General features: G+C 46.5%; 5 protein-coding genes across 6 annotated transcripts; 3 read left to right on the plus strand and 2 right to left on the minus strand.

Annotated features, from left to right (window-relative positions):
* Positions 1-14,531: 14,531 nt before the first annotated feature.
* LOC144168409 (uncharacterized) lies at positions 14,532-16,342 on the minus strand. Its single transcript, XM_077697404.1, has 2 exons — positions 15,902-16,342; positions 14,532-15,590 (listed from the first exon to the last, which is right to left on the minus strand). Exons 1-2 carry the CDS (start codon positions 16,340-16,342, stop codon positions 14,532-14,534), a joined length of 1,500 nt encoding a protein of 499 aa, XP_077553530.1.
* A 35,918-nt stretch (positions 16,343-52,260) lies between these two features.
* On the plus strand, positions 52,261-60,546 carry LOC144169457 (uncharacterized). The gene is made up of 5 exons (XM_077698635.1): positions 52,261-52,362; positions 54,932-54,988; positions 56,321-56,445; positions 57,463-57,631; positions 60,154-60,546. The coding sequence occupies exons 2-5, from the start codon at positions 54,937-54,939 to the stop codon at positions 60,261-60,263; spliced, it is 456 nt and encodes a 151-aa protein (XP_077554761.1). The 5' UTR covers positions 52,261-52,362; positions 54,932-54,936; the 3' UTR covers positions 60,264-60,546.
* Positions 60,547-69,801: 9,255 nt separating this feature from the next.
* Positions 69,802-76,447, plus strand: LOC144169458 (uncharacterized). The gene is made up of 4 exons (XM_077698636.1): positions 69,802-69,822; positions 71,649-71,671; positions 74,830-75,071; positions 76,028-76,447. Exons 3-4 carry the CDS (start codon positions 74,994-74,996, stop codon positions 76,376-76,378), a joined length of 429 nt encoding a protein of 142 aa, XP_077554762.1. The 5' UTR covers positions 69,802-69,822; positions 71,649-71,671; positions 74,830-74,993; the 3' UTR covers positions 76,379-76,447.
* Positions 76,448-101,509: 25,062 nt separating this feature from the next.
* LOC144169459 (uncharacterized) lies at positions 101,510-105,968 on the plus strand. Of its 2 annotated transcripts, none has more exons than XM_077698637.1 (4): positions 101,510-101,566; positions 101,807-101,863; positions 102,048-102,190; positions 105,594-105,968. In XM_077698637.1, exons 2-4 carry the CDS (start codon positions 101,812-101,814, stop codon positions 105,936-105,938), a joined length of 540 nt encoding a protein of 179 aa, XP_077554763.1. In that variant the 5' UTR covers positions 101,510-101,566; positions 101,807-101,811; the 3' UTR covers positions 105,939-105,968. The 2 variants fall into 2 exon arrangements, with proteins under 2 accessions (XP_077554763.1, XP_077554764.1); XM_077698638.1 differs by having other exon boundaries at positions 101,510-101,543.
* Positions 105,969-108,423: 2,455 nt separating this feature from the next.
* LOC144169460 (uncharacterized) lies at positions 108,424-113,075 on the minus strand. Its single transcript, XM_077698639.1, has 4 exons — positions 112,971-113,075; positions 111,900-111,956; positions 111,630-111,793; positions 108,424-108,906 (listed from the first exon to the last, which is right to left on the minus strand). The coding sequence occupies exons 2-4, from the start codon at positions 111,949-111,951 to the stop codon at positions 108,574-108,576; spliced, it is 549 nt and encodes a 182-aa protein (XP_077554765.1). The 5' UTR covers positions 111,952-111,956; positions 112,971-113,075; the 3' UTR covers positions 108,424-108,573.
* Between the last annotated feature and the right edge of the window lie 22,976 nt (positions 113,076-136,051).

The raw sequence follows: 136,051 nt of genomic DNA on the forward strand, positions 1-136,051 counted from the left end.
ATTTGAACAACGCAACGGCAACCCCTGATGCGTCGCATCTACCCCATGGTTCCCCTCGCGTTAAGATGGTGTAATTTGTTTTTTCTTTTTCCTCCTTCTCTCTTCCTGAGCTGCAGGTTTGTCAACTCGAACGGGTGGGACGAACGGGCTGGCCAGCCGCGAAGTCACCCAGCATTACCGTCTCATTTGCAAGCAGGTATACCTGTGGTGCACCGCATTCTCAATTGCCGGAAACGCATGAATTTGCGTAGTATGCAGACGAACACTTTTCCGCACCCTATTCTGCCCAAAGAAGCTTCCCAGACAAGCATACAGATTCCATGCAAATGGTGAGGCGCACAGGCTGCAACCCTCAACCGCATGTATGGGCATATTCAGACAAAACCCGTCCCTGACACAGGGATATCCCGAACACGTCTGGTAGTTCTAACGTTAAGTGACCGAACCACGAAAAAACGTCAATATAATTGTACGTCAGGCTGCGGGTACCGGCTGACGACATGCAGTTGGTCCTATACACAGAAGTGAATTTGTCAAGCTCCGGCTTTTGACTGCACTGCGTAGACTGGCTCAAATATAAACGCCTTTCATCGTTTACCCAGGGGATAAGGCAGTATTTATTTTATAAAACTATGAAGAAGGAAAAATACCATGTGCGGTTGGCGGCGGCCGCACCAACTAACAGAAGTGACGTCAATGCAAGGTGTTGCGTAATTGGACGAGGTCCAAGAATAGAATTCAAATCAGTTTCGGTTTCGGTTCTGTGAAACAACATGCCTGGCATCCCACTCACCTAATGCTACCTAGTGAAACCTAGTGCTCCAGACCACCTCGCCATAAGCTAGCGGTGCCAGGGGTGGAAATACAAAGTATAGCCAGTTTACATTTTAATTTAGTTTTAGCATTTCAAAAAGCTTGGATGACTATTTCTTGTATAGCGCTCGTGGACTAAGTGTCCCCCAAATTCTCACAATATCTCATGTCTAGCGACTGCATTTTTTAGACAGAAAAGCGTTGGCAGATGTGTGGTCGTGCTTCTGACCGCTGTTCTTGTTCACACTGCGCAAAAAAGAGCTCCCTGCACCCTGGTTTTACGCTCTACGATAGTCGTTTCGGCGAATTTTATTTCCTCAGTACCTACAAAAACTTCGCTGACTCTTCTCCCGCCTTCAATCGGTCTTAGAATTTTCTACTAGCGTACCAGTCAGCGAAGCGTTGCATGTGCGCTTGTGTGGAGCGACTTGGACTTAAGGCTTGATACAGTCTACAAAATAACAATCGAAAGGCACATTCTTCCTGGCACAAATGTGCCATGGCTTAGTTTCAAGTGACCGAACGAATTGCGACGACCCGCCGGCCGCCGGCCGACTAAACGCTGGGCCGACTGATTCTGTCGTAGGGTCAGCGAGCCGTGCAGTAGCGCAGCCAAGCTAAGCCATCTTGTTTTGACGTATAGGAAACATCATAGCAAATCAGCTAGGAAGATACAGAGAGAAGAACAACATTTTTGAATTGATTTTTCTACTCGACAAAGGCGCGTAAACTCAGCGAAAGCAATCGAAATATTGCCGAAAGACTCCGGACTACAATTTGCACTAGTGAGTCCGCAATGCTTACAAATAACTTCAGTGTCCCTTTAGTGCCGGTGCATACGCAAGTCCGCCCCCATCCCGCGCTGCACCGCCACCTGTTCGACTGACCGTTTAACGATGGTTACACCGATGCTAAGGCTTCATCTGAACCTCAGTGGCTTCCCGGAAGGTAACATGGGATTTCTTTCACACTAAATGACTTTGCTGGGTGCAGCAGGTCTCGCAGCCGGGCCGCGTAATGTGATTTTTATCCAGGCCTCTGCTGGGTCCGGCTCGGGGTTTTAACAGCGGTCTCAAGAATGACCTCACTTGGCCCGGCCGGGCTTTCGGGTATTGCAGAACACTTATATTTCCTTAACTCTTCGACCAAAAAGGGGAAACTGCCTACTGATGCAACGGTTATGGCTGCCAGAATACCATTGCCAATACATGTGCAGCCTTCCCGCTCATGGCAGTCCTTTCAACAGTGATTACTGTGCAATTTTTTAGCGAAACAAAAAGTTCTTTTGCAAAGCTAATATTTGGGGTGAATACTTGCTTTGTGCACAGTTTCAAGTCGCGCACGTTGCGCGACTGGGTTCCTGAGTCATGGGAACTATCCCATAGAAATGCATGGGGAGTTAGATTTGACAGGGAATTACACAAAAAAATATTCAGAAACCTGAAATCTTCTTTCCGCGTGTTAATCTTCATGTTGACTTCTAGCTTTATGCCTAATATCGTTTTCCTAAAGTGGTTTTTCTAGGTTCCCGAGAGGTTGGAATTTCGAGCGAGAAAGCTGGGTATGTTTCTGAAAAGGATGAAAAAGTTCACATATATATTTTCTAGCTTTGGGTGCAAAGACTCCCGAAAGGAGGTAGGTTGTGGGGATGTTTTCACTGCGGTGGTTGTTGCTCCTCCATAAAGCCACCTTTGCTTGCGGACAGATTGGAGCTGGCAGGCGGGTGCTGAAGTTGGGTCATAATTGCATGATGGCTGATGCATTTTTTCTACTCGAACAACGCTTTGCCCTTTACGTCATATCCCTTATATCGCAGCATACGGTACAATCTGTTGTGTTCTATTCGATATACAGTATAATGCCGTAAAGAATAACTTGAAGGGACTGTAAAAACGTGTTCTTATTATCAGAAATTGGTCTTAAGTGGAGTTGTTCTGCATTGTGCATGTTACAAGAGAGCGGAAGGATTGTTCGTCTTAACCATAAAATTTGGGATAACCGTGTTCGTCTTAACGAGAATTTACTGTAATAAGTATGGTTGCTTCTTTTGTCGGGGAAACAGCCGAGTAAACCGAAGTGCAGGCACGTGTATGACAATGTTCTGCACTACGAAAATCGGTCACTGTGTCTCAAGGTGTCGCGATGTTAAATTTAAACAATACCCGTTCTTTTCGGCTTCGTCAAAACGAAGACTCTTTTTGCATCTCAAAGAGAATAATTTATGAGGGCGCAACTTAGATGACTTCCTAGTAAAGCAAACTAAACAACAAACCTATGGGCATACACGTGTGAGTCCCGTTATCCTTTGAGAATTTTCTAGTTTAGGTCCGCCTTTGCACCTCAGAGAGAATATTTTACAAGGCCTGAACCCACATGGCTTTTTCTGAAGGGCATTATGGTAATATTGTTAGACAGCACGGCAATCGTATTTTGATCGGGCGAAATTATCTTCATTTCGATATCCCCGCATGCACGTCTTTCGCACACCGAGCTTGCCTTTTTGTAGTACAGAGGCGACCATCTCAGTCCTGCATTCGCCTTATACGTCAAACTTGATGTTCTTGGCTCGCTGCCACAGAGGCTTTTTTTGGCACCCTTTTGTTCTTATAAACTAACGTCTTTAAGTCCTAACCTTGAAAAATTTCTCGCGGAAAGGGCGCGGTTTTTAAACGAGGGAGGTAGTTATCCTAGCTACTAGGAGAGAGGCCACTAGCGGGAGAGACGCCACAATTCAGTTTAGTTCAGTCAGAAAGTAATGAACCTCAAGGAGCTTTACAAGACTGACTTGAGTACCAAAAAATGATTTAAAATGCCCTCCCAGAATTTACAGCTCTTTGTTACATGGGGACACTTGTCAATACCCACAACACCATCAATTGCAACCTTTTCGATACCTAGTAGAAAACAGGAGTGTTTGTAATATGCAGAGGGTAAGGGAACCATTGCGGTCACCGAGTGCTTCGCTGTGTCAAGATCAACAAAACTACCCCTGCACCGATATCCATATGCACATAGAAGGCGGGGGACGAAGGTCTCTTGTATAAAAGTCCAGCCGTCCTAACTTCACTATTCGAATTCATTCTTTTCGCCTGGGTTTTCCTGCCCTATCCCTTCACAGAGTGTAACCAAGGGCCACGAGCTTAGTATTCTGTTCATACGGGGGTTGTGACCGTATACTACACCAGGGTGTCGAAATCCTGCACTGGCAGCTTGCATTTATCACAGTTGAACATAAGCATTGCAGGCAGAAGCAGAAAATAATCTGTGCTACTGCAACGATGACGCCACAAAGCTTTGATGCAGCTGACCACATGTGGTCTGCGCCAATGTTTTCATACGCCGCAAACACTTTGGAGGACAATCGTAGCAAAAGTTGGCGATAGAAATATATTGGGACCCGATGACTATCCAGTTTGGAAACAAAAGAAAGTTCATTCGATTTCAGGCGCCTTCGTCGGAGACGGTGCCACGGGGAGCAGTGATGAACAATCGTAGCAAACTGAAAAACACAGGTTGAAGGAGGGAAGGGAGAAGGACACACAGAATATCAAGCTTGACACACACGGAAATGTATTCCATTTCACTTTCCGGTGTTCAATCGAAAAAAAGCACGTTGAAAAGCGCGCTGTCTGTACGTTCGTGAATGCCGGTTGGCTTTCCTAAAACGTGATCGCCATGTGGGACGAGGGTTGAAAGCCCGACCACGGGTCTGGAGAACGCTTCCTACTTTTTTATCTCGTTGCATGTAGTTATGAAGTGGACAACAAAACAAGGTTCATTCTGCAGGATTTATCTTTCATCTTTCAAAGACGAAGCAGTGACTGCCCTTTGTTTTTTATGCTACCTCGTGACAGGAATCTTAAGGCGCTCAGTAAAGGCAATCATAGACAAGAAAAAGCGCCTTTGATGCACGAGCGTTCGAGAAGTTTTCAATTTCGCAGGGCGGCCATCGCTAAAGGAAAAACAGAATACACGTGAGGTAATCGAGAATCTATCTTATTTTTAGACCTTGAACCACCTTTGGTTATAGACGGTTGTTAAAGTAGGAAAGATGACCTTTGTGCGGACGCGGTTCATTCGTCCTGCGCGCATTACACAATCAATCAATCAATCAATCAATCAATCAATCAATCAATCAATCAATCAATCAATCAATCAATCAATCAATCAATCAATCAATCAATCAATCAATCAATCAGTCTTAAGTAAACAAATCTATATCAGTGAATGCAGTTTAAGGGAGGAAAAAAGCGAGGAAAGTTCACATATGAGCATTTGAAGGTGCAGCATTAGGACGAGCTATTTGCAGCGAAGCTACGCGACATATAACGGTCTTGAAAACCAGGCGCAAAAGGTTCAACGGCTCCACTTCTAGATGACACCACTATCTCCGTCGTGAGCGAAATGTGCTCGTTAGTATGCTCTCATGCTCTCACAATAGTGTACCTTCTCCCACTCCCCTCCCCACCGTTTCAGGTAGTAGTTAGGACGTAAGTAATATTGCGAAAAATAATCAGTATTGGGCCATTATAGAAATTGCGTTTTCTTCTGGCCGTTAACACACAGAAAACCAACCACAAGCGAGATCTTTAGTGCCAACAAATTTCTGTCGAATTCAGAAAAATTCACGCCGTTTAAAATACTCGAACTTCCCTTTTGTAAGAGCCGTCGAAGCCAGGTCTCCCGCTCACGGTGGGGCGTCAAGTTCGCAGAACTCTTCGAGTGTGGTGCACTCCGCTATATGAGCCAGACATCAACATCAACAGCATAAGGTCTGTTTCGCAGGGTACCATAGGGAGTTCTCATTTTTTGCTTATCTTTGCTGTATTTTTCATTCCTAGGACGCGCGTTCACGATTTGCATGCTCACCTTGCTGTCAGCGGGTCCTATTTCAATCGGCCATATATGATTTGGAAATGGGATGCCGCTGTGAGCTGGAACCGCATGTCAGCAAGGAAACGAATAGCAAGAAATTCCTAACAGCTTCTTGCATGCTGCGATTGCGTTATTTTTCCCTAAAAAATCTGAGCTTCGAGGCGTTAAGCTTGGCTTTCAAATATGATGCATTTCAGCAGGGAATTTTTATGTGCTTGTACTCTTTAACATTCGCGGTTGTATGTATTTACTGTCACCATTTCTTCCTGCTCTTTCTCACCTTGGCCAAAATCAGCGATTTACTTCCTGGACGTTTTTGCTCCCACTTACTGCAAACTACTCTTGCTTTGTCTTTTATTGCATGTGCGTGGATGTTTATTTACACCGTGATGCACACAAATAAAGTTAAAATTTCGAATTCATTCTGAAATAGGCATGCGGAAGGAGGAACAGAGAATGAAACATACAACAAAACCATAAAACGCAGACCAGACGCATGCGTTGCGAACGTTGAGATGGCGTGCAGGCTTTCAGTGGACAACTGAGGGCTGTTTTTCAGCAGAATCGAGCGCGGCCCCGGCCTGTTTTATTACACCACGCGGACAGTAATTCGAGCAGCCCCACACGCACTACTGCCATGGCCTTTCGTAAAGCTCTCTTCCTGAGCACATGCTCCTCAACAGCTCAAGCGGTAAATCTGAGTTTGAAGAAAAGAATAAAAATAATGCCGGGACTTAGTTTGCTTCGTGATTCTAGTTTCGGTGCGAGAAAGGTTCGCTGTTTTTAATATCGTATAGTGTTAAATATTCAATCATGGAGGCCCTCCTTGCGGAAGCAAAAAAAAAAAGAAGAAGAAATGTCTTATGAACCGAAAAGTAGGAAAGTGGGGGCCTTCTTGCTCTTTTTTTAGAGGGGTAGATACTTTATCCTCGTACCTGGCATTTGAGTCACAAAGTGTGTCTCATTCGTTGTGCGTGTCTGAGGGCTATCTTTTAAAATCTGACGATTCTCAAACTCCTTGAATTGAGTGGGAGATGTGAGAGAAACGAAGTCGCCACCTCGGGGAAGTAGTTTAGAGATGGAGAATCACGGTAAATATAAGCCAAAATGTTGCCAGCCCTGCACAGTGCGCTAATCTTGCAAAGGTTCCACCATACTTTATACGCTCCACCATTGTTTATACTGAAGGCTTTACAAGATGTTATTTTCCTAGGCTGAAACCGCAAAGCGCTACGGAGTACCGCATGACCTTAGCGAGTTGTTTACTGCGCTCCGTTGGATTGCGTGTTACACGCCATCTATCAGATAAGTTTATTTCATCTTGAAAGTGGAAGTGCTTACACAACAGGTACGAAAGTATAAAAAACAGAGGTGACTTTCTTATACCTTCGTTCCTGTTGCGTCCATCACCATCGTCATAATCATCATCATCATGGTCATCGTTGTCGCCGTACACATCTTTAGCCTGTTTATGTCCAATGCAGGACGCAGGGTTTCGTCCTTTATATTTCGTTTTAATAAAAAACTTACATAAGAGCTGGTTAAAAAAGGGTTCCTATTGGGGTTTTACACGCCTCAGGGGCGGGTAGGTGTTTTGGTTAATATCTAGGTTGTGGGCCTGCTCTCTACGGCATGCCAAGGAATGAGGCACACTGCGGTTGCGTGAAAGAACTCTTTACTTACATCCTCCACGCTGTCGCCCGTCCGGGCATACACACGCACACACCAAAACACTCTGCTCGTCCCGAGTCCCAGTCCCCGCGCGCGGTTCTTCAGCACCACCGCCCGTCCCTACCCGTCCACTCGCGCCATCTCTCCGGCGACCGGGCCGCACGGTAGGCGAGGAGGGCGAGGGAAGGGAGCCCATGGCGAGGGGCTCCGGGCGACACCCCCTAGGCCAGAAGGTGTCGGGCCAAGGCGCTCCCCACAAGGTAGAAACATACGCCGAGCACATCCCTACGCCACGACACCGCGTTCAGGTAAGTGATGCGGCCGCCACTTTACTGCGGCGAGTAATAGTGAGCGTGTTACACTCACGGCGGCATCCTACGGATTTACCTTGCATTGCAGATCCATTCGTAGCACTTATTGTTCTTTATTTCGTATTTCCCATATATGTCTAGCCGCATGCTCCTGTAGGACGCACAGCGAATGGATTTCCGACAGGCATTTTATCGCAACCTACGCGTTACGTGCCTAAGGCCTGTGACTGGAGGGCCAATTCCTTTAAACATTCCTCGAATGGCGCAATCATTCGTGCATCTGCTATCCTATGCGCGTGGGTTCGTGTGGACCAGCTAAAGGTAGTTCTTGGCTATGATATAGAGGCAGTGCAAATAATTGAATCGACGGACTGTGCAGCAAATCCCGGAAATAAGGAAGATGACAAAAAATGGCAATTTTGCTTCATGCAGGTTTGTGTTGCATACAGGGTTACAGTCAAGGCATGCGTGAATGAAGCGGAAACGAAATAAAATTGCTAGACATCAGTGATGGTGAACCCGTCCTTAAAGGACTTATTTCACGGTCAAAAACTGTGATTGGCGCCTGCTGCTTTCCCACAAACTTAGTAACTACACTGCACTCTAAAGAAGCAAGGTTTCTTACCCCCGTATTCACAAACGTAACCTAAGCACCACTTTTGCCTTTTGACACTTTTCGGTGCCTTCACCCGTTCCAGGGACTAAACTTGTGTAGAAAGGGCGCCTTTTCGCGAACATCGTGCTGCTTTCCCCAATAATAATTGTTGAGTGGGTTTTGGCTGGGGTACTGTACCGGGCGGCGACGTTCTTCTTTCTAGCGGGCAGAGACAACATTTGAAATCGCGAGCTTATCTTGAAAAGACAAGACTTATCGTTTTCTGGCAGCATAACTCATCACCTTCGAACTAACTCCACAGATGGCAGTGGATACGGGCGTCTACACGCCGACAGTCAGACCTAGCACCTACACGACACCCCACTCACACTGCAAACGCACGGTAGTTTGCGGTGCGGGCGAAGTTCGCTAAATTAGTACATTTCTCCGCCGGGTATTTCAGAAAAACTGCAAAAAGCAATGGTTCATCAGCGTAGCGAATTCGTTATATCCAGGTTAACCGCCACGCCGACTTCGTTATACATAGGGCGCAAAGACGTGGTTTTTTATGGGGCTGGCAATGACGAATTGAAAAACTTCGATAAATCCAGGAATTCTTTATATCGAAGTTTCTGTCATGCAGGTTTAACCGCATGCGTAAATTACATCAAACGCATAAAATATACCGCTAATAAGTACGGAAGCATACTGAAGGCGATAGTGTGGAACTAAAACAAACAAAAATTTTTATGGGCAATAAAATCTGCTACTTGGTCCGGATGCGAACGCACTATGACTTCGGTTGCGAATACTTAAAAAGCACTCGTGTACAGCTACATTGTGTTTGCGTACGGGAGCGCAGAGACGAAACCCTAGAAGTAACACTAAATTCATGGCGTTTGGCTTTTCTGGCTGCCTTTTCGGCCTCCTTCTTTCCAGCCTTGTTTGCGTGCTTGCGTGGTGGACCGCGCTTTGTCAATGCAGAAACTGGTGGTACACCCAACGTTGAAGCTCGATCCATGAAAGGAAACGGCATGAGTCACCCCTACCGCTCCGCCAGCGAGAGAGAGAGAGAGAGACTTTATTGTGGGGGAGAGTCTAGAGGAGAATCGAAGTCCTAGTGGTGGTGGCAAGCAACGGTCTCAAGGCCCGCCTCCTCCTGGACGTCTTCTCGTTGACTTAGGGTGGTTGTCCCGTGGTGCCTTCCTGCGACCGCTTCCGCTCTCTTGACCAGGTGGACCTGGGAATCGGTCCGGGGGCATGCTCACATGATGTGGCGGAAGCGCCACATAAGGGGCATGCCAAAGATGGGTAGAGGCTGGGGTGGATATCCATGGGTCATGGTGGCAGGATTGGGGAAGACTCCTTGTGGCGGATCAAGCAAGGAAAGCAGGACCCAGACGTCCGCTTCTCGTGGTGGTCACGGAACACTCAAGCTCGAGCACGCGAGCGCGGCCGATCTTCTTCCTCTGATCGTGCCGCGCCCCCTGCCTTCGCTTGTCTCAACCGGCCAGTCCACCTTTATTTTCTACACACTCCCCGGCCCGCCAAGAAGTCTAAGGGTTGGCTTCAAGGAAGTGAAGCCGTTGAATGGGCCGCCCGATTTCTTGACCAGTTGACAGGCGGAGTACACAGGTGCGGGCGATTCCGTCGCCTCCGGGTAGCAACTTGGCCACACGGCCGAGTCTCCAAAACATTGGGGCGTATCCTTCATCGTGTACTACAACCACGTCTCCGACTGCGAGTTGGTGTAACGGATGTGAGGGCGCTTCGTGAGCGGACCTCAGAAGCAGCAGGTATTCATTCTGCCATCTTTGCCATAGGCGCTATGGGACGTTCTGTCGGTGCCTACAGCGGCGTGTCAACTCGGAGCTTGTCGACGATGGCTCGAATGGCCCGAGGTTCTGGGGGAGGCACCTATTCGGCTTTCCGAGCCAGAAGTGAGCCGGTGTTATGGGATGAGGTCCATCGGCATCCGTGGTCAGGTACGTCAAGGGCCGGCTGTTGATAACCGCATCCACTTCACACAACGTGGTGGCCAGTTCCTCAGCTGTCAGAGAGTTGCGTCCAAGAGTACATCTCAGCGTCTCTTTTGTTATCCGAATCACTCGTTCCCATAAACCACCCCACCGCGGTGCCTTCTCTACGTTGAATTTCCAAACAATGCGGTGTCCGCTGCAGAAATCTTGGAGTGTGGCGTCGGTGAGGGAGTGGAATGACTTCGCACAGTGTTTAAAAGCGAGGGCGTTATCGGAGTATTCCGTGGCAGGTATTCCGCTGCGAGCAATGAAGCTCCTGAAGGCGAGAAAAAAACTTGACGCGGTCATCCCCGTCGTCAATTCCTGGTGTAGAGCCCGCATGACGCAGCACGAGAATACTGCGACGTACGCTTTGACTTTGGAAGGTCCGTTGGTACGGCAGTACAGAGGACCGCAGAAGTCGACGCCCACAATAGAGAACGGGCTTGTTTCCGCTATGCGGTCATGTGGTAATGGTGCCGTCGGTGCTGTCTCCGGTGTCAGCCTGCACCTTCGGCACGGCAAGCACTGGTGAAGGGCTTTCTTCACAGTCTGGCGTCCTAGAATGATCCAATAGCGCTGGTGGATCTCCGTGAGCGTGGCTTCTGTTCCAGCGTGCAACAGGCGCTCGTGGGTTGCCAGAATAAGCAGCCGGGTTAAATAGTTCTTTCCGGGCAGATTGATCGGATGTCGCACTTCGAAAGGAGATTGTAAGCAGTGTAGTCGTCCCCCCACGCGGATAACGCCAGCGCAGTCCAAAAACGGCTGTAGACGAAGCAGTCGGGAAGTCCCCACACCAAGCTGGCTGTTCGATAGCGCTTCCCGGTCTTGGGGGGAACGCTTCCTGCTGTACCTAGAGAATCCAGTTCAGTTCGGCTTCTTGGACTTCGTTAGCAACCAGTGGCCCGGTCATCGACGGCCGTTGCGGTAAAGTGTTATTTACGAAGCGTCGAACCCAGGCCGTCACTCTAAGTAGCCGTGAGTAGCAGCTGTAATCTGAAATTTGGCATAGCGGTTCCGGTGGCGAAGACCCCACCCGGCAAGATAACGCCAAGGCTGGTGACGGGTCGATGAAGTCAGCGACTTCCTGGGGCTGGTTCAATGGCCACAGGTTTTCTGGGTGGGCGATCCATGATGGTCCATTCCACCAAAGCTCTGAGGTTTTGAGGATTGTTGCACTTATTCCGCGTGTGATGAGGTCGGCAGGGTTGTCCTTGCTGCTGCAATGCCCCCATCTGCATCCCTTGGTCAGGCGCTGGATCTCTTCGACGCGATTTCAGACGAAGGGTGGCCACCGGCTAGGTTCCCCGCATATCCAGTGCAGAGCAATCTGCGCGTCCGACCAGAAGAACGCACGTGTGGCTGACAGGCCAGAAACTCGCATTAGGTAGTTGTAAAGGCGCGCTGCGATGAGGCAGGCAAGGAGCTCGAGGCGAGGCAACGTCGTCGCCTTGATAGCGGCCACACGACCTTTGCTGATCAGCAGATTTGCCTCAAACGGGTCACCATGCGAGGAGCGTCGGCGGACGTAGACAGCTGTGCCATATGCTTGCGGGCTAGCGTCCGCGAAGAAGTGGATTTCGATGGACTGCTCCGGGTAACCTTGGTCGTCTGATACGTTTCGTGACAAACAAAGGTGTTGCAGCTCGGTTAGTTCGGAGCACCATGCGTTCCAGGCGGTGAGTTGCTCACGTCGTAGAGGACTGTCCCATGGGTTGCGCAGCTTCCATAAATCTTGAAATATATCCTTTGCCCCGACCGTGAATGGTGCCAAGAAGCCTAGCGGATCGTAGATTCTTGCAAATGTTTGTAGCAGGGTTCGCTTGGTTGTGGGCTTGGTGTTGATAAACGCGGCCACGTTTCCTGTGCTGATGAACAGCGTCCTGAATGCGGTTCCAGCTCACCCCGAGAACTTTCATTGTGGTGGCGTCGCCACCTTCATCCTCCAATGCGAGCATATCTCTTATGAACAAGTCCCGCATGGAAGAAATGTTGGAAGCCCATTTTCGGAGCTACATTCCGGCTTCGGCCATTAACCCCCTTGCTTGCGAAGATATCTGATGAGCTCGGTCGACGTTGTCCATGCCAATGATGAGGTCGTTCAATCTGGCCCTCCTGCCCGTGCCCCAGTTACTGAACGAAATCGAAGGCGTCGACCACGCGTTATACGCCGACGACATAACGGTGTGGACGAACCGCGCGGGGTCCGATGCCTGGGTGGAGGAAGCCTTGCAGAGAGCAGCAGCGACCATCCACGAGTACGCAAAAACATGCGGCCTGAGCTGCGCCCCGCAGAAGTCGGAGCTACTCTTGGTGCAACCCGGCAGACCGAAGAAAGAGCCGCCGCCGAATGTGGTAGTCACCATCGAAGGCACAGAAATCAAGCCCACGCAGCAGATCCGGGTCCTAGGACTCCTGCTGAGGGACGACGGAAAGGCGTACGCGGCTGTCAACAAGATTAAGACAACGTCCGAGCAAATCCTGAGCATGATCCGCAGGGTCACCAACAAGAACCGATGCATAAAAGAAGACGACGCCCTGCGCCTGGTCCAGGCGTTCGTCGTGTCGCGCATCACGTACTCCGCCCCGTACCTCCAGCAAACAAAGGCGGACCGAGAAACGCTGAACGCGACGATCAGGAAAGCGGTAAAGCTTGCCATGGGCTTGCCCGTCCACTCGTCCACCCAGAAGCTGCTGGGCATGGGAAAGCACAACACGGTGGAAGAACTGGTGGAAGCCCACCTTTCCAACCAAAGAATACGGCTGAGCCGAACCGAGCACGGCCGGGCCGTTCTGCGCAAGGTGGGATGGAAGATCCAACCGCAACCGACAACGGAAAGGCTACCCCAGGAATGGAGGGATGCAATAAAGACGAAACCGCTCCCCAGGAACATGCAGCCGGGGAGAAACGACGAGAGACGCTCCGCGAGGGCTAGAACACTAGCCCGGCAGCTGGAAGAGGACCCGAAGATTCTATACGCGGATGCCTCGCTCCCCAAACATGGAACCAGAGCGACGGCGGTCGTCACCACCATCGACAGACTGGTCACCAGCGCGTCGATCAGAACGACGAACCCGTCCGAAGCCGAAGAACTGGCCGTGGCCCTCGCCCTCGCACAGCCGTGAGCGAAGACCGTGGTCACGGACTCTAAGATGGCCTACGCAAGCTACCGCAAGGGAAGGGTCTCTCCTGCCGCACTAGCGCTTCTGTCCAGACGCAGGCCACCGGGACGAGCCATAGAGCTCGTGTGGGTGCCGGCTCACTCGCAGGTGGAAGGCAACGAACTCGCCGACCACTACGCCCGAGAACTGACCAACCGGGCCGAGGACGAGCCGGGACTACCGCGCCCCGTCACGAGCTACAGAGACATTACCGAGCTATACAGGGAAGGCAGGCGTAGGTTCCCCGGACCTCACCGGCACCTCAACAGGAACCAACAGACGATCGTACGCAGAGTACAGGCGGGGTCGCTGGTGCATCCCGTCCTCTTACACAAAATGTACCCGGAGTAGCACGATATCAAGTGCTCGTTCTGCAAGAGCGAGGAAAGCACCCTGGCACACGTCATAGCCGAGTTCACTAACCTCAAGAACCCCCCACCACCCCTTCCCCCAAACTTCCCCAACCGCAATCCCCGAGAGCGATGGGAGACCTTGTTGCCCAGCCCCGACCTGACGACCCAACTCGCGCTGGCAGTCAGGGGCCAGGAGCTGCTGGATGCATATGGGACCCGCGAAGAAGGTTCCACCCCATCTGGTGCCTGCGTGCACGAACCACTTAATCGGCTCGATTAAAGTTGATTCTCTCTCTCTCTCGACATAGAAAGACTCTCGCAAGATGGCGGCGGTGTCCAGAAACTTTTGTGAGACTCGCAGATGATGGTGCAAAGTGGCGGCGAGCAAAAAGGGACTCGACCTCGCACCAAAAGGAACCCGTGTCATTCGCCACTTCACTACTGGAGGAAAGGGCTCCTTCGGTGTAGGAAGACGCTCGACCCACAAAAAACGTAGCGCGTCCCTGTCCTGTTCCCGAACAATCATCTGGAGGTAGGCCTTATCTGCGACCATGACCACGGCATAGCACCTGAATTTCAGAATAAGCCTTAGCAGGTCCGTATCCAACTTGGGCCCCTTACAGAGGATGCTGTTCAGCGAAGGCTACTCCGAAACATGTGACGAGGCATCGAAAACTACCCTCAGCTTGGTTGTGACGGCGTCCCGACGAACCACACCATGATGCGTCATGTATTACCTGGTTGTCGAGCGTTGGTCGCCGTCATGCTCGGGAACTCGTTCGGCATGGCCGTCGTTGAAATACGTCCGGATTGCGTTGTCGTACTGGGACAGCAGCTCAGGCTGACCACGAAAGCGCCGCATCTGCACACGCAACCGCTGTTCTGCGAGTCTATAGTTGTCAGGGCTGGCGTCCAGCCCTGGCTCCTGGATCATGAGTTGAACCTCGTACCGCGCGCCATTCTTCCGCACGTCACTCTCGAATTGCTCTACGGCCGCGTGGTCCAGCACTGACGCATCAGGTCTTTCTTTCATCCCGATAGCATCCAGTCGCCACAGTGACGATAACTCGTTATCTGCCGCTGCGTCATCCAGTGAGGGCTCCATGAGGGCCAGGTATAAAGCACTAGATAATCCCGAAGTACCGCCAGTTACGTCGGAATGTGCACCCTGGAGAGTCCAGCCGAACAGTGTTTCGACGGCGGTCAGGTGCGGAGTCAGCCGTGAAATGTTCCCCGAGGTAACTTGCCAGTAGAAATCTGACCGAATTAGGATGCTGATGTGATCGTCCATGTAAGCCGAAGCGGGCGAAGTGTCAGCGGCGAAAAGACCATGGTCATGTATTAGTCTAAGCGTGTCATCGGTGATTGGGGGACTCGTAACGACGCAGATACTTGGGACCTCCAGGGCGTCGATGGCCACCTGCTTGCCGTTGTTCTGGCTGGCCACCGTGACTGACACGCGAGGATACTTCTCTGCTGCTGCATGGTGGCTCTTGCCGAATGTGACCAGCTTGAGGTCCTCAACGTCTTCAACGGGGCAGCCCAGAGCGCGCGAAACGCCCCGCCGAACGAACATCCGCTGGCTGCCCGTGTCTAGCAGAACCCTCACCAGAAGCTTACCGTTGGGACCCGTCGCCCATGCGCGGCAAGTCTGCAGGTAGACTGGAGTGGGCCGTGTGGTTCTAGTTGACGCTGTAACCCCCGACGATGCCGCGTGGGACGGTTTGGGCACTTTGGGCGGGCCCCCTTGACCAGCCGAGTGGGCAGACCTGGTAGCGTGCGCGGAACCTGGCTGAGCCACGTCGCACAGTGACGTTAGATGCCGGCGTGAACAGCGGCTACAGGACAACGTTCTAGCAGTCTGGCAAGCACGTGCAACGTGATTCTGCTTGCCGCACCGGAAGCAATGTCTTCCTGCTTGCAGTCGCCGTCGCTTCTCCTCTGGTGGCACATTCGCGGTGCATCGCGCGATCCATGGCCTCGCCCGTCACAAAGGGGGCAACAGTCACGACGAGAAGGTGGTGATGACTCCGCATATAGCACTGTGGCTGACGGTTGAGAAAACTCATGCGGCGTCGGCCGGGGAGCTGGAGGGCGTCGAACCTGAGGACCGGTGCTGTCCATGTGCGCTTCTTCCCGAATTTCCACCTGAATACGGAGAAAATCCAAGATCTCCTGAACTTGCTTCGCATCACCGGTCGCCTCATTCGCGGTTGATTCCTTCATCCGTTGCCGGTAAAGAAGAGCGATGTCATGCGGCAACGCCTTCAGCAGGACCCGGTGGATTATGACGGCGTCCCGGTCGGGCGCGATGCCTGGTGCCTCCAAAGCGTTTAGGCGAAAGCCGATGTCGTCGTGCAAGCGCCGCAGCACCGCGACGTCCGCAGACGTCTTCACCGGAGTTATGTCGAGGAGGGCATCGACATGATCCGCCATCAATACGTCTCTGCGGCCAAAACGGTCTTTAAGGATCTTGATCGCAGCGTCGTATCCATCCTCCGCAAGCCTGATGCCCTCAATTACGGTCTTAGCGGGGCCGGTCATGTACGAGCGGAGGTACTTGAACTCTTAGATTTTCGTCAAGTGTTGGTTTGCATGGATGGTGGCGTCGAATTTTTCTCAGACTCCCTGCCAATCGCGACGGTCCTCAGAGAACGGTGCAATCTGCAGCTTGGGGAGGGTGACGCGGGGAACTGGCACGGCGGGAGGAGCCGTGGATTCGCTCACCCTTCGATCTTGCGTATGTAGCGTAGCTCGAGGGACCGGAGGCGGCAGAAGGCGATGATCGGGCGGTGTGCACGTGGGCCCGAATTTCGCAAAGGCTGTGCTCGTAGTCCCATGCTGTGGCGTAGTCCGCCTGAAAGGCCTCGTCCCAGAGTTGAGCCTGGATCTTGGCGTCCAGGGCGCGCAGCTCTGTCTGCTTCTCAGTAAGTAGGGTGACGTAGCCCTGAATTCGGGTCTCGGGGGCAGCGGGATCCTCGAGGAGAGCGTCAAGCGCGGTGATCGCCTTCGTGACGGCGGCGCACAGGCACCTCTGAACTCGGCGTTCGTGCTCCATGAAGGAAGGAACCTGGGCGGGTTTTCGGCACCAGCGTGTGGCGGATCAAGCAAGGAAAGCAGGACCCAGACGTCCGGTTCTCGTGGTGGTCACGAAACACTCAAGCTCGAGCACGCGAGCGCGGCCGATCTTCTTCTTCTGATCGTGCCACGCCCCTGTTTTCGCTTGTCTCAACCGCCCATTCCACCTTTATTTTCTACACTCCTGTCAGAGTTGACGCCAGACGTGGCATTGTTCTAAGGGGAGGATTTCGTCCGCCTGAGGATAGATCCGGCGGGAGAGGGGGTAATAGGCAGTGATATCATGAAGACCGATCAAACGGTCCCACGCGGACCGGGCTCCGCGTTAGGGATACGAGCTCGGCCCTGCCCGGATAGTAAATCCTCGGGCTAGGTCATAAGCCGCCTTGTTTCCCTCGAGCCCAGAATGCGCGAGGGTCCAGAACCGTTGTACTGGGGATTGCGGAGGGTTCCCAAAATTTTGAGGGCCGTTGGTGATATGCATACAGCGGCAAAAATTTTGGAGAGCGGTTTTAGAATCTGCAATGATTGTTGCGGGTGAAGGGGGGGGGAGGGAAGAAGTGAAAGGGCGAGCGCTGTCGCCGCCTCCTTCGCCGGTTCTGAAATGGGCGTCCGGACTGTAACAGAATACAGCATGCGGGTAAAGGGGTAATTTTGAATGGTGAGTGCGGTGAAAGCCACGTGGTGTCTGTACTCTTCTGCATCGACGTACACGACTAGTTGGTTATTTTTGTAGTTGTGCAGGCCGTGGGCTCGTTGATTCCTGCGCTTCGGAGTGGTACGTGGGCTGGAGATTGTGGAGAAGTCGTTCGGCTACAATATGAGAATGAATACTTGAGGGAATTGACACGTCGTGATATGGCGTATGGTATCCTATTGTAGCTTTTTTTAGTATGCGCGAGCGAGGCGTTCATATTGTCCCATTAGGTAGGCCTCACCTAGTTCGCTGGCGTTGCTGTAAAGGCCTAACCCTTCTAGTTTAGGCAGTGGACATGCCGGGGGGAAGACGTAGTACTGCCTTCTAGGCGCATCTAACATGGACATCTATTTTGTTGGTTTCAGCAGCTTTTAGTTTAAGGTAGGCGATAGAGTAAATTATTCTGTTGAAGAAAAAGGAGTGGAGTAGGGCAACTCTGTTCTGCACAGTCAGACCTGAGTTCTTACTAGTGGCCCTTTTGATCATACCAATGGTTTGGTTTACGTGCCAGTGTATTGTTTGGAGAAATTTGGGATTCATTCTAGTGGATTGTGTGTGCAGCCCTAGGCCTTTGAGTGACGGGACCTCTGGGATCTCTCTACCTTCAATGTGGCCTTTGATGCTGGATGGGAGTCGTTTTTTTCTGGTTCGCGCGAAGGACAAGTAGCTCAGACTTCGCCAGAGATCAGGACAAATCCCCTTTTCTGGCCTCCTCCACCACCACTTCTATATCCTTTTGCAGTGTTTCTTCAATGTGGTCATCCCTCCCCCGGTTATCCAGGGAGTGATATCGTTTGCGTAGATGCTGTGGTAGATGTTGGGGATCCATGCTAATTTTTTAAAGATGTCAATGAGTACAAGATTAAAGAGTACCGGTGACAGTACGGCTCCTTGTGGGGTACCACGACTGCCTAGCGGTATGTGTCTGAAACAAGGCTGCCTAGATGCATGTCGGCTGTCCGGTTTGACGAGAAGTCCCTAAAGTAATTGTAGGTTCTCGCACCCGGATTCACCGAATCCATCCGCAACATTATGGTCTCGTGCGAGACGTTGCCAAAGGCTTTTGTCAGGTTCAGGGCCAGCAGCACCGCTGGGTATAGGCCGATGGGGGTTTGATAATTTATTCTGATAGCTGTATAAGTATAACTTAATTTGAGAGACCAGGTCTGAAGCCAATCATTGTGTGCCGTTTATTAAGTTTGTGAGCCGGGCTACGATTACATGCTCCAGGTGGATGAAATACTCCCCTCTGGCGCGCCATGCTCTCATGGAGCTACCTGACGCCTGCGTCCATTTTGAGGCAGGCAATAGGCAAGCATACCGCCAACCAGGATTGGGAGACTACCCTCTCATTTTTTCTTCAGTCTCGTGTTTCTCAATCGACGAGTCGAGTCACTTCGGGTGGCAGAGAACAGCGTCTACCCTTCCTTGAACTATATTCACTTTCATTGGTGTACGTTCATTGTCGCGTTATTACCAAATTTGTAACTGACCCCGTTTGTTGTTCTACTGTTGAATACTATGTTTCCTCTTACGTACATTGAATAATTATTTATAAAGAAAGTTATCATGACAGAAAAAGCAGCCGTTGCATCGGGGTAGAACACTCGTTTCGCACCACAGAGGCCCCAGGTTCGATTCCAACCCAAAGCGGAAATAAGTCAGTACTTTTTTCAAAGCCATCCTTTATTTGTTCACAGTAGCATCTCGCGAAATTTTGCCGTCATTTATTGTTTTTAAACTGTTCTTTACGCTAAGAGCATCACCCGTGTTCGGTACCATTACGCCTCTACCGTCGCCTTATTTTTGCTTAATTTAGTCTAAAATGATTTCGCAAGACCGCGCTACATGTTCTGGCACAGGGATTAATTTATTTGGGGCTTACTGGTTCGATAAACACGTGTGAATAGATGTAGAGTCCTTGTCAAGTATTCTTGGCCCATGCCGAAAGTTTGCAGGTGACAAATATTTCAGTAAAAAGGTTTAGCTCGTTTGAGATTTAAATGTTTTATGTCAGAAAGGTAGAAAAACCACTTTGCCCTCTTGCTCACATAAATTATTTCGGCTGCACTTGAACGTTGAGCGTTCATTTTAATTAGTTGTAGCCCAACTACATCTTCTACGACCACTAAACGTTTGATAAAAACTGTACTAGGCAGGACCCTATGGGAATTGCGTTGGTACCTTATGGACTGCATCATTCGTTTAAGCGTGGTAGGCAACGCCCCTACTACTGCGCGGGTAACATTGTCAAAGAAGCGCTGGCACCCCTTATATTAAATAGTGGTAACTGTAACCGTGATTGTGTATGGCAGCAAACTGGCTTGCTGTTATCAGGAAATCTTCTCTCTAACATTGTCAAAGAAGCGCTGGCCCCCCTTATCCTGCACGTATGGGCACAGAGCAATCGCAATATGACCTTCCAATTACAAAAGGCCATAAAAAGGGAACGAAGTGGTGAAAAGCCTTAAAGGAAAAAAAATCCCCGCACTTGCACTCTGCTACGCGGTCTTGATGAGGTAAACACCTAGGCCAAGCCAAAGCGCGGGCGAGGATTGCTGCGTCCGCTGCGTGTTGGCCTTCTTGCAACGTCTCCCATGTGAGCGGCTCCAGAGCGACCATCCCAGCCAAGGCCGCGCCAAGCCGGGCACACGGATACGGGCTCGCTCCAGGCGAAGCGGGGACCTTAACAAAGAGAAATGGCGTGCGGGCCTGCCGCGAACGAAGAAGACCACCGGCCGGCCGCAACGGCAGACGCAGTCGCTGCCGCACAGCCCTTGTCGTTTCGCAGGCCTCGTTTTCGTTTAAGAAAATAGGCTTTCTCCCGCGGCTGTAAAGACGCGCAGGCTCTCAGCGGTGGTCACGATAGGATTTGCTTTAACAGCCGCCGCCAGGAAGGCCGTGATATGTGCGTGGGCGTGTTTAGCGACTATTTACGGAAGCAAAGTGAAGGGCCCCTTGGGTGAACGGCGTCGCTGGACGTAAGATTTTTGCTTTATACTTAGCGGTCAAAGCAATCGCGAGATGGACATTAAAGCTCCTGTGACCGGTTTCTTGTTTTTCGGGCAAACACTTGCGGTAAAGAGACACGCCCACGATGAGCGTACGTTGTGTAGTAGTCTTCCCTTATTACAGCACGAAGAGACATCAGGATGTTTCTTTACTCTGGCCAATTTCGCAACTCAATAAACACAAAATAAAGAGAAAGGCGTTATCTTTTCTACTGCCCGGGGTAGCCGTTTAACTGAGGGAAAGAAAAGGAAAAGAGAAACTGCCAGGATCTGCAGCGGAAGCTGCCAAGATGAGCGGCGCTGCAGCCTTGGCCCAGGCTCCGTTTCCAACTTCCTGCTTTTAGTAAATACTTCGCGCATGTTTTGCATGGGAAAAATTTCCTTCGCATTTTCTTGGGGAATGTTTAGTTGCATCCCGTTGACACAGAAGAACAGGAAAGTCGAAAAGAAGGCGCGAAGAAGATAATTCGAAGAATAATGCTACGTACACTATGGCAATCCCCCAATAAATAATTTTGGCCCCAATTTCCACCTCTCTAAGAAAAAAAGTTATCCAGAAAAAGGTCGATGTAAGGCCATGGGCAAAATCGTCGACAATAAGTCCCTGCAGCCTTTGACATAGGTTACAAAATGCGCAAAAAAGTGAGAACGCCACAAGTAAACGTAAAGTGATAATTCATAGATGTGAGCTTGCTAACATAGCCGCGTAGAGAAAACGAAATGTGTTGCGTCCAAAGTAAATGAAGTTTATGGAAGAAGAACAAATTTTGGGATAAGAAGTTGCTGAAAAACAAAGCGTCGCACTGCTTGCCCTGGAGGGAAACCAGTTAAAGTAACCCACCCGCTAATGTCATGTTTCATAGGCCTGCCCATCACGAGTGAACTACAAAACTGCAGCAAAGGCTTTCAGCAGCTTGGATTACATTTATTTACGTGCTTTTACTTAAGGCGCAGAGATTGCGCGGAATAAATGTTTGAAAATAAGAAGCAAAGAGCATGTTTCAATGCGGCGTGGCGATAGTGAGCACTGGAGCCGTACGCCACCAGTCAGAGGCCAAGATGCGCTGTACAGCGCACAGTGTGGACTTTTATGGCTCGCCAACTCACGTGCACTTGCGTAGCCAGAAAGTCCACCCGTCTTATGGTTTTCACCCGCAAAAAGATAAGCGCAAATGTATTTAGAATAGCTGAGTCTCCTTGAAAGCTTTCTCCGTCACAAACTATAGCATTTAAACGCAGAATATTTTTGGCCCTGTTGAACAGGCTCTTCAGTTTATTTATATGGTGAGAAGGACGCCAAAATATTAGTTTACTCCCCAAAAACTACCCAATCTTTCTATCTTCAGGGCTGCACCGTGCATCTTCAACTCTTTTTATGAGAGTCACATGAAGGTTTATTTTATTTGCTTGCTTTTCTTGTTGCGCGGCTTTCTATTGTGTCAGAATTTAGCAAGGAAAATACAACATACGGAAAGGGGACGTTTACATTGTTTCGTCACCAGGACCCTGCGTGTGTAATTGGACGCTCGAATTTTGGCGCGTCTTCGCAGCAAACACGATACTCCCTTTTGCTCCTCCAGATGTCGCGACAGCCGCGTGCGCCAGGCTACCGCGGGAAGCGAGCATTCTTTTCTCGGCGTTACCAAGCTCTCGCTAAAGAAACAAAGCGATTAGGTGAGAACAAAGGTTTTAACTAAACATTCAATGGGGTTCATTAACGGGCAAGCAAAGAATTAAAAAAAAGTATCAGCAGTTACTGCCTTTTGAAGCCCGAACAAGCGGGTTCAGGACATGGGCGTATATGCTCTGTTGAAAACTCTTTTTTGAGCTTAATGATGTGAGAGTGGCATCTCATTCGAGGCGACCTTGGCACGACCCTATTGTCTAAGCCCTGGATAGTAAACGTTTCTGGACATCCAACCCAGCACTGGTCATCAGGTTCTTCCACAGCTCAGGGTGTGGAAAGGTAGTGGATAAAGGTGAGAACGCTAGGTTATGTGCGCACCCCAATGTCATATGTGTGAGGTTACGTTGGTTAGGGTAGAATTTACGTTTGGCAGGGTATACTGGGTGGGTTAAACAAAGGGGAAGGAGTATAAAGTATCATATATTACAGAAAAGGTAACGAACACAGGACCACGTTGAATCGGTGGATGCTGTGGCGTATGCAGGGAGGGTAACTTTGTTATTGAAGGTCATCTTGAAAAAGAATTCTCTCGTTGGGCTTTGGTCTTCGGCACTTGGGTACCACAGGTGCGCAGCCAATAGGGCCCCACAGATTACACGGGCTGCACATGCGGCCGCCATTTTTGTAGCAGTTGCCTTTAGTGTCACATGAACATATTTGCCCCATTGAGACCCTACACTCGAAATCCATGCCATCGTCCAGCTTCGCCTTAAAGGGACGCTAAAGGCTGAATGAAAGTTTGTTTTAGGCGAAAGATACGTTTCGTGGATCTCTTGAGTTTTGTTCGACGAGCAACGATGGGTAATTGCTCAGAAATAAGTAAACAGAGCTTGCATTTCTCTCCCGCATTTTCCTTTCATTTTTTCGTGACGTAGCCATTGCGTCACAAAGGAGGAGCGGGAAACCAGTGGTCTAGGTGCTCTTACGCTGGCAGCGGTAGCTTTTACGCCTTCAAGTCATGAGCGACACCGACGAAGTTTGTCTGACCGAGGAGACTGGCGTGGCCTTTTATGATTTTTCGCCGAAGGAATGAAAAATGCGTTTGAATGCTCGAGCGGCCGGCGTGCCCTTTTATATCAGTCTCCCAGACCCCATCGTGCCGGCTGCGAACGAAGCCTCTGCTGAAGCCATGGAGGAAGGCTGAAGCGACAAAGGGCCGTTTCGAATATCAAGTGAGGCTTCCCGGTTAGCATGATTCAGAAGGGGTGTTGGGTTCAGGCGGGCGCCTTCACCTCACCTCGTCTGGCGATCACAGCCGCCTCGTGTTATCTTCACTCGCGCGGTGCTAGCGTGAAATAAACACTTTCACCAGGACCGCTGTGTCGAGTAGTCGTCGTTTCCCGCCCTCCCCCTGGCCCAAACATAACAAGGGCAGAGCGATGCACGCTTTATGGATTATCAGCACAGGTAAACGGCAAACGGCAGAGCACAAAGTCGGATCAGTCAACTACTAGCACTAAGTACTGTTACCAAGGTAAATATAAATGGTAGCGAAGGTTCGGGCAAAAAGCGGTTCAGAACCTATTGCCAGCGACATCAGCATGGGGGCTTATGGGAGTGGCGATTGAAGCGCGACTAGGTGAGGAGGGAACAAACACTAGTAACAAAAAACCAAGTTTTGTTCAACAATAAAACAACAATTATATTTTACGAACTATATTTATTTCTGAATCACATTTATTTAGGCACAGTGTATAAATAATTTATGAAACTGCCGTTCATTCTCAAAAACCTTTTTTGTAGCGCCCTCTGAAGAATGGCACATGTCATTGCTTTGTGATGCAGTCCTTGTAGTGATCGGAAAGGCGCTCCTAAAGTTCGTCTGCTAGGAAACGCCCCTCGCGTGTTTTGGTGGTGCGCATTTGCATTCGTTTTTCCTTGGTAATTTGGTGTGCACTTAATTTTTGCTGTGCGTGGAGTTGCGAGGTGCGTTGTATCGTCGGTGAACACGTGTAGTACTGTGCCCGGCAGGCACGGTGAACTACGGGACGATGCTGCCAACGGTTGGAGCGGAGCGCTTTCGTCGGTACCTGCAGAAACGATGTGCTGTACAAGTTGCAACAGCAACTCCCGTCCACCTGGCGTTTTACTGCACCATTTTCCTCTCATTTCCACAGGTAACGCGAAACTATTGTACTGTTAATATGTGCACGGGGGTTGTGTAAGGGGACGTGGTGGTGCTTCGAAAAAAATGGGTCTAAAGCTTTGTTATGTCACAGTTATCTCTTGATTTCACCTCAGGCTGGCTCAGAGCAAGTTGTGTCAATTATTCTAGGACTTCTCGGCGTAGTACCACTCGAATTTAAACGAGTCGCTTTAATTGTCTATCTCAGTGTCTTCTCTATTGCATTACAACGCTTGTAGTGCTCGTTGCTTCCCTAACTTGTATGGGCAAGCATTATTTCCATCGCAGTACTGTGTTGTGCTGCTCCGTGCGGCGCTGCTGCCAGATCTTTCCTGCTATGTGCTTTTACATACTGCCATCGCTTTCGTTTGCATTGATCCATTTTTCCTCTTTTTACTTATCTGTTGCGACACTTGCCTAATAATGCAACCAGGAAATTGCAGGCGTGAATGCTGAGTGAACTTCTGTAGAAACCCTTGTCTACTTGATAAGACGCCGGGACAGCTGCAGTGTGCTCGCTGCACTTTCATGAATCGGCATTCCTGCGGCCCGGTTTTCTACGTCAAGATGCAGTGCCTAGTTCTTTTCTCTTGTTTCGAAGTAGTTCTGCTGTTGACGCTTTCATTGCTCATAATGGTATGTGTTACGGGTAAAGTCAATTTTTCGGCGCGTAAGGAAAATCATAATGCATGTAGTGCCCACGAACATTTTGTACTTATTGTATACGTGCTCATTTTGTGCAGTGTGGTAAATTTGTTTTATGTTCATCCTGGAATAAAATTCAAATGCCTTGATTATAGCATGTTTTTGCGTTTTTTCTTCTCTTAGAACAGAAGTACACAAACTGAGCAAGCATTATACCTTGATCTATACTTAAGGCACGCACGCCTACCTGCGTATGTGCGACGCAATTAAACTTAGCAGTGGCGTTGGTAGAAATTGGTATCGGGGTAAGGAGTGGGCACGTTTTATATAAAAGGGGGGCCGGGGAGAGTGGTCAAGTGTCATTTTGGGCTTTGTATCCCAAGGCAGAAAAAAAAATTCCGGTCATGGAGGGGGGGGGGGGGGGGGGAGTTTGCCACCCGCTGCAATCAAAATAAACAACTGATTGCTTTTATACAGCAGTGGAAGGCATGATTACAGAATAAAGGTTCAGAGAAGATGCAAGATGCTTTTATAAACACCGAGGCGAATAATACGACAGTATGCTAAAGTGCGTTTCTCTAGTCACGAGTATAAGCTGGCGTTGACTTGAAGCACACACGCCAAGTGCTCGCCAACTTGCGTCAGATGGCAATGACATGAGCCTTCAGCGATCAGAGGCCTGCTAAGGCTATTTTGAAGTCAAATTTTCCCGCTAATGCCACCAAAATGACGTCACTTTCTGACCGGATCTTGCGTCACATCCTGTTTATTTTTTGTTCCGCCGGAAGTGTTCCCTCCTCACACAGATGGCGCTAAGCCCCATGAGCAGCTTAAGAGCCGCCATTTTCTGAACGTATGGGCTTCTATGGAAGCTTCGCTACCAGTTATATTTACCTTGCTGTTACATTTAACAGGCGATAAGGTTCGAACCGGGCGCAGGCACTCTTTACCGGCAGCACATTCCGCGCGCAAAGAACGAGAGATGGAAAGCTTGCAGTGCATCTTTTTTTTCCGCTTCTAATGAAGGGACTTTGCCGCTTCCTGCCGGGGATATTGCTGGCAGAATCTCGGGCGATCATCGTTGTGGGTTATTAGAGAGTTTTAGCTGACCGTTTCTGACGGTCCGCTCCGCTCCGATGACAAGCGGGAGCGCCATTGCGCATGCGTGGCACGCTAGCGCGCTACCGCCGATACCGGAGCGGGGCCCCGAGGAGCGGACCCTCGCGGCAGCTTATACGCTACCGTGCGGAATAACAACATGGCTGCCCCCGCGATGCGAGCGCGCTACGGCGAACTTCGTTTCTTTAGTTCAAACACGACCGACGAAGCCGCGAAAGCGCTTCCGAATAGGCAATGGTGCTACACACCTCAAAGATCTTTAGAAGGGAAGCGAAAACCGTCGACCGAAGCGCGGGGCTGCTTCTATGCAGCGCCGAGAAAGACAGCCTTGGCTTGGCTATTCCAATGTTTATCGGCTTGTTTATTGATATTTAGAAAAATTATATAATGTCAGCGACTACATTATACAAAAATGGTGGAATGAGGCCAAGAAACACGGTATTTTGCGTTGTTTGTGCGACCAAATACAAATTCTTGTTTCCTTTAGGATGAAGTTTCGGTTTACACGCGTGCGCGAAACGACCAGTCACGCGAATCATTCCCCGTCGAGGGAGATACAGTTATCGCTTAGCTCAGTGGTTCTCAAATGGGGTTCCGCGGACCCCAGAGTGTCCGCGAGAGCATTTCAGGGGTCCGCGAAGCTTCCCTCAAAACGTTTCCCCCGCCATTTTTTTCTCGATTTTGCCAGCATTTCCTTGCAATGCAAAAAGCTGACTCCGCCGCATTACTTGTACGTTTAGCTTCTCCGCGTAGCACATATTTTAACATCTGATTTGTGCACAACACGCCAGCTATGAGAAGACAAAAAAAAATACAGACCCACAAAAGGCAGCGTGTGGGTGTCTAGAGGACTTATAGATTCCAGTACAACTTGTTTGACATTATGGACCCGTTCAACATACGCTCCATCGTGGGGTCCCCCATCCCTTCCGCAAGCCCGAAAGGGGTCCCCGGGGGAGTCATGGCTGAGAACCACTGGCTTAGCTAAAAGACTTTCGGCTGCTGACGCTCCGGTTGTGCTGGGCGGCACATCGGGAGCATAGCGGAGCGTCAAAAACGGTTAGACTTCGCTAATTGCTCCCCAATGCTTTTCGAAAACGAAACTGAAAGCAGGATGGCTGTCTGAATAGTGAGAATTGTCTCCCAATTGTAGTCTGTGTTATTAATGCGTAGCATTCTTTGCCGAGTACCCCCACAGCCATGACCGTGTAATGCCCTGCATTCCCATAAAAATGGAGATTTCACGGAAGTCCTACCTGTAATCGATTTAATAGCGTAAATGGACATAATTCGTGGAACAGAAAAATCAAAATAGAAAATAATACGAAAAATGGCGAACCGTGTAACGCCCTGAATTTCCGCAAAAATGCATCTTGGTTGAAGTCCTGCCTGTTATCGCTGTAGTAAAGTAAATGGATGTAATTGGTCGAACAGAATTTTGAAGAAGCGCAAAAAATAAAAAGAACAATTTGGCGAAATGTGGAGAACCGTGTAACACCCTACATTTCCACGAAAATGCAGATTTGGCGGAAGTTCTACCTGTAATAATTTTAATAGCCCCAATAAAGATAATTCGTCCAACAGAATTTCGAAATATCAACAAATAAGAAAAATAGAAAAAAATAGGGAAAAGTGGCAAAATCTGTAACATTTCCGCAAACACACAGATTTGGCGCAAGTTCCACCGGAAATCGTTATAGTGACTTAAACAGAGATAATTGGTCAAATAGAATTGAGAAAAAGACAAAAATGTGGCTGCATATAACTCACACTCTAGACCAGCGGCATACGAATTCTACGCATTAGTACACAATTATCTGACCTTCTGCAGATTTATAAATAAGATGAGCTGAGGGAAAGCTTTGATTTACATTTATTTCACGTGCTCAACCACTTAGGAACTGTTTTTTAGACTTCTCAAAACAGCTCTCGTCGTTCAAAACTTTCGTGACGTCACACACTGTAGTACCCAATAGCGTGCGGGGCTTCGACGTCTGTTTTTTTTTTTGTCATTTTCTGCCTTATTAAACAACTGGTTCGATTCCCGGCCACGGCGGCCGCATTTCTGATGGAGGCGAAAAGCAAAAACGCTCGTGTGTACGAGATTTCGGCACACGTTGAAAATCCCCAGGTGATCAAAATTAATCCGGGGCCCTCCACTATGGCGCTCCTCAACGCCTGCGTTGCGTCGGCGCGTTAAACCCTACAATCAATCAATAAATCTTACTAAATAACAGCTGGCTGTGAGAATGATGTATTTAGACTCTCTGCACTGTGATGTACCAATACAGGCCAAGGTGTTCTCGCAGTTTAGTGTTCGCTTAAAGGAACCCTGCAACACTTTTCCCCCTTTTTGGAATCTTACATGGTTGCAGAACGTAGTCAACCAACACGTTAGTTACTTAGATTAGGGGGTCGCAAAGCCCTTTAGCCAAAAATTACTGCTCTATGCCTATCAGATAACGCAGAAACTTGCTCAAAACAATTTTCTGTCTTTCGCGGTCTAAGCGTGCTTCGAGCGCTCACATTCCGTCATTACAGCGGTGTAGCGGCTATTCGCCGGCTTTCCCTAAGTTGCAGCAACGAACGGATTAGGGATTAGGCTATGTTCAGACTACCGACGCAGAAGCCATATCGTGATCTATGGACGTAAAAAAAACGGCGTGTCACGCAGTTTGGTTGGTTGAGACGTGAAATGACGTCATTCTTTAAAGTTATTACGACAGTTGCGGCAACAGTCTAAATCCGGCCTGAGACAGCAACTTTAAAAATAAAGCCACAAATGCAAAGCAGAAGCGAAAGGCGTATCCGCTGCGACAAGCAAATCACGCAGTGCCGCTCCGTGCTGGCAATAACAACTGCTTTCGCAGTGGTTCAGAAGCGAAGGAAAGAGTGAAAGCTTTTATCGGAAGCATATCTTGCTCCGTGATCGGAAGTGCTGCAGGGTCCCTTCAGTGCTCTCGAGTTGCTGTTCTATGCCGCCAACTTAGAAGAAATTCTGCGAATGACAGCAAGGTGCTTACCATTTGACTAAAAAATGCAGCCTGCACTGCGTCACTGCGCAAAGCAGAACATGATGCTTGTATTACGTGATGCCGCACTGCAGACGGCGCTTCATTCGCAGAAACTATTGTGGTGAAAAAGGACCACGGGAGTGTCTTCGAGTATGGTAGAATTTTTTAAACTCTAGTGGCAGAGTTGATGACATGTAGAAATGTTTATTGAGTGATACGCAATGGAAGCACTTATCCGCTTTTGACTCCGTCAAAATCATAGTATCATTAAATTTTTTTTGCGTACCAAATGTGATAAATCTTAGGAACAAAAAATGAAGTCTTCTGAGAGGAAAAAAATATAACAATAAAAAAAGCAGGGTTGCTCCGAAACAGAAACAAGGAAAAGATGAAAGTCTTCTTCCTTAGTGACCCATCTAATACATCAAAGGTTCATGGAAATTCCTGTTCTCGTACGGACGGCAGTTTATTAAGGGGAAGGACGTCGTCGTCACATTGGTCTTTACCACTGTCTTTGCTTGAAAAAATACTCCCGTTTCAGTACATTTTTTCCTTTTTTTTTCACGTTTACGCGTGTCTGATTCTTCGCGCCCGTTGTCCTGGAACTCACCCTGGGGTCCTTCAGATAAGTGCGCAACCGTCTCGAGCGAGAACAGCGAAGCGATTAATTATCGCCCTGCTTAATGGGTCGGCACGAACCTTGGACGTGGGTGGGACGACATTCAATACTCCAGAGCCTGACAGATGCGCACTCTAGAAGCGGGGTCCAGTACGTCGGAGGAATTCTTGGCTCCGGCGTGGCGTTGAGAAGGCCCTAAAGAAATCTGTGAAGGGTATTTTTTCTGCCTCTCCTTCACACTACTTCGCATACGTTCATGGCGCGGCAGCTCGTTTTGTGTGTGGAATCCCAGACTCCCGAAATGCCTCGGAGAAGGCTTGGCACTCAGATTTCTGAGTGGGCATCGCACAGGCCGAGATTGCGCGATCGGTAACTAGCAAGTATAAATCCTAATAACATTCTTCTGATCGGTCATCTCAAGGTAAAGTAAGAGAAGGGAATTTAGTGCGGGTGTTTCAATTAGAGCGGCGTGAAAGCTTGTCCTTGCAGCCTGTAAGTGTACTAAGCATAAATAGGGGCTGTCTATCTGCGTATACGTGCAATATAAAATAAAATGCGCTTCGTGGTGGTTTCTGCTCGAGAAACTGCAGTCACTGTAACACGGATATAAATAAGGGCTACAATATGGAAAGTGCTTTCACATGAAATCTGACTAAAGACGTGCTGACAGTTGCAGCACATTTCGTCCAAGTTATGAATGCTCAACAAGGGGCCTGTAGACCGCAGAAAGTTCTATGTGGCAGGCCAACCGTTTTGGAAGGGAAAAAAAATCCCGCACCATCTCCACTAACGTGAAACCTGGGGAGGGGCGAAGCATGCAGTGTATAAGTGTATTCTTGGCGTCTTGGCGTTTTTGCCCACGTAAATGAAACCATTGAAGGTAGAGGTATATAGCTTTGCTCTAACTGTCTCTTGTCTTTGAAGCGCGTTGCTTCGGAAAACGAGTGTCCCGGCTTTTTAGTACAATGACTACATGAAACGACGACGACGACAACAGTAGACGCAGACAGCCCGAGCCCCTAAGGGGCTTCACTACTACAAAAATATCAGAGCTGTAGCCACTGTACGTAGGAAAAGCCTTAGCATGATGGGGCAAAAAGGACTCTTTTTACATAGTATAAAACCCGCTTTTTTCGAATGCGGACAAACAAATTGATGCCAGGAATACTTTTAGTTCGCCAACTCGCAGAAGGTTTCACATTATGCAAAAATTACCCGCATTTCCCCGAGGGTAAGAATGTGAAAGTGCGAATGCACGAGTTGAATTTGCGCGGTTCGGTAATGTTCGCGAAAGAGAGATCACACACACACACACAACTACAAAGAAAGAAAGATGCATTTATTCACAGACACCTATTTGTGTTGTCGTTGTACTTGATTGCTAGAGCGGATCACAGCTTTGAAATTTCGTGTCAGTACTCCTTTAAGCGGGTGCATTAGCCCTTCTCACGCCCGATTCCTGGCCAATCCCCCACGTGGGTATGTGCCATGTCAGCGGCCAGGCAGCGCGCGCCCATCTCCCCCCGTTGCCAAGGAAGACGAGGAGATTCCTGGCTAATCCCCCACGTGGGTATGTGATGCGGACATCGCCGGTGGACGCAGGTTCAGGGTCGCTTAAGAAGTGCATTGCACTTAATAATTGTAGGAGCCAAAGCAGTTTTAATGCGGAATCTTCATGTGCTCCATGAGGCGAAGAGCCCGGCGTTGTCAACCACGGTTGCACTTTAATGTCATATCCGCAGCTAAAGAACCAGAAGAAAGCACTCACTCTAACACTTAAACTAACACTAGCGCAAAAGCACTTAATTGCCGTCGGGCTGTGTTGGAATGTCGACGCAGATCAGTGTATTTCAATGGTTCGCCGCTGGAGCTCGGCCACCGCCATGCCGGGAAGTCACCAAAGCAACACTGAATCCTTCATAATCTTGTGTTTAGGTACTTCAATATACGTGTCGTTAACCGATTAGGAATAACGTGAGTGTAAGAGTGGCTGACATCCTACATGAATACGCACACAGTACATGCTTGATAATCTGGATTCCCGTTCACGAGGAAATGCTGGATAACAAAGGAGTCGACTCGACCACCTATGCTGAAAGCACCCTGAAGCCGAGGATAATGACACGCACAAGGCAATGCAAAGGCAGATGCCAGCGAAAAGACCCAATGCTTCATGCGCTCAAATGCAGCCGAATATTGGAACACACAGACGTTCAGTCCCGGACAATCATGCGCGTCGGCAGGCGGGCTTAAAAGCTCTCAGAAAGTGTTATTGAGGAACTCCAAAGTAACACGAAGATAGCTTTGTGTAACATTTTCGAGAGCGGGTGCCACAGAAATACAGCGAACATGGCCAGAGTGCAGACAATTTACATCAAGGTATTTGGAAAGGCTCAAAGATGAAGGTTATTAAACAACGGCGGGAGGACGGACCCTTCTCGTTACTCGCATAAACCCCGCAGCGTAAAGTCCGTCGGCGTTTCTGCACTGCAACTCCTAAGTCGCTTATAGCAGAGTGTGCGCTATTTCTCGAAATGAGTCTTGTGTCGGGTCTTGTGTCGAGTCCTCTTGCATCAACCGTGGCCAAGCGTTAGATGGATTACCGTACACGCAATGCGGTAAGATGTCTCCCGGCTTCACAGTGGTGGGATCCTGCGGGCGCGCCAGCCCTCATCCCATTTGATTGCCCCACGCCCTAATTTGGAGCCACAAATTTTTGACATAAGTCGTCTTGATGGCGGAGTGTAGGCACCATCCGTTGAACCCGTTATTCGCGCGCCACACGAAGGAGAAGACGATGGAACACGTCGGCCATGACACTCTCGTGTGTAACCAAGGGGTCAGGGACCTCTGTTTGCTTTCCTCCCGCGACATAGAGTTAGAGTACCTCATTCTCTGCAGATCAGTGGTGATGGCACGCGATTCCTCCCAGATATTCCGCGGCTGCAAATACAAGTGACAAGAAGAAAAAAACAACGCCGTCTCTCGGACATAACGAGGTGTCTTGGTCGGCGGGAGGATAGCAGGGTGCGCCAGGCGCCTTTGTCAGTGACAATCCAGATAAATATTTCCGCTACTCATTCATAACGAGTTGGTGGGCGAGGATGAGTGCCCAAGAAAAAGCGCGCGAAATGAAGCCTAAGCCCCTGGGGTGATGAAGACCCCCGGATGAATCCCCACCAAAACAAACCGAAAGGGCCGGAAATGCGGGGACTTACCGGAGGAACGTATGGGATGCAGGGGAGGCGTTAGACCGCGCTTATCTTCTGGTTGGTCGGGCGGAAACCACGTGGCTGCGAGACGCCCCCGTCCTAAGCTGCACGTGGTGTAGCCGCCAACAGCGATGGTTTCTTCGGTGAGGGAAAACGAAAGCAAACGGAGAATACAGGATAGATGGGTGCGTAAGGTAGAAGGAAACAAGGTTTGAGGCACCCTGGTAAGGTCTTAATGCTTTATCACTGGATAATGCATGCTTTCCCGTCATATATACGTGCGCGAGCTAACTGCTTATAACATTTTGTGGCCCTTTCGGCCTGTTGTTCTCTGTGGCTCTTTTCCTGTTCGGGAGCGAGCTCTCTACATTGTCCTGGGCACAAATGCGTCTTGATGGCCTCTGGGGTGCGAAAAGATGAAGAAATGGGAGTTGTGATTACACTTTACAAAGGCGTTGAGATCGAGGATTTAGTGCGCAATAAAGCAAGGATAGCAGTTCTCTAATAAAGTTGAAACCGAAACAAAACAAACTCTAAAGTAACCGACAGCGCTAGACTGAATAAGAAGATATAGGGAGAAGATGCAAGCTTTAAGTAATGTCTTTTGGTGGGTGAGTACTTAACTATTGTGTTCTCTGGGTTAGTACGAACTGCGCAAAGTTCAAAGCGCTCGTTATTCAGGCCTGATAAATAATCTGTAGTTAACTATTTCGCTGCGCAAACTATAACATACAGCAGAACGGGTAAACCCCTTATTCTCTAGCGTTTCTCTCTATAAATTTGTAAGGCACCAATTTTTCTATGCTTTCTTACAACTAAGGTAGCTGATAACGCCGATCTTAGGACATAAAAAGTGACATCGGTTCAAGTTGAATGCCAATACTAACAAAAGTGATCTACAGCAGAGAAGGTTCATGAATATTTCGGCTGGGCATTGCAACATTGAGAGAATCATTAGAAGGCTTTAGATCACAATCCAAGAATATAAAACATATTTTTCTTAAGTTCGGAACATCCCGTCCTTAGCGTCTGATAAGTTGACTAAAATTTTTGAAGTCATTGATGAATGTCCAAGGCGCCTCATTCTTAGTACCCAAGGTTTTAGCCATTTTATTCTGTAGCCTTTTTTTTTACCTCTTCCTACATCCATTCGTTAATGGTCTTGACATGAAGCTGCTCGTGTGGGGGGGGGGGGGGGGCGCAGTGGGTGAGTGTGGAAAGGTCGTTAAATGAGGCTTCTAATGGATCGCCAATGGCAGCTCGGGTGTGGTGTCGTTCCTTTAAAACTCTGACGTCCTTTCAATAACATTAGCCATCAGGTGCAAAAAAAGCATACCTTGCTTTTATGCCTTTCCAACGATATGCTCAGCCTAGCCTTCAGTAGCCATAAGTAAACCACCTTAAAAATCGCAGCCTCAATTATCTAGATTGTATTCAGGAGATTATTGCTCGTTGCTGCTCAGTTTGTACTAGCACATTATTTGTGCTAGTACAAACTGAACACTAGGGTGGGATGTTGAGCGTTGGTGGGTTACTCAAACATACAACATTTCTGGCTTAAACGAAAAAATAAAGCGATGGCTGTAGTGAGCAATCTGTTTAATTTTTAGCAATAGTGTCCGAATTCCGTAGCCGCTCAAAAATGAACACGTTCTCTAGAATACGGAAACAAGATGGTCAAAGGTCAAGTTATGTATACTGTACAGGGATATCAAACATTGTTTTCTTAACTGCTGAGCACCCCCCGCCCTTCGCATTTCCGCCGTTGACTAAGCTTTTTAGACAACGTTGGCGATGGCCGCTCATTACGGGGCTGCTCCTGATATTTTTGTATTGTATGGAGATTACTTACTGCACCGGCAGCTCAGGCTCCAACATTTTTGCTTAACAAATGCGTAATTCAGAGCCCCATGCAACCAGTTTCTTCGAGATATTTTACATTGTATACAACGAAAGTTCACTGCGAATAGGAATTTTTCAGAGGTACTTTGTACAACCCTGAAGAGTGTTGAATATTTTGGCGCCAAAAGAAATGCCCGTACAATTACTGTTGATGTCTTCTCTACCTGGGGAGCTGGTCGAAGCACCTCCGAAACTTGCAACCACCACAAAGCAGTCTCTCATTTTCAGTAAGTACTGTCGCTTAGTACCATTAATATCTATATCAAGCGACATTTGAGTGACAAGTCCTGAAGAGCCTTCAATATCCGGAAAGCTTTTCCTGAGGTTGTATTATTTAAATTCGAGAGATACGTTTTCTAACCAGCCAGTAAGTATTAAGCGCAAAATCACCAAAACGTTCACTTTGCGTGTAATGCGTATCTAATTATGCGTTAAAGCGAGAGCTATATAAGAAAATTCTCTGTGTAAAGTTCTTCCCTTTGTTTACTGTGTTCAATTGTACAACAGTGTGCGTAGAAAATGGGGCAACGGTATTCTAGCTGCTGCTTTTTAATTTCTTCACATTTCGTGAACACCCCGAAAGAAACACGGGAGGTTCAGTACCCCTTTGTTTTGCACTGGGCAACCATACCTTTATATTTCTATTAATTTCAGCTAAAAAAGAAACGATTCTTCATTTGTTTGGAAATAAGATTTAAGCCTACGACGTTTATTAGGTCTCCTGGCTATTCCGACATTCAACTCAAATCCACCGAAATCGTACGCGATGACGCCATGTTTTACTGCCTCTTGGAGGCATAGCAACAACATAGCATAGCAACTAGAATTGTTTAGCTCTGTAAAGGCTATGATGACTTATGACTTTGCCGGCTTAGTCAGTCGTTTGACAAAGCAGAACCCCCCCTCCCCCCTGGTGTGCTGGACACTGCTGAAAGCAAGCATTGACAACACTTCACCTGTTCACTCCTCGCATAAAGGCTTCCACAGCCCTTATCATGGCAATAGATACGAAAGAAATACCAACTGCCGCAGAGGCGGCCGTTTGTGGGGCCTAAAGGAGCCATCTTGTTTCGTCGAGTTTAACACCTGCAGCCTATGCCCGCCTTCGAAGAAGCTCTGCTCGCAAAGATTGATTTGATTGATTCTCGGGTTTAACGCGCCGACGCAAGGCAGGCGATGAGGCGCGCCGAAGTGGAGGGCTCCGGAATAATTTTGACCACCTGGGGATCATTAAGGCTCGGCGAAATCTTGCACACACGGGCGTTTTTGCTTTTCGCCTCCATCAGAAAAGCTGCCGCTGCGTCCAGGAATTGAACCCGCGACCTCATGCTCAGCAGCGCAACGCCTTAGCCACTGAGCCATCGCGGTGGGTCGCTCACAAAGATGTTGACATATTTGCTAACCTTATACTTCCAAGCGTTTATATTACGGCTTTTACTACCACGAAAGCTTCGAAGGCAGAAAAAAATTACACCATCTCCCCGAAGGGAACTATGTGGTGATGCAAAGCATCGGGGTTCTGTATAGGTTCCACACCGGAGCAGAACCGGCGCAGGCGGTGTCTCGGAGCAGACTGAACGCCGCGCAGCGCGCGCACCTGCTTTTATACAGCTGGAGGAGAGGAGAATGGAGGAGAAACGCGCATGCGCAGTGGGGGTGTGGACGGCGCAACAACAAGGGAGGGACATAGCCCCGGCCATGAGATGGCTCCTGGAGCGACAGTGTCGCCGGTGTCTTCCTGGGCCGGCACGAGACGAGCACGCTTCCTCTTTAAGGGCTCCTGGAGCGACAGTGTTGCCGGTGTCTTCCTGAGCCGGCATGAGACGAGCCGAGCGGCGAGGAGGAGAGCGGCGTTATCACAGCTGGTTAGGGCTCCTAGAGCGACAGTGTTGCCGGTGTCTTCCTGAGCCGGCACAAGACACAGCCGAGTGGCGAGGAGGTGCGGCGACGAGAGGAGCGGCGTTTTCACAGCTGGTTCGGGCTCCTGGAGCGACAGTGTTGCCGGTGTCTTCCTGAGCCGGCACGAGACAAGCCGAGCGGCGAGGAGGAGAGCAGCATTATCACAGCTGGCGTGGAGAGGGGGACGAGAAGGAGAGGACGAGAAGGAGACTAAGAGATGCTTTGCATCTAAAAAGACAGTTGACCTTTCCTTTAATATCCATCGAGTGCATAAAAGATTTAAAAAATGAATGAAGCTAACACTAACGCATAGGACTTGAAGGTAGCGAAGTTTGTAGGCACCGTTCCCGACCATCGCTACGGTTTAGGTCCATCATTGCAGCCAATCTGCTTCTTCGCTGCCGCAACGACCTTTACTCCATCACTGTCGATATAAGTGTGACCTTCCTCCATTTTTTGGGAAGTGATAATCATTGGGCCTCACCTTACGTATCAGCGTAGGCAATGACGTGTCTTTCTCGTTCCGAGCAAGTGTTGCCACGATTACGGCGAGCGCTGCAGGGCTTTTTGGCAAATTTTAGCCAACGTTCCTAAGTGAGTTTGCTTGGCTTGACAAGCATGCACCGGGGACGCTGGGCGATCTCCGCGATGCACGCACACATGAGTGGTCGAAATTTTCTTGTTTTTTTTAACTGCCGTGCGGTTGCCAAGATCTTGGCCAATGTCCCTATGTGGTATGCTTGGCTTGACAAACGTGTGGCTGGTGCGCTGGGCGGTCACCGGGACGCACGCACAAACGAGTGCTCGGCATTTTCTTATTTTTTTAACTGCGGACAGAAAAAAATATGATTAGCTATGCATCTTTGCGGTTAATAACCATGGGATGGAGCCAGCAGGCCAGTCAGCCAGCATGCAAGCAAGAAAGTACTGGTTGAAAGTATTGTAAGCATTGTTGGCAGAGCCTTTGTTTTTGCTTGGCCAGTCCTGCTCTTGGTATGGGCCATTTGATCATGCTGAGAAATTTTCTTTTTAAGCGAAGCTTCTGTGGCGAGGATCCGGGATTTTTTGGCGTTTGCGCGTGCGGGAAAGGCATTGTGGGAAAGCCAGGCTGGAATGACCAAGCTTATCATTAACGAAAGCTCAAATCGCCGCTCGCGTGGGAGGGAAGCTTTAACAGGGCATCTTCTTTCTTTTAAAAAGTGAGAATGAAAGAGCCAGCAACAACATCAAACACATATCGCCGCTCCCGCCGGAGCTCTGGGTCTCCGTGGATGTGTGAAGTGTCCGTGACATGGAGTGCTGCACGTCACACATTCCAAGCGCGCGCCATCGGTAAACGAATGTCCCGGTGTGGTGCTATGAGAACAGCAGTAACACCGAAGTCGCACGCCGTTAATAACATAATTGAACGTCAAGCTTGTCCCTATCATCATTTGGGTATGCGTTTGAAGGAGATTAAAGTTATCATTAATGGGCACGATTTTCAAGATCAGTACAGTTAAACCTGGATATAACGAAGTTGACAAAAATAAGCAATTTTTCGTTCGATGCAGGTTTTCGTTAGATACAGGTTTCGAATTAAGGCTCGCGTAAATGAAACAGAAACGAAACCAAAATTTTGGACATCAGGGACGGTGAACCAAGGATTTATTTGAGAGTGAAAAACTGCGTGATTTGCACCTGATTCTTTCCCACGAGCTTAGTCACTGCACTACACACCAAAGAAGTAATGTCACTCAGCCCCGTAATCAAGAACGTAACCTAAGCATCACTTTTGCCTTTTGGCACTTTTTGGTGCTATTAACGCGTTTCAAGTGCGAGACATATGCTGAAAGGGCGCGTGAACGTGATGCTCTTTTCCGCGCGCAAAATTGCGGGGAGGGTGCTAGCTGGTTCACTGAACCGGGCGGCTATGTTCTATTTCTCGCCGGGGGAGGCGGTCGTTTAAATTGCGAGCTTTTCTTGGAAAGACGAAATTTTTCATTTTCTGGCAACAGAACTCACCCCCGAAGAACTGGCACCACAGATAGCAGGTTAGACGCGTGACTACACGCCGACAGGCAGGCCTATCTGCTAACCAACACCACGGTCACACGTGGAAATGCATGGTTGTTTGCGATGCGGACGAAATTCACTGAATTAGTGCATTTTTCCAAACTATTTTTCAGAAAAAAGGCAAAGACAATGGTTCATGAGCGTAGAGAATTTGTTACATCAAGGTTAACCATCTCAACGCCTTCGTTACATATGGGTCGGAAGTACGTGGGCTTCAATGTGGCTTGAAATGAAGAATTGAAAAAACTTTGTTAAATCCAGGAATTCGCTACATAGAGGATCGTTACATGCAGGTTTAACTGTAGAGTGAAAATAAAGGTGTTTGCGTGCGTGTATGCACGTGTCCTTTTTAGGGATGACTGCCGTCAACGCTCAAAAGGTATAAAATTTCCTGGTGCCTTTCACCTGAAGGCTGTGTCACCTCGATATAATGTTCTAAACAACTGGGTCATCCACTTTCGTATTGCCGGAATGGCATTTATGTTTTTTGTTTGTACAATAACACCTAGGACAGTTTTCTTTAGACACCACAAGCCCGTTCAAGGGTTCTACCAACCAATAGACCTTGGTAAATTCCTTGGTCAGTTCTTCACATGCGTATGTGCCGAAATTGGAAGTTGGCTGTTTCACTTTGCGCTCCCCAGGTAAACCTTGACATAAATGTAGGAACCGCTAGTATATTTGCCGCCTCGAATACCAGTCAAGTTTCACTGTACAAACCACGATTAACTGTTCCTTTGCCTCTATAAGTCATAATAACATAAAACGCGCATATAAAACCCAGAGAATTATTCGTAACAACTAAGAATGGCCCTACACAGTTTAGAGAACACGCGTATGTTAAACAGGCCAGCGGAACCGATGGTGTCCTCAAAGATTCAGCTTAGTGAATTATTCATTTAAAGAAGAATTCTGACAACAGTAATTTCATGATCGTCAGCCTGTTTGGCTTCAAATTTTATCATAACCAGGCATTAAGGTGCCCATTTATTTTTATTTCACTAATTTCAGTTTCTAGTTTCCTTTCGAATTCCAAGCACTCTGAATGTGAAGTTATTCTTGTATATATGATTTCATGCACGCATAATAAATGCAACAACGCTAGCAGTTGTGACATCGTATTTTGTGTTCCTGTTGTAGAACCAGTGAGGTCTCAGTGCAGTACACGGCGCCGACACATGTGTTCTACCGATATACACACACGCACACACACGTGCACGCACTAACATACGCACATGAACACGCACACACACGCACACACATACGCACACAAACATTCACAAACGCGCACGCACATACGCACATGAACACACACACACACATACGCACACGAACACGCGCAAACCCGCACGCACACATACCCACACGCACGTCCCCCGCATAAACACGCACACACGTACGCACAAACAAAAATTTAATGCTGGGTTGGATACTGCTAAGGGCATTTTTCTGCCTGAAAAGGTCCACCTGAAATCGTCAGACAAAATACAGATTAAAAAATAACTGAGCACTTTCCACTCGAGCATTGCAGTTCTCCCGTAATAGGAAGCTATCGATATACCAGTCGGCATCGAACAGCTAGAGAAGGCAGAAATAGCGAAAGAGAGCGCTAGAGCGATCAGCCCACCGATCCGGTAATTGAACAGCCGACAATTACCGCTGTCGTACACATATATAAAGGCGAGGATCGCAGGGAGTTAATCGCGCGAAAGTCGCTTTTATACGGCGGCAGCATCGACGACGAGGCTCCTTGACGTCATCAAGGGGGTCGGTCGGGCGTAAAGGTGTCGACGGCTCTTTCGGCATTGCATCGATTTCGCTGCAGCCTCGTGAGCTCGATGACAAATACACGAGCCCGAGTCAGAGCGAATCTACCGGAACGTTTCAGTCGTCGTTAAGTCGCTCCTGAAAAGCGGAGGCGTGTTTCACGTATATACGGCACACTCTTACCACCCCTGTCACCTTTTTGCAAAAAAGACAGAAAGAAGAGACAAAGAAGGGGCCAATCTTCGCAGCCGTTTCGACTGAGCGTGAAGAAGAGTGTTATCGGATTGGTGTTGGCTTTCTATCGCCCGGAAAGAACTCGTGATCGGCCGCCTGGTCGACACTTGACACCACTCTCACGGGCTGCCTGAAGTCGTTATCTTCTCTGCTTCCAAATCGGCGTATGGTTTGCGGGAGGCGGCGAAGAAGGGGGCAGGAAGGACAGATAAGACAAAAAGTGAAATGGAGATCCTATCGAAATAGTTGCGTCAAGCTGAGCAACCCGGAACTATGGGAAACACACAGCTGGTTTGCCTTTGTACGGGGAAACATCTGTTAATGCATTCAAGAATAATCGGTTTCCCACATTCGCGTGCGCTGAAAGACTTCGGCAGAAATGTTGAAAGTGTTGGTTATGTATTGAAGAACTAAAACCAGCTAAAAAATTCAAGCACATTCCGCTCACGAAAATGGTTGCCCAGCGAAGCCGAGTTTTGCAGTCACAACCGACAGCCCGGCCTTTGAAAATGTTCGGGTTAGGCTATATAGCCGCTGGGGTGTCGGTTGGTTCGAATAAGTGTGGCGTCGCTAACGAAACTTCTTCAGCACAAACCGCAGGAACAGTTTTTTCTGTGGTCCGGCAATATTCCCATCGGAATCACCCGAAACGCCAACAAGGGTGGTACACGTGTCACGTGCGACCCAGGCAAAGCGGGCCGCCATGGATCTCCCAAGATTACCCATGGATGTGATTGGTGAAATTTAACTAGAAAAAGTGGTTGGGCGAGTTGGCACGTTATACCTCGAAAGAGTACCGTTAGTTGCTAGTCAGGGCCGTGTTTGTGCCTTCGCCCTTTCTTGGTCGTGTTTTTTGTGCTGTTTTTAGGGATGGTGAAGTGTACACCACGTATATGGAACGTCTGTCATTGGTTTGCACGCTACAGAACTCACTGCAGTCAGTTAACATCCTCGTCCTCTTGCAAGTACAGGTTATTCGGGCACGCACAGAGCGAGAGAGAAAGAAAGCCTTTATGAGAAGAAGATGACCACTGCAGGTCACGATGGATGAAAGGAATGGGGAGAGAGGGTAAGAGAAAATAAACAAATGGTGGTTGTTCTCAGTAGAGTCAATAACTTTACCAGTTCTTAGAACCTGCCATTAATGGGCCAGTTCGTGGGGATCGCAATAGTGTCGAGAGTTTGTGCAGGTTTGACAGTTCGTTCGGTGGGGACCCACTCAAACAGCCCGTGCTAGACCGCTTTTAATTGAATAAACTGCTATTTCAAATAACAGTTCTGTGCTTTACCTGTACCGCGATGCCACACTATCGTGGGTCCGCGCACTTGCAACACATGACTTCAGTGTGACCATCGACTTGATGCAGTGCATCTGTCCACATTTCCAAGGGACACAATGCGGGTATCTCTTCTAAAACAGCATCGTCCGTGAGACAGCGCTTAACGCTAACAGCTGTCGAAACCAGGCCACGGATGACACGCAACAAAGAACGCTGGCCTGCTTTTATGAGTATAGCGCTAGATGTACTTGTCCACGACAGGAGAATTTCACGGCACCCGCCGCGGTGGCTCAGTGGCTAAGGCGTTGCGCTGCTGAGCACGAGGTCGCGGGTTCGATTCCCGGCTGCGGCGGCCGCTTTTCTGATGGAGGCGAAAAGCAAAAACGCCCGTGTGTACGAGATTTCGGCGCACGATAAAGATCCCCAGGTGGTCAAAATTAATCCGGAGCCCTCCACTACGGCGCGCCTCATCGCCTGCGTTGCGTCGGCGCGTTAAACCCTACAATCAATCAATCAAATCAAGAATTTCACGGCAAACTGCTCGCATTCAGCTTCGCTGTAAAGGCAGGGGAAGGCATGCTTGAACCAGAAGTAATATAGGCAAGAGCGTTGCCCACTACTGTAACTGCTGCCATGGCTCGTACACCTCCAGGTTGTGAAGCACAAGGAAGACCTCGGGTATATTTGACGAAGAATATAAGTACATAAATGACAGTTTCAGTGACCTCCTAGTTCTTTTATTGAAATATACATGTCTGACTGATTTTTATGACCGTAAACGAAAACAACAACAACAACAACAACGCCCTGAAAACAGTCACCTGAGGCGAGATAAAACCACGGACTAAAGTGTTACGTGGATTCCTGCTATTATAAGTTCAAGAGAATCGAAAGGTTCCGACAAATGGCGTGCAAGTGATGCGAACACGAGAAGGTTGAAAAGACCCGAACAATCCTCCATTCATTTCATCACGAGCGGATCTACAGGGTAGAGGAATGGCGTGAAAAGTAGGAAAGATGTAGAGAAGAAAGTGGTACGTGCCAGGGTTGGCCAAAGACTATCGACTTTTGACGACATTTGCAGCGACGCGAGCTGATTCGCGGCTGATATTTTTTAAGTGCAGAGCACTTTAGGGGCTTGCCTTGTCGTCGTAGCTAGCTGTAACGGTCGATGTCAAGCAGCTGCCACAATCAGGCTACGCAGCGAGATAACGGACCCAAGTAGAGTTTCGCGTACCAGTCGTACGGCGCCCCGCAGAGGCTTCGGAAACCAAGCAGTTTAAATAGTCATAAAAGTTCAAAACTCGTGAACCGCTGGCGCTTATCATACATCTCGTTGTTTAGCGCAAAGGCAACTGCAGGTAATTTGGAAAAACTCAGCACACCAAACTCGAAGCAATCCTCTGCAACGCCACTCGTATCATAACAGGCACTCCAAGATTCACCCAAAATGACCTCTTATATGGCACAGGCGCGCTCATCATACATCTCGTTGTTTAGCGCGAAGGCAACTGCAGGTAATTTGGAAAAACTCAGCACACGAAACTCGGAGTAATCCTCTGCAACGCCACTCGTATCATAACAGGCACTCCAAGATTCACCCAAAATGACCTCTTATATGGCACAGGCGCGCTCAATACACTCAGTGAGAAGATTGACACGCACCACCTCGCCAAAACCCAAAGACTACAAACGTCGCCTCAAGGTCATCTCATCCTCCTTGATCCGGGCCATAACATCTCGCAGCTCCAGCATATTCCACCAGAGCCGCCACCATGTTCATGTCCAGCCAACATAACTTTGAAGCCCATACCCAAAAATATGGGTCCAGACCAGGTAAGTCGCCACGCTGACAGGGCAAACCGCTATAACAGGAAGACATTTTCCCCATGAACTACGGTCATTTACACCGACGCTGCGTACAACAAAGACACCAAAATCGGAACGACAGCTTTTCATAGCGACGTCCTCTCCGCAGTAGCCAAGTACGCCCCCGCACCATGTGTCGACATCACTGGAACTTCAACGCCATAGAAGCACACCCAGCTCAAACAAAACTGGTAATCATCACGGGCAGCAAATCGGCTATTCGCAATCTACGAGGGAATCACATGTACCTCCACATGCGCTACACACTCGCCAGCATCACACGTAACCACCCCGAGCTTCATACTACTGTGATATGGGTTCCTGGACACGCAGATGTAAAGGGGAATGAGAAGGCCCACGCCTTAGCCCGAGCTGCTTTCTATGATCCGGGAACCCCAATACCCTGGCCTCGCTTCTATGACCCAAAAGAGCAGCGCCCGAGAAATGCATCAGACTCGTAAAAAATACTTACGGGAAGTCATAGATCAGAGAAGCACCCTGCCCTACCCCAGAAAATTCACCCGCCCTGACGCTGTCCTCATTCGACGAGCACAAACCAGCACGCTACCAATACAACACATAAAACACTACATAGAAGGGCTTCCAGGCACACCAAAATGCTCACACTGCGACCAATACCCCAACAATGAACTACGGTTAAAATTTCCCTGCATTTCCCCGAGGGGAAGAATGTGAAAGTGCGAATGCACGAGTTGAATTTGCGCGGTTCGGTAATGTTCGCGAAAGAGAGATCACACACACACACACAACTACAAAGAAAGAAAGATGCATTTATTCACAGACACCTATTTGTGTTGTCGTTGTACTTGATTGCTAGAGCGGATCTCAGCTTTGAAATTTCGTGTCAGTACTCCTTTAAGCGGGTGCATTAGCCCTTCTCACGCCCGATTCCTGGCCAATCCCCCACGTGGGTATGTGCCATGTCAGCGACCAGGCAGCGCGCGCCCATCTCCCCCCGTTGCCAAGGAAGACGAGGAGATTCCTGGCCAATCCCCCACGTGGGTATGTGCCATGTCAGCGACCGGGCAGCGCGCGCCCATCTCCCCCCGTTGCCAAGGAAAACGAGGAGCGCGCGCACCCGCAGCTGTTGCTATGTGGACGGACGGCGGTCACCGGAATTCAGGGTCGCTTATAAAGTGCATTCGCACTTAAAACACGCCAGGACTATAGAGAGCGAGGACTATGGCCTGGACTATAGTCCCTATAACCCAACCAAGAAACCGCGCAGTCCTTTGGACACGGGTTTCAAAATAAAGTTTCTCTCTCTCTCTCTCTCTCTCTCTCTCTCTCTCTCTCTCTCTCTCTCTCTCTCTCTCTCTCTCTCTCTCTCTCTCTCTCTCTCTCTTTTCTCTCTCTCTCTCCCGCTGGCACAGTTTCTGGCAGGGGGGCACGAGCACAGCGGAGGCGGGAGATTTGAATCGCGTTTGGTGGAAGCAGTGAGCGGATAACGGCGCTACAGCCCGTAATGACGAATCACTGCTCTGCACTTCTGACAGCTTTGACGTAGAGTGGAAGGGCTTTAATTTTTTGGAAAGTCCCTGACATAGTTCCGGTGAGCACCTACATCAACTTCTGTGCGCTTATTCTGTATTTTAAAATTTTCTGCTCGTAAATCCTTGCTTTTGTTTGGCGGCTGTATAAGGCACGAACGCGGTCGTAATTATTGCAGCTATCCCTGTTTTCTCGGTGGTTGTAGGATACGGCAGACAAACACGCCGTTAAAGTAGCTTAACGATAAAACAACTGCGCTTATTTAACGCAAACCTAAATGAGTTCTAGAGGACAGGAGAAAACATGGTCTCTATACCAGCCTAAGCTAACTATCGCATTTTGTGATGGTGAGATAAATGCTTTCTCTGGCGTAGGCTAGCCGCCCGACAGGCTCTGCAGCAACGACTTTGCACGCATATTTGCACCATGTAATACGAGCGTGAAGCCGCTTTGCGACATCGCTTCGCCTGAGCTCTAAAAACAAACCATGGATTAACGCTAGCGCTAAATAATGATGTAGTTGGCAATGGGGCAAAAACACAAAAACCCTCATGAGTGAGGTGTTCAAGAAATTCCCTTTTGTGCCTGGTCACAGTAACTAAGCGCTGTTTCGTATCCCTTCATCTTTGCAAGAACAGTACAAAAGTAATCTTGCGCTAGCTTCTTTTATCGTCTCGTCTGTTGCATATACAGCGTAATTATCCTAGGCGCTCAACATTCTTAGCAGGATGAAAAAAAGTTACCTTCTAATAAACGCTGAAATAAAATAATTCAAATAGAGAAAAGCGCAAAACATGGTTTCTTTCGCCCTCGAGTTTTGTTGAACGTAATGATTGATTAACAATTACTCAACGTAAATCGAAACAAAAGCCCCGTCGCGAGCCTTATACTGCATGTAACAAAACAGTGATGTGCGTTCACGAGGAGCAGGAGGAATACGCGTTTACTGAGCGAAAGTACGGTAGTGAGGGGTGGTATTCAGCGTCTTAACATTGTTTTTGTTTTTCGGGTACTGCTGCGCGGAGTGCCAGTTTATTTTGTATTTTCGGTGCTAAAAGTTCGTGTTTTGGTACCATTTGAACGCAACGTCAGTAAAGCTGACGCAAAGTAGAAATTTATTATTTATAGGATTCTGCAGTGTTTAGGTTTTCAGCTCCAAAATGTTTTACGAAGATCTCAGTTGAATCCTACAATCTTAACGCCACAAGGACATTTGTAGCTTCTTAAATCTTTGGGAATATTTGCTGTTATCCATGAGAGGTAGCAGTTTTTAAATGAAAAATGTGAAACGAACCCATTTTTAAAAACACATCTAATGTTAGAAGACAGTAAAAACACGGCTAGCCGCAAACACAGAATAAACGCCGGCGCACATTCTAACGTGTCAGTCTGTCACGCCACATTTTTTCTTTCAATTGCGCCACATATCTAAAGCACCCTCTTGGTATTTGCGCTGCGGTCGGAAAAACCGCAAAAATCCGGAATCAACATGCAAGTACAGGGTATTATCGACAGCACGTGTTATTTGACCACGAAAAGTTCCGCGCCTGATACGCAGAGTGCTTCAGTTTCGGCCGTCCGAGATAAGTATCGAACGAGTAACGTGGTATAACCTCCCTATTGTTCGGTGATAGTACCCTTGAACTTGCAAATGTCTCGTTATCGGGATATTTCTGGGCAGAGTGCAAATGAAACGTGGAAAACAATTACGAACGTTGCTGTCTGGTTTTCGTGCACCCATTGGTTTGCCCTATAATACTTCTGCCAGAGTTGGGCGGAAGCCTGTCTTGTCGCGAAAACACACCGAGGAAATTAAAGAATGACACCGGCCGCAGAAGTTTATACAAAGTCGTTTGTGAACAAGGCCCCCTCAAATGAAGGATTTTTGGAACTTCCGTGGTCGGTGTCACTCTACTTCTTGTTAATACTTCAGCGTATACGTGCCCTTACCAATTTTTGTCATCGGAACACTAAGCTTGCCTTACTTACTACCCACCGGGGTGGCTCAGTGGCTAAGACGCTGTTATGCTAAGCCGAAGGACGTGGGTTAGATCCCATCCATGGTGGTTGCTTTTCAGCTGGAGGCCAAAAGTAAAAATGCCGGTGTGTCTAGATTTTGGTACACGTTCAAGATCCCCAGTCAGTTGAAATTATTCTGGAGCCCTCCACTGCGGCGTGCCTTATTGCCCGGAGGCCTCCACTTATTGGCCAGGTGTAACTTCGGCGCGTTAAACCTCATAATTAATGAATAAAGTCATACTTTCCTAGTCATTCTAAGGTGTCGCGTTAACACCGGCTACCCACCAACTTTGTGTAAACGAAAGCAAGAGCATGGCATGCACGGTACGACTTTTCGAGAGAAAAAAAAAAATTAAGCTATAGGTTATTTTTTGCTATATGGAGTTTTCTTATTTTTGTTGATGAGTAGTTTGCTTGCTTTTGCATTGTTTACATAGTTATGTCGCTTAGGTTGTAAGCAGGGCATGTTGGTACGCCGGGTTTTGTTATTTCAAAAGTTTCATTAGTATGTTTTTTCCTCGCTTCAAAAACATTTTCATTTTTCATTTGCTTGATGCGGTTGTACAGCGGCCGCTACTAACAAAGGGAGACTTGGCTGAATTTCTTGTTCCGGTCATAACATTGCGGTGGCTTGCTATGGCGACCTAACTACTGGCGTGAAGCGGATAAGAGAAAGACGGGGCGTGCTCCGCTGCTCAAGTGGGCGGTTACTATACGAAATTGTTCGGTCGCCACTGAATTTCGGAGGGGAGGGGCGACGACATTTCAACGGAGAAGTGAGGAGTTGACAGCGCGGTATTGGGTTGTGCCGTTAGGTCTCGTGACTGCACGTCCTTGGAAAGTACGTACATGAGTAAGAGCCGTTGCAATAGCAGACGAGGGTTGGGGTAAGGATTGCCATGATGGTCCTGCCATGACAGGAAAATACCGTGTTGGTACACTTCTGAGGACAGTATATGAGGTGGACGTCACGAAAATCGCTTGCGGTGTCACGCCACGAAGGCAATATGCACCTGCCACATGGCAGCCGTTTGCGTTGACGCCGAGCGTTGCGTTCGTGTGACCGTAACGCGACGTTCAGCTCTTTTTCACAGCTCTAAATAGAGTGCCCGCGCTTTGTGTTTTTGGGTTGTCATCAGTAATTGTGAATTGCTAGTTGTAAAGTGTCCGGATACTTATGTAACAACAGTGCGAACAAAGCCACATTTATCGAGGGCTAAGTGGCTCCCAAAGTTCACGAAGACATTTGCAGGGCGAAGCGCAATAACTAGATTTCCTCCGGCACCTGTTGTTCTGGGCGGTTTTAAAGAGAAGCTTCCTTTGGCACCTCTCCGGGGATTTGCGTCCAACGACCTTTCTTGTCCACTAGATCAAAATGTCAACGAGAAAACCTGTGCCTACACGTGAACAAGAGCCAAGAGGAGGAGGGGAAGAGCTCTGTTTGCGCATATATACAGCTGAGCATTTTCTCCTGTGTTTAGGGGTTTTCCCATCGCTCAGTACGGACACGTGACCACCAGGAATACGGCCTACTTAGATGATAAAACTCGTTCAGAGGGCCAGTTTTGTAGTGTGTCCGTGTCCAAGAAAAACTAAATAGATGTCTAGCTTTCAGCAAAGAAAGAAACAAAGAAGGAAAGAAAGGAAGGAAGAGAAAAAGGAAGAAAAAATAAATACGAAAAAAGAAATAAAAATGATAAAAGCAAGAAAAAAATAAGAAAAGAAGCGAAGAAAGAAAAAAAATTACCTTTTTACTTTCCTTTGTAGTCCTACGGCTGCATTTCAGGCGGATGTAAAAATTTTCCTTCGAAAAACGAGCTCCATAAGATCCATATGGACTGGGGAAACGATTAGTTCGCTGTTTAAGGCATCAGGTCTCTATTGGTGCAAACGATAACTTCGACATTATGCACGTCGTCCGTCCTGGAAGAATTTATTTTAAAGGGATCATATGCCCCCTGAATCAATACTACAGGAGCGAGTGTCAATGAAGTTGTATAATGTAAAGGATGGGCTTGTTGCGTTCCTTCTACGATGCCTGTAACCCCATAAGATGGCCTCTGTAGGATCCCGCGTTCGTTTCGTGTTCTGAAGGAACCAGAGGTGTGGCGCTTTTCCTGTTCTCTTTCCCCTTTGCGTTTATCCGCTGGTATTGGTTTGCGCAATTATTTACAAACTGGCCCAGTTCTCGGCACTTCCGCATTTTTGGGGGCGTTTTAATGTAATTAGAATACAGGTAGTGCACTACAGTGCCATTTAATGAAAAAAGATTCGTGTTCGTTTCGCGGCTATTGCGTGAGGGATTTTAAATTTTTTGAGTTAGTCTGCCAGGCTCTGCACGTTCATTGGGGGTGTTGACGTCAAGGTGGAGTTGATAAGGATAGTGTTCTCCCATTCACTTCTACCTTTCAGGTTCTGACTGCAGGTGGTTATAGTGTCGTTTGAGAAGGTTCGCTTGCATCCAATCCGGTAAGTATTAAAAAAAAAGTGATCTCTTCAGAGTCGGGTAACAGCTTCTGTACCTTGGTGGTTAGTTCATGTACTTTGGTGCATCATTAACAGCTTCAGTTGTGCAACAAAAGCATTTAATATACGCGTTCTTATATCAGACGGGGGAGCTTACTGTCAGTGCGAAATTGCTTTTAAGACAAATTTATTTTTCCTTAGAACTTCGCAACAGTTAGACTCAAAGCTTCCGTTTGTTGCGATGACGCCACACAGGAATAGTTATCTGTTCAAGTACAATAGAGGTTCGACTGTCTGAAACAAAAATGGCTGATGCACTGAGGCATCCTGATTAGATAGCAAAATTTCGCATGGCAACAGCTAGGTATGTTCGAACGCCGTACTCAGAATAGCTTCAGGGCAAGTTGCTGGGTATCAGACAAAATATTCGCGAAGTAGAGAAGTCCTAAAAACATTTGACTAAGCTACAAATTTATTATTGACAGAAAAGTAAAGAACACATAGGGTATGCGTCTGTTGTTCGGCGCAATTACCCATGCGCACAAAAAAATGTACTCGTAGTACCGCAAATTTTTTTCTGCAGAAAATTTTGTCAGTGTGCCGACACACCGTATTGTCAGCTGCGCACCTTGTCAGCCCACATCATATCCCGCGTGAGCTGATCGCTGTTCATTGGAGTAATGATGAACTCACAAACAACTGTTTTGCAGCCGAACATGTTAAAACAGAAAGCCATACATATTTGTGTGTTTTGTTTTGTCTCACTCCCCTCCGTGCGAGCGTCTATCCGGATCCATACTTTCTTGCGGTTGTAGGATAAACCATTCACGTAACGGAATACCGCCACCGCTTGGCGTTTCGTCGTTTGGAAGGCAGAAGAGAACGAATGAATGATTGTGATCTAATTGACGATGCTACTTGAACAATAAGACGGCTACGGTTGCTTGGACAAAATACAGGGTAGACACTCCTTCAAGAACTCTTTAAAAGGCATCTTGTGTTGCATAAAATACATTCCCACTACCTTACCAAAAAAAAAAAAAGAGTGGGTATTCACATGATCGCAGGAACTGAGTTCGAAGAACCAGAAAGAAAGGTATCACGTATCACGCAAAAAATCATAAATGAGATTTAGTTGGCTTGCTTCTATGCCTTAAGAAGAATGATTGGGTGGACGAGTGTAAAGTGATGGCGCGCTTTTGAGTGCGGCGAATTTCACTTGGCGTTTAATTATTGTTTATTTTATTTTTTTGGAGATTAAGGAGTTTTGTCTTGCCAACTCGCGTGCAATAGATATATAGGAATATGTCAGGTATAAATACCGCACTTCTGCTCGCGACAAGCATTTAGATAACCGATTTTAGCATTGCCACTCATCGAGGCTGGCGCAAATTCAAACTTAACGCTACGAAAAATTACCTTTGGTGTTTAGTTACACGAAAATCTTTCCATTTGATGCAATGTGGTGTTACCCCGTTCATCTTCATGGTGAAGGAGCAACCAAGGTGTACCTCAATAAAAGTGTACTAATTTTTGTAAGTGCCTCGCGGTTCTTGGGATCTGGTAATCATTCGCGCGCTCTCTGAATTGGGAAGCCGTTATTTTGTGAGATATTCTGCTTTTACCGCTTGGTAAAGTAGCAAGAAAAAGCAACCGTTTTTCGTGCTCTTAATTGCTCTTTACGTACTTTTTGTCGATGGATTTGACTACTAAAACTCGCAAATGTTAAACCGGTTTCAAAGTGCCCATTGACGACTAGTTTGCAATGGCCACGAGTCAGCTTCGTTAATGGGCAGTTGCCTTCGCTTTCCGTCATGCGGGGTTTAGTAACCTCAGGTGTGTGTTTCGTTCCTAAGCCTGAAGTCACGATACGAAAATGTCAAGGGCTGTTCCATAGAAGAAACAATTCTTCGGGCAATCGGCTCTTGGACGTACAAAACAATAGAACTGCATATCGGAAATCAAACACACAACTTAACATACTGGTACGTCCGTGAATAACATCCCATGACGCTGCTTCACGATACGTTATCCTGTTTTTCAAAAGGAACAATCGCCTATGGTGGTTTTCTCCTGATGGACAACGGAAGAGGCAACGACTAATCACACGAGCTGGCAAGTGTTGCGTCTATTTGCGTAGGCATTGAAAGGTTGCTACGCATGTGTAAAGAATCGGAAAAAAACAGTGTGGGTCATGCCGGTTTGTTTTTACCACTATCTTTTCGTATATAGAATAAAAAAGAAAAGAAAGGGAACAAACACTTGGTTTTACTTTATATGCACCCCTGGGTTTAGGGGAACGCTAGTGGTATCCTGTTATTCAAGTGTGAACAAGCCCTCTGAGGTCTTAACTGGTAAGTTCACATCATCTCGTTTTCCAATGGGATGGCACCTTATTATTAAGCGGCAGTGAAGCTGATGTTTGCCATGTTAGCAGAACAGTATTAACTTCTGTTAATGGTGTTGCTATTCAAGCCACTGATTACATGGTAGCTTAGTGTTCCTTCCCCCCAAAAAGTGTGAGAGGATAATAGTGCTTTCTATCAATTCAGAGTATAAAAGGTTGTCTTCTCTACGACTTTGTTCCTGTGTATTAGACGGATAGAAAATTATACAACTTTGTATCAATGTCTTAGCACTACCTTTAAACTGGAGTTGTTTCCGCTTTCTCCAATTCTCTAGTACGGAGGACTCATTGGCGCGAACTGTCATTTAATTGTTTTTGCGCACGTGTTCCTGGAGTGACTGCGAGAGGAAAAGAATAATTTCAGCACTATGCCAGATTACCGCATATATAACTTCAGTAAAAACAAAATAAATAGTAGGAGTATATTTTACATAGCCCATATAGATATTCCTAGATGCGCAATAATACGTTACCGGGCAGGAAATCTTGCCTTATTCTTTGTATGGAACAACCTCATGGCGTTTTGTCGTTTACATATGACGTTAGCGTCATATGCATTCGTTGACATCATGCTACAGAAATGCGTCGTATAGAAGAATAGAAAATCTCGATGAGTGAAAAAAAAAACTATTTTTAGAAAAACAGTGTTGCTGGGTTCTTTTTCAACGTTTATATTCTTACATTTACAATAAAAATTACGCGTGAACTGAGCGGATGTTTAATAAAAATTAATCCTTTCAAAACACCCGCCGAAATTACTCAGTGATTAAGGTTTAGTGGTGCTGCTTCCAAGCGCGCCACGCAATTGTGGCCGTGGTGGCTGCTATTCACAATGAGGCAGAAAGGGGAAACGCATGGGTTGAGATATGAGTTGTAAAGATTCCCATGTGGTCAAAATATTCCAGAAACGTCCCCTACGGTGCGCCTCATAACCCACGTGTAGCTTCGGCATGTAGAATACCCATCACTCGGAAATTTTTAACTGCTCTCAATATGTTTTTTTATTATTGCTGCGAACGCTTCTTTGATAGAACCGGCATAGAAAATGGATGTTTGTGAAAAAAAATACGTGGATTTAAAGCTTAGCTGTTTTTTGAAAGCTTTAGAGAGGGAGCCACTTTAACACACGTTTCGTTGTAAAGAAAACTGTCGTTCAACTTCGAAGCATCAATTTCTTTTGTTCATCGCAGAAGTCAGGGTTCATAAAAAAGAAGAATCCTGTGTGCGGAAGGGCTGGAAAAACCTACAAGTCAGTATAAATGATATAATAAGGGATTCCTGTCCTTTACCCTGTTTTTTTTTGTCCGCAGAAATAAAACTTATACTATTAGATAATTAACTATCCATTCCGCGAACACGGGACATCCTGGCCATGGTTGAGCAATAGCTTACATGCGCTGCCTGCTGCTTCTATTCACGAGGTCCGAGGTTGGGTTACCCGCCGTGGCAGCTTTTTCCTGATGCAGCCAAAATAAAATGCTTCCGTTCAGGGGCTTTTATTGTAGCTTCAGATTATATAGGTGTTCTAATTACTCAAAACTCATGTAAAATGGGTCATTTTATATTCATGTGTATATCAATTAATCCTATTTACCAAAGGCAGCGGAACACTTCGCAGTTAAATTGTACAATATAAGCGAAGTATTATTTCATGTGCCACTGTTTATAGCCGGACATGGCTGAGCTCTTTTAACGCGCAAGATTAGAAACAATGGGAAACGCTATGGACACCTACGGAAATGGAAAAAGGACTCTGTTACGGGTGCAAATTGGCAAGCTGCGGATGTACTGACCCTAGGTAACCTTGAGCATTGCGCATGGAATAATGCCCGGTGGATTTCCTCCTAGACATAACTGTGCACAATACCACATTAGCTTTACGCGCTGCGTAGTGCCTTGAGATCTACAACATACGCGGAACTCCGGGCGCGTCGATGCTTTTGTGTTTCGAATCGAACCCATGACCTTGGTCTGCGCTGAGCAGCGCGACGCCTTTGGCCCAAAGCATGAGCCTGGCTATTTGATCATGGTGCCAGAGTAGTGTAAAGGAGACACGCGTCATGCTAGCTGGTTTATGCACGACGTCGGTTCAAACATGGAAAGCGGCTGTTGTGAGATCCCGCTGTCACATAGAGTCCCCAAAACTGTCATAACTACAACTGGTGACGGACAGTGAACCAATATGGCGAAGAAGTTCTTGGTGGTGGTATCACGATGCTTAGGAGTACCTTTAGGCGTCTTCTGGTTCATGTCAGTTTGACATTCTAAGTTCTTCAAAATGAAGCCTCTACTACTTAAATTTCTTTGACCACTGACACAAAAGCCCACTGGTCATACGCCACCGCCAATTTTAGAGCGGGGCATGTAGGTACTGTATTGTGATTTTTGTAGTGCTAAAATATGTTGTTTTAAAGCATTTTACCGAGTGTCTTCCTTGCTTGCGTGCGAATGTCTCCTGAAATGCCCATATAAGTGAAATAGTATAAAGCTCGCACTGGGACATTTCATCTTTGCAGAAACCATGAGAAACGTTATCGCATTTATGTGCATCGCAGGCTTCATTGCCGTAACAGGTGAGTCAATTGAATGCACATAACGAACCGAAGTTTATGCTGATTAAGTTCACGTCATTTTCAACAGCATAAAGAAAAACGACAGTAATTGCGAGGTAAAAGAACAGCTTCATTTCGATTGCACCTCCAACCAGCGAAATGTACGGAAAGATAAAGGGGTATTTCGAAGATTTTTTGGCCACTTCAATAAGCCGGCTGTGTGTGGCTGCTTCAATAAACTTCATTTGTAAGAAGAGGCGGCATTTAATGCTGTTAATAAAGCCATACTTCGAGGAAGGACTGATTGTTGCACTGTCCTCTTGGTTGTCCACATGCTGCACCCAGCGCATTGAGATTCAGGCTAGATAGTGGAATAACGAGGTACATGAAAATAAAGGCCCGCATATACAAATTCAGAGTTCCAGCCAAGAACTCTTGCAGCCAGTCACATACTCCATCGACGAGGACGTCGTCGAAAAAAATACCTATAGAATTCGGTTGAAGGCTCACTGTAAATAAAAAAGGCACTATTAACAAATATAGCAGTTTATTGCGGGCACTTAGCTCAGGTCCCCACATGGTGGTCCGGGTATGTACTGACAAGCGCAGAAATAGCCGATGTACTTAACCTTCCGAACGAGATATCTCAAAGAAGGCTGAAAAGGAGGAGTGAAGAAAACCCATACGGGCACGTTGTGACAAAATTCCTGAGCAGCAGCGTGGCGATGTCTAAAGAAAAGTTGGGATGGAAGGGGTATGGACAAAAAACCGAGACTAACACACCAAAATATTGAACGTTCTTGAATGAACATTAGGCTACAGTGAATATGAATCAATTAGGCAGGGTAAAATCGAACTTGTGAGGAAGGCCTTCAGAGGAAATAAAATGCGAATTAAGCAATCTCTATTGGTCATTGCAGCTGTCCCGTTTATTAAAGTGCCTTGGGAGCATTCCGCGTGTGAAGATATTAGAACCTAAGCACATGAAGTCATTTGGATTTGATCATATTTGAATTGGGCAGGAAGCTCAGACTTGTCGTCAAAAACTGCGATGCTTTTGATATTGGAAGCCGGATGAATAGCCTTTATGCCTACCGAGCATAGGCGAAATTTTAGCTAAGAAGAATAGCTCAAGACTGCGACACATGTCCATCAGGTTGTCTTGTTTAACGTTACACTTGAGTCAAACTGCTACTGTTTTCTCTACCAAAGCAATGGGTAGATAATTTATATGAATTTATCCGCGATTTGTTTAGTTTTGCAAGCAGCAAAGTTCTACATCTTGGCAAAAAAGTCCATCATTGTTTTGTGCCCAAAATTCAACAAGTTGCTGTTTTCGTTGCTATCTCGCAGCTTCAATCAGGGAGGAAATTTTTGAAGACAACGCTGTTGACGAAGTTCGCAATGAAAACGAAGCCGAAGTCCCGAGGCTAGAAGATCCTCTAGAGTCAGGTGACGAGGAAGACGTTGACGAAGAGGTAGGTTATTATATATATGACAAAACGAGATCAATTTGGGCTTGTTTCCGTGCATGCGATGTTGAATAAGCTTAGGCAGCTTCGTGTAGGTCACAGCGCCGACTACGGTCGCTCGGGGCGAAAGTGCTACGGAATGTCGTTATGGGGCCTTTTTATGCGTGTCTCGCCCATATTTCAGAATGCCGGCAGTTTAAGCCGAGCTGAACAAAAAAACATTTCGATAACAGCGTTTATTGTCAGATGCTGTGACCTTAAGCAGCTACAGCCATAGCCTAAAGAAAACCACTGCATCATTGAACGAATCCGCAAATTCGAAATAAGTGACGAAAAGCGTGCTGGTCTACCACGCACCCCAAACAACAATTTACGAGTTTGCTGTACCGTCTAGATGTGTAATATTTGGCTCGCATGTTCCTGGTCGTGTAATCTAAAGGCAGCGCAGCTTTGTTCGCAGTGTTCAGAATATTTCAGGAAACGTTTAAAGGCGGTGATTTCGGACACGCGACTACAGCTTTCTTTCATATCGCCATAGGGAAAACCGTTCCGCCACCGTTTTGCTATAATAATGAATTAATAGCCCAACCAGAATATTTACGCTACGGACAGCATAAAGACGATATCGTCTTTTATCCGTCTTTCCGTAGGTGGTTGCGGATGGAGCCGCGACTGTTGTTCAAATGTGTTTATTTCAAGACAAGTACTTAATGTTTGGTCGCTCAAAGTCGCTCATAAGCAGAAAAAACGTGAAATAAATTCGAGGAATGCTGATTTACGAAGTACTGTTTGCTTGATGGGGAGGTCAACTTCGATTTCTCACCGGATGTTACCTAGCGCTGGCGTAGGTCAGTCACACATAAGAAGCAACTGCACAAGTACATTATCTGCGCTCCATTTATTTTGAAAGACATGATCTCGCGAGACGAGTATGTTGTATGCAGTTCAAGCAATATATGCTCCGTGTGCATTGATTTAACGTAAGGTGGATATAACGTGATTTTATCTACTTTTCACATCCAGGCTGCCGAGTACTTCTTCGATAAGTTGTTCAACCGAGGGAAGGATGCAGCTGGAAAGGGAGGCAACCGCACAGCCTCAGGAAGGGGCTCTGGCTTCTACAAGAGGTTCTTCCAGAAGTACAATGGCACCCGCGGCGGTGCCGGGGGACGCCGAGGCGGCAGGCGAGGAGGTAAAGCTTGCAAGCTTGCAAGAGGTTACACTTGGTTTTTATTTAACGATGGAAGACTTCTGGGTGTACCTAGGAAGAATTTATGACTCATCTGTGCGTTTGCGTTTGCCTGGCGCCCTGCGAGCACAGGGAATCTCATAACAGCCTAAACGGTGGCAAAACCTAGGAGAAGGACACTAATATTTTACACATTCTAGCATTATTTTTCCTCGCCAGAGACTCAGGTTACCACATAGAAGGTCGTAGACCACCAATTTATATGGCTTTATTAAAACACGAAGCACATGAAAAAAACACGCACACAAAATCGCACACATATGTCTACGTTTCTACTTATGCACGTGTCTATGTATTTTGTTGTATATATATATATATATATATATATATATATATATATATATATATATATATATATATATATATATATATATATATATATATATATATATATATATGTATATATATATAAGACAGAAAAGAAATGAGGGTTGGCAGTCAAGACAACCTGGGAAAGCAAAGGGGAGGTTATGGTAGGCCATTGAAACAGATAAAGAATTTGGGAAGAAAGAAAGTGGAGAAAGTGGCGGGCATTTTTTCTCCACTTTCTGTCTTCCCAAATTCTTTATCTGTTTCAATGGCCTACCATAACCTCCTCTTTGCTTTCCCAGGTTGTCTTGACTGCCAACCCTTAGTTCTGTCTTATTTCAACGAGCCCCTCCTTTCCTATTCTGATTCGCTATATATATATATATATATATATATATATATATATATATATATATATATATATATATATATATATATATATATATATATATATATATATATATATATATATATATACATATATATATATATATATATATATACATATATATATATATATATATATATATATATATATATATATATATATATATATATATATATATATATATATATATATATATATATATATATATATATATATATATATATATATATATATGTAGCGAATCGGAAATGGGAAATGAGGGGCTCTGTGAAATAAGACAAAATAAGATTTGGCAGTCAAGAAAACCTCGGAAAGCAAAGGGGGGAATGCGTTAGGTCATAGAAACAGATGAATAATTTTTTTAGTCAGAAAGAAATTGGTGAAAAAATGCCCGCCGGGTGGAATCCGAAACCACGACCTCCAGAATACCGGTCTGGTGCGATAACCACTACGCTACCGGCGGGGCTATTTCCCCACCAACTATTTCCCCCCCAAATAGCCCCGCCGGTAGCGTAGTGGTTATCGCGCCAGACCGGTATTCTGTAGGTCGTGTGTTCGGATCCCACCCGGCGGGCATTTTTTCACCAATTTCTTTCTGACTCAAAAAATTCATCTGTTTCTATGACCTAACGCATTCCCTCCTTTGCTTTCCGAGGTTTTCTTGACTGCCAGACCTTATTTTGTTTTTTATATATATATATATATATATATATATATATATATATATATAGGGAGCAGTTGAACTTTTCAAGATGGTAGAGAACACAAGAAAAGAAAACCTTCAACAAGGTAAAAGCACGATTATTGCCAACGTTTCAGCAAAGAGACTTGCTTTCGTCAGGGGCCCTGACGAAAGCAAGTCTCTTTGCTGAAACGTTGGCAACAATCGTGCCTTTACCTTGTTGAAAGTTTTCTTTTCTTATATATATATATATATATACAGAAAGATAGGTCGGCAGTCTACAACGCCAAAGGAGGCATAGGGGTGTGGTTAGGCTCTTTTTTCTACTACGGTAATGAAGAGAACATTTTCGTTAATATACGGAAGAAAGAAAGAAAGAAAAACACGCGCCCAGAGTGGGGACCGAACCCACGCCTTTCGATTAGATCTGGAATGCCTTACCAAGTCGGCTATCTGGGCGACTGTGTTCTCCTTCACTTTCTGGGCTATTTATATTTACTAGGAATGTATCTGACGCTTCAGGGTGGTAGCCAGCGCCGCTCTGACTACAAGGGGAGAAGGGGACCTTCTTTTCAACCCCCGGGGCGTGACTCGAACGTCTACAGCCTGTCATGAGCGGGTAACTGGCGCGTGTAACACGCGCCCCACTCTGGGCGCGTGTTTTTCTTTCTTTCTTTCTTCCGTATATTAAAGAAAATGTTAACTTCATTAACCGTAGTAGAAAAAAGAGCCTAACCACACCCCTATGCCTCCTTTGGCGTTGTAGACTGCCGACCTATCTTTCTGTATTCCCTCAACGAGCCCCTCATTTCCTTACTATATATATATATATATATATATATATATATATATATATATATATATATATATATATATATATATATATATATATATATATATATATATAGATATATATATATATATATATATATATATATATATCTGGCTATAAACCCAAAGTGCACAGTAAATGACATGTCTTCTCATTGTGGTGAAGCCTTGGAAACATGATGTTCAGCCCTCAGCTCTCAGGCTGCTTCTATGCATGCAATAGGTATCTAACTTTGGACTTTTCTTTCTTTAAAGGTGGTGGCTACTTGAAGAAGTACTTGGAAGGGAATACATCTAATGGAAACGGTTCTGCTGCTGAGGGATCGGCTCGAGGAGGCGCCTTTCTGAAGAAGCTCCTGGGATAGAAAAAGGCATCCCGCTCCAGTCACGGATCCCGGGGTGGAAGCAACTTCCTGAAAAAGTACCTCGAAGAAAAAATCCGGGCTTCGGGAGCAGTCGAAGGCGAAGGGCTGTGAGGGTAGGCGAGCGAGAGTTCTTGAATGCAGTGCACCGCATGAAAAGAATTACGACTGGGACTTTCGGAGGGACTTGCGGCGAGCTTTCAATTAAACATCTGATTGAATGGGGGAAAAACTGTACGAGGGACGTTTGTTGACTTTCAGCAATAAAAATAAAAATCAGAAACGAGTTCTTGTGTGCTGCAATACGGTATTCACAAACTGTGATAATGCATCGCTATTTACACCAGTATTATGAGTTTATAGTATGAAGTATTCTGGAAACAAGAGGGAGAGACAGACAGACACACACAGAGAGAAGTCTTTATTAAGAGGACGCGCTCTAGCCCTATTGGGGGGAGTGGGTTGCATTAGGTTAGGGGATGTAGGTAAGGTGCAGTGATGAGTTGATTGGGATGCTGTTAGCCTCGCAGTGGGTCATATGTTAGGAGAACGCGTCTCGTGGTGATAACGTTAGAGCTCATGTGCTTCGCTCCAAACTGCCCGTACCAGACCACTTGAGAGCCCGATAGTGCAGTTTGAGGGAAGGTGGAAGTTTCCATGGTGTGAGAGTTGATGGGTATCTTGGGACCACTGCTGGGGGCAAAACGTTATACAACAATTAAATTTTGAGAAAAAAAACTAGATGGGGTAATGTAGATAAGCTTTTTCGGGGTAACGTTCTGTGGGACGCGTGTTGCGGTGGGAAGGGTTTCTGGTAAGTAATTGGCGTTAGCTACAATTTCTATTTTTAATTATTGTACTAAAATATACCAATAGTCACAATGGACAATAAACTTGAAGACAGGCGAAATGTAAACCGATCGTGCTATTCGGAGCTGCTTATGACGCAAATGTAGTTAACACAAAGCATTTTTACATATACAAAAAAACAAGCCTCTCACAGATACCGAAACTCGCAACAAAGAGCAAAACTTGAGAAGGTACGTATGCTCCATTGCCACAAAGGTACGAGTGATTGCATCTCACAACATCCGAGGTCACACCACCAGCAGAGCTTGTCCCCAAAGCAAGCTGTGTGCATTGAAATCACCAGTAATTACGCACGGGCCAGTTTTTATGCTTGATATATCCTCCAGCATCTGGAACCACTCCCATTTTAGGCTGAGGTTCTGTACCACAGGTTTAAACTACGCGCCTTTGAATAGCTAGCGCCATCTGGGGAATCGCCATAAATCGTGCACTCGGTCATTAATTCATATTCAAACTACTTTTGACACGGTGTTCCGCTGGGTGTCAACTTTGAGTAGTGATGAACGCGCTTGCCTGTGTCAACGAGTACCCAAGTTCAACTCACACCCCTGTCACGTATCTTAACGTGAAGTGTTACTCGGGTAGGACTGCAAAAGCACGCACTGAGGTGATGTCCACAAAAGGCTTCCACAAAAGCCGTGTCCGGAAAGCAGCTGAAGGGACTCACTAGACCGGCAGCCGGTGACAACATCCACCTGACATAAAATTACGTGATCAAACAAAAAGCCCGCGGCCGTGAAGGGAATCTTACTGAAGGACATTGGGTTACAGACAAGTGATGTAAACGCTATTATACGCTTAACTGACACGGAACACGGTGTTCGGAATACTATAAATGTAAACAGAAGTTTGCCAAGGTGAGGAATAAAACACAATGAAAAGGCGCATGCTTTGGTTCTAACCTGATGTAAGTCGACAGGTTTTTTTAAAAAGTTAGGCGCTTAGGTTTACATGAACACCCCATATACTATGAGTCTGTACGTCCCGGGGAGTCACAGAATCAGGCGGCCGTTATTGATGTTGGTGGCTTACTTAAGAAAAATTGAAGAATTAACTTTTTAGTAGCTGCAGTAAGGAGGCATGTCTCTATTCGAAAGTTAAACGCAATCGTGTATCTGCGCAGTTTCACTTCGCAAAATTTTTCTGGCGCATTAGTGATCCGAGATATAGCACTGCAGAGTTTAATTGCTGTTCGCATGATTACGCATGCTAGACATTGAAGACCGACACTAAGCTCCTCCCCTGTGTTCTGTGTTCGATAGTGGTTCCGAGTACGGCCGATTGCTATAGCGCCAGCCCAGACTGAAAAGGGAGCCAGTTATTACTTTTGCCTATGCCTTCACACCGTTTTCAAACTAAACACCGTCACCGCACGCACGCCACAAAAGGGAGGATCTTTGCGCCGGACCTTACTGTCTTGCATGTGTAATCATGCGAACGGCAATTAAACTTCAGATTTCAATATCTCGAAATATGGATGCATTCGAAAAATTCTGCTAAATGAAACTACGTAAAAACACCATTACGTTTAACTTTTGAATCCGAACATGCCTGCTTACTGCAGCCATTGAAAAGTTAATTATTCAATTTTAGATAATTAAGCCACCGACACCAATAATTACGATCTCATTCTGTTTCCCCTGGCCGCATAACCTCACTGTAGATGTTGTCTTCATGTACATCTAAGCGTCAAATTTTTAAAACACCTGTCGACTTAACTTTGATCACCCTGTAGAAGCATGGCGGTATGGCCATGGTTGGGCGCCGCCTAGAGGGCGACTGACTAGATGGTGTAAAGTGACGTCAGGCGCATATTGGAGTCTAAGGTATTGAAACGGATCGTATGATAGTGGCGATATGGTCGGCGCTATCGAGTCTTAAATAGCGTAAACACCTGTAAACAGCTAAACAGCCCACAGAACTTAAATTAGTCAAATTGAGAGTAAATGGTTCTTGGCATAACTCGTCAGAGTATACCGTACTTCTTGCACTGGGAGGATCACCTTACTCCCAGTATTTCCGGAGCTTATTCAGTGGTATTTTGGAGTAAAGTTTTACTGCCACTAAAACGGGAGTTTTCAAGGGGAGCATTGGATGTTATTTTCTCCAACTAGAAGTTTTCAGGAGGTGCCACACGGAGTACTGTTCAGTTCCATTCGGAGTATTCCTGTGGTTTTTTAGGTGTTTTATAGTAGAGCTGTAGAGGAAGGTATGACTGTATGTGGGAGTTGTTATAAGGCTCATAGCTCGTATTTTATGATCTCGTAGGAGTGTCAAAAAACCACATTGAGCGTAATTTTTTGTTTCTCTCAAAAATTTCAATAGTAAAACGAGAAAGACTATTTTTTTGTACTCAGACAATTTATTGCAAGGTTTCAAGGATTATTCAATAAATGTTTTGTTTACAAAACGCGGTATTGATGTTAGTACAGAAGGAGGTACCGAAGGAAAAACTGTCAGGGGGACCTCTTGGCTTGAAATTCTCAAGAAAAAGTTAATATAAGGGCAGAATGGAATGCACACAAAGTAAATAAAATCATTACCATGTCAGGGTCAGGAAAAGAAAAATGAATGCTTTTCCATAATAACATTCCATATTTTTGCGCGAGTTTGAGGCACAAAGAAGAGAAGTAATACAATATCAGACGAATAATCAAGAAATGCAAATCAAAATGTACAGTCGGATTGGGAACATCAAGAAAGCAGGATCCAGTGATAGTACAATAACCCATAAAATTCTAAGCAATCATCAGTTCAAAAAGAAAACGCCAAAAATCAGAAGGTAAATGCGGAAAGAGGTATGCAATCAAAAGGTAAAATGTACACAGAAAGAACGATTTTAAGAATTAAGCACATATCGAGTAGGTATGTTTTCGAACTCTTGTTGAGAAAGCGATGATTTATACAATACCGGCAAATAATTACAGAGTACTATTACTGAAAAAAGGGCAGTTTGCTTACCGTAGTTGGTCTCAGCTTTCGGCAGTAATAAGTAATGTTGTTCAGAGAACCGGGTAATATTTGTAGTAGTAAGGTGACATGTGGCGAAAGCACCTACAACCACAGTATTTTGGCGGGCACGGTACATTGCAAAGCAATTTCATACATACAAAAATGCTTTTGAATACGTAAATAACAACATGATATACAAACGTTGAATGAAGAAAACACGTACATTGTAAATACAAGGTGTTTTGATAATACATTTATTTTTACAAGTGTCCCAAAAAAAAAAAGTAATTCATTTGCAAACAACGAGATCTACCAGGCATTGGTAGTTGCTCTGTTCGCTTGCAGTTGCTTCCCAAACATCGACCTTGCCGCGGCCCCCTGGCATGTTGCCCACGAAGCTCACCGGCATTACAGGAATAACAGAGCTCTTCAAATCCACAGCAACAAATACAGGCACATGTTTTACAGCCGACCTGAAAGAAAAGTAACAGCATTGCAATGACGCGGCACTTGTCACTCTGTGCTCAACTTTCCGTACTGTCTTAATTTTTATCTAAAGTTTTGGTATGTTGCACTTTTTTTCCAGACAGTTCTGCTCATTAGGGGGTCAAGACCACAGAGTGTTGTTCGAAGCTGAATGCGCACTTGTTGGGAGTAACTTTTCAAAATGCCAAGAACTCCATCTCCCTCTTGGCTTGTTTCCTTTAATAAAGTTTACTCTCTCTCTTTCTTTCCTTTTAAGTAGTTTTGTGTTAGCGGGCTCTAAATTTTACTCCCACACATCTCCCTCTCCCTCCCCCTAAATTGGCAAGATTCCCATCTTTGTGAAGTCAACCAAAATATTCTTCAGTCTAGCCTACAAGAATGCTTTCGCAAATGGCACCTGCTGGTTCAGTTTGCACCCGCCTAGCACATAAAGAGCTCCCTTTGTCGACCTTCCCCACCGGAGCTTAGACCCTTCTCCTCCGTTGTGAAACCAATGTGGCTGCCAGGGGCACGCAGCGGTCATCCACCACGTACCATGCGTGGTAGCCACCGTTTGTGCTTCTCAATAAAATCGGCTCTGCGTCGCTCGCTCGGCCTGTTTCAGCTTCTGTCGCAGACTATGAGCCACGAATAGAGCGTAAAAAACACGTACTTAGCATTACTAGCTTACTTTCTACATCGCTGTTTTCAGTGCGGAAAATTTTCATTCTGTTCTCGACCCACACACACAAAACTGAAACTGACAGTGGTTATATCCGCGTTGCCAATGACGTTCCGAGCCTGGCGCCCTCTTTCACGCACAACGCTCGCCTCGACAGGCGGAGAACCACCGGTAAACTAGCGTACGAAACACACTCACTGAGTTTAATGGGGCACTGCATGGGCCACAGGTCACGCGAAATGTTGGTTACACTAAAACGTGCAATGATTACCTTGAACTGGCTCGCAGAGACGCAACCGCATTGTTTTCACCGGGCCACTCTCCGTTCGTGGTTGCTGCATTCAGGCCTCGCGTTGGTTCGTTGGCGGACCTCTGTCGGATCAAAGGTCGGTGACTCGGAGGAGGCGTTGCAGTGCGTCGCACGTTCGTCCAGGCCGGTTCCACAATGTTCACAACAAGTTTCGGTTGGCGGGATGCACCTCGCTTTCATTCATGCGGCCGCAAGTTCACATCGACGAAAAAATTCCGGTGACGCAAGACCGAACACGACACACGACACGAACTGGCAGCCATTTCGTAAGTAGGCGTGGTAGAGGGAGGGGTGGAGGAAGAGGAGGATAATGAAAAGAGAAGGAGGACTTCCCCAGCTGTCTCGCTCAAAATTCCGACCTCTCAGGAACCTAGGAAAACAACTCCAGGAAAGTGATATCTGGCATAGAGCAAAAAGTCGACCTGGAGATGAAAACTCCAAAATAATTTCCCAGGATTCTATATATTGGTTGTGTAATTCGCTGTCAAAATACTCCCAGTGCATTTCGATGGGATAGTTTCCATTGCTCTGGGGCTTGGTCGCGCTACGTGCTACACTTGACGCTTTCCCACCAATTTTAGCTGCACGAAAATATTTTACATTCCACTAAATAACTACCCAGCAATCACTATTGAAACCACTGCTTTGAGCGGGAAAGCTGAACCTGGGTTCGAGGGTTTTTCATACTCCCATTAGGACAAGCGTTCTATTGAAAGTAAAATGCTCCGTTTTGGGTGAGGTGCAACTGTGGCACATGCGCCTAGTTACGACGGCTTTTGGCCCCCGGAGTAAACTGGTAGTTTTTCTGCCATGATACTACCAAACATGGGAGTAAGCCGCGTGCCGTGAGAAGTTTCAAAGACATATTTCAGTAAAAAAATACCCGATAATGAAAATTTGTGTTATGTGTGAATGGCCAGGCAGCTAATTAGGTAGCTTACATGCATTCGCGTTTTTGATATTATGCTTAGAATTCCTATGCAACTTTGCTATATGACGTCATTTGCAGACGGAAGGTATTGGTGTGGGCGTCAGTTCCAGTCTGAGGGGTCACATGATTTCCGGCCCCGACTTTTACTGGCTCGCTTTGCGGACACATTTTGCTTGCCAGATGTGTGCGTGCTTTCAGCCACGTAGCCAGAAAACGCTTTCACATGAATACCTTCGCAGCTACTGGAATGATCGGCCACCACTGTTATCAGTGTGTTTGTACCTACACGACTGTGTGTGGGGATTTGCCGAAGGCATTGGTGCAAGCGCAGGTAGGGATGTTTGTCCTAATGTCATTAGCCGTCAGGATCTTCCTGCGGCATATACCAGTCCCTGGGAACATTTCTTCCGAGTTTCTGCGAAATTCTTGCGAATAGTTGGGCAGCATTCGTTATTTCTATGTGTTGTCTGCGGCAGCATAGGACTGCTTGACCCAGCCTGCATCGGTAGTGCACTGAAATGAGCAATACGGGGCATCGTTTGCTTTGCGATTTCGTTTGCACAGATGCGCTGTTAGGCTGTGGGACCACCAGAAATTCAGTAGAATTCAAGAGTGATAGAATTACCTTATCTTGCCCTTCTGATTTTTTAAGAGAGTGCATCGAACGTAACCTCAATGCAGCATGAGACTCAAGACATATTCCTCGGCACCCGCCAAACCTGGCCTGTACCTTTTGTACAGCCCTACCTAGGCCTTTTAGTACAAAACGCAACAAAAGCTCGGTCTATAATTTTCGGACGAAAGTTTCAATACACTCTATTTGCTTAAAGCAAAGCTTTCGCTACCTGCTAATAACATAACGTACTACTCTGGATCAGTGAGCGAGGGCTAGATAACGCGGAAACAACATATGGAAAAAGTCTCATGTTAGTTACGTCACTGCGCTCACGCGTGTTATCAGTTTGGACCGATCCTACCAGACGGAATCCATGCATCGATTTTGCAGTTACAAAAAATATTTAACAATTTCTCATAACTGAGGTGATAACGAAAAGCGACACATGAACCCGATGTTAGTTACGTCACTGCCCTTGTGGGTCTTGCGTGCAACGCGAAACATTGTTCAGCCGTGTGAGAATCGGCAGGTGCGTGGGAACTGAGCCCGGTGACTACAAAAGAGGATGCACTCGGATCCCGCGCAGGCCCCATTCAAAGTGCTGATCTAGCCAGGTAAGCTTTCACTACAGCTGTTCTCGGCTGATGGGTGTTGATATGCCGGCGTGGTCATTGCTGTTGTGTTTTAACTGCTGGAAAATATGTTGCAAATCCGTTTAAGAACAGAGAAGTAGAAAAAAATGATCAGATGAACTAGAACACCCGGTGCCTCCTAATTTATTTGCGTAAGGTCTATTAGACAGCAAAAGCTGGAAAAAATTTCAGTCCTTATTTATCTTCGGATTTATTTTTGTCCAGGCATACCTGCAACGATAATTAAACTAAGTGAAGTTCAGTAAGGGGAACGTATTTGTACTAGCGGTGGCAATGAATTGGCGTTTGTTTATAATTACTAATTATGTCATTATTACTAAAAATTGGTTTCTACTCCTCGTTGACATAAAAACGCTGATAAAAGGAGCGCATACCACACGAGGCTGTGAGTAAACGGTACATGCAGTCAGCCGTGATGGGTATTTGTCGACGATTTCAGGGCAGGCTTGGTAGCTTACAGTTCTTTAGGGTTCGCCCTTTACCAAAAACCTTGGTTTACTCTAAGAATTTTCAAACTACAAACTTTAATTGCGATTGTGTACACAAATTATCTTAATGTGGAATGAAACGAAGCCAGATTTCTCTGCATTCGTTTTCCTTCGCGAGGCACCTGTCCCTATAGCCGAGTGAATAAAAAAGGGTCCGTTAAGCACACTATTGCTGTTGTAGCTGAAATTTTTATACTACTAAATGCAGAAATACGTTTAGCTAGAATGTCCAGTTGAGTAGGCTAGTGCGTTTTTCCGCATAAATATTGTAGCAGTTACCTGGATCTTGTGCTGAATTGTGTGCACAAAAGTAACACGTCGAAAGCGTTTCACATTTACCAAACTGGCTCACAACGAGCATCGACATAATTTACATATTTCAAAAACATAAAAGGTTTTTCGGGAATTGTAGTGATTTTTTACTCCACGTGCCATGCAAAGCAGGGTAACTTTGAAGGAAAATGTGTATATGTTTTGGGATGACAGCGTACAGGAGCGGTTCTATTAAAAACATTCCTTCGTTACAGCCACGTAGCACCAAAATGCGCTCTAAGAGGTTACGACAAGCTCAAACTCCGGAAATTGTAATACATCAATGCGCACCTAATCATTTAGGGTTTATACAAAAAGCATGAGCTGTTTACGCGATGTTGAGGCGTTTATTAGCAACAGTTTGCATGTTGTTTTTATTGTATGCGTAACTTTACTGTGACATTTTTTGTTAGCCAAAAATGCCCAGCGGTCGGGCGAAGCTTCTGTTAGATATAAATGACAATGATGTTGCATTGGCCCAAGCTTTTGGTTGAACCTCAGAGGCGAATGGCTAGTCTCTTAAGATGGTCACAAAGGCTGCTCTAAGCCATTATACGACTCCGCCGTGGCTGTTGCCCATTCCGCAGGAATCGTCGGCCATTGACCATTTCTGCTTCGGTTAGCCATGTACGGCTCACACATGTCCTTTTTGTGCAGAAAAAAATATGAACATCAGGATTTCCTTTGGCGTTCTTCTGCTCCTTATCGCCGCCTTTTCAAGTGAGTATTTATCAGCGACCTTTCAAGCCATTCTACAGACTCTTTACAGACACATGCATTTCAACGAAATATGATACGCATAATGTGGGCCTAGCGGCAAGCCACTCTGTGCATGTTTAAACGCGTAACTCGTTTAAATTATGTCGGTTTCACAAAGGTACAAAAAACAGCGCAAATTTCGCTTGCGGAACCCGGTGTACGCTGAAAGTAAATATCAGTTTTGGAAATTTTTTAGCCCCTTATTAAACGTTCATCTTTTCTGTACCCTAGCACATCGTTCATTAACTAAACTAAAATTCATAGGTTGCAAATATGGACGAAGCTGCCGACCTTAAGGTCTATCACCGCTCTGCAGTAGGTCAGAGAACTGTCTTTACAACGCTGCTCAGGTTTACTGCAATTTGTTTTGCGAGAATTGGTCGTGAAAATATCCTATTTTTTTATTATCCGAGCCGCAGCACTGCAGCTGCTAAGTTGTTGTACTTCTTCTGAACAAATATTGCTTTCTGTTTCATTTTGCGGTTGCGCACATCGCCTGCGGCCCATCAAGGTGCTCAGAAAAGGTATGTAACGCTGGAACTTCTAAATTCAGACTGGTGCTCACAAATATTTAGCTCGGTGACTACACATATGACTTGACGTTTAGGGCTCGTGCCTACCTCCCTGACATGGCATACAACAAAAGCGTTAATACTACACAAGTCGTACGCGAGCACTGGTTTGGTGCCGGTTTCTTGAGGCCAGAATTATCACGCACCGATGTTTTCTGGGTATACTGACTTCTGAATCGTAGTTAAATTTGCCAATCAGCATAAGTAAATGTTATTTATATTCGAACGTGATGAAGGGGCTCAAACTAAAACTTGTAAACTCTAGAGAATTATTCTGAACCCTCATTTCGGGTGTAAAAAGCGAAAATGTCTCTTGTGTAGACATCATGGTACTCTTTTGTGATCTTATATCGGAGACTGGTATTTTTTATCGTTTAATAGGTTTCCGCTTCAGGCTCCAGTGCATTTCGCGGTTGTGTAATGCTCAACTTGAAAGGAGGCTTCTAGAACAGAACGTACACGAGGACTATGACAGGGGCCTTTGTTGAGGGCAACGCGAAAATTGCGATGCCACTTAAGAGTATTATGTAGTTAGGGGATCCAAAACTCTTAGCATGCAACTGTCAAAGTGCTCTCTCGTTATCGTCAGCTTCCTTTTCTGTTTGCGCCTTTTTACCTTCCCACGTAGACATTCTCTAATCCCACTTTCCCTTTCCCCCCACTTAGCCTATCGGCCATCTCTTTTGTGATTGAACTCAATTTTGCCCAATTTTATCGCTTTCGTACCACTTTCGCGCCATTTCTTGGGACATATGTTTTTTCTTTGTCTTGTTTTTGCTGGTTTTGCATTAGCTCGAGTCGACATCTTTTTCTTCGTATTTGCTTTTATCTCACCATTTTTAATCCGTTGATTTTTATATTATATTGTAAAATACAACCCAAAGTATATTGTTAACAAATACGGCGGTACTCCAGTTTATGGACTTCAGTTTTTCCTCAAATATGCCTTATGTTTCGTCTGCACTGAATACTGTGAACAGGTATCACCAGCGGTAGCAGTTCATTTGCAGCAAAGAAAGCTTAACGCGGGCAATTTTATTGCCAGAGGCCAAGTCGTTGAAACGGGTGACAGACAGACAGACAGACAGACAGACAAAATAAAGGGCTATAAAATAAAATAAAAGCCCAACCCGTACCACATACGTATCACGGGTGACGCCAATTAAAAATAAACAAACTGGACCGAAGTCAAAGGGTGTTTTTACGAGAGGAAAAGAAGAAAGAAAGAAGAAAGAAGAGAGATCTATCACGCGAGACGGACCAAAGAATTTTTTGCGTAGTATACGCTAGCTGGAAGCCTGGGGGGGTTTCAAACTACCGTTGCCTATGAGGTTTTCTGCCATGAGCTCTACCCTAACCGCACTTCGAATTTAACGACAGCAGGACGAAAACAACGCTGCAATAGGATGCAACGCGGTATTAGTTCGGAAGTCTGGAATGAAAAAAAAAAAAATCCAACGTAATAACCGATCCAAACACCTTTTCCAGAGAACTAATGCTGAAAAAAACGTTATGCTTTTTTATTTGTCGCGTCGCTTTTGTGGTACGTAGTCATGCCTTTCGAAGTAATACACCCTTAAAATACTTATATCCGAAAAGCGGCACTTGTACATGAGCGCGCTTGTTGCCTCCTAGCACCCATAGTTATTTCTTTTGATTATTGTCGACATCAGTGCTGTGACTCTACGAGTATAGTCATTATTTTATGCATGCAAGGAAGAACAAGTTTGTTCTCAAAAATGGGGGCTAATCCATTTTTTCCTTGGTTTCCCAAATAGCGGCACTACCTATGCGCCGAAAGGTGAGCTTTGTGTTCTCCAATTGGTTTTGAAATAGATATGCTCTGATCATTGGAGCTATAGGACGTAATATATTTTTAAACGGCAGCTACTTGAAGGGCCTGTTATAAATTAAAAAGATGCCTTAAGTTGTCCACAGAAACAATACTTCCGAAGCATGTGTTTGTCACTGATAAAAACACAAAACAAAACTAATCTCTAGGGTTTAATTACGTGAAAATTGTCAACCAAAGTTTCGTCTTATCCGTTACAACACTTCAAAGACAAAGAAGCCACTGAAGAGACCCTCAAAATAATTCATATATTAATATAATGATCGATGACGATTTATTTACATACGTGAAAGTTCTCTACCTGAAAGTTCTGAAATATACTACAGGCCTATGCGCCAATAACTAGCTAATATGACGAAGAAGTATACAGGTTCTACCAGGACGTTGAATGAGCAATGGAGAAGGAAAAAATGCAATTAACGATTGTGATGGGAGTCTATAACGCAAAGGTCGATAAGAAGCAATATACAGAAAGGTCAGGGCGAAACTTCGGAATAGACAGTCGCAACAGTCAAGGAGCTACATTGATGGGATTTGCAGAGAGAAATAACCTCAGGTTGATGAGCTCATTCTTCTACAAACGAAAGTATAGGAAATGGACATGGAAAAGCCCCGATGGCACAACCAAAAACGAAATCGGCTTCATTTTAAGGGACAACCCAGGTGTCGTGCAAGACGTAGAGGTTCGGAGCAGCGATCACACGATGGTTAGATGCAAGCTAAGGCTGACTCTTAAAAGAGAAAGAAGAAAACTTGTGAAAACTAAGAAACCCCGCATGGAGTGTGTAAGAGGCAGATCGCAGGCGTAAAATAACTCTTTAAACCAAATTCGCGCTTTTGAAGAGCAGAACGAGGTCAATGTAGACGGGCTAAATGACAACCTAGCATCTGCACTCAGTGAATCAACAGCAGCTTTGGCAGAAGCAACATGTAGGGAACAAACTGGAAAGCGAAGTAAGAAAACGAAGGAACTAATTGCCAAACATAGGAACCTAGGTGTGGTGATCGGATTAAATTAGCCGAGCTTTCGGAACTCATAAAGGGCATTAAAACAAACGACACTCGTACATATAAGATGGAAGTGATCGAGGAAACGCTGCAAATAGGGGGAAGCTTGAAAGCAACTAAGAGAAAGATGGCCATCGGCAAAGACAGATGGACGCTCTCAGAGACGAGCAGGGAAGCATTACGCACAACTTGGATGAAACAATAAGGGTATCAGCATGATTCTACACCAGGCTGCATGCCAGCGACGTTACACCAGGGGAAACTACTTAGAGTACGAGTTCAACTTGCAATGTCCCGCTAGTAACTAATGAGGAAGTTGGAAAGGCTCTCAAGGGCACGAAAACAGGAAAAGCTGCTGGTGACGAAGTCATAACCGTGGATATTTTGAAGGAAAGAGGAGATATGGTACTGGAAAAACTTGATTACTATTTTCACAATGGTTGAAAACTCAAAAAGTGCCCATAGCCTGGAAAAACGCCAACAGTATTCTGATTAATAAGAAGGGAAATCCCAGGGACCTCAAGAATAACAGACCCATGTGCCTACTCTCGGTTGTTTACAAGCTGTTCACCAATGTTATAGTTAGCCCCATAGGTTGCAGCCTGAATTCCCCGCAACGTAGAGAACAGGCCGGGTTGATGAAAGAGTAGTCAACCTTGTATCACAACCATGTCGTCAATCAATTGATAGAAAAATCCGCAGAGTACACTAACCGTCTTTACATGGTATTTATAGATTATAAGAAAGTGTTTGATTCCGTACTCAGCGCAGCTGTGCTAGAAGCACTAAAAGACAAGAAAATAGAAGAACCCTATATAAGACTTCAAGAAGACATATATAACGAATCCACGGGGATTATAACCCTCCACAAGCAAATGGATGAATTTCCGTTACGAAGGGGAGTAAGACAGGAAAATCCCATCTCACCAAAAGCATTCTCAGCATGTCTGGAGGTTTATTGAGAAAGCTTTACTGGGAAAACACAGGAGTAATAATAATCGGGGAATACTTGAATCATTTGAGGCTTGCGGACGACGTTGCCTTGCAGAGTAAAACTGCGCAACACTTGCAAACATTGCGTGAGGAACTACAATCAGAAAGAACGGCTGCGGGGCTAAAAATAAACATGAAGAAATCTAAAGTAATGAGGAATAAGCAGGCCAAAAAACTCTTCTTCAGCTTAGGAGACAAAGCACAACAAGTAAGAAAATATAGCTACCTCGGACAGATGGTGAGTACGTACCCCAACCCCGAGGAATAAATCTAGCGCGGAATAGGTATGGGTTGGGGAGCACTGGGCAAGCACTCCCAAATAATGAAAAGTAAGCTACCTGTGTCACTGAAAAGAAAAATCTACAACCCGTCCATACTGCCGGGAATGATATATGGAGCTGAAACTTGGCGTCCTACTAAACAACTAGAAAGCAAACTTAGGGCGGCTTAACGAGTTATGGAACGAATAATGTTAGGAGTAGCACTCAGGCATAGGAAAAGAGCTTGCTGGATCAGACAACAAATAGAGTAGAAAATATCATGGTTAAAATAAAGGACAAGAAATGGGCTTGGGTTGGCCATGTAGTGAGATGAACCGACAACCGGTGGACAATTAGGGTAACAGAGTGGATACCAAGAGATGGGTCTACAAGAAGGGGAAGAACCTTAACCGGATGTAGGGATGAAATAAATAAATTCAGGGGAAGCTGTGGACTTGAGCAGCGCTGGACAGGAGGGGATGGAGGTCAACGGAGAGGCCTTCATCCTGCATTGAACCTGAGTTGGCTGCTGCTGCTGCTGATGATGATGATAATGATAGTTCTATACATGCGATGATGTTTTATATAAGTGTAATTATTAGGAAGAAGATGTAAATATTTAGAAAGTTTTCACTGTGCTGCCGATACACTGGATTGAGCAGTGATTGTTCTTGCAGTGCGAATGCGCTTTGTTCACAGCTGGGACAGATCCTTAAGTGCTTACGCTGATGCAAAACGTTGGCGAGGTAAACAGCAGCTTTTGTTGCTGAATGGTCTATTACGCAATGAGAAACCTGAGGTTCTTGCTTATGCAACAATAATGGAGTCAATGACGTCGTTTCCCAGGAGGCGTCGTTCTGGCGAAGAGCACGAGTGACGTAGCTTCCCGACTGCTAGCTCGGCTGATTGCTGATGTACTAGTGAACGCAAGTGACTCTGTCCGCGGCAGCCAGAATGTGCACGACCAGGTTGATGCTGTCTTGCTGGAGACGGGACGGCGTCTCAACGGCATGGGGCGCCTTCTCACCAAGTTGGGAGCAGCCGTAAAGGTTGGAGGTCGCCGGCTGCACGCCACCTACGACACCCTGGTTAGCACACTCCATTAGTACGAAAATTGTTTAAACTGACTTTGAACAACAGATTGTCGCTTGTTTGCCTACCATCTTCTAAACTTAATACTCCTTTCAACTTGAAAGAAGAAGGGTAAAACAACGCTCAATTTCTCTAGACATAAATATGTCATAGTGTATAGCGATGTTGACAATGTAGCCACATTTTTTGTGCGTTTTGCTTAGGTGAGTAGCAATGAATGTACGTAAAGTTTTAGTTACAGCAGTGCGGAAGAATTTTGTCAAATTTCGGTGCACATGATTGTGCTCTTGTCTTACCCCAGCAGGATGTCACCAAAGGGCTATAAATCCCTATGGTGGGGTGGGCAAATATGTCTGTTGATGGCATTATGTGAGCAACAGCAAGGAAAGCTGGCATAACTACAATAACTACTACAACAATTACAGAGGCAGTGCTACTGCGAGAGCCGTAGTCACAACCGCTGCTTATTTAAGAGCTCAAGGCACCTATTCGCCGTAAGCAAATGAAAACCTTGGCATAAATGTTGCAGTAAATATACTAAGCTGAGGGCCATCACAACAGTATCTTGGCAACGAAGTCGAAAGGCCAGCCAACCGAGGCCCTCCGTCGGGGCGCGGCCGGGCTCATATTTACTGGGTGAGAGGTTTAGGGGCAACAGAAGAAAGTCAGCCTTGTATTAGGCATCAAGTGTGTGCGAAATGTAACGGTCAAGGGGAACATTTAAGAGGGCTTTCCGGATACACGAACTAGACAATCTAATGCCCATTCGTAATCATCTCTTTCGTCCGCAGCAAACAACTTGCCGAGGCTCTTTCATGCCTAAGCTAATGGCTGCGGCGAGAAATAATCGTGCTGGTATTGCCATATTTTAAACTGCTAACAATTGAGACACTGTTTAAGAAAAAATGCTGGATCAGATACAAGCATTAACATGCGCTTCTTTGTTCCGCAGAGCATTGTCTTTGGACCTGCCAAATTCCAGAGGCAGAAAGCCTCGCTCTGGGCGCTCGACATAGCGAGGCTGGGCAACGACACCTTGGAGGCTCGCCTGTCCAAGATCGTGGCGAAGATAATCAATGCATACGCGGCCAGGAGCAAGCCATCGTCCTTGTACGCGGGCATTGAAGAGATCGGCGATGTCGTAGGTTCTGTGGGGGACACCCTCGAGAACGTGGCGAGGAAGCTAGCTGCAGGAGCAGATAATGTTGGGGAGGAAGTATTGCCCGATCCAGAGCTTACCGAGTCTGGCGAAGCGTTGCTCGAGAGCATCAGCGAGGTCATCGTTACGCACAAAACGCACTAACATGGAAACTACCGGTGTGCTTACGCTAACAGGAAACCGTATGATAGTAAATAAAGATTGAAAAACTGATGTTTTGTTCATTATTCTTTGAAATTTATCACAGTTTCTATAAAAGATAATTTACAGCGATGAACCTGATCGCATGGGCGGACCTGTCGTTGTTTGAGAAGGTGGTTCATGGCAATAATGCTATCAACCAGGCAATGGAAAGATCCCGATGTGTAATTAAGTTTTTAGGTGACACTTATAGGAACCAGAAAATAGTTTGAATTAGTGAACACCACTGCAGTAATGTAAGCATTGAGATACGAGAGACTATAGACTAAATGAGCCCTTTTGAAGATAACTGCTTGTTTGCACGAGACCCCTAATCCTTCATAAGAAAAGTGGAAAATCTCTGTCACAAGGGTGGCCGATAAAGAGACGATACCTCTCCGGCATTATTTGCATCCTATAGAAGACTCATTTAGTGGGTCTGAATTGGAGAAGCTAGGACTAAGAGTAGAGAGTGAGAATAAATTTTCTGATTAGCAAAAAAAAATTGGGGAGTGATGTCCTCGTTCCAGGACCGCATTCGTTGCGTCAGCTACGACGGCCTTTTTTCAATCGAAACTGGTCGCCCTGACTCGAACTGGACAGCGAGGTGCTTTCCCCATGCTTGTTTCAAATCTGTTATAATTGTATCTGCATTCGTCTGCGAGATCGACAGGGCAATGGCAGACTCTTCCGCTTGATCCGTGGTCGTGCAGGGTAGGCTGATGCTGGTAATTTGCGAGGTTGTAGTTGTCAGAACGGCAGTAATTGATCCCCTTTTGGCGTAGTCAGCCACATCATGATATACGGTTCGGTCCCGATTGTCGTTGGCCTTTCCGATAGCACGATCTTAACTGTCTTCTGCGTGCATCGTGTGCTGGATGCATGTGGCGCGGTATGGGCGCTACTGCAATCGTCTCTCAAAGTTCGATTGGCTCATCCCGATACGGTCTCTATGCAGGGGACGCCATTTCTAGTATGAGAGGCTTCTCCCAGTGAGAGTTGACCCCAATCTTTGTAGCTGGTTTGATAGACGAGCCTTGATGATGTCAGCCACTGTGTTGTGCCTAACCAGTATAAAAAGTTTTAAAGACCATAGCCTTTCTTTGGCTACTCAAACCCAGAACTTTTGGTCTGTCAGTCTGTATGTTTGTGTGTGACTCGATTCAGCCACCCGGCCAACGTAATACAAAGTCTGCGCAATATACTCGCTGCCAAATCTGAACGTCTAAGTCCGGTGTAATGTTCGTACTTGTCAACATTGGTGACCAAGAACAAGGCATCACGCAAATATAAGACAACAAATTAATACGTAAGTGATTTTTGCAGTGCTCCATAATAAAAAAATCATAGATGCTTCATTTTTGCGAAAAAGAAATATTACATCCACTGCAGAAAAAAAATCGCACTGTCGCCTGCTGTCGCCTGCACCACTATTGTTTCTGGCGGCATTTTGAGAAATCAAGCGGCAACGCTTACGAAAAGTTCCACTAGATATGTTCCACGCTCTGCTTGTAACGCACGTGGACTAGGGCAACGTGGTTCGATAAACGTTGAGGTAGGGCGCCTCGATTCACGCCCGTCTCCGCCGCACGGCAGCGCTGGCATCGAGGCACCCGGCCTGGACGAGTGGAACGCGGTAAATTAAAATCGACTTGAGCAAACCTTCAGCGTGTTTACCTTGAAAGAAGCGTGACGGAAGAGTAACAGCATGAGGTGAGCGGGAAAGCGAAGGAAGGCAATTACTTGGTCAATGTGGACAACGACTATCGTATTTAGTCGACATTTGCAACGAAAGGAGCAGATAAGCGGCCAACTTTTTCATTCGGTGTGCTTACTGCGAGCCCCAGAACCTGTTGATATGCCTTTGTGATTAATGCGTCCAATTTAGCTGTTTTAATCTTATTGAGTATGGTATATGAAATGGTGTAAGGCAGTCGAGATATCCCAAGGGCCTCGACCAGCTGAAGTATGTCCGCTTTTTATGCCAGCAGACTTGTCGTTATTCTTCGGAGCATATGTGTGACTTGTTCGGTAGTGCACTTGAGCCGGCTGATAAGAACTGTATTGTGCTATCCACTTGGAAGAACATTCCAAATATCTTGATAGGGGGGGGGGGGGAGGCCTAATGGTATGGCCGTCCATGACGTTATACATACTTTGGGCTTGCCTCCTTCCATAGTTCAAATGAGGAGCTCTGATTTTTGTGGCGAGCAAGAAAGGCCACAGCTCCTGGTGTATTCATTGAATACCTCAGCGGCCAGTTATAGGTGGACCTGTTCACCTCCCCCAGCGAGGCCTTGCCGGTCCAGACCGTTATATTGTCGGCGTACAAGCCGTGGTGCAGATCTGGTTTGACCCCTGCATTAGCGGGGAGTGACGGGGGGGGGGGGGGGGGGGTCAGTGGGGCTGGTATTGAACAGTAGGGGTGAAGCAGGTGTGAGCCACTTGACATAAGGGGATGATACCGTCATGACAGTCTCCAGCGTGCTTGCAAACAAAACCTCGGGAACGGAAGAAGGAAGGCTGTGTCCTCGACTTTAAGGTAAATGTATAGAAATTTCACGGCATTTAAATACGAATGAGTAAGGCGACCCTTTTGAGGTATTTATTTAGTAGAAAGACTACATCGGTATTTTATCTTGCATGAGCTGTTGGTGCCAATCCAAAGTTCCAGAGGGAAATTAGTTCAGAATTTTTGGGTAATTTGGGGACAACCCGGAAATACTTGAGACCATGGGCGTCAGCAGGGGTTGGCAGAAGGGGCACTTGCCCCCCTCTTCCTTCAAGCCACAACAACACTCGAACCCTCCGTCATGCCCTCTCGCTCTTCCTTCGCTTAACAAGAGATTTGCCCACCTCAACATAAAGTAATGCCGATGTCCATGCTTCAGACTCCAAGCAATAAATTCATGTGCATTCAAGAAATGCAAAGTGATGCAGCTACCTCACGGGGAAAAACTTGCAGTTTTACAAAGTCCTTCAACCGAAAGTGTTGCTAGCTTAAAAAGCCATAGAAAGCGTGGGAAATGTACTGGCGAAGGCGAGAAATCCAACGCCATGGGTTAGAAAACGGGCTCGGTTAGAGTTCAAATACAAGAGGAAGAAAAGGTCGCGTATCTGCTCCTTTGGTTGCAAATGCCGCCGAAAGACGATAGTCCACTGGCGCCCGTGCCAAGTAAAGACCTCCATTTTCTTTTCCGCTCACCTCTCATGCTATTCCTTTCCCGTATCGTTCCTCCCAAGACAACACGCTTGAGGTTTGCTCAAGTCAATTAAAATAAAAAGAAGTGCTGCAAGTGGCGTGTCTCGATGCCAGCGCTGCCGTACAGTGGAGACACGCGTGAATTGAGGCACCCAACAACAACATTTATAGAACCACGACGCCATACTGCACGAGCGTTCCAAGCGGAACGCGGATCCCATATTGCATAACGTTTCGTTGCTATATGCCGTTTGATTTCTTAAATGCCGCAAGGAGGTAGCGCTGGAAACAGCAGGCGACGATTTGCTGCCGTTGATGTAGCATTTTATTTTCTATCGCAAAAACCAAGCATCCATAATTTTTTTAAATTAAGGAACACTGCAATTATCACTTATGTATTTATTTTCGGCCTTACATTTGCGTAATGTCTTGTTCTTCTTCAACAATGTTGAGAAGTATGAACACTGACACCGGAATTAGGCGTTCAAATTTGGCTGTGAGTATGTAAGACTATTGCGCAGATTTCATTTCACTTTGGCCTGTTGGCTAAATCGAGTCACAGACAGACAGACAGAACGACAGACCAAACTTTCGGCGTTTTAGTAGCCCAAGGAAGACTATAGTCCTTAAAAGAAAAGTTGGAATGGATATGCGATGAGGGCGATCGTCGCCGGCTTTATCGCCTGGGTAACGGAACTGTTACAACAGGATGGTGGACAACTGCGGACAGTCCTCCATTGTTCAAGTTCTAGTTGATGTATTTTGTATTTTCTTCTTCATGTGAGGATTCAAATATTCTGGAGGTACTCGTTCGGTAATAAATAGCGTAGTGATGGCTTAAGTGTTTACGCTTAAAGGAGGAGCGAACATTTTCACCTTTGAAACAGGCTTCTTTAAGGCGACCATTAAATATCAAGCATATTGTCGCAGAGCTTTGGGAAGCACAGAAGGAAGAGGGGGTATGTAATTTCAGCCGCTGCACTCAGGTTGTAGAATAAGGAAGAAGACGCTCTTTCTCCGCTGCCTGCTTGGGGCGCATTGTGTTGATGGTCGCTGCTTTGCCTTCCAGGTCATTGTAACTATTGTAAAAATTGTAAATATGTCTATACTGCGTCTCTGCATCATAACATAGTTATGGAGAAGGGGCTGCAGGGGTATCAATATGAGCTGCCCCTCCCCCTTTTTGGTGAGAGTGACACCTGATTACTTACGATTAATAACTTAGTACGGGGTGCATAACATCTCCAGGGACTCTTAAAGGTCCTTATCTCTATCTCAGTGGCACTGAAATGGAACTAACAGCATTTTGCGTCATCTATACGTCTAACGTCTTAAATGCATTTTTTCACATCACACTCTTCACGCCAAGAGGTAATTTCTAGAATAAATTCTTGTAGCTGAATAAAGTTTGTGTTTTAAATAGGGTTTGAAAACCATACGGTCATCACAAACAGAGATATCAGTAAACAACTTTCATCAGATAATCTATTGAATCGAAAATAACCCTCTTCCTCATATTACCCCTCGACACAGATGCAATGCTGAAGATAGCAAAAACGCCCGTGTGTACGAGATTTCGGTGCACGTTAAAGATCCCTAGGGGGTCAAAATGTATTCAGAGCCCTCCACTACGGCGCCGCTCATGGCCTGCGTTGCGTCGGCGCGTTAAAGCCTACAATCAATCAATGTAATGCTGAAGCTAGATGATGGTTCTCTATTCTACAGGACAGGGGCGTAGCCGGGGGGTGTTTCGGACTCAGAACAGCCCCTTAAATTTTCTGAGCTGAGCATTAGCACCTCTGTCTTGTTTCGTCCATGCTGTTCACACTCCGCAGCGGTATACTAACATGCAAATATCAAATAACAAAATCAGATACTACAATAAAAATAAAATGTTTGAGCGCAGGCCATATTTATTTTCGGGGTATTTTTTCTTGCCGGTGGCGTATTATACCATCGGAAAATCATTTCTGGCTACGCAAATGCTACGGAAGTACTGTGGGATGTCGTTACTGCCGTAACGGGGCCACATAAATTAACAGGGTGAAGTTGTTTGTGTGGACATCATAAAGATGTGTTTAGCGAAACTGTTACAAGCAACGCAATTTCAAGAGACGAAGCAGTTTGAACGTCGAACCACTTGCATAACCAACGGTAGGGACAGCCCCCAGTTATCCAATGAGGCTGCATTAGAAACGGTGACGCTTTACTACGCGAACACATACTATTCGAGCGGCGCGTTGGGCGTGTGTTCTAACAGCACATGTCTCCATGCAACTTGTGTTTGGCGACGTCTTGTACTCATAATATTTCGACGAAAGCCCCAAGTTTGCCATTCTGCGAAAAACCGTCATTGTTGATCCCCAGTACACAAAATCGCCACCTCTGTAAAGTGCCATTGCGAGGAACGCCATTCAATTCGTCGGGGATTTGAACCGCGGTCGCTTCACAGGAGCTGAGCGTGTTGTAACCGCGCTAACTCGGCACGTGGGTAGGTGTGGAAGAAAAGTTCCGACATTCCCGAGTGACACGGGAACGTGACGGCACATAAGAGAAACCAGGACAACCCCAGCCACGCAGAACTCAGATTCTGGGGAAGCTGCGTCGAGGGATACCAGTCTGCTTTTGCATCAATTTGTCCCAAAGGACAAAGAAACAAAATAGAAGAAACACAAACACGACGTAGCAGTAGTGTGTTGAAGTAATTAGCGTCAAAGCTGAAGAAGCCGAAGCGAATTAAGAGATGTAAGTACAGTGTAGCCGTAAAGATATCTTTATTAACAGTCACCAGGCTTTCGCCATGAAAACACATAAGCCGATGTTACGCCCCGAAGATTTTTTTTTGTGGCAGTAATTTACCACGCGTGTTAAATTGGTGTCACGCACTGCGTGTACGTGTGCACGCTAAAAATGTTCGTTTACCTGCTTTCAAACAATGCACCTGAATGACCCATTGGGACGCCTGCGGGAACCAATCTGGTAAATGAACAGGCCCGACTTATAATGACAGAAAAATGTGAACTGCGCTTGACATCACCCAAAGTAAATCGGCATGCTTGCATATTGGAATGTACTGCGGAGACCAGAATTTTTTCGTCAATACTGATGCTGAGTGTCATCTCCGGCCTGTTTTTCCACCTTGACCGCAGTGATTGGCCTTCTCTATGCATTATGGAGAAGCCGACTCTCACGGAAATGTTTTAGGGTAGGGTGCCTCTTCACGGCCGCAGGCTTTCAGGACTATATATATATATATATATATATATATATATATATATATATACAGAAAGATAGGTCAGCAGTCTACAATGCCAAAGGAGGCATAGGGGTGTGGTTAGGCTCTATTTCTTTTTTACTACGGTTAATGAAGTAAACATTTTTTTTAAATATACAGAAGAAAGAAAGAAAAACACGCGCCCAGAGTGGGGACCGAACCCACGCCTTTCGATTACATGTCGAATGCATTACCAATTCGGTTATCTGGGCGGCTGTGTTCTCCTTCACTTTCTGGGCTATTTATATTTACTAGATGTGTATCTGACACTTGAGGGTGGTAGCCAGCGCCACTCTGACTACACGGGGAGAAGGGGACTTTCTTTTCAACCCCCGGGGCATGACTCCAACGTCTACAGCCTGTCATGAGCGGGTAACTGGCGGGAAGCCCTCTTATGCTACCTAGGCATCAAGGCTGCCTGAACCGAGACCCTCGCTAGGCTTTCGCAGAATAATATAGTAAGGAAATGAGGGGCTCGTTGAGGAAATACAGAAAGATAGGTCAGCAGTCTACAATGCCAAAGGAGGCTTAGGGGTGTGGTTGGGCTCTATTTCTTTTTTACTACGGTTAATGAAGTAAACATTTTTTTTAATATACAGAAGAAAGAAAGAAAAACACGCGCCCAGAGTGGGGACCGAACCCACGCCTTTCGGTTACATGTCGAATGCCTTACCAATTCGGTTATCTGGGCGACTGTGTTCTCCTTCAGTTTCTGGGCTATTTATATTTACTAGATGTGTATCTGACACTTGAGGGTGGTAGCCAGCGCCACTCTGACTACACGGGGAGAAGGGGACCTTCTTTTCAACCCCCGGGGCGTGACTCCAACGTCTACAGCCTGTCATGAGCGGGTAACTGGCGGGAAGCCCTCTTATGCTACCTAGGCATCAAGGCTGCCTGAAGCGAGACCCTCGCTAGGCTTTCGCAGAATAAAATAGTAAGGAAATGAGGGGCTCGTTGAGGAAATACAGAAAGATAGGTCAGCAGTCTACAATGCCAAAGGAGGCATAGGGGTGTGGTTAGGCTCTATTTCTTTTTTACTACGGGTAATGAAGTAAACATTTTTTTTAATATACAGAAGAAAGAAAGAAAGAAAAACACGCGCCCAGAGTGGGGACCGAACCCACGCCTTTCGATTACATGTCGAATGCCTTACCAATTCGGCTATCTGGGCGACTGTGTTCTCCTTCACTTTCTGAGCTATTTATATTTACTAGAAGTGTATCTGACACTTGAGGGTGGTAGCCAGCGCCACTCTGACTACACGGGGAGAAGGGGACCTTCTTTTCAACCCCCGGGGCGTGACTCCAACGTCTACAGCCTGTCATGAGCGGGTAACTGGCGGGAAGCCCTCTTATGCTACCTAGGCATCAAGGCTGCCTGAACCGAGACCCTCGCTAGGCTTTCGCAGAATAATATAGTAAGGAAATGAGGGGCTCGTTGAGGAAATACAGAAAGATAGGTCAGCAGTGTACAATGCCAAAGGAGGCATGGGAGTGTGGTTAGGCTCTATTTCTTTTTTACTACGGTTAATGAAGTAAACATTTTTTTTAAATATACAGAAGAAAGAAAGAAAGAAAAACACGCGCCCAGAGTGGGGACCGAGCCCACGCCTTTCGATTACATGTCGAATGCCTTACCAAGTCGGCTATCTGGGCGACTGTGTTCTCCTTCACTTTCTGGGCTATTTATATTTACTAGAAGTGTATCTGACACTTGAGGGTGGTAGCCAGCGCCACTCTGACTACACGGGGAGAAGGGGACCTTCTTTTCAACCCCTGGGGCGTGACTCCAACGTCTACAGCCTGTCATGAGCGGGTAACTGGCGGGAAGCCCTCTTATGCTACCTAGGCATCAAGGCTGCCTGAACCGATACACTTCTAGTAAATATAAATAGCCCAGAAAGTGAAGGAGAACACAGTCGCCCAGATAGCCGAATTGGTAAGGCATTCGACATGTAATTCGAAAGGCGTGGGTTCGGTCCCCACTCTGGGCGCGTGTTTTAAAGACGATAGTCTTTCTTGGGCTACTTAAACCCAGAAATTTTGGTCTGTCTGTATGTCTGTCTGTCCGTCTGTCTGTCTGTGACTCGATTCAGCCACCCGGCCAAAGCAAAACAGTGCCTGCGCAATAGTCCTATATAGTCACAGCTAAATCTACCCGTCTAGGTCCGGTGTAATGTTCATACTTGTCAACATTCTTAAAGAAGAACGGGACATTACGCAAATATAAGACACCAATCAATACAGAAGTGATATTTGCAGTGTTCCTTTATAAAAAATCAAACATGCTTGACTTTTGCCCAATATAAATACTTCATCAACTGCAGAAAAAGAATTCACTCCGCCGTCGCCTGCTGTCGCCCGCGCCACTATAGCTTCTGGCGCCATTTTAGGAAATCAACCGGCAACAGTTACGCAAGGTTCCACTAGATCGGTTCCAAGTTCTGCTTGCAACGCACGTGGAGTAGGGAAACGCGGTTCTATAAACGTTGAAGTAGGGCGCCTCGATTAACGCGCGTCTTCGCCGTACGGCAGCGTTCGCATCGGGACACTCGGTTTGGAGCAGTGGAACGCGGGAAATTTAAAATGATTTAAGCAAACCTTTGGCGTCTTTACCTTGGGAGGAGCGCGACGCAAGAGGAACAACATGAGAGGTGAGCGGGAAAGCGAAGGGAGGCATTTACTTCGCAAAAGCCGATAAAGGCTATCGTCTTTTGACGGCATTGCAACGAAAGGAGCAGATACGCAGCCAATTTTTCTTTCTTTCTTTCTTCTGTATATTTAAAAAAAATATTTACTTCATTAACCGTAGTAAAAAAGAAATAGAGCCTAACCACACCCCTATGCCTCCTTTGGCATTGTAGACTGCTGACCTATCTTTCTGTATTTCCTCAACGAGCCCCTCATTTCCTTACTATATTATTCTGCGAAAGCCTAGCGAGGGTCTCGGTTCAGGCAGCCTTGATGCCTAGGTAGCATAAGAGGGCTTCCCGCCAGTTACCCGCTCATGACAGGCTGTAGACGTTGGAGTCACGCCCCGGGGGTTTAAAAGGTGGTCCCCTTCTCCCCGTGTAGCCAGAGTGGCGCTGGCTACCACCCTCAAGAGTCAGATACACTTCTAGTAAATATAAATAGCCCAGAAAGTGAAGGAGAATACAGTCGCCCAGATAGCCGAATTGGTAAGGCATTCGACATGTAATCGAAAGGCGTGGGTTCGGTCCCCACTCCGGGCGCGTGTTTTTCTTTCTTTCTTTCTTCTGTATATTTAAAAAAAAATGTTTACTTCATTAACCGTAGTAAAAAAATTCCCCCGCATTTCCCCGAGGGGGAGAATGTGAAAGTGCGAATGCACGGTTGTCGGCCCGCTTGCGGCGCTTGCGCTCGGCCCCCGCAGCCCACCGCCTCGCCGCCTTCTCTTCCATCTCTTCCATCGGGTTTGTAGTATCACGTGTACACCACGCAGTTATCAAGCCGCCATAACGCCGCTGAGTCGCCAACGCACGCCGCTGACGACGTAGTTTGAATGCGTTAAAGATATAAGGCGCGTCACTAACACTGATATCACCGTCGCGTCCGTGGCTTGGTCGGTAGAGCGTCACGCTGCGGACGCGAAGTCCTCGGATCGAAACCTGGCGCCGGATGCTGTTTCTTTTTTAAATATGGAGGAGCACTGCGGACGCCGCCGCCGCCGCCGGTGGTGGATGGTTTGGGGTCGCTTATAAAGTGCATTCGCACTTAAAAAGAAATAGATCCTAACCACACCCCTATGCCTCCTTTGGCATTGTAGACTGCTGACCTATCTTTCTGTATTTCCTCAACGAGCCCCTCATTTCCTTACTATAATATTCTGCGAAAGCCTAGCGAGGGTCTCGGTTCAGGCAGCCTTGATGCCTAGGTAGCATAAGAGGGCTTCCCGCCAGTTACCCGCTCATGACAGGCTGTAGACGTTGGAGTCACGCCCTGGGGTTGAAAAGAAGGTCCCCTTCTCCCCGTGTAGTCAGAGTGGCGCTGGCTACCACCCTCAAGTGTCAGATACACTTCTAGTAAATATAAATAGCCCAGAAAGTGAAGGAGAACACAGTCGCCCAGATAGCCGAATTGGTAAGGCATTCGACATGTAATCGAAAGGCGTGGGCTCGGTCCCCACTCTGGGCGCGTGTTTTTCTTTCTTTCTTTCTTCTGTATATTAAAAAAAATGTTTACTTCATTACCCGTAGTAAAAAAGAAATAGAGCCTAACCACACCCCTATGCCTCCTTTGGCATTGTAGACTGCTGACCTATCTTTCTGTATTTCCTCAACGAGCCCCTCATTTCCTTACTATATTATTCTGCGAAAGCCTAGCGAGGGTCTCGGTTCAGGCAGCCTTGATTCCTAGGTAGCATAAGAGGGCTTCCCGCCAGTTACCCGCTCATGACAGGCTGTAGACGTTGGAGTCACGCCCTGGGGTTGAAAAGAAGGTCCCCTTTTCCCCGTGTAGTCAGAGTGGCGCTGGCTACCACCCTCAAGTGTCAGATACACTTCTAGTAAATATAAATAGCCCAGAAAGTGAAGGAGAACACAGTCGCCCAGATAGCCGAATTGGTAAGGCATTCGACATGTAATCGAAAGGCGTGGGCTCGGTCCCCACTCTGGGCGCGTGTTTTTCTTTCTTTCTTTCTTCTGTATATTAAAAAAAATGTTTACTTCATTACCCGTAGTAAAAAAGAAATAGAGCCTAACCACACCCCCTATGCCTCCTTTGGCATTGTAGACTGCTGACCTATCTTTCTGTATTTCCTCAACGAGCCCATCATTTCCTTACTATATTATTCTGCGAAAGCGTAGCGAGGGTCTCGGTTCAGGCAGCCTTGATGCCTAGGTAGCATAAGAGGGCTTCCCGCCAGTTACCCGCTCATGACAGGCTGTAGACGTTGGAGTCACGCCCCGGGGGTTGAAAAGAAGGTCCCCTTCTCGCCGTGTAGTCAGAGTGGCGCTGGCTACCACCCTCAAGTGTCAGATACACTTCTAGTAAATATAAATAGCCCAGAAAGTGAAGGAGAACACAGTCGCCCAGATAGCCGAATTGGTAAGGCATTCCACATGTAATCGAAAGGCGTGGGCTCGGTCCCCACTCTGGGCGCGTGTTTTTCTTTCTTTCTTTCTTCTGTATATTAAAAAAAATGTTTACTTCATTACCCGTAGTAAAAAAGAAATAGAGCCTAACCACACCCCTATGCCTCCTTTGGCATTGTAGACTGCTGACCTATCTTTCTGTATTTCCTCAACGAGCCCCTCATTTCCTTACTATATTATTCTGCGAAAGCGTAGCGAGGGTCTCGGTTCAGGCAGCATTGATGCCTAGGTAGCATAAGAGGGCTGCCCGCCAGTTACCCGCTCATGACAGGCTGTAGACGTTGGAGTCACGCCCCGGGGGTGGAAAAGAAGGTCCCCTTCTCCCCGTGTAGTCAGAGTGGCGCTGGCTACCACCCTCAAGTGTCAGATACACTTCTAGTAAATATAAATAGCCCAGAAAGTGAAGGAGAACACAGTCGCCCAGAAAGCCGAATTGGTAAGGCATTCGACATGTAATCGAAAGGCGTGGGCTCGGTCCCCACTCTGGGCGCGTGTTTTTCTTTCTTTCTTTCTTCTGTATATTAAAAAAAATGTTTACTTCATTAACCGTAGTAAAAAAGAAATAGAGCCTAACCACACCCCTATGCCTCCTTTGGCATTGTAGACTGCTGACCTATCTTTCTGTATTTCCTCAACGAGCCCCTCATTTCCTTACTATATATATATATATATATATCAATCAACAAGCAAAAAAATTTTGTTTGTTTGTTTGTTTGTTTGTTGATGTTGTAACACAGGCGTAGCCTGAATGTATGCCCACTCCATTTCCGAAACATTTTCCGCTCCTTCTCACAGTTTTATGCAAACCTATATAAGAAACGTGTTCAAAATGTTTCGACAGCAAAATCATGTAACTTTACTCTGATGAAGGCAAGTCCCGTTGCCGCTACGTAAGTAAACATTGTTTGTTATTGTTCTTGCTGTGTATCCGACTCTTTACTTATACTATTTCTGCGCGCTTTGTGAGTTTATCTTTCTCTAGATTTATATATATATTTATATATATATTTATATATATATTGTGTAGAAGCTGCCGACGACTTTCAATAGTCCGGGCAACCTGGGGCCCCTGGGAAGTACGTAGCAACGATGTATGATTGGAGCCTTCACCCACTTCGACTAGCCCACACCTGGCCGGTGGTATGCTCTCCTAAAAAAGTGGTTTCGTGAACTACTAGTATGAATGGCTATCACCGTTCGAAAATTAAGGGACCTAGCACTCCGTACTTTGGCACGGCGCAAACAACAGGAAATGTACCCGAGGAAGAACCTCCAGATATATGTAAAAGCGTAAGATAACCTAAATACCTATTAACCAGTCCATCTTTCAATGTAAGATGTATTAGAGCTTTTAAAGGAGTTCTGAAGAACTTTTGGTTCGAAAGCCTTACGTAAAACCTTATCGAAGTCATTACGGAAGTTTAGGAGCACCACATCTGTGTGTTTAGAGGAGTCAAGCGCAGCTGTGGGATGGGGTACAATTTCTGTACGGACGCCTGCTTATGTGCTTCCAAGATATATTGTTCAGTTTAAAATCTTTGTATCAGCTTTTGCCACTAGGTGTCCTCATAACGTGCAAGAGACACGTGCAATTTAAATAGGTGTAATATTCGATGATTGTAGTTTCTCATCGTTTTCTCCTAATAGGCCTCACACCTTCCATGATACGGTCACGTAAACCGTGAGAAGTTCGCAAAGTCTCCTCATGAATGGCCTTAAAGGGGCCCTAAATAAATCACGATTTCAAGCGCGCTAACTCTAGATAAGCGTTCTTTTCTTTTTTTGTGTACATGTAAAGACATATCTTGCCCCCATTTAACGAAGCTTCGACGCAGCTTTTCTGCCTCTGACGTAGCCTCTATGACGCAGCTGGCACTGAGGACTTCGGCGCCCCTGTTGGTGAGTTCTCTCAAAAGTTGTAGCCAATCAGCGTTTCCGGCTCTGCAGCAAACGCAAGTGGTTTAGGCAGCTAGGGCGGCGTCTACGAGAGTGACGCTCCCGCACGGGGTATCGTTGTAGGGAGGAATGTCGATTGTCGCCATCCGTCCGGCGATCTTAGCTGAGTTCGTTCATATACTGCGTCGTTTACAAGATATGAAACGCTCACAAGCACGAAGCCTCTTCTGCAGGCAAGGACGCCACGTACGCGACCGCGACAACCATCTGCCTTCTCGGTAAACATGGGAATTCCGCCAGGGGGCCAACCGATGCGGGCGTGCTTCACATCGGCTCCACCAAGTAGCGCTTCTAAGACCCACCAAGCGGCTGCAAGGCCACGAAACCAGTACCAATTGACAGAAATTGTCAACGCGATCATCGGGAGACCACGTTTTCCTCAGGCAAGCCATTATTTCTCGAATTACGAACCCGGGAAGTTTCGAAGCGGCGGCCGCCACGCTAACCCTAAGTCAAGGGTTAGCCGGCCAGCGGCAGTGCCGCAATGGCTTCATCGAACTTGACAACCACTCAGCAAGTCAGCATGGATCACCAAGACGTCGAAAACACCTCCACCGGCCATTCCTTCGACTGGTATACGGTTATGGGCGGAAAACACCTCAAGCAAGACTCATCCCAGCAGCCTAGCGGCACGACCCCTGGCTCGCCATCTCCTGCCCCAAGGAAGTCACGACTGCCACTTTTACCGGTGAGCGACTACAAAGTTGTTCTTCGCCCCAGAGTGCTCAACCTTGCGGAGATCAGCCACGTTCAACTCTCCCTTGCCATTCAATTCACCACTAAGGCTCCGATAGTGATAACCAAGGCATGGAAAGTTCGCATCGACCCGGACCAAAACATTGCCATTATCGGCACACCCAGCCAAGCAGCAGCCAATAACTTAGCCACACTCACCGTGCTTCACCTCGGAGGCAAATTGTACGAGGTTCGAGCTTATCAAACCTCCTCCCACGACTCGGTACGCGGAGTTATTCATGGCATCCCTGCCGAAGCTGACTCCGACTATTTAATGGAGATGGTCTGCGCCCACGACGCCTCACTCATCCAGGCTCGAAGGATGGGCAAATCCAACTCAGCCCTTCTGACGTTTTCGGGAAAAAGACTACCCTGGTATATTTTTCTCGCAGGAGGTGAGCTCCGTTGCTACCCCTTTTTGAAATCTGCCCTTTACTGCAGCCGATGCCGAAGCACCAAGCACAGGACGGATGTTTGCCCCGTCCTCGACACACCCATGTGAGCTCGTTGTGGCCAACTTCACCCTACAAACCAATCTTGTGAACCTAGATGCGCAGTGTGCGGGGAAGCGCATCTTTTGGGAAGCAAGGAATGTAGGCACAGACATCGACTCCGGCCTGCCAAATCCCAAGACTCGCCCTCTCGGGGAAGGAGCAGAAGCCGGAAAAGGAGTGAAAGCAGAGTAAGGCAAAACTCTGCACCCAGGGATCGTAGTCGGAGCGTGAGCCGAAACTGATCCACACACGGACCACAAGTCACCTTGGCCAAGGTCGCCTCTGACTCACCTAATACAAGCTCTACTTCAACCCGCTCACCCAGAGAGGAGCAACTTCTCAAGGAAAACAACAAGCTCAAGAATCAGATCCACGCTCTCCAGCAAGAAATGTCCAACATGGCCAAGGCTATTCACACCCTCACTGCAACCATCCAAGCCCTCAAACAAGGCCCCCCAACCCCATCATCACCAGCTCCTGCCCTGTCTGTGACGAGGCGGATGAATCGCCAAAACGAAAGGCTCGGCGCGCAGCTGTTACCAAGCAAGCTAGAGACAAGGAGATGGAGACCGATGAGAACGAGCAATCTACTCTTCAGTCTGCATTTGAGCTCCAGGCCCAACAGACCGCTAACCTCTTGTCTCAAATGCAAAAGCAAATGAAAGAGTTCCAGCTACAAATTCAGCACCAAACACATCAACAACAACTGCAACTTGAAGCCATCCAACGGCACCTTCAGATTCAAGCCCAACCCCTCAACCCAGGCCTCTCCGCAGAACCATAATGAACGGAAGCCTAAACAAGACTGTGATATGGCAGTGGAATTGCAGGAGCTTCTCAAACAAAAAAGGGGATCTGCTGCAATTCTACCAACACTCCACAATCAAGCCTGACATCATCCTGCTTCAAGAACCCAATGGCAAGGCCAAGCTACCTGGCTTCATCTCGTATGAAGATCCTACGGGAAGAAGCACAGCCACTCTAATCAAGAACAACATAGCAGCTACCCACCATATCACACCACAGAGAGGACTGGAACACACACTCACAGAAGTCCACCCCAAGTCGGTCAACAAACACGAAGGAGGACTCTTCATACTCAACTGTTATTATCGACCCAGAGCGAAGAAACCTTGGGGTCTCGATGACACGTTCACCGAAGCAATTCGACTAGCCACTGCCAAACCAAACTCTACACTCCTCATCGCCGGCGACTTCAACGCAGCACATCAAACATGGGGCTACCATTGGAATTCAGCCCGGTGAAAGGAAATAGTTAGACTCCAAATGGACAAAGACCTGACGCTTCTCAATGACCCTGACAAGCCAACCAGACTAGGAACAAGCACAGCTAGGGATACATGCCCTGACCTTGTTTTTGTGCTTGAGCCATCTATACTCAAGATCACCTGGAGTTCCCTGGCCGAAAATCTCGGATCGGATCACGATATTGTCCAAATTACAGTCACAGGGACCCAATACAAGACAGTCATTGGCAAGGCGTGTCACACAAGCTGGGAAAATTTTCGTAAAGCCCGGACGACCTCTACCCATTCAGACTCAGGCTACAGTTGTTGGGCTACCCAACTAAAAAAAGGCATCATCAGGCACACCATCGAAATTACCACCCCTGAAGATATTCCCTACATTGACAACCATCTTCTTGGAATTTAAGAAGCCCGCCAGCAGTTGAGCAAGCGATGGAAACGACAACGACACAATAAAAAACTACGAAAACGCATCGCGGAACTCAACGCAAAAGCATCTCCCTACGCCAAAGAGCTGGCCAAAGGAAAACTGGCTAAAGATATGTGACGAGGTTAGTGGCCGCCTATCCCTCAAGCAAACATGGAATCTCCTTCGCCCCCTGATTGACCCAGCGAAAGGAAAATTGGAGGCAAAACGGGGGATCATTTGCACTATCAATGCCTAGAAGGGCACCCACGAACAGCTTATTGACAACCTGGCCTCACTCTACCTCTGATGCAAAACACCCGCATCAAAGACGTCTCACCCAGACTACAGCGGCCTTCGAAACACCCCTCTGGATGACCCCATCTCCATGCAAGAACTGAAGGAAGCGCTAGCCTCGACTAATAAGAACAGTGCACCAGGAGCCGACTCTATAACGTACAAAGCCCTGGCGAACTTGGAAGACGCCGGCCTCGAATCACTCCTCCACCACATGAGCCAAGCCTGGGAACAGGGTTCCATTCCCGAGGAATGGAAACACTCAAGTGTAACTTTCATCCAGAAGCCAGGCAAAGCACCCACCATTGAAAATCTGAGACCATTATCCCTCACTTCTTGCGTGGGCAAGTTAATGGAGAAAAGTATACACTCCAGACAACAAAACTTCCTCGAAGAGACCGGGCAACTCCCACACAACATGGTTGGCTTCTGCCCACATCTTAGCACCCAGGACGTCCTCCTTCAACTCAAAGAAGACATATTTAACAAGACCACCCGGAACACTTACAGAGGTGTATTGGCACTGGATCTAAAAGGCGCCTTTGATAACGTGCTACATGAGGGGATCCTTGCTACACTAAACAGCACTGACTGCGGTGAGCGCGCCTATAACTACATTCGCTCATTTTTAACAGGACGCACAGCGCAAATCAAGATAGGTGGCTTGGAGTCGGACACCTTGCTGATTGGCGACAGGGGCACCCCGCAAGGGGCGATTCTCTCTCCACTCCTCTTTAATCTCTCCCTTCTCCACCTACCGCAGAAACTACAACACATCCCAAACCTCAAGGTAGCCTTCTATGCAGATGACATTACCTTATGGACCCCCAAACCGGACGCCCTGGGCAAGCTACAAGATACACTCCAAGAAGCCGCAGACATAATTACTGAACACGTGCATGTCATGGGCCTCAAATGTGCACCTCAGAAGACAGAACTGCTGTTTATGAAGAGAGGCAATTCTCAAGAACCTGCAATCCAACAAGTCTACCTCACCATAGAAGACCAAAAGGTATACCCTGCATGCAAGCCAGTCCGGATTCTGGGTCTCCACATTCAAGCCAACAACAGATGGACCCATCAGATCAACCTCCTCAAGCAACAATTAGACCAACTAGGCCACATGATCCGGAGAGTTATGACTAGACATCGCGGGATGAGGGAAGCGGACACCCTCCGCCTGGTACAAGCCTTCGCCATTTCCCGAGTAGTCTACGTGACTCCCTACATGAATCTTTTAAAAACTGATCAAGCCCGACTGGAAGCTATACTCCGGAAAGTCACAAAAACAGCCTTGCATCTTCCAGCCTCGTCATCCACGGCGATACTTATGGAGATGGGCGCCCACAATACCCTTGCAGAATTGGTTGAGGCTCACCACGTTAACCAACTGGTTAGACTTGGTAAAACACCAGCAGGAAAGACCATCCTTACTCAACTGAACATCAAGCCCATCCACGTTGGTGAAGCACCCCGGAAAATACCACCTGCCTGGAGGTCCCTTATCGACGTCCGCCCAATACCAAAAAAACATGCACCCAACGAAGCGCAAGGGCAGGCGAGAAGCACGCGCCAAAGCACTCAGCAAGATGCTTCAGTACATAGCCCCTCACAGAGTAGCCTACACATACGCAGCCCTGGTCTGTGCAGGTGAAGTGGTAGCCGTGGCATGTACTGGGGACGACAACTCGAAAGTAGCTTCTCTTCGCACCCCTGTCAGTGAAGAAATTCTGATCGGTGAGCAGGTGGCCATCGCTCTAGCCATCATACAGCATTCTCGCTACATCTACACCGACTCCCAAGACGCCTGCCGTGCCTACCTACGTGGTCGCATTTGCCCTGATGCTCATCACATCTTCGACACCCATCACCCACCAGAAAGGAAGCGGACCATCAGCATCATCTGGACTCGGTCCCATACTGAGACCGAAGTGAGAGGCAATGCCCGAGCCCATCACTTGGCACGCGAAGAAGCTAGCGCCCGTGCCGTGGTTTCGGGGGACGAAGATCCGGAAGAGCGGCTGGACCCGCCTACCCCCCTCACCACCTTTAGGAGCATTACAAAACACTATCGGGAGCAGCGGCGCACTCTACCACCACCTCATCATTTGCTTGAAAAGGGGGAGCAAGTCAAGTGGCGTCTGCTCCAGAGCAACACCTATCCGACACCAGCCAGAATGAACCTACTCTACCCCCAGCTCTACCGCTCACCCGCATGTCCCAACTGCTAACAGGCCCGCGGCACCACCTACCACATGGTCCTTGCCTGCCCCAACCATCCGGCACCACAAGACGCTGCACGACTGCGACACCACCCCAACCCCTGGGAGACGGCTATCAGGGCCTCGGACGCTGAGGGTCAGCGCCAGCTGATATCCTTAGCGGATGAGGCCTGCAGGACCAATGGGACCCTGGACGTAGGGACCAGCCCAGGTTGATCACCTGAAGTCCTTTATGGCTTCAATAAAGTCTATTCCTCCTCCTCGGTAAACATGGCCCGCGAACCAATCGCCACACACCGCAGCAGCTCAAACTTCTCGCCGCCTGTCAGATCCCGACTACTGCTGAAAATTAGCTTACAAATGCGTGAAAGGGGATGATAGTGAGGTGAAAGATTGTCCTGGGGATCGTCGTCGGCGCGGCTTCATGAAGCGGGGTCCGAGTAACTGCGGCGATGCTGTCTTTTCTGCGCGAGCCTGTCTCGGAGAGGCCTGTTTAACGCGACAGCGCCGCATGCAAGAAACGCAAGCGGGCCTCCAGTCGCTAGGGGAAATCTTCAATTCTTGTCGCTGACAAGCATGTTGTTTTTGGCGCGCTCCTATATGACTTTCAAACGCTTGCTTCCCCTGTGCTAGAACTGACGTTGCGATCGCTAGCACGGCCGACCCGAAAAGCAGTTCCACTCGGTCAGTGGTAGACAGAGTATGCGCGCCGGCTGCTAAAAATGAAAAGCCGGACGAACCTCTGAGCGGAGCCAACGGGTGCGCGTACCTCGAAGTACAAGAGCCCTGACAAATGTCTCTAGCTTGTTTTGCTCGAGCGTATCATCTCGTAACGTCCACAGCGCTTAGATGCGCGAAGAAACGGTGAAAGCTCCAGGCCCAGTCACCTTCGCCACCCTATTTAGGACCCTTTAATTTTGTCTAGGTGCAGTAGGGAGTGTCCGTCAGAAATTGGCTCCAATCCACGCCGTTAAGGTGGTTGGAAAGCAAAGCTTTAAACGTTACCCACAACACTTGTGCATGCAACGTCACTTGAATTCACACACGTGTCTCCACAAAGAGTGAAACCAGAGATTCTACCAGCCGTTACCTGGGATTCGCGGGGGTAGCGTCCCGAACGCTGCAGCGTCGGCCACGGCCGCGCTAGAGCGGCGGACGCCGCCGCTGTAGCCCGGCCATGCGTCGGAAGAAAGAGAACGGAAAGCAGCGTCTTTTGAAGGATGAAACAGCAGAACCTAGCCATCCGTATGCGCTTGTTCCGGCTATGCCAGGGTGCGACACAAGCGCAGACACTGAAACGATGCGGCATGTGAGCTTAGTGATTCCCATTTATACCGATTTAAACTAGTTAGTTTAATCAGTTTGAGAATTGCGAGAAAGCTGAGGGAACTTTTATAATCGCTATTTAACAGAACCAGTTGCTCCTTTCGCCTTTTGTAATACCTCTTAAAACACAACCATATTGGTATTCACCAATTTAGAGAACAGAGTTCCATTCGTGATAAGCAGTCCGCAAAAGGTACCGTTTCTCTAGCGGCCAGATGTCTGTATGTGGTCTCTACATTTAGTTTTCCCGCCCTGCAAACGAATCCTTAACGTATCTTTGTCGTACGACCACTTAATCTCGTCGGTCCGGGTTACACAGGAGGTGCTCTCGAACAAATTAATCAAGCAGTGCGAAGGAAGCGCGCAATGGACGCGAAGATGCTCCCAAAAATATCCAAAACAACCGCCGCTGAGGCAGAAGACAAAGCCGTCCCGCCGACAAGCCCGCCAGTGTGAGCGGGCACCGGCGCGCGGGGAACGCTGGGTAACTAATCGCCGCGCCATTTACACTGTGCTCCGTGAGTGTAAACCGCACTACCCCTCCTCAGCCATGTTTGGAGTTTCTCGTCGCGCACGCCACGAAGGAACCGTCGGCTGTTAGTGGTAGGAAGCCTTTAAAACATGGGGAAGATCGTCCAGACTAGACTTTTTTTTCTAAGAATTAGTTTGAATAAATACAGAGATCCCTGAAGGAGAAATATGTAGCACAGAGCTACAGCCCACAGAAAAACTGGAATCAACTTGGATATATCACATTAAAATATCTCCTTTTTTTCTCAGCAGGCCCTTCTTTCTAAACAACCGTTTCATTGATTGAAGTAATGCGGGGAAATAGTGTGGTTCATGTGAATAATGTTACAAATAATCCAGGAACTGCGTCGGGAAGTTTCGGCTTTCTTGGAGAGAGAGAGGGACAGTAACGCTTTAGACGCAGATATAAACCGTACTTTTTATTCTCGCCCATAGTATAAACATCTACTCTGATGGGTTTATTCAACTTTGTGTTCATGTAATAAATAGTGAGTGCGAAACAAGAAAGATACGCCGAGTAGTAAAATAAGCGACAGCAATGTTTTTGTTTGGACTAATCGACGCCTCTGTTTTGTTTCGAATGTACCCTCCCAGCCAGATGGGATTCCGTCTTGCACTCAACTTCGATAGTAAATACCAGTACCTATGATCTCTGCGATGGAAATCTTTAAGGTTACCACGGAGTTTTCTAGTTCATTTTACTATTGGTGAAGTATTGCTGAAGTACTATTGCTGAAGTATTAATACAGCACTTACGTATTTACTGCTAAACACTAAGCGTAGCACCGTAATATATCTGACTAGGAAAGATAAGCGGAAGAATAGCTCTCGCGAGGTTGGACTGATGGGTATCCTTGGCCTATTTGTAGATTGCTATCGCCTCCAAAATTACACCGCTAGTCTCAAAATACCAATGGAAGGAATGGAAGGCATCCTTCTATTATATGGCAGGTAAACTTAAACCTCCGGTTGAAATTATGTTTTTTTATTTCAATAAGCTGGCAAATGATGGTATAAGACATGCAAAACAAGCACGAAACCTGAAAGTGGCAAGGTAAGGCGCACGCTTTTGCGCTCAAGAATGTGTCTAGAACGGTAGTTTAATTTAACATTATCGCCGTTGCCCCATAACGCATATCACCATCCACGTAGTTTGTAATTAGAGCAAATAATCTCATCTTCTCTTATGCCATTCCTAAGCCAAATCTTAATAAGCACAATTCCGTCGTAGTCTTGTCAAAGCAGCAGTTTAAGTTCATCAGTTTTTTTTCGGTCCCCGCTCCTTATGTTCAGTGAGAACGCACGCAGCGGTTTCTTCGTTTGTCGCTCTGGCTATCTACCTCCCGTTCTGGGAATCGTCACCTGCACTAGAATGCGGGAATTATACAGACCCAACCACGTGCAGTAGTGGTGCTCAATAGGAAGCTTATCGCTCACCAGGGAGACATATTTTCCGCTGCCTTTGTGAGCTTCGGCCCCAAGCCAAAATTTGGAGGCATTGGAGGTGAACCATCAGGAAGTTGTGGATACTCGGAGCCCATCGCGGTGGTTCAGCGGCTAGGCCGTCGTGCTGCAGTTACGATTCCCGGCCGGGGCGGCCAGGCTATCCGTCTTTTCGCGCTTTCCGCCACGGCGGCCGTTTACGGGATAAGGGGGAAAACTACAACGCCCGTGCCTCAAGATTTCTGCACACGGCCAGAATCTTGTGTTGGCCTGAGTTAATCCGTCGCCTGCACTACGGGGCGCCTCATATCCCAAGCGTAGCTTGGGTGCATTGAACGCATATAAATCTTTTTAATGCGTCATTCTTTGCCGAGTACCCCCACAGCCAGGACGGCGTAATGCCCCGCATTTCAAGAAAAATACAGATATCGCGGAAGTTCCACCAGTAATCGCTATAATGGCGTAAATTGAGATAATTCTGGAAAACTAAGAACTAAAAAACACTAAAACATTACCCAAAAATGGCGAAACATGTAACGCCCTGCATTTCCACAATAATGCAGATTTCGCAACACTTCCATCTGTAATCGTTATAATAGCGTAAATAAAGATGAACAGTCGAACGAAATTTTCGAAACTAAAAAATAACAAAAATGTAGAATAATTACCGAAAATGGCGAACCGTGTAACGCATTTCCACAATGATGCAGATTTCGCAGAAAGTTCCAAATGTAATCCTTATAGGAACGTAAATTAAGATAATCGGTCGAACGAAACTTTGAAAAAATAAAAAATAACCAAAATATTTTTAAAAAATCGGAAAACGGCAAAACGCATAACGCATGGAATTTCCAGAATATAGCAGATTTCGGGAAAGTTGTTAATGTAATCCTTATAGTAACGTAAATGAAGATAATTGGTCGGACGAAATTTTGAAAAAAAAAAAATAAAATAACAAAAGTATAAAAAAATTGCGGAAAATGGCAAAACGTATAACGCATGGAATTCACACAATAATGCAGATTTCGCAAAAGTTTCAACCGTAATCGTTATAATAGCCGAAATGGAGATAATTGGTCGAACGAAATTTCGAAAAACAAAAAAAAATATGAAAAATACAAAATAATTACGGAAACTGGTGAACCGTGTAACGCCCTGCATGGTCCCAATAATGCGGATTTTGAGGAAATTTCCAAGTGTAATCATTATAATAACGTAAATGGAGATAATTGGTAGTACGAAATTTTGAAAAACTAAAAAATAAGACAGATATTAAGAAATTACGGGAAATGGCAAAATGTATATTAATGCATGAGAGAATGCTAGGGCGGCACCGGTTGATCGCTTGTAAACTGAAGTTTTGGCATCCCGCATTTTTCGAAGCGTGACTGAGTTGACGGCTTCTATCAGGCTTGTATTAACCCCACTTGGCAATGATTTCGTCGTGGGCACCACCCTGGGGAAGCCCCACACAGACTTTATGTTAGCTGATACCCACAGGATGCGTGGTTTTATACGCCGTTCTTTACGCCACGCCAATAAGGCAACTAAACTGATTGCATACACGTCCATTGTAAGGTCAAAAGTTGAATATTCCGGAGTAATTTGGGACCCTTATCAGTCGTACTTGACCCCAAAAGTTGAATCATTGCAAAACAAGGGCGCTCGCTTCATATCAGGTCAATACGCGCCGCATTCAACCATTACATTGACAAAAAGTAACCTCGGTCTCCAACTTCTGGAAACATGGCGCTTTCCCGGCTTGTATTGTTTCATAAACTTTATCACAACCCTAATCATTTTACTGTCTCAAGAATAAAACCCGTGCAACACATATATCTGCGTATCGACCACCCAAACAAAGTGCAGCCGGAATTTTCCCGTACTGACCTACTCCGTTTTTCCTTTCCTTTCGGCCTTCAACAATTAGTGACTGGAATCCCCTCCAAAAACACATTGGCTGTCATCAAAATACCTGAAAAATTTACCGAAGAACTTGCAAAATTGTTTTTGCGAGTGTAACAAAAACATGGTAGGATGTGCTTGCAGTATATTGGTAGAGCCTATGCCCTGTTATTTTTGTGGCTATCTTTGTGTTGTTTGATTATTGATGTTATGCTTTCCTGTTTTGTAACTGCATTCTATTTTGTACGCTGAGTTTTCTGTTACATTGTACCTTTTTGTTTAAGTCCAGCCTAACCAGAAACTTACCACCTGTATTATCTCCTGACGCTGGATAGCACCCTGTGATTTTGTTATCCCCCCCCCCCCTATGTATCGCCCGTAAGGGCCTCTAGGGTAACAAAAATGAAAAAAAGAAGTGTTTTTCAAAGGGACGGAATTTTCGAACGTTGAGAACTTGCATAACCGGGCAAAAAGAGAGAATCTTGATTCCACGCCCAAAATTCCTGCCGCTTGATGGATGATCCTTAAACATAGCATGGCAAGTGAAAGCAGCCGCATAAAGACCCCGAAAAAAACACTTGGATATAAAAAAAGGTGTGATCTGAAATAAACGCATTTCTCTCCCAGATTAGTTTATGTTATACACAAACATACCGTCTCTTCTTCCGAGAGGCTTGGCAACAACAAAAATACATTTCCCACAAAAAGCAAGACTTCCTAAGGAGTTTCTCGCGAAGTTCCAGGTTGACGCTATGAAAGATCACGCCTTAATCACGGACGTCATATCTAGGTCAGCCAGTGATACGTGTGGACTGTGGAACAAGACGAAGCAGGAGTAACGTTACACCAGACGCGCACTTTCTCACGCTCACTGCCCCGGTTATAGTATATATAACAGCCCTCCCAGAGGAATTGTTCTCGTACGGCAATTGAGATTTCTTGTCAGGTGGCGTGGTGAGTATCACGCCTGAAACTAGGTGAGCTTTTTACTAATTCGTCCAATAGATACTCTCGCTCAACAATGGTGTCGTTTTTGTACATAATTATAACGCAAACGATTTGTAATTTTTGTAAGTAAATTTATAGAAAAATGATTAGGCGCACTTCTAAACCATAATGGCTTTGATATTTAAGTGCGAGGCGAAGAATTCCTGTCTAACATTTTGCCGCTGTTCTAATTATTTCACTCTTCTCTATCGCCTCACCCTTCACTTCAGGCAAAATGCTCCCCCCTGTGTTTTGCAGCCTCCTAGTCTTCACCCTGGTGGCATCAGGTAAGTAGGGCAGAGTCAATGCTTGAAAGAACCATCAAGGCTTCTGGCTGGTGTGTTTGGCAAGGATCTGGTGATTGAGCCATAGGCGTGAAAGAATTAAATAGATGCTGACATGACATACGCATTTATAGTTTTATTTGTTGTTTTATGTAATTCTCACATTCTTTTTTGTTGATCTGGGCAGGTACCGCTGATGGCCCGGTTCGTGGTGTCACTCAAGAAAGTTTCCACATGGGAGAAGAAGCGCAGAAGATTGGCCAAGTAATGAGAGAATTCTCGAGAAGGATGATCGCAGTCCTGCGAGAGCAATCAACGCTTGATGATAAGGTTGGTGTCCCTGTGGGTGCCAAATATCGCTAATTCTTTTTAATTCTCCAGTATAAGCCACTAGGTGAGGCATTCGTAGTACCCACACGTAGATTTCGGGGCTGGAAGCTTTGGGGCTGTTCTGATCTTTCCATACACGAAAAGGATATCCAGTGGAAACCTTTTTATGAGTCTGAGAATTCTGTGTGAACACCGAAAGACAGACAGACAGACAGACAGACAGACAGACAGAATAACTTTAATTGGCCACAGCCGGAGCGACTGAGCTGCGGCATCAGAAATGCAGCTATCAACAATTTTTTTAAAACTAGGATGCTTGAATCTCTGGTAACAATTTTTTTTTGCAGCGAATGGTTCTGCATGCTGCGTTTGTTATTTGAAGTTTTTTTGTGGCAAACAAAGTTTTTGTAGAGACAAGACGCTAAAACAGTCCCCAGGTATGATTTGAATTCGTGACTTCAAAGCACGCTTTCAATGCTGAGCCATTTAGCTTTGTTCTGCTATGAACGTTGAAAAGGAAGCCAAATTCACCCCATGTCTCAGTTGCTGCGATTGCCATCCTATTGATTGATTGTAGGGTTTAAACGCGCCGACGCCTTGCAGGCGATGAGGCGCGCCGTAGTGGAGGGCTCCGGATTCATTTTGACCACCTGGGGATCTTTAACATGCGCCGAAATCTCGTACACACGGGCGTTTTTCTTCTCACTTCCATCAGAAAAGCGGCCGCCGCGGCCGGGAATCGAACCCACGACCGCCTGCTCAGCAGCGCAACGCCTTAGCCACTGAGCCACTGCGGCGGGCCGATTACCATCCTATAGCCTGGAGAACATATTTGCATACACACAATTACACCAGAAAATTGACCGTAATAAATCCCGAACTGTAGATCAGAGCTGTCACGAGATTCCAGCCTGGCTCGATATGGAATTGAAAGGTTTTTCGTCAGACAGAGAAAACTTTTAGTTGCGCTCAATTTTATTAAGTAAACGTTATTAGTTTGGTTGTTCAGTGTTTTCGCAAGGCTTAATAACGGTGTCGAGGTTCGCCATATTTATTTCCACAGAGAACCATGCAGTAATGGCAGGTTTACAACAATGGGCATTTTCAAAGTCGCTCTTGCGGCTCCGTAGTTCTCGAAAAGGAGATAAAAAGAGTTTTCGTGCAACTGTAAGAATCACTTGCAGAATGGTGGTCTGTTAGGATTATTTTATGAGGCTACGAAGCCTTTTAATTGTAATAATAAGGAGCGTGGTAAATTATAATTTAAAAACGATCATAATTCCCTAAGTCAACCAGTTCGGGTGGTGGCTAAGGCTACAACAGCAGTCCGGACATCTCAAAGACGTTGCCTGGACACAATACCAGCTATCGCGACCACGCCTTTTAAATGCATTTGAAGGGTCCGCAAATCTTTTTTTTTCTATTTCCATAAAAAAAATGAGACATTATGGAAGCTAGCTAGCAGTTCCAGCAATGCCAATAGCAGTGTCAACGACGATAGGGTGGAGCAGAATAGGGACAAGATGATTACTGCCGCGCGTATTGGTAGACAAGCAGCATGAGGAGGAAAGCTTGGGCAAAAAAAAAAAAAAAAGATTATGTGGAACTTACCCGCCGCGGTAGCTCAGAGGCTAAGGTGTGTTGCTGCTGAGCACGAAAACGCGGGTTCGAATCCAGGCCGCCACGGCCGCTTTTTTGATGGAGGCGAAAAGCAAAAACGCCCGTGTGAGCGAGATTTCGGCGCCAGTTAAAGATCATCAGGTTGGCAAAATTAATCCGGAGCCCTCCACTACGGCGCGCCTCATCGCCTGCGTTGCGTTGGCGCGTTAAACCCTACAATCAATGAATCAGATTATATTGAACTTAAGAAAAAGTCTTCAATATGTTGGGCCTTAAAGGAGTACTGACATGAAATTTCAAAGCTGTGATAACTATGTAAAACGCTTCCTTTTTATCAGGAGATATCTCCCAGCAGGTTTCAACAGCAACAGTTCAGCGAAACATATTTAAAATGCATTTTAATCTTCGCCCGCACGAGAAAGCCCAGAGCGGGCCGACATGACATCATGTGCTACTTGCCCCAAACTGCCGACGTCGGGGCTCCCGTGACAAAGCCGACGCTCTGGCTGTGGTTGGCGCGCGCTGCTCGGGCATGTGTACACGTCATGGTTTTGGGACTGACGTCATGCTGCCCGGGCCTGTGGGGACGGCGAATCCTCGGCCGGTCTGGGCGCGCGCATGCGCTCGCTCGCGGGCGCTTCCAGAGAGGCAGCGATGCGGCAAGAATGGTGACGTCATGTGATACATCCTGTTATGGCGGCCGCTCGGCGTTTTTCAGTCGAAACCGCAACTGGCACGAATAAACGACGCCGTTAATGAATGTTTACGCTGCGCTCGACCGTCTAATCTGTCATTCTATGATTAGTGGGCTGGTAGGCACGCATAGCAGCGAAAAAAACGTAACACGACAATTTCGTGTCAGTACTCCTTTAAAGAGTGCAGCAACGGCAATGGAACTCGGATTTGCAAGTTAAGGAACAAACGCTTGGGAGTGGAGAAGGTACGTTGCACAATAACCGGGTGGCTTGCGGGGATATCAGAACAGCCGGGAAGTCACACAGGTTTAACTTCTGCAGCATAGTAAGTCACGTGAAAAGGCCTTTGTCTGGAAGACATCATGCATAGGGTGACGAACACGCTGGTATCATGAGGTAATCTCAGAAGCGTGGGTGCAATCTAAGAAATCCCCGTATAGCGTCTTTACCACAAGCCCCCGAATGACCAAATAAAGCGGCCAAGTTTGCAAATACGGCGAATGGCGAAGCCCAACATATGACTTGACTAAAACCACCGCATGTGCGCAGAGACAACACGCATGGCATGAATGGCATTTTGCATTGTCGCTGGCGTTCCTATATCAATTCTTCTCATTAGTGCCGTGCTTCCGTGTCGCTCCAGTTACTAACGATTGACAATTGGCTATTGACAACCACGAACAAGGTATTCTCTTTGATATTAGGGTTATCGCGAATACCTAGGAATTCACCATTAATGCGAAGAAGTGTGCTAACAAACCAAGCACGAAATTGAAAATTAAGCTATCTACGTAAGACAAAAAGAGTTGAAATATGAAGAGGTAGTGCCTCTTTACTTCAAGAGAAAAAAAAAACGACCTTAAACGTATGAACGTAGTATTCGAAGAGAACGTGAAAGGGGTGGGGTGTTGAGAGATAGATTTTCTTTTATTATACTTAAGCGCATTATGTCACCTTGGTTTTGCACTTGCAGTTGCAGCTGGAAGACCGGCACCGGGGAACATTAGCCGCAATGATTAGTTAGTACCGACCTACATAAGGTTTTGTTGGCCTTTCATAACGGCTCACCTGCCACCACTTCATTTCAGGAGGCCTATTCCATGTTCAGGGACATCGTATCCGAGGCCCTCGAGAACGTGTCGGCTCTCAACCCCTTTGAACCGGGAACCATGCAAAAGGCACGCGACACTGTGGAGCGTATTTTGATGGAAAAGCTGAAGAGAAACTCATTCGAGAATCTCGAACTCTTTGGGGCATTCATGAAGGTCATAGGTGACGACATTACCAACATTGCTCAGCAATTCATTGACCGAGGCATTGACCTGTGCGGAAATTTTGTCATCAAGGACGGGCTTTCTGACTTCGAGAAGAAATATCTAAACAATTGCGTCAATGTCTTCCGAGTGAATTCCATGAAGGAATGGAAAGAATAAAGAATGGTCGCAGCCATGCTTCTTTCGGAATCTGAATAAAAGTGTCGAGAAATTCTTTTGAAATTGGATGCAGCCTAACATGCGCAGTCTTTGCGAAAATTTTCTGGGCCATGGGGAAGGTGTGTAGGCGGCAAAAAAGAAAATACAAAGTACATGCTCACCTCTAGAGCGAGTCTGAAACGTTTTATGCCAGAGAGCTATGGACAACGTCTCTCTTTCTTACTGTCACAAAATATTTTGGTCAAAGTTAAACGTTAGGCTTATGCTTTGAATCATTTGTGGCCGAGAAACCTGCGGCATGGCCTAGAATACTTTGACAAAGACTGTACGTACTCGGAGCATTACACTGCAGGATTTATCGTTGAGAAGCCCAAACAACTTGGCTAATGAGATATTGATGTTTTGTGGAAAAGTAAAGAAGCCATTTCGACATATCATGTCGAAATTTATGTTACTCTCTTTGGCCTTTATTTTTATGTCTCACCGTAAATGATTTCTTCGAATCATTCTAGCCTTCTTGAAAGCTGATGTGTAGTTCTGTTCACACAGAGCAGAAACTTATAATGAGAATTTGCGCTCCTTCGGTTCACGAAAACAATTTCGAATATGATCGCCTCAAGATGACAAGAAGTGCAGCTCCACTTGTTCACGTATATCAATGAGATTACTAGGATTTTTTAAGGACTACAAACATTAGTCTGGTATTCTTGGTTTAAAACGGGGGAAGAAATTTTCCCCGTATCTGCTGTCTTTGATGGAAGGGTTGTCGAAGTGTGATAGTCTTTTGTTACCCCCGAAGCGTAACACCCTCTAACCTCACGCCTCTCCCTCTTCCATCCCTTACGCTCTTCTCCGCCAGCATCTTAGCTCAACCTAAGAGAAAGAAATGTGGCGGTGTGGGCATGAAATGCAAAGAACCGACAAATGGTGGGCGACCAATTTAACGGAATCGCTGCCGAAAGACGGGTCTGTACGTAGTGAAAAAACGTTAAGTCGATTATGACTTACGACGAGAAAATATCGAGGCAAACAATGAATTCGGACAGCGCAGGATTGGGGCTATTGGAAGCATATAGGAGAAGGCGTTAGTGTCGCAGTGGATATAAAGTACGCCAGTGAATATTATGATTATTATTATTATGATGAATACGATGAATACGATTATTATGATAAGTGCTTACTTTTCCGCCATGTACATGATTGTTTGCCCCTTTTTGTTCAACAAGAATGTTTATTTTACAGCAGATGTCCGAAAATTAGACGTTGGCTATTCTGCACCCCATCGCATAAGCTTTGTCCCAGGCATGTCGCGTTTTCACACGGTATCAGCTGGCCCTACTTCTTTGAAAAGCGAAGCTATTTAGCCAATTGTAATTTTTCGTGTCGGCAGTTAAAAATACTAAGAAATTGCCGAGCGTGCGCACGTGCGCAGGGGTCTCGCGGCGACCGCGCAGCAGCTAACAAAACCAAGAAAATGCCCAGAGCTCCTGCGTGCGTGCCTCACGACGACCGTTCAGCGTACCCTTCGCACGTTTCTCAAGCCAAGCATACCCACGTAGGGAGATTGGCCAAAATTACGGGGACCACCCGGAAGTTTTAGAAAACCAAGCAAATGCTGACCGCTCGTGTGTGCGTGCCCCGCGGCGACCGCCCAGCGTCCCCGGCGCACATTTGTTCCAACCATACGCACTTGGGAAGAGTAAAAAATCCAGAGAAATCACCTTAAGCGAGGCCACAGTTTCTCGGAACGAGAAAGACTCCAGGGTTCGCCGTTATCGTGGCAACGCTTCTCTAACCGAGAAAGACACGTCACACCGTACGCCCCTCCAAGGTGATGTCCAATAATTTACACTAAAAAAACAATGAAACAAGTTCACACTAATAGCAACAACGATAAAGTAAAGGTCGTTGCCGCAGCGAAGAAGAAGCAAAGTGTGTGCAATCGTGGACTTAAACATTCGTGATGGTCGTGATGGTCGTGAAGGTTGCGTACAGCTTCGTTACCTTCAAGTCCTACGGGTAACTGTGAGCTTCCTTCAGTTTTTGATGTTGGCCTCACCTGCATGGCTTTTATTAATATGTGACTATCTTAGAAAGTTGCCTAAGTACATCTGTTTTGTGAATCGAGCCCCTGGTTCAAATAGAGAACATCAAGTTGACATGAAACACAGACCATAGTCGCTTAATGGCCCCATCTTCATGAAAGAGCACAGAAGCTGGTACGTAATTTATTGTTTTATAACTTTAAACAATATTTTCATTACCGTGTTTCTGGGTTGATCAGTTGATGACTTATTAACAATAGTGTTGACAGGTGAGATTAAGAGGTACTCATCTCTACGAGACACCACACTTTCTGGGTACTTCAAACCCGCACCTTCATTTTAACAATACTCTCCATTCCAACCTATGCGGCTTACGAACAAGGGCAGCGCATTGGAAAAGTGGTTCAACACCTGTCGTACAATTGATCGACCCAGGCCAGAAAAGGGTGAGAAACTGTTTAATCACGGTGAGATGGAATCACTATACAAGAAGTACGAAGTGTTGCTCGATGTAATGCTCGTTCTATAGGCTTCTGAAGTGCTCCTTGGCCTTATTTGGCGGAAAGTATGAAAATATACAGCTCTTTAAACTAGGAAAGGGCTCCTACCACCCCACTAACAAACTCCTTCTCTCGTTGGTCAAGCTTTCTGCGGCCACGGCACTGCAGACACAGCTGTCCACCCTTTTCGATGAGGGCCTCACCACTCCGCTGCAAGTCCTGAGCGAGATCGCGACGAAAATCTTCGTAGGTTTTGCCGTCTTCAAAAGCATAGGTACCCAGCTTGTTTTCCAGGAACTTCTTCACGAAGTCGGCGGCTTTTGTAGTTACCACACCTTTTACGGCCTTTTCTACGCCCTTCCCTACCTGCTTCACAGCGTTTTTCGCCTTTTTCCACAGTTTCTTGAGGAAGTACTCATCTGTCTGCAAAAGCAAAAAAAAAAAAGATTCAGTTTTGTCGTTTGTTTAAAACTTCCTTCATGTACGAACGAATCCAGCGAGCGAAATCAATACAAACGCGAAACCGAAAATTAAATGGCGAAAATGCGCCACAAGATACATTTCAAGCAGAGAATAAAATACCATAATCTTGGCTGATTTAGGTCTCTGCCTCACAAATAAATGTGCGATATCCTATTCACGTGAACGGAGCGAAAGCGCCGTTTAATCAATGGCTTAGGACTTACTATCACCATTATTGTAGCTTCTTATTGTAGAATCGTTACTATGCTACTGCGATACGATACTGTCTCCGCCCAAGTTGAAGGCCAACTGAAACAATATATTTCTCGTGCTTTGTTTTTTCGTGTTATGGAACGCGTCGGAAATAATGGCAATTACGGGCGCCGAGATTTTGCTGTGGTGTGGTGGTGACTAAAAACGTTGATTGACGCCGAAATACAAGTAAGACAAAAGGAAATACATTTATAAAGACTTTAGTGTTTGTTTGGCTACTTAAACGCATAAATTTTTGTCTGCCTGTATTTCTGTTTGTCCGTCTGTCTGTCTGTGACTCGGTTCAACCAGCCCGCCAACGTGAAACAAAATTTGCGCAATATTCTTGTATACCCACAGCCAAATCTAAACGTCGAAGTAGGGTGTCAATGTTCATACTAGTCAACATTGTTGAGCAAGAGCAAGATATTACGCACACATAAAGCAGAAAATCAACACATAAGTGATATATGCACTGATCCTTTATTAAAATTCATGGATGCTTGGTTATAGCAAATTAAATGCTACTTGAACTGCAGGAAATCACCGTCTGCTGTTGCTCGCGCTACCTGGCGGCATTTAGGAAATCAAATGGCAACAGTAACGCAAGGTTCCACTAGATAGGTTCCATGTTCCGCTTGGAACGCATGTGGAGTAGGGCAACGTGGTTCTATAAACGTTGAAGTAGGGTGCCTCGATTCAAGCGCGCCTCCACCGTACCCCAGCGCTGACACGGAGGCACCCGACTTGGAGCAGTGGAACACGGTCAATTGAAATTGACTTGAGCGAACCTCTAGCGTGTTATCTTTGGAGGAACAAGACGGGAGAGGAACAGCATGAGAGGTGAGCGGGATAGAGAAGGGAGGCATGTACTTGGCAGGGGCGCCAGTCTACTGTCGTCTTTCGTCGACATTTGCAACGAAAGGAGCAGATACGCGCCCATTTTTGTGCTTTTTCTTCTAATGAACGCTTTATGGAGCGTGTCTCAGCGAACGGGAAATAAGAGTGCACCGAAGGTTAGGACTTTTGTGGGCACTTTTTACGTACTCTAGCGCTTTCGCCAACCTAGCGAAGTAATGCTTTTGCGTTAAAACTCGAGGCAGCCCGAATTTATCTATAGCGCCACGCAGCAGTATGTCAGCTGGACCCAGTTTTTCCTTTGCGCGTTATAGAACCAATCTTATCAAAGCGAAGCTTAGTTGGTCTCACGTATGGTGGTGTCGTAACCAAAACGCACTTCATGGAAGCCAACTTTGCGCAGTGGGAGGCCACATGATAATGATAAAGAAAATAGCGATGAAACATGAAGAAGCGCTTCCCGTGGTCGTAATCGAACCTGGGTCTCTCGCGTAATGAAGCCGACGTATATCCGTTTGCACCATCATCGCATGCGGGTCGCTCAGCATTTCCGTTGGGTTCTTTGCCCGCGGGTTGGCTTGGGACCTCGGCTGAGCTGATGTGAATTTCGGCTTTGAACATCGGAAGTTTGGAATTCTCACTTTGGGAAAACGAATTTTAAAGCGAGTGGACTTTCACTCTAAAGCGGCCTTCCCTACGATCGTTGATGCTTTGACATTGGTTGCAGCGCCTGTGTCTTTAGAACTTGAACGTTTGATTTTCACTCGCACAAAAGCTTTGTGTTTCAACCAGCGTCGTCGTTAGACCGAGGGGATTTGGAATTTTCGTAAATGTATTTAGGCTGACAATCGGAGGAAAATCTGAGCAGCATAGTGGCTGCAAAGGGACGAGTTTCGGATTACGTACGGGCAGAAAATTCTATAGAGAGGTGAGAAAAATATTCGGGGGCGAAAAAAAAAAGGATCCGGATAATTCAACACAGTAGATGTGAGACTACTATGTTAGAGGCCTCTTTCCCGTAATGGGAAGAAATAAAATCATTATTATGGTGTTTGCAGGTTGGTTGGTTGGCTCACTCACTCACTCACTCACTCACTCACTCACTCACTCACTCACTCACTCACTCACTCACTCACTCACTCACTCACTCACTCACTCACTCACTCACTCACTCACTCACTCACTCACTCACTCACTCACTCAATAACCATATCAATCAATCAATCAATCAATCAATCAATCAATCAATCAATCAATCAATCAATCAATCAATCAATCAATCAATCAATCAATGAAGCCATGAATAATAAATAAATATTACGGAAGGAAACTATTGGACCTGCAGGACTGTACAGCTATTACTAAATCATTTGTTAATAAATTACCACTGTGGTAGCGAAATCTCTCATGCAGACATGCGTGTGCTTTTTATGTTTGGTTGCGTGCGAAGCGAAGAAAGCAACGGGTTGGAACGCACCGGACGCCTCAAGGTCAAAGAAAGTTCACTGAATTGTTGCCGTTCGCCATTTGGTTTGCTTGCTATATTTACTAGTTAAGTGAAAGGGAAATCTCACCTCACTGTCAGCTGCTTGCTCGTTCACAGGAGTTTCGCGCAGACCCCGGGAAATGGCGCATAGCACTTCACCAACTTGGATAGCCTCATCACCTATGTGTTGTGATTCCTCGTCAACGATCACTCCAAAGGTCTCTTCTTTTTCTCCGAGCTTGTAAGTGGAAGCTGCGTAAAAAAAATGGCGGAATAACATTGGAGTAAAACATTGTAACGTTTGTCGCAATAATGGGATATAATATTGAATAGTGCGCAAAATAAACACAAAATTTACCTGTAAGTGCTAAGCAAGCCACCAGGCAAACCACCGCCATTGCATTCTTCATTATGTCTGCAACATAGAAGAAAATGTTACTGACGCCGTCGTTCTAGTAACAGCGGCTAGTTCAATAGTTGGCCTAACTACATGTGCAAGCAAGAGCTTTAAATAATGATTGATTTTAGGGCTTAACGCGCCGACGCAACGCAGGCGATGAGGCGCGCCGTAGTGAAGGCCTCCGGATTAATTTTGACCAGCTTTAAATAATGCATATCTGGAACCTGGGGAACGTATGAGCTAAGGCTGAAATTCAGTTTAGTGCGGACGTTAGGGACGCGTGTTTTGAGACCCTTATCCTGAGTCCTGGCTTCAGTAAAGCTGGCTGTGTTTCGGAATTTCCTGGCTCCAGTTTCTTAAGTTAAACTTGTGCCATAAAACTGTTATATCTAATCTACTACCTGAATTTCTCCTTACTTCACAACTAGGATTATATGTGCGTGCTTAGTGGCAGTAATGGAATAGGAGCACTAGTAAAAAATCTGACTCACGCAGCTTGCGGCCTATTGCCAAAAACATGTCGTAACTAAACGTAAACACCTATTATATATGAAAGTCTGCTGGTACACTTGGTTTCTGTTTTCGGTTTGTAAGCAATGCGCCATTTATAGATTTATCATGATGCTTTCACATAAACCAAACATGACTTTCAATCGTGAAGCTATTTGTTGAGAAATAGTCGATATTCAATCATTGGGATGCACTTAAGGCCTCAGACTTAAAGGAGACCACATGACGTTGTGACGTTCTAATCTAGACATATTAAGGGCACAATCACTGTCATAGTATGCACAATGTTTACTCTTTTAACGCTAAATAGCGAGGAGAACTACAGTATACCGAGAATTTTATGTCATAAACGCCGAATGAATGTAAGCTGTAGGTCGGCCAAAGTTCATTGCCAACACAGCATCAAAGTAGTTATTTTGGAAAACACTTGAAGCACGTCTAAAGACATGTTAAAAGAATACAAATTCATTGAATTTCTTTTCTCTCCTTGACAATCAGAACAAAACTTCAGATACTTACCAGTGGTGAAGGGTCGGTCCTTCCGAAACAACCTGAAGTTTGTGTTTAGGCGGCGTTAAAAACTGGCGTGTATATATACGAGCGCTCGTCTCTTGCTCGGTTGCTCGGTATCTAATCGTTGCAGCAAACGTAGGCCCCAGTGATACGGTCATGGCCAATCACTGCACGTCCTGTCTGTGTTTTCTTCGCTTCCTATTGTTCTCCTACTTGGTCACCCCTGAAGTGCGAAACGCGATTGTTGTTTCGCCTCTCATCTTTCCACGTGCAGACAGTGGATTTTCCGTATTCATCAAAATACGGGGGAAAACCCGTGTACACGTGAATCTTACTCACTTTCCGTCTCCTGTCAGCGATATAGAAATGCGCTTTCCTGCGATTTATTTAGGGAAAGGCCCAGGTCAAAGAGCGCTGGCCCTTTTAAGGTTTCTGGGTTTTTAATTTGGGGAGAAGGGGCGCACTGCCTCTGTATGTTATCAAATGACCATTACCAGAAAATATTTCGCTGTGGCAAGGTATACACAAAGAGCGTATGACTCTGACGTCGGCTCTCTCTACGGTGATAAGTCATTTGGCAGTGCCCTGTCAGATATTGTACTTTTAAGCCGCGTATTGACAAATGAGGAAAAGAGGAGGGGGGCGGGGTAGCCCGTAGGAGTGAGGTGGGCAGGTAAGAAAAAATAAATTTTGATCATTTATTGTTTTGGGAAGGGATCCGTTCCGCAGCAGACTAGGATTAGTACGCTCGTGCCGATTCCGCTCTTAGTGTCCAATTGTGCTACTTGAATTAAAGTCTTTTTTGATGGGGTGATAAGGTGAGTGGGAGTGGTGGTGTTAAAGTTAGGGAATAAGAAGTTTCTGCATTTTGTAAACGTGGGGCACTGCCAGGCCAGATAACAAAGCTTTGCAGGGGTTAGCGGTTTGCAGTAAGGCCATTTGGGGGTTGTTTGAGGATAACACCATTTGTGGATGGTGGCTGGCGCGTATTTTGTATTGGTGATTATTTCTTGTTTGTTATAATCAAACTAGAAAATAACCGGAACTCCGTATAGATCACGCACCCTAATCCCAAAGTTATTCTTTTTGTTTTTTCAAAATTTCAAATGGATTATTTTTTTTCTGCTGTTCCCCCGGAATCAAGGTATCACTGTCGTTTTTTTTTTTGATTGACCTCTTTGGTTTGGATTGACATCAGAGTCGCAGGGCATCTCCTTCATGTATTATTTATTTATTTCAGGATACTATCAATCCCGTGATGGGATTATTACAGGAGTGGTGTCACATTGTAAAAACAAACAATACACAGACTAAAAATACATGTTTCAAGCACTTGGGATTTCAAGCATATATCTCGGACCTGCATATAGTACTGTTCATTAGGGATTTTGGTGTTCTTGGAGCACTGTATCACGAAATTGCTACTATTGTCTGGCAGCTGGGCAGCCGGTAAGCGGTAAAGCCCGGTTATGGTGTACTAGAAGAGAGAGATATGCCCTAAGGGGCTGATTGGGGGGTCCGGTGTGAGATGAGAACTTCTGCTGAAGAGCTCATACAGTAAGCAGCGGCCCCTAGCGGCCGCTGCGCACCGGTCGGCTTCACAAGTTCTTTTTTTCTGTTAAATTTATCCTAATATATTGCATTAAACCGCCTTATTTAGTTATTTAACGGTATAAAGTTTTATAATACACGTTAAAATCCTGCTGCATTTAAAACCCAGTGTTTAGAGCCTTAGGTGGCGCTGGCTGAAACAGGAGTTCTGCGGGGAAAGCCTGCGCTCCATACAATTTTATCATCCCCAAAGGGACCCGCATTCTCCATTGCTTTGTCCCTATCGCACGTCGGGCTCAATAGATCCGATGACATACGGCATACTGTCGAGCAAGCCACCAGACAGGTTAGTCATAGTGGTGCGAGCACCGGCCCACTCCTCCCTGGACGGGAGAAGTGGGCATTGAGTAGCACCCACTTCAAGGACCGAAGTTTCGTCGACCAGGGCGCGGAAGATTGACCTGAACCTACACCCCTCATGACCTACCCGGAAATTACAGAGCACCACAGACTCGTTCGCATAACACTTCCGTTGCCCCACCCCCAACTAACAAATACAGAAGAAAATACGCTTAGTCTTGTAAGAACCAGTGCGTATCCCCACCCAACACTGACGCACCTCATGCTCCCAAATCAACATGAACCCCATTGCAAATTCTGTGCTCGATTCGGGACACCTAGGCACGTTATCGTTGAATGCACCCAGCACCCATATTTGCCACCTGAACCTCCTTCTCATTTTCCTGAGCAGTGGGAGACGCTGCTGTCCAGCTCCCTCCCTTGCGATCAGCTCCTGCTGGTTGAGAGAGTGGCACCGTGCAGGACGGCCCATGGCTATTTGTAAGAAGGCTCCACTCTGGCATGGCTCTGATGAACAAAGAAATTTTATCTATCTTTCCCTCCGCACGACAAAGTTTTATCTTCTAGTTCACCGGAGTTGATCTTCCGGGCTGGAGCTGAGCAGCACGGTCTCCCACTGCTCGCTGCCAGAGCCCAAGGGCTCACGGCCGACGACTAAGCTACACAGCTGGCAAATTGAATAAAGTTTACTCTCTCTCTCTCTCTAGTTCACCGTGACGCGGTGAACCTCGCCTGCATTCACTTACCATGAGTGCTAAACTATAAGTGTTAGACAGACTTGGTGGTGAACGAAAGCAGGATTGGAATGACGTGTGTGTGTGCGTGCGCGTGCGCGTGCGCGTGTGCGTGTGCGTGTGCGTGCGTGCGTGCGTGCGTGCGCGCTCGCGCGCGCGCGGGGGAGGGGATAGAGAAGCGTTAACAGTGAGAAGCCGAGTTGCAGAACGAAGGAAACGGTATAAATGTAGCCAGCCTTGTCCCTTGCTGCCGCACTTCACTTGTTCACGCAAGTGACCATTCGCCTCAACAACAACTGCAGGCACACCATCATGAACAGGGAGCAGTAGTCATATCATAGTTCTCACATGCATACGCACACACACATATGAACACGCACACGCGCACACAAACACAGACACGTGATCACCAAAGAATAGACACCAAGTCCTCGTTCTGAAAGAGCGTCGGTTATGTCATGTAAAAAACATTTGGTGTCTGCAGATGAAAAGAACTTCTAAGTGGTTAGGGTCTTTGACGAAAATCAAAGTTTGTAAATACCCCCTTTTTGCGCAAGCACAACATGTCACTTACGAGAGAGTGCGGGCCGGACGTCCAGCCTTTCCGATGCTGCTTTTAGTGATACACTAACACGTGTACGAGAATATTGTGAAAATGCGTGACTAGCGACCCTCACTTTGTTTTCGTATTTCATAAAGCTGCTTCCGGTAAACACGACAGAACTGCAGAGAGTAGGCTGTCAGATCAGAAACTCTTTTGTTAGACTAAATAGCGTGTAGGTGCTGGTATGGTCTAAGGAGGGGACAGCGCTTGTCCCTCAAAATGGCAAACTTCACGATGACAATATGGCGTATGACACAGGGAAGGTAACGAGATTCGGTAATTATTTTCAGTTCATGCTGGGTAGTAAAAATGTTGTTGGTCATAGTTTCACAAGTCGTTTGTCCTTAAAGAAGCGACATTCATGCTTGACCACAGAAATAAATAAGGGAGCAGGTAACAACAAAAGATAGGATATACAAGGTAAAATTGAGCAAATATGCATATTTTCTCGCGGTAATATGTTAAAATGCCCGAAAATTCTTTGAAAAAATAACTTTCGCGAACTAATCTTTGAAATCCATCTCAGTGCAGCCGATCGGCTAAAAAAGAGCAGCAGGAGGAATTTTTCTTCAACTGCGAAGTTTCCGAGAAAGCTGTGCAGCTTTCCTTTTTCGCCGTTGGGCTGAAGTCAGGTGATGTTAAAATGAAACTATAAAAATAACTTTTATAGTGAGATCTTGACTCTGTTTTTTTGCCCGTTAGTACAGCATTACGCGACTAAATGGGCGCGGCGAAAATTTTTCCGTTGCGCCAGATCTCGCCTGCTGCACAAGTACGTTTCATATCTAGCGGTGATCCCCGCCTTTCAAGGGCAGGATCTGGTGTCGCGAAGCGATAAAAAGCCATTTTGTACTCTCGGCGGACAGTGCCCTTGGGAGTTATGTGCTTGCTGTTTAGACGGCAGCGTCATACGCCAACAATGGTACCTTGAATTTCTCCGCACGGAAAGCCTTGTGTATTTAAGGTGATTGCATTGGCGGCACTGCGGACTTAGAGCCCCCAAACATAAGCTGTGGCCAATAATGGCATGGTGTTTATCGGTGATGAATGAGAAACCACGAACGGTGGCCGTGGGAGCCATGGTGAAGCTCCGGCCGCTGGGCTCCCTGTCTGTTTACCAGGCAGGGAGCTGCGGGACCTCTCTAGTTATCAGAGTATATCTTCACAAGAAAGTACCCAGGCTCCGTGCTTTTTGTATATGCCGCATCGTAAATTCAAAACCTCCCAAAACCTGAACGGTCCATAAAAAGGGGCAACACTGAAATGTCCTTTCCATCACTTCCTGTAGTACAACCATCTTTATTAAGCATGAGAACTGCACTCTTAAAAAAAGGTGGTGGCATTTACTAACAGCACACTAACCAGCTGTCACAGCATCCACTAGGTACTTAGTAACTGGAGGTAGTAAATGTAGCACAAATAAGTTTACCACCTGAAGCAGGTAGTAAGCAGCGTTACCTTCTTACAATAAACTTTTTTGCACATTTTTTGGACAAAGTAGTGTCAGAATTTCGTCCCATGGCACACACCTTAAAAAAAAGGTTCTGACTACAAAAGGTGGTCAGGATGAAAAATGAGTGTGGTAGAGTAAGCGTAGCAGCAGTGCAGGTACGCATGACAATGTGGATCGGCTGAGCACGCAGTACGACGTAGAGACACAGTCAGCACCCACATCTCGCTTCAGCACAAATAAATTGAGCAAGAAAACCAACGGGACGCACGGGGAGAGCGAGGATAACTTAGTTACCTTAGAAACGCACCTGGTAATTTTGATTTTATACCCAGCAGCAGAAAGTCACATAATAGCAGTCTAGAACAAACTGCCGCATCATATTTTTGAATCTGGAATAAATACCAAAGTCTCTACTGAAAATATCTTGGAAGCGTGATTTGATTCTCGTGCCCTAATACGTTGCATAACTGTCTCTCGTCTTGCTTGCCTCTACGATTACGGAATTGGTTTGTTGTTATCACTGTAAAACCTGCGACTCCTGCTTTGGCCATTTTTGTGGTCTGCAGTATTTCCTAAATAAATAAATAAATAAATAAATAAATAAATAAATAAATAAATAAATAAATAAATAAATAAATAAATAAATAAATAAATAAATAGTTACATATATAAACGAACATTTCGTGTCAGAGTTGGGTCCACACAATCAAACGTTTTTGAACTGAATCTTGTTTATAGTGAAGACGAATTCCGTTCGGAACGCATTGCAACCATCAATCTCTTGTTTGATGTACGTGGACGACGTACAAATATTTTTAAATCGTATAACATGTTCATATGGAAAGGCCAAGTTCAGCTTTGCGTTAATAAGGTTGCTCGCTGCGCAGATAAAAATGGTTGAAAATGTTATCCTGCAAAAAGTGCCTGCGTCGTTTGTTGGAGAGGCGCGGTATCCAGCACGATCCTGACAATAAATGGAGCCTCGATTTCACTAAAAAACTAACGCATGTTGTTAGCTGTAGTCTAAGACGAAAAACTCCGATTAATCCCCACATCAAACAGCTCAAACACAAAGAACTCAAACATAAATGCCTCAAAACAATAAAAATTCTAAAGGTCCTCTCTCACTAATCCCGTGGTACGGACTAGCAACACCTTTTACGTGTTTTATGAGCTTGGTGGGGCATCCCTTGAACGTTGTAAGTGTGGTGTATGGTTCGGCAACAAAAACACCACTGAAAATGCTTGACCCAAAGCTGTACTTAAAGATTCACCTCGCGTCGGGCGCCTGACGCACTAGCCCCGCACAAAGCCCATATGTCGAGTGCGAAAGTTGGTTCCTAGATCAGCAGCGAACACCTGGATCTTCTATAAACGCTTCAAATTTCGTCAATAACCCACCATCCTTTCAAACCTAACCCTTGTGACACACCCACGTCGTCCGAACTTCTTCGAAATCATCCATGTATTTCTGGTCCATTCTCACATTGAGTGAGACAGGAAGCGCCAGAACTGGCTGCCACTTTTTAGACACCCTAAAATCATCTCTTTGCTACTTTTTACCACAGAGGCAGCTTAGTTCGCCCCATGTCGTGCGGCTTGTCATTTGCAGAAGTGAACGAAAAAAAGTGCGGACAACTGCAATTCGGCAGAACTTCTTATTTCTGCGAGAGAAACATATGTGTGAAGAAATTTTTTAGCGACGCATCAAAAGGTGCCTTTAGCGTGTCGTGTGCTCCGCTCGTACCAGAATTCGGGGTCTTCAAGACGCTGAACATCAAAAGCAGCATTTTACGGGGGATGCTCATGGAATTTATCTGGTTCTAAATCACATAGTCCAACATTAAATCCAAAGTTCATCATTTTCACAGATTCTTCAAGCGTTGTACGTGAATTAGTATCAAACTAGCCTTGCAAGAATCATGTTATCCATTTAGTTTAAAAACTTCCCAGCACATGCTTTAAATCTTGATGTGACCGTGTGTTGGGTGCCAGGTCACTCTGGTACAGCCGGGAATGGGACAGTGGACCAAATGGCCACTGCTGTTGCACTAACAAAAAGAGTGGACATAACAACAGTACCTTACACTGACCTTAAGTCACACCTCAGACAACACATTCACAAAAAATGGCAAGCACACTGGAATGAACACACAGACAAAATACTGCAGGTAATAAAGACACTCTTGGTACCATAAACCCCTGAAACTCACAACAGACACATTGAAGTTACCTTAGCTAGGTTATGGATAGGCCACACCCATGTAACACACTCCCACCTGCTCACGGGTACTCCAAGACCCCTGTGTAGCAGGTATGGAGAGGGCCTATCCCTAAACAGCGTACTACTTCAATGCAAATCATTCTACCTACACTACACAACACAAACACTTCACGCATATCTACAGACAACACATCCCACTACACCCACATTTTTTCTCCCTGACGATCCCATGTTTTCTGTCAAGCGCGTTTTTAACTGTTCAGCAGAAGTGAAATTTTTAGACCTAATTTCATACTACGCATACTTGCAACCTGGCATTCTACACCAGCCACCCTCACTGTATTTGACTGATTTCACATTGGTTCTTGCTGACCGATGTTAGTGTTTACGTCTTCATCTCACACATATAACCACTCTTCAGCGCTTCTTGCACCAGTTGACTTTGCGCCATTAACATCCAGCCGTCATCTTCATACCCTGAATTTTTTTCATACAAGCGCATTTGGATCTTCTTAAAAAGCAGCAATCGTAAATACACACGTCTACACCCTGATCCCCCCCCCTCCCCCGATTGGTTTTCGCTATCAGGTTCCACAGTCATGAGCTGCCCTTGACATGACTTATTGCAATAAGGCTCCTCATGTGTTAGGTAGAGAGGGACGTTGTCTGTGGGTGGAGTTAACAGCAAACATTTTCTTTAAGTGCTCGAGTTTCAGACCGATAGACCACGCGAGGCACTTAAAATGTTTTTGTGTGCCGCTTGGCTTAAATGCCAAGAGAACAAACTACGTACTTAGGCATCTACGGGGATACGCCAAGCTTCAAACCTGAAGGGACACTGAAATCTACAGTCCAGTAGGCTTCTATCGGTAGGTCAAAGGGCTAAAAATACGAATTTCCAACTCTCAGCAAAAGCAGTTGCAGCGAAAACCGGTATCGCCGCTTTCACATACTTTCCGGCAATACGATTTGTGACACCACAATTATGAATAGTGGAAGAAGATTTGGGGAAGTTGTGTAGGTGTATTTTTTAAAACAAATAGTACTGCTGGTGCGTGTAAATATAAAATAAATGCTTGTGGGAGCTCCTTCTCAGCACGTTTGTATGTATAGAACAAATTTAGCTTGGAAATACCATTAAACAGGTTTCATTAAACGCGTTCCTTCACTAACCTGGTGGCGATAGCTCAAATGTCTTCCATAGTCGTCCAAGTACATTTACAAGTTGTAAGCGTGTGAGCGTCGCAACGACGTTGCCATTTTTCATTGTGCGTGTTTACATAAACCAGGTTGCGAGACTATTGACACAACAGGCTACACCCTGCATGGCCTTCCTGCTTGGGAATAGATTTGGTTCGACTAACTTTTCTTCAAGGGCCCCAGGTACATTGCTCGGAAAAAATAGTAAGCGCTAAAGTACCATTAAAAATCTGAACGTGCATATCTGTTGGTTTCCAAGCAAAAGTAAAAATTAGAAATATTTTGGAGCGCCTATACCATTCTTTGGTATACTGATGTTTCTTTATTGAAATAGAATTATCCAAGAAAACGTTTTGGCTTTCCCTACCTGTAGCTCTAGAATTACGCAATTACAAGTATACGGGGACTTGAACCAGATGAAGAGATAAAAAAAGCAGAATAAAGAAGCGGAATAAAGATATAAAGTGAACGCCAATAGTGAGAAACATTTTCACGTTCACGGACCACGCAGGAATGCTAAAGCACACACACTAAGCGATATATAGGACACTCTAGTTATTAATAACCAGGCTAACAATACAAAAAAATAGCCGCATATCTGCCCACTCTCCTGCAAATGTCCTCGAAAGTCAATAGTGCCGCCTGTTCTGCCGCCCCTGACCCGTAAATGTCTCTATTCTTTTCCCAGCCGGCCTCCTATGCTCTTACACTGCCTGTCGATATTCCCACGATAAACGCGGTGGTGGTTTGTTCTAGTCAATTCAATTGTCTCGCGTTCCACTGCTGGCATGTCGTCTAATGGAACGTTTCGTTGATGTTTCATTTGGAATGCCGACAGGAGGTCTACACTCAGGCGCGAGCTGTTTTTGTATTTTTGAGTCGAATTATTGTTTTCAACGCGCAGTGTTATTTACTGTCTGAAGGACATATTTATTTTGAATTAAAAGAACGCTGCGAGTACTAGTTGGACATTATGTTTTGCCGAAAATATGCCCAATCTTTTCTTTTTGCGCAACTATGTTGACAAGTATCGACAATGGTACCAAATGTAGTGGTTTGCAGAGGATTTGATTATATATAACTCTCGGTTCGGGATTATTCTTCTTTTGGCCAGGTGGCTGAACATAAATACATACATACATACATACATACATACATACATACATACATACATACATACATACATACATACATACATACATACATACATACATACATACATACATACAGACAGACAGACAGACAGACAGACAAAAATTTCGTGATGTAAGTAGCCCCCAAAAAACCATCGTTTTTAAGCAAGGAAAAGTGATTGGAGCTCTTATGCAAGAGTATTTGGTTTAAGATTATGTTTCTTGTGTAGAAGCACTTTGTTTTTCTCGCGGGAAAGACTTGCGTAAACTTTTAACACTCCACGCAGCTGTTTGCGCAATGCTACAACTTACGTTGCCCTTCCTTCTGAGGGGAAAATAAAACACGCGAAAAAAGATAAAATTAAGAAAGCTTAACTCAATAGAGACACCGATTCGTTACTTAATCGTTGCGAAGCGTATGGTTCCTCAGCCATGGAAGCATTTATAAGCCAGGAGTGACCTCTGTCTTCTTCAAAATAAAGCGAGTCTGTATATTTGACTAAAACTGGTTTATTTAGGCGAAAGGCATACGAATCTGACCTTGAATGACCACGGCGTAGACACGAACGGTACAGTAACCCAAGGAAGGTCTGAAGCGAACCAAAGCACGCAGCCTTGTTTAAAAGATGGCGTTCGCTGAGATCGGACGCGTTTTGCACCGCTCTGTCTTTCACGCCCTGCGTGTTTACCGCAGGCACACTGCCTGTTATGAACTGTTGCAATCGGTGACCATCCACCCCTGGCGCCGACTCATAAGGGTCGTCGTCTCCTGCGTCCTCCTGCCGCTTCTCACGGCCGCTCGACTTCGTCGGTCCAGCAAGTAGGCCTAGCACGCCGGCCAGAACTGCGGCGACAGCACGCGGCCGCTGCGCTGCTACCCCGTACGTGGCCCTGCGGAGCAGTCAAGGCAGCTCCATCGTAGCGTCGAGAACCCTTTTGCAGCCGCGTCGCCAGCCCTGCTATGGCAACGACGTGAAAATGGACACATCAGATCCTCAAGTAAGTTCAGCTCCTGGCCTACCATCAAAGGCTGTTAAAAGGTCACCCGGGTCTACAAGCACAGCATAAAATGCAAAACAGGACCAGTCAAAACGATCCCGCCCGTCACCTTTATTAACAAGAGTGCAATGCCACCTGAGGCATCATCGTATAAGGTTGTCATCAAGTCCCGCGCTAACTTCGACATGTCTACAGTGCCAAGTCAGTTTAATCAAGCTGCAGTGGCCACATGCCTGAACGTCCCAGGTTTCCGTGGGTTTTCCCTGCACAGGCCACTAATACGATTTCGGTGCGGGATCCCTCCTTGGATTTGGCCACCAAGCTCCAGACCTTGAACAACATACAGGTCTCGCAGACAGAGTGTACAGGTCCATGCATACTTGGCCGCTGGAACTGACTTGAAGCACTACGTGATCTCAGGCGTAGACTATGGTGAGACACCTGAAGAGCTTGGTCAGGAGCTCTCCTGCTCTACTCACGAAGATGTTGCCGTCCGGTATATGGGCACAAGTCGCACCGGTGTCATCACCCTGTGGGGTGCGCCTTCTCCTCCAGACCATATATGGACGCATATTGCGCCCTCGGCCTTTCAAGCCATCTGTTGTATACTGCTACTCGTGTTACAGGCAGGGGCACATTAAATCCTCCTTTTCTTATCCAGCAAAACGAAACCCTGATGATGCTACAACGTCGCAGACTTTTCGATGCGGCCTCTGCAAATAGAACGACCATGACATCACTTCCCGGAAGTGCCCTAAGTAGCTGGAGGCCAACAAGGACGTCAGCGAGCGCCGTTTAAAACGAAAGAAAAGGCATGCGGAAGCCCCAATGCCCGAACAGGTGCCGATTTACAACCGATACGCTGCTTTGACACCATTAGAGGAGGACTTCCCCGCAGCAGAACCTGAACCGTCAACAATGATGACGTACAGGTCGGCAGTCAATTGTGCCAGCCGTCGGCGTTCACCACTTGTGCAAGAGCAGCTACCAGTTCCTGATTTAGATGAAGACTCCGAAATTGAAAACAGGCTGGATACACTGGAAAAGAAAATTCAGCGGCTCAAAGAACGTCGTGCAATACTTGAGCGCCGGCGTGCGAGTACCCGTCTTACGGACACCCAAACTACAAACGTCTGTGTTCCTCCAGGTAATCAAGAGTGTACATCGAACACCATGTCTCCACGTGAATTGTTGTGTTTTTCGTGCAACAACTCCAGATTCTCACCTCGGTTTTAATGGATAACCTCCGCCACTGATAGTACCTTCCAATTCGGGCTCATCTGAAAGTATACTGCAGTGGAACTGCAGGGGCATAACTGGAAAGGTAGGAGAACTTCACCGATGTCTTCTGTGCGGGAAGCTACGTGCATGGGCGCTACTACTCCAGGAAACTAATGGTGTCCCTTCCCTTCCCGGATTTGTGGGGTATTCGTCTCCATCTATCTTGGACCGCCGGAGCCTTAGGCCTAATGTCGCCCCGGGAAAGGTAGGCGTCTACGCCCGCTCCAGCTATCCGGAGACCCTCATCCACCTGGCGCGATGGGGCACACTATGGCAAGAGGTCGTCGCTGTACTGGTTTGCCTCTCTCACACGGACGTAGTCATAGTGTCGTACTGTGCTGGCCCCTACAGCGACCGTGCAGCCAGTGAGCATTGGATGGGTCTCACACCTACGTCAACGGCATCCCGGCTGCCCATTCGTGGGGGGGGGGATTTTAATGCGCCCCACCCTACATGGGGCTATGTCACCACCAGTGCGCGTGTAAATGTTTGTATGGCACTTTTGTGAAACTGTGCTACTAAATGATGTGTCAGTGCCCACACGTCGGTGTGAACGTCCACGCAATACTTCTTGCTCGCCCGACTTAGCTTGGTAGTTAGGAAGCGGCTCAGTAACCTGGATGTGTGAACCAGACTGTTGCGGCAGCGATCACCATCCTATTCATCTCGACTTTTCTCATGGTCATAGGGATCCACTTCGAAGACGGTGTCGGGTGGTAGACTGGGACGTCTATCGATCGGCGTCAGCTACGATGGTCTCCAGCCCCTTACCTGACCCGTGTCCCAGGATCCGTGCGGCGTTGGATTCAGCAACCCCCACTACCTGGGTGGAGGAATCCCGGCCGGCTCCAGAAGTGCAACTCATCCGTCTGTGGGCCGCCCGCCGCCAAGCTGAACTTGCTTCAGTGAGAAACTTAACGTAATCGACGCTCGGCTGAAGCTTCAATGCCTCACAGCAATAGCACGCCGACATGAACGACGACTGACTCGCAGCCGCTGGCTAGAGTGGTGCTCTTCGCTTGGCCCTTCATCGTCGAATTCTTCAGTCTGGCGAACATTTGGAGCAATGGAATGCGGTCAACGTCCTCCGGATCCAGCGGCTAGTGCACTACTCGCATCTGGGCAAGACCCGTCCACTGTCGCCTATACAGCCGCAAGTAGCTTATTTCTCGCCTTTGACGCCCCGTTAGCTCCCTTTACTGTGCAAAACTGTTTGCCGAATGGAGCCGGTTCATTGTCTACAAGTGGAGACATAGCAGGGAGGAAGCTCCTTTCACAATGGCGGAACTCTTGGCAGCCATCGACCATGCCACGCCCAGAACAGCACCGGGACCAGATGGCGATCCTTACGAGCTGTTCAAGAACACGGAAGGTACCTGTCTCAAAGTATTAATCGAGGCTATAAACACAGCTTCTACTACAGCCATCATTCCGGATTTGTGGTGACACGCGGACATTGTTGCAATTCCGAAGCAAACCAATAACCCGGACCAAATTTTCAGCCTTCGCCCAATATCTAGTACATCGACCATATGCAAGCTGATGGAGCGCATGCTAGCGACACGCCTTTCGTGGTGGCTGGAGCGGTATTCGTGGTACAACCCTGGTAAAATTGAATTCAGGCCACAACTGGGTGTTGAAGACGAACTCCAGCATTTTTCCTCTATGGTCCTTATAAAGGGTGGCCCTCGTTGGATTCGAACGGTTGTGGCGATGGATATCAAGAAAGCCTACGACAACGTCAGCCGCGAAGTTATTGTTGCGATCCTTGAGTGGCTCAAACTTCCAAGTCATGTATGCACGTTTGTGAACACGGTTTTTTCGGAATCGCACCTTCTCTGTTCGCTTGGCCGGAAAATCTACAGGCCATTTCACCTCGTATCGGGGGTTCCACAGGGCTCAGTGCTGGTGCCAATATTATTTAATATCGCCTTGCTTCTCTTAGCCTGGCAGTTGGCGGGCATTCCGGTCCCAAAGTACATAATGTACGCCGATGACATTACTGTGTGCTCAGTGTACCGTGATATCGATGTGCAATAAAGAGCTCTACAAACGGCATTAAACACAACCAACTCCTGGTGCGCCAGGGTAGGGCTTGAACTTTCAACAGAAAAAAACGCCATATATGTCAGTGGCTAATGACAACCGGCGCCGCCGACTTGGGAGCCGGCCATTCCGGTTGTTTATTGATCAGCAACCACTCCAACAAGTTTTAAGTCTACGGGTGCTTGGTCTCGACGTTACCTCGTCGGGATCTGCGGCTAAATTGGGGAAGAGGGCAAAGAGAGAGAAAGAAAGGGAAAGAGAGAGAGATAAAACGTTTATTAGTCTCGGCCCTAAAGATCAGATACTTCTGAACCATAGGGTCAGAGCTGCCCAGAGCTACTTCCCATAGCTCGTATACCTCGGTGCTGGTGTTTCCCGAGGGCCATATAATACGACAACCCCAGGATGCATGAAATAGAGTGGATATTTCACCGCACGTATTACATGCGTTTGAGAATTTCTCGCGGAACATCTTCTATAGTCTGAGCATGTTGGGATAGGTGTTCGTCTGTATTTGTGTGAGAGACTGCTGCTCTGCAGATGTTAAGATTTTATCTGGCGGAGAAAAAAGAGCTCTCGAATTTTTTTAATGTTGAGTCGGTCACCGAAGGTATTGGGGAGAGGGGTGAGTAAGCTAGGACTACTGGCTGAGCGGTTAGCAAGTTCTCGCGCAGCTTGGTTTGCTCTGTCATTACCCTCATGCTCCTCATGTCACGGTGTCCAGATTATGTTTTGGAACTTAGTGATTCTGAGAGGTAAAATTGTGGTGTTTCACGAAAGCTTACCTAATGGAATTGTCTACTACGTTTTTAGGTGTTTCACGAAAGCTTACCTAATGGAATGGTCTACTACGTTTTTAGGTGTTTCTCGAAAGCTTACCTAATAGAATTGTCTACTACGTTTTTTTAATATGAGGTGTAACTTACTAGGTTACACGAGATACTTGCGTCTTAGCAAGCGCTTGAGCCGCGGGCGTGTCGTTGGGCCACCTGTCGCTACTCCTCAATACTGGCTTGCTGAAATATTTGCGTCACAGTGAGGGCAAAAGTTAGGCGACCTCTCGGAAATCGGTACTCGCACGTTAGGCTATGGGTGCTTCGAAGAGTCTCGAGGAGAACTGGATATATCTGCTTCGCATCGCTCCTCCACAAGATGTATAAAAAAAAATCGTTACTCCTCAATACTGGCTTGCTGAAATATTTGCGTCACAGTGAGGGCAAAAGTTAGGCGACCTCTGGGAAATCGGTACTCGCACGTTAGGCTATGGGTGCTTCGAAGAGTCTCGAGGAGAACTGGATATATCTGCTTCGCATCGCTCCTCCACAAGATGTATAAAAAAAAAATCGTTACTCCTCAATACTGGCTTGCTGTGTTTCACGAAAGCTTACCTAATGGAATTGTCTCCTACGTTTTTAGGTGTTTCGCGAAAGCTTACCTAATGGAATTGTCTACTACGCTTTTGAGCTTCCCCGTAAGCGGCCAGCCGGAAAACTTGCGGTCTGAGTTTGACGGTGCGATGAGGCAGGCCGTGGAAGTGTATACGACTGCAGCCTGGCCTGCCGAGTCGAGTGGGAACTTCTGGACTGCCATAGGAACAACCGGCTTACTTCACCTGGGGAATATATTTCCTCTTTGAGATACTTGCGTCTTAGCAAGCGCTTGAGCCGCGGGCGTGTCGTTGGGCCACCTGTCGCTACTCCTCAATACTGGCTTGCTGAAATATTTGCGTCACAGTGAGGGCAAAAGTTAGGCGACCTCTGGGAAATCAGTACTCGCACGTTAGGCTATGGGTGCTTCGAAGAGTCTCGAGGAGAACTGGATATATCTGCTTCGCATCGCTCCTCCACAAGATGTATAAATCGTTTACAATGGACGTTTGTGAGAAGTGAGTAATAGGTTTAGGTGTTTCGCGAAAGCTTACCTAATGGAATTGTCTACTGCGCTTTTTAGGTGTTTCGCGAAAGCTTACCTAATGGAATTGTCTACTACGCTTTTAGGTGTTTCACGAAAGCTTACCTATGGAATTGTCTACTACGTTTTTTTCTAGGTGTTTCACGAAAGCTTACCTAATGGAATTGTCTACTACGTTTTTGAGGTGTAACTTGCGTTCTACCAAAAATAACAAACACACGAAATACCAAAAAAACAAAAAAAAAAGAAAAAAAAGAAATATGAGGAGTTACTTGCGATATAATATGAGAATACCAAGTGTAACTAGGTGTTTCACGAAAGCTTACCTAATGGAATTGTGTACTACGTTTTGGAAGCACCGACCAGTTCGCGGGCAAGTCCTCGGCACTGCTCGCATTAGGGGCAACGTCCCGCCTCGCTGGCCTTAGGGAGGTCCTCTGGCCGGCGTTCGGGCACAGAACTCGGCACAGAACTTCGCCTTTAAAGCGACCTGGCTTCGAAGAGCTGTTGTATGAGCGCATTTCCCCTTCGGCAAAACTTTAATTCTAGCTTTAGCAGTGTCAACAAAAAATTGTTTTAATGGAATTGTCTACTACGTTTTTCGAAAGCTTACCTAATGGAATTGTCTACTACGTTTTTTAGGTGTTTCACGAAAGCTTACCTAATGGAATTGACTACGTTTTGGTGTTTCACGAAAGCTTACCTAATGGAATTGTCTACTACGTTTTTAATATGAGGTGTAACTTGCGTCTTAGAAAGCGCTTCAGCCGCGGGCGTGTCGTTGGGCCACTTGTCGCTACTCCTCAATACTGGCTTGCTGAAATATTTGCGTCACAGTGAGGGCAAAGTTAGGCGACTTCTGGGAAATCGGTACTCGCACGTTAGGCCGTGGGTGCTTCGAAGAGGCTCGAGGAGAACTAGAGGTGTTTCACGAAAGCTTACCTAATGGAATTGACTACTACGTTTTTTATGAGGTCTTACTTGCGTCTTAGAAAGCGCTTGAGTCGCGAGCGTGTCGTTCGGCCACCTGTCGCTACTCCTCAATACTGGCTTGCTGAAATATTTGCGTCACAGTGAGGGCAAAGTTAGGCGACTTCTGGGAAATCGGTACTCGCACGTTAGGCTATGGGTGCTTCGAAAGAGTCTCGAGGAGAACTGGATATATCCGCTTCGCAACGCTCCTCCACAAGATGTAACAATCGTTTACATTGGACTTTATCAGATATAGAGTTAATATGAGGTCTTACTTGCGTCTTAGAAAGCGCTTGAGTCGCGAGCGTGTCGTTCGGCCACCTGTCGCTACTCCTCAATACTGGCTTGCTGAAATATTTGCGTCACAGTGAGGGCAAAGTTCGGCGACTTCTGGGAAATCGGTACTCGCACGTTAGGCTATGGGTGCTTCGAAGAGGCTCGAGGAGAACTAGAGGTGTTTCACGAAAGCTTGCCTAATGGAATTGACTACTACGTTTTTTATGAGGTCTTACTTGCGTCTTAGAAAGCGCTTGAGTCGCGAGCGTGTCGTTCGGCCACCTGTCGCTACTCCTCAATACTGGCTTGCTGAAATATTTGCGTCACAGTGAGGGCAAAGTTAGGCGACTTCTGGGAAATCGGTACTCGCACGTTAGGCCGTGGGTGCTTCGAAGAGGCTCGAGGAGAACTAGAGGTGTTTCACGAAAGCTTACCTAATGGAATTGACTACTACGTTTTTTATGAGGTCTTACTTGCGTCTTAGAAAGCGCTTGAGTCGCGAGCGTGTCGTTCGGCCACCTGTCGCTACTCCTCAATACTGGCTTGCTGGAATATTTGCGTCACAGTGAGGGCAAAGTTAGGCGACTTCTGGGAAATCGGTACTCGCACGTTAGGCCATGGGTGCTTCGAAAGAGTCTCGAGGAGAACTGGATATATCCGCTTCGCAACGCTCCTCCACAAGATGTAACAATCGTTTACATTGGACTTTATCAGATATAGAGTTAATATGAGGTCTTACTTGCGTCTTAGAAAGCGCTTGAGTCGCGAGCGTGTCGTTCGGCCACCTGTCGCTACTCCTCAATACTGGCTTGCTGAAATATTTGCGTCACAGTGAGGGCAAAGTTAGGCGACTTCTGGGAAATCGGTACTCGCACGTTAGGCTATGGGTGCTTCGAAAGAGTCTCGAGGAGAACTGGATATATCCGCTTCGCAACGCTCCTCCACAAGATGTAACAATCGTTTACATTGGACTTTATCAGATATAGAGTTAATATGAGGTGTAACTTGCGTCTTAGAAAGCGCTTCAGCCGCGGGCGTGTCGTTGGGCCACTTGTCGCTACTCCTCAATACTGGCTTGCTGAAATATTTGCGTCACAGTGAGGGCAAAGTTAGGCGACTTCTGGGAAATCGGTACTCGCACGTTAGGCCGTGGGTGCTTCGAAGAGGCTCGAGGAGAACTAGAGGTGTTTCACGAAAGCTTACCTAATGGAATTGACTACTACGTTTTTTATGAGGTCTTACTTGCGTCTTAGAAAGCGCTTGAGTCGCGAGCGTGTCGTTCGGCCACCTGTCGCTACTCCTCAATACTGGCTTGCTGAAATATTTGCGTCACAGTGAGGGCAAAGTTAGGCGACTTCTGGGAAATCGGTACTCGCACGTTAGGCTATGGGTGCTTCGAAAGAGTCTCGAGGAGAACTGGATATATCCGCTTCGCAACGCTCCTCCACAAGATCTAACAATCGTTTACATTGGACTTTATCAGATATAGAGTTAATATGAGGTGTTATGAGGTGTAACTTGCGTCTTAGAAAAGCGCTTCAGCCGCGGGCGTGTCGTTGGGCCACTTGTCGCTACTCCTCAATACTGGCTTGCTGAAATATTTGCGTCACAGTGAGGGCAAAGTTAGGCGACTTCTGGGAAATCGGTACTCGCACGTTAGGCCATGGGTGCTTGGAAGAGGCTCGAGGAGAACTAGATATATCCGCTTCGCATCACTCCTCCACAATATGTAACAATCGTGGCATTTTCGAGAGAGAAGTGAGTTACTTGACAGCCGAATATAGCTGAATATTACCGAAATATATGCAAGTTCTCGCGCAGCTTGGTTTGCTCTGTCATTACCCTCATGCTCCTCATGTCACGGTGTCCAGATTATGTTTTGGAACTTCGTGATTCTGAGAGGTAAAATTGTTGTCAGCCTTTTGCATATTCGGCCATTTATAATGTTTTGTACAGCTTTCTCAGTGTCCGTAAATACTTGGAGGCTTTTTCCTTGGAATTCTCCATACCTTACGGCCAATAGAAGGGCGCCAGGTTCGACCTCCTCTGTGCTGGTGTTCGTTAATGTGAGGCAGTCCCTGATTTATCCTTCTTGGTCGACGATGACCAGGGAGGCATTGGTCTTGTCGTAAAAGGCAGCGTCTGTATATACAACGTTTGGGTCTTTTCCATCTTTCTGTGTAGGAAATTGACCCTGGCTTTCTTTCTGTCTTCATGCAAGTGGGGGTCCATGTTCCTTTGAATAAGGAGCGCTTTCAATTTCTCTCTGGCGGCTTTGTTGAGGTTTTTTTATTGACAATTGATTTTGCATCTAACCTGGAGCCTACTCTTTACAAAATAGCCGTGCCAGCTCTCGTCTTTGCAGCCTTTCCTTTTGTGAAACAAATGTAGCTTCACAAATTTCTTCAAAAGTGTTAGACACGCCGAGATTCATGAGTTTTTCATTTTCTATGTGGTTGGAAAAACCGAGAGCCACTTTGTATGCAGTACGCAATATAATGTTGGCCTGTTGCTTATCCTGCTGATCCTGCTTGTTTAGAGAGTGAAAACGCATACTGTAAGCAACTCTGCTTACTACTAATGCCTGCATAATACGCAAGGTTTCTTCTTCCTTCAGCCCTGCTCCCTTTTTGGTTATTCTCCTAACTAACTTTGCAATTTTCAGCGTTGATATTTTAATTTTTGCTATTGTGAAGTTTCCTCTGCCATTATTTTGAACAATCATCCCGAGGATTCCTAATTTATCTGTTCGGCTACTTCGTGGTCCCCAAACTTGATTTTTATCTCCCCAGGGCTCCTATATCTGGCATCGTAGACTCTAATAACTTCAGATTTTTCTGGTGCGCACTCTAAGCCGTTATCCCTTGCCAGCTTTTCCACCAAGTTCGTGGCTTCTTAGAGTACCTGTTCCTATTGAGCCAGGCAGCCTTTAGTGGCCCAGATGGTTATGTCGTCGGCGTGCAAAATGGAACCTATGTCGGGGATGTCTTGGAGTTTCTTTGCTATGATAATCAGCATAATATAGCAAAGAAACTCTAAGGAGGCAAAGGAGAGCGCTGCACGTACAATCCACCTGATACGCCGAATAGGAACGAAGGCTGGCGGGTCGCGAACTAGAATTGCTCGCCTCCTTGTGCAGTCTGTCTTACGACCCCGAGTCATGCATCAGGCCCAATTGCACCATATCACAATGCGGGACTGGGATGGCCTAGAAGCCATCACCCGAGATGCCATGCGGGCTGTTACTTGTCTGCCACGAATGACCCCGGTACCAACTCTGCAGGCCGAGGCCCAGCTCAACACTATCGATGAGCTGGTCCATCAGCGCCGTTCTAACCGCACCTGTAAACTCTCGGACGTAAGTGCAGGTGCTCCACTACCCCGTTACATGGGATTTGTTGTAGCAGATACAACCGTGAAAGAGTCGGACCTCCCTCCATGGCAGCGAGTACAGCTGACAGAAAATAAACCCACCGGTCGTGTCCGTTGCCCCGTCCCTCGCAAGGACACGGCACAGGTCCTTGGTCTTCATTGTACAGATAACGACGCAGTCATTGCGTATGTAGATAGCGCTAAAAATGGTATGGTACACACCGCACTGGTCTCCAGCCACCAGAGGTTGACCCAACCTGTTCATATGCCGCCAATCCACTGCCGCCTGTACACCTTACTGAATCAGCTACAATACATGATGGACTGGTCTCATTACTACCTTTTGTCAGGGCGGGGCCGTACTCCCGACTAATTATCCAGACTGACTCAACGCAAGCCATACATGACATTCGTCGCGCGGCACAATCGACATCCTTCTCAGATGCCATTCATCGCTTGGCAAGAAGCACCGTGCTGCGGATACGCATCGAATGAGTGCACCGTTCATCTGAGCCTGACAATACGGAGGAAGACTCAGCTAGCCGCCCGAGAACCGTCCTGCGGGCACTACTACCTTTCCTCGAAGACGCTCGCGGGCACCTGGAACGACAAAAGGAAACTATCGGGTGCACCACACGAGCACTCATACCACCGTGTGGTTCCAACCTCCCTGGTGACTTGACTCGCCGAGGGGAAGTTGCGCTGCGGAGACTTCGCGTTGGGGTGGCCCTTACGCCGTCCGTGACTGCCTCCTGGCCATCGCAATAACACGGCCCATACGGATCCACCTGCCCATTCTGCGCCACTGCTATTCGGGACGTGAATGAGCAGCATCTGCCGTGGATATGCCCAGGATTGCATCAAGTTTGCCTGCGGCACCTTCGTGCCACCAGTCTCCACCCTGGCCGCCGTCCTGACCTGCAACGCTGGGTGCATGTCACCGACAACTACTGTCACCGACAGGAGTTGTCGTTGACCATGTCACGGACAACTCCTGAACTTTATACAGGAAATTAACTTGTTCGTGTTTCCGTACATGCATATACCTGTTATGCCGCAGGGCAAACTTTCGAATTAAAACAAAATAAACTGAAGCTAATAAGTAATTAATTAAAAATGTAGAGCAACAAATAGTGAGGTGGGTATAAGCTGGATTACGATGGACGAGATTGTTTAAGAACTCGAAGGTACTCTGCACTCAAGTTTTCGAGAACGTAAAAATAATGTCACCTAATAGTGCACGTAAAAAGAGTGCGAAACGTAAAATACTATGTTTCAACCATGAACGCAAGCGCCGCAAACGGCTGTCGCCATCGGCGTTTTCGGGAACCGAAACCAAATAGAAAAGGCGGCAATTACCGGCGGCCGGACGTGACGTACGTGATGGAACGGAAGCGGCCGCATTCCAACCGGCGGCCCCTCAGAGCCTCCTTCGAATGCTCGTGATAGCGTCGCGTTTCGCACTGTTTTTTTTTTTCACAAAACAATTCCCAATAAACATTGCCCGGGATAATGGGGTTAGGCGCAATTCCGACATCGCGTTGCTATCTATCGAAACGAAGTAGACCGTGTGACAGTTATTTTTCCATCAGAATAACTGCCGTTGTAGCAATCCTGGCATTGCGAGTAAAAAATCGGACCCTGACTTACAAAGCTCGGGCCCTGATTTACGATTTACATAATAATGTTAAAAATAAAACGGCTGGTCATCTCGCCACTCACTGCGACAAATCCGGCTGCGAGCCGCCGTTTGAAGATTGCCGCGTTATCGGCAGAAACGTGAATACGCTTACTCGGGAAATTATAGAGGCCGCTGAGATTGAACGCCTGGGTGAGAATTGCGTCAGTATAGCCTCAATTGCACTCACGAAGAAGGAGATAGACTATCTTAAAAGTACACGTGCCGATAACGGCTAACTGTGTGGTTGGTTCTATGCCTTTGTCATGCCGTCGTTTTTTCATGCGTGTTTTTTCATGTTTTCTCATGTTTTCTTTCTTCAATTTCGTTTATATCTGGCGCCGTAGGAGAAAATAAAATCTAGTTGTAAGTCAGCGCTTCGTGTGTCCTCTTGCTATCGTCCTTTGTCTCGTCGTTTGCGCTGTGGTTTTACAACTTACAAAGGTGGTTCCTCGTACGATATCGAAAAGCAGCTTTGGTTAGCCGGCCCCTCGTCTGTCTCATCGATCTCTTTGAAGGGAATAAACCGCACGCGGGCGGAGATCTATCACTATACATTACGTGAACACAGCATCGTGAAAATCAACCCAGTATTTTTCGCCGTGCTGCACATCAAGAATCGAATTATAAAAGGGATCTAAAACTATAGGCCGGCTTCCACAGCCGGCCTAGTTTAAATGATGCACGAAAACACGAGAAAAGTTACCTATCTACCGCTGTTTTCCACTTTCACCACAGACATGTGCTGTTGAAAACATTTTACTTTCAAGAAAACTAAATCTAGCACTCTACAAAGTAAATATTTCATTTGGGAATTTAAAAAAAATCAAATTTATTGTTTATGAGAAGAACAGTCTTGTTAGCTTTCGCAATTCCCGAAGACGACTGATCTTTGTGCGGGTGTATTTGTTACCACGAGCGCGGCTGATTTTGGTTCACTTAGCGAGTGAGGCAAAAGTTGCACAAATATTTATACCAGCATGTACAACAACTTCAGTTAGGTCGTCAATTTTTTAGAAAGGTCTAAGGGATCGAAGAGGCGTTGGGCCAGGCCAATAATGGCAAATATTGGACGCGAAAGTGGAAGTGGTCAGGAATATATAAAATATCCATTTTTCTGTGATAGATGCAATAGGAAGAACAAATGTAAGGCAAGTGTGGGTGTCCCGCAAGTTTTTTTGTTTCGTAGAAATATTAGTTTCGAGTAAAAAGACTTTTGACCGTTCGCAAGCCTGTGAATAGTTTGTGGGCTTCTAATCTACTTTATTGCACTGAAAAAAAAGGCGGATATTG

This window comes from Haemaphysalis longicornis, unplaced genomic scaffold (assembly GCF_048455015.1).
Source record: "Haemaphysalis longicornis isolate Haplotype H1 unplaced genomic scaffold, Haemaphysalis longicornis Haplotype H1 scaffold_2, whole genome shotgun sequence".
Taxonomy (NCBI): domain Eukaryota; kingdom Metazoa; phylum Arthropoda; class Arachnida; order Ixodida; family Ixodidae; genus Haemaphysalis; species Haemaphysalis longicornis.

Excerpts from the sequence above, each read along its gene's own strand:
- LOC144168409 (XM_077697404.1), bottom strand. The coding sequence starts at position 16,342 with ATGACCGGCCCCGCTAAGACCGTAATTGAGGGCATCAGGCTTGCGGAG. Across the intron at positions 15,591-15,901 it reads TGGACAGCACCGGTCCTCAG|CCAGGTTCCGCGCACGCTAC; the intron begins GTTCGACGCCCT and ends GACGTGGCTCAG.
- LOC144169457 (XM_077698635.1), top strand. The coding sequence starts at position 54,937 with ATGAGAAACGTTATCGCATTTATGTGCATCGCAGGCTTCATTGCCGTA. Across the intron at positions 54,989-56,320 it reads AGGCTTCATTGCCGTAACAG|CTTCAATCAGGGAGGAAATT; the intron begins GTGAGTCAATTG and ends GCTATCTCGCAG. Across the intron at positions 56,446-57,462 it reads AGGAAGACGTTGACGAAGAG|GCTGCCGAGTACTTCTTCGA; the intron begins GTAGGTTATTAT and ends TTTCACATCCAG.
- LOC144169459 (XM_077698637.1), top strand. The coding sequence starts at position 101,812 with ATGCTCCCCCCTGTGTTTTGCAGCCTCCTAGTCTTCACCCTGGTGGCA. Across the intron at positions 101,864-102,047 it reads CTTCACCCTGGTGGCATCAG|GTACCGCTGATGGCCCGGTT; the intron begins GTAAGTAGGGCA and ends TGATCTGGGCAG. Across the intron at positions 102,191-105,593 it reads AATCAACGCTTGATGATAAG|GAGGCCTATTCCATGTTCAG; the intron begins GTTGGTGTCCCT and ends ACTTCATTTCAG.
- LOC144169458 (XM_077698636.1), top strand. The coding sequence starts at position 74,994 with ATGGGGCGCCTTCTCACCAAGTTGGGAGCAGCCGTAAAGGTTGGAGGT. Across the intron at positions 75,072-76,027 it reads ACGCCACCTACGACACCCTG|AGCATTGTCTTTGGACCTGC; the intron begins GTTAGCACACTC and ends TTTGTTCCGCAG.
- LOC144169460 (XM_077698639.1), bottom strand. The coding sequence starts at position 111,951 with ATGAAGAATGCAATGGCGGTGGTTTGCCTGGTGGCTTGCTTAGCACTT. Across the intron at positions 111,794-111,899 it reads GGCTTGCTTAGCACTTACAG|CTTCCACTTACAAGCTCGGA; the intron begins GTAAATTTTGTG and ends TTTTTTACGCAG. Across the intron at positions 108,907-111,629 it reads AGCAAGCAGCTGACAGTGAG|ACAGATGAGTACTTCCTCAA; the intron begins GTGAGATTTCCC and ends TTGCTTTTGCAG.